Raw genomic sequence first — 144,179 nt, forward strand, 5'->3', positions numbered from 1 at the left:
AGGAAGGGATAAACCTCGACCAAAAAGCTCTTTCATCTAAACAAAATTTCTACGACATGCGAAACTAGTCCTTTAAAACAAATATCCCTGCCATATAATACTCTTTAGTAGCACTTTCTCTTATCTCTGACTCTAACGACTGTTGAGATGAGCCCAGAGATAAAAATACTTTTCTAAAACAAGAGCTTTCACTATTAGTGACAAATGCCTCTGAAGCAAACCTTGGGATAAGATGAACATTTGTGTTAGGGTTGTGGTTTAGGGCTAGGGTTTGTGCCGTTGACCTTGACCTAAGAGACCCGTGTCATAAGCGCGACACAAGTTAACATTTCTGTCAAACTTTTTTAAAATCTCTGTAATATCATCATCAATTTGGAGAAAGTCATGAACATTATTTCAGATAACTTGGTCTCAACAGACATTGTAAGTCAATGTTTCAGCCTGACCTTTCCTATAATATTTGGTTTGAATCCAACTAGCGCTTCTAACAGGTTGTCTATACAAACAAACTTACAAGATAAACTCTCTTTGTGTCATCCCATACTGGGAGACATAATTTCCTTTATAGTTAATCCTCTGTGACGTGCTTATACCACCACAAAGTTTTATGGATTTTGTTGAAACTTATTTAATGATACAAGTTTGACTGTGATTGTCACTGCTGCAAGATCTCGGTCCAGTCGCTGGCACCGGAAATGATTCATTTAACCTTTAGCCTGATGGCAGCAAATGATTCTGCCTTTGCGACCAGTGCAGAGCAGGATCAGCATGGTCTGCACTGCTCGCTGTTCAGTCAGTAAAATTTTCAGTGAACACCCTTTTGAATAATAATTGATACTGCCCAAATTGAATGATGGACAAGTTCATTTTAGAGCTATAGCAGAGTAAAGGTTAAATTTGATCTCTTTCTGCCTTAGACAAACGAATTTTGAAATTTACTTGATATATGCCGCTCTACTTCTCAAATATTTGCGTGGAAATATAGTCAACCTTTAAAACATTGTGTACGTTTTGTATTGTGTAATATAAAATATACATTGTGTAAACATTGCCTGAAATATACTATGTTTAAACAAATCGGACATATTTGTGTGTTGGTTGTAATAAATTACAAAGACAATTGAAAATAATATTTTTTATTTCATTTTTTGTTTATACTATTTTTTTCTTACCCAGTAAAATGAACATCATAAGCGGCTGACAAACTACCGGTATGTCAATAACATAGATAAACATTTTTGTAGAAAACATTTTGCAGTTTATACATATGGGGCGACCATTTTGGGCTTCTGTGGGTAGAAGTACTGTATGTTTACACTAACTACGGCAATATGAAAGCTTTATTGGGACCCGACTCGAAATGGGGTCATACTTGCAACTTTCTGAAATTTCGTGGACAAAATTACTAGCGATTTTTTAAATGGTCTTACATCCTCTAAGTTCATTAGTGTGTCATCAATTCCATTATCTAGTACTAGTAATTAATAGCAATTAAGAGCAATTTATGAGAAAGCCCCATGTTTTCATTACATAACATACATTTTGAATAACTAGTAAGAGTTACAACCGCCACGAAGTATTCACATCTCTCATTCAGTCAAAATTGTTCAGAATTTGCATTAACATACAAGATAAAATCGATCTACTCCAAAAACCCTTCTGGTCGCCTCCTTTGACATAAAAACGAATCACATGAAATATTTTTCCAAAAAAAAAACATCATAATAAATCTATCAATATAAAATCATAAGCGTTTATATAGGTCATGACATAAATGTGGAGCACTGTTATTATTGGACAGCAAAATATTTCTAGTAGAGTGACTGCCCAGACATTCCTAGTTTCAAAACTGACTGATTTTATAGTGCAGTTTTCTTTTCATTCTGACAAACTGTCAGTGTAATTGCTGAAAAAATATTTTAGGTAAAGTATGTCATGCCAAAACAACCAACATTGAAGTCAGTTAGAATTTTCAAAAAAAAGTCATGACGGTTTGCACGACCTATACAGATTGTTTGATAAAGGATATATATCATCGATGTCAAAGTTGTGATACATTTCTTGCGATTTATTTAAGTGAAGAATGCCAAATGTACTGAAAACAAATATGAACTTCGACTTGCAAGTCCCCAAAGACTGATAAATGTATTTGTTATGGACAACTGGTACATTGTTTTATAATGTTTTATATCAAAAACAATTTGTAAAGAAATTCCAATCAAATAAAACGTATTTCCCTTAACCCGATGCACACTTTGCATGAATGTTAATCTTCAGAGCAGCGTTGTGTTGAAAATTTATGACATGCGCAATGAAACAAAGTCATGACATGCGCAATGGTATAGATATATGAAAATACGAGTATACAAAGATAACGCTTTTCAAAAACATGTATACGCTTATCAACCGTCAATAAACATGATACCATTTCGCTTAAATGAAATGTATGGTTTTGTGATATTTAAAATGTTGTCAAAAATATAAATCAAGTAATAAAATTTACAAAACATTTTCTTTTTACAAAGTCGGTTTCAACATTGATCTAGCTGATAAAGGTCATAACTAATATACCTCTCCTCGAACAGGCTCTGACCTTGAACTGAATATGACACTTGACCTTATCGTCATTTTGAAATCGTCTGTAATGACATGGTTGTATTTTGTTTATAATGTGTTTTGCTACAAAAGACGTGGTATACAGGCTGTGGAGAAACAAGACATGGAAAACATTTTCCTAATATAAGCAATAACTGATTAAAAAGCAAGTGTAAACATACATTTGCAAAACTTTAAACCAGCACACATGTACATTTATAACAAAAAGATGCATACTTAAAACGCATTTATAAACATAAGTTCTTTTAGTATACCAGTATACATGGAATTAATTTTCATCAGTGAAAACACGTGAATAACATTCATATACTTGGTTAAACTAAACATCTACTACTGTAATTCGTCAAAAACATTTAATTCATATATTTCTAACTATTTTTATAAATTTGATTTTTTTTCCGAATGAGATTTTTCTTGTCCAGTAATTCCTGTCAGTAAATACTAATATACCAAAGACAACTGAAGTAATAACATTTCTTCAAAATTCTTCAGAAGTGCGCAAATATGTGATATCGTAAATATAAATTTCTATTACTTTACATTTCTTGAGAGTCATTTTTTATTTCAAAACAAGATATGAAATGTAAGAATATACGAGCCGTGCCATGAGAAAACCAACATAGTGGCTTTGCGACCAGCATGGATCCAGACCAGACTGCGCATCCGCTGGTCGCAAAGCCACTAAGTTGGTTTTCTTATGGCACTGCTCATACATGCGTTATGTTTTTCAAGCACTTACATGATGAACTAACATTTTGTAAGCTATAAATCTCCTATTGAAATACCTAAGCAAATAACAACAAAGGTTTTTTTAACAACGAATCAGAGCTTTTACAAGAACATCGAGATTTTGGGTTTTTTTTCGGAATGCACCGCACGATATGGCAAAAAATTAATATGTAGGTCATACACGAGGTTAAACTGCTTTCGTCTTGCAAACACATTGCAAAAAACATATGTCACCGAACCATTCAGCGTGAATATAACTTTGTATATCTTAAAATGCATACATGTAAACATTTTTTCATGTATAGTAACGGTTGTCGAAATAATACATGTACATTAACACTTTTTGTCTTCTCTTGAATTTATAGTCGTACATACAACAACAAAATGAAACAAAAAAGTATAATATATATAACAGTAACAGCAGATTATGCTGCGACATTAAAAGCAGAATATTAAACTTAACAAGTCCAGTTTTTTTTTAACAAATACTATACAAAAAGCACAACAAATTGTGGAAATATTAACTTCTGAACACTTACATAAATTCCATCTTCTGAAGTGAATATGGCGAGAAAGAAAAAGTGAGGTCACTTATATGAACCAAAAGGCTGATTAAATAGTTGTAAAACCGTTAGCAAAAGCAAAATGAACAAAGATTTATTTAAAAAAAAGTTGTAGTAATTAAGTTGTCTTTGGATTAGAATTGCACAGCATAAAAAAGACTATTTATAGTATACTTTGGTAAATTCATCTTCTAAAGAATACTAAAATAGATTGTGAAATGTGGCATAAATTATCTAATGCAAAAAAAAAATGGAATGCCAAGTATTTTCATACAAGCAGCATAGAAGTATGACGTGAGATATTTAATAGAGTCTACATGTATAGAGTGTTTATACAGATCACGAAATCATATGACAATATAGTTGAGAAATTGATGAACAATAGAATGTGATCAATGTACATAAAATATATAAAGTCAAAGTGGAAACTGCACTTTTTTTGCTCGGAATTATTGAATATGTGTGCGTATTTGCACGTATCCTTCAGGCATACCAGTGTCTCATTTACCAACTATGTGGAGATGACATTTTACCAATGACTATATGAGCTTTGCCATGAGAAAACCGGATCCATGCTGTTCGCTTTTAAAGCCTATTGCAATTACAGAAACTGCTAGCGAACACCATTGATCCTGACCAGACCGCGCGGATGCGCAGGCTGGTCTGGATCCATGCTGGTCGCAAAGCCACTATATTGGTTTTCTCATGGCGCGGCTCATATTGTAAATTCTCACTTTAAACATTCACAGTATATAATCAAAATTTGATCGAAACTCAATGCAAAAAAGAAACTAAGGTGTAAATGAAAAAAAGAAAGAACAGATTCTTTGAAACCAACTGAAAAATTCAGACATAACTAAGGAATGTAAAAGAACGGTTAGATCTACATTTTTCTCCAAAAAAACGAACCGTTGCTTCTCAGTTGGACATGGAACAACACAGGTTTACAATACACTACTATGAAATAAAGTTTAACAAAATTTAAATATTGTCATTCAACCAAATGTTTACTACAGTTCTCTGTTTAAAAGTCTGAAAATTGAATCCTAATGTTTCAACTTTTGCTCGAACATAAAGTATTACCTCACATAACTGGTAATATTTTACCAAAAAACAAATATATACACTTGTCTCTTCCTTTTTTTAAACATTCAGCACTAGGTAAACACTGTTGTAAAGGCCTGTTAAGATACAAATTTTACACCAATGAGGATGTCACGTGATGATGATTGTTTCCTACATTGCGCATGCGTTGTCTTTGAGACTAAAACGCATTTTCATCAATATTTCACATTATACTTGATCTGTGACAATGGCTTTTCAAATATACTGGGTACTACCAGTATGACACGGATCAATGCTCAAAACAGCATTCTTTCAATTTTTTTCACTACATTCCTCTGGTCTTTGCTAAATTCTCTTCGTCAGTAAACGGCGTTAACGTAATGATAATAATTTTGCAAATATAGTAGGCAAGCTTAATACCAAATATCCTTTCAACACAGAAGTCTTGATAAAGTTAAGCTTCTTAAGCTCAAATATTCAGCAAATATACACATCAACAAGCTCGAAATGAGCTTTACAAACTGTTATATTTCACAGTCAAAAGTAAAATCATTTGAAAACTTAATTTATGAACTTCTCCTACAGTGTCTTATAGTATGGGCTAAATATGGTGACCACAGACCCCGGAACACATGAGTTGCGTAAATCACAAAAAATAGGCAGTACACGAAATGGTTTGAGCACCTAACTGCTTGCCTGTACAGGTAATGAGTCCGATCTATCGTAGAAGTGTTGACCTTTCACCTCAACATCAGGATAGAGGTCATTTCCGTCCAAAACCGGTGCACTTGGCGTTGGCGCGTTTCTATAAATAGCACCTGCTTCTTGCGGATCGGTGGCACCACCATCGTTTGGAGGATTTTGTGGCTCACCGGGTGGTGGAAGGTGGCCATTGTCTTTTTCATTCACTGAGTTATCAGAAAGAAGTCTGCTGGATGTTTCTTTACATTCATAACTATCTTTTTCATTGTAGCGGCAAGCACATGGGAATAAAATAGCACAGTAGCTGTTCGATCCAGGTTTTCGCTTGCTCGAACCGTCATAGCCATCGACTACCTCTGGGAAATCTGAAAGAAATGTACCCAAGGGTAACTAAATACGTTTAAAACGTTGTAGGTTTATATATAAAATATTATCTCCCTTGAAGTTTCAGCACTGTGCATTGCGTCGACCTCAAACGATGGACGACATACAACATGGCACAAACAGGATTCCGTAGTAGTGCCATTTATCTACCTTATACCTATTGTATCTGCTATTTGTAACAAGGCATGTCACTGAAACTTGAACGTTTCAATACCTTGAAAATACGTTAAAATTATTTATTTATTGTATTCTTAATAAATCCCGCCCGCTTAGCTCAGTAAGTAGAGCGTCGGTCTACGGATCGCGAGGTCGTATGTTCTCCGTGACTATTTGTGTCTGAAATCATTAGTCCTCTGATTCATGTGGGGAAGTTGGCAGTTACTTGCGGAGAACAGGTAAGTACTGGTACAGAATCCAGGAACACTGGTAAGGTTGACTGCCCGCCGTTACATGACTGAAATACTGTTGAAAAACGGCGTTAAACACAAAACAAACAAACAAATTCTTAATAAAATAATATTAAAGACCTGCTCCAGTCCTACCTTTTAACCTTAAATTGTCACTGAAAAAGCATGAAACAGTGACGCCTGTCAAAATGGAGTCTATTTTATATAAAATTTTATATTAAATATCTGTGGTTTTGCGTGCTAAAGTGTGGCGCGTGGCCGTTAACTGTTACCTATTGTAATCATGGGTTGCATACACACAATAGAATTTGAATAGCCGCGGAGCAGGGCCTTAAGGCAAAGACTAATAAAACACTGTAATTACCTTCTCTCATTTTGTTGACCACCTCTAGAACTATATCCATACGTTTGACATTCTCGTGTCGGAGACATGCGACGAGCTCCTCGACGGCGTCGCCAGTATTACCCCGCCATCCGCGCCAATCCTGCATGTAGCCATTAATGGCAAATTTATGTTGCTTATCTGTAATAAATATACAGTTTGAGTTGATAAGCATTCTTACAGAAGGCCCAAATATTACTATTTTATGCAAAATAAGTGTTTTGAAATCTTAAATTTTCTTTAATAAAGGTAAAATGTATGCTTCTACGTATGCTCCCACATATGTTCACATGTACTGGCCTTCAATATCGATCATTGTGTCTTAATCTAACCCAGGTATTTAAAATAAGTTTAAATTTTTCAGATTATTCTCTTATATACATCATTTTTGCATTGTCTTAAGTTTCTGAATCATAATGTATGTGCCTCTATTCCGCCTATTTAACATGTTTATGGGTACCGCTAACGTTCGTGTGAAATATGTTACCAAGTCATTATACATGTGGTTTTTAAACACCTCTTCATTGCCTATTAATCTCGATTACATTTTAAATTGCCGTTAAAATTATTCTGAAATACCCGCTTATGTTCTTACCTCTATATTTCTCAACAAGCACCTCGTATCTGGCTGGTTCTATATGGTTCCTAAAGAGTTCTCTTGGTAGATCCCAAATCTGGTTGTTTATTCTATCTTCTATCTCCTTTTGAAGGGCATCCAACACTGAAAACAAGTCAATAATGCTAGTGTACAAAAAAAGATATTTTATTTACTGTAACACTTAAAAAAATGAAAACCATCATTTCAAGGGTATATTTTTTACCCTCGGTCAAAAGATTTAGGTTTATCACGGATATCTAAGAGATGTGGGGCTTCTGCTGCTGTATTCCCTAAAGTCTATACTATAAATAAATGTATATTTTTACAGAAACTTTTACAAGGTATCTGAATGATTAAAATTCAAACATCCAAAGTGTAGATACTTCCATGCAAATATATTTTACTACATATTCATAGTAACGCTTAATTTTCATATCAGGCGCGTAAAGACATTTTTGACGTCATTATCACACGTGCAGTCGCGTCAAATTGCTTATTAATTTCCAATTTTACTCTGGCTTTAAGTGTACATGCATATTATTATGTAATACTTTAGCGGAATAATATTGCGCTTCTAAAGCTGCACCATATTTCAAAAGCAGAACTCGTGCACAATTTTTCCGACACAAAGTCTAATACCCAACAAGTTTTGGAAATTATAAAGGGCAGGCATACCAGTATTACAATATTTCTCGTCTTTTCTGGAGCGTTTAATGATTTCGGGTAATAGTTCCTCTAGCTGCTCGGTTCTTATCTGTCGTTTTCTGGCCCTCTGTCGGCGTCGGAGACAACAGATAAATATCACACTTAAGAGGAGAAGAGCCCCTAAAATCCCGAACACAACACCGAGTATAAGCCCGGTGGAAGAGGCAGTGGCGGGAGCGGGTGTTGTATACTGGATGACGTCACATTTTGACACATCTGTAACATAAGGTACAACAGTATTAGATATAACTAGAATGTGTCTGTAGGACACAGGGTGTGCCCCCACAGGTACATTTGTCACAAATAAGGGGCAATAATTCAAATGTTTGCAGTCTTAAGACGGTATAGCCTCAACAAACATTTTATATATATAAAGGATCCATTATTCTAGGCCATAATATACTTTAAGAGTTATGAGCATCACAAACAAAAAATCCAACCACATTGGCTATTTCAAGGGCCATAACTCTATAATTTGCACTAAAATCTCAAGACAAATGCCAAATGTGCAAGATCACGTCATGATAAAGACTCATGCAAGGTTTCATGAATAAACATCAAATACTTTTTGAGCTATGCGCGTCACAAGGTGAAAATGTGCATTTTTGACTATTTCAGGGGCCATAACTCAGGAAATAGGGGGCGAAGCCAGATCGGAAAGTGAAGGTGCGCAAGATCATATCATGATAAAGACTCATGCAAGATTTCATCAATTTATATGAAATACTTTTGAGCTAGGTGCGTCACAAGGTGAAAATGTGCATTTTTGACTATTTCAGAGGCCATAGCTCTAGAAATAGGCGACGGAGCCAGACGAAAAATAGCAGGTGCGCAAGTTCATATTATGATGAAGACTCATGCAAGGTTTCATCAATTTATATCAAATACTTTTTGAGCTAGGCGCGTCACAAACTTTTTTTCAGACAGACGCACGGACAAGACCAAATCTATATGCCCCCACCACTCATAGTGGGGGCACAATTATCCAAAACATACATTGCATTATAAAACAAGCTTATACATCAAGAGCAAGTGTTTCCAGCACATCATTTTAAAGGTGTGTGTATAGACGTAAAACATAAGACTGCAGTGTCCCGAGGGCTCTGCGCGAAACTATTGCAGCTGTAAGCGACGAGAAATTTGCACTGACATCGAAGATCAGTATATAAATTGTTAACAACAAACAATTGTGTCGTGCTAGGCCGACGACCTGTTGTAGAGAGATCATAATTATCTGATACAAGTTTATATTCATTACTTCATTCTTTCGATTTGTCGGCGTCGGCGTCCTGATTTGGTTAAGCTGGTATCTCAGTAACCATGGAAACTTCACACGCTTATTCTCTGTGGTCAACTGAATTATACTGCACGGGTTCCATAACTCTTTTTGTATGTTCACAAAAAGTATGCCATTTTTTTGACTTAAGTATTCATTCAAAGAACTTTCTTTAGACTAAAGTGACAATGCTGTAGAATTGCCGAGCGCTGCTGTCCTCCGACAGCTCTTGTTTATAAAGTTCTGATTTGGCGAGTTACAAAGAATGTTTAATTATCATCTAAATCTAAGACAGGTGCATTTCACGTGCATCATTGACAATTTACATTTACAAGCAGCAAAAAATGTCCAGAATTTATTCCATCTAGTATTGTTCTTTGCATGATAAAATTAGAGATATATTACCAAGTTTATACTTTTTGTAACACCCACATAAATGTTACCAGTGGCAATTCGTAACAAACAACTGATTCCTCAATTTTATCTCATTTGTCAGGTAATTATTCTTCCCCGTAGAAAAATATATGTAACAAAGTTGTCGTTTTATGTAAGAACACTTGTTTAAATTTGTTGTGTTCCTGACAAGTGCGGCGACAGATACTTAAGCCAACAAAAACAGTCCAGTTTTTATGGAGGAGGGGCAAGCGAATAGTAGTACCGTTTTTTATACCGGTAGACGAGTGTGGAGGTATTTCTGTTTTTCACGGAGAAGTGGGCAATCGAATTAGAGGTGGTTCCATTTTTCATGCGAAGTAGAGGTGGTTCAGTTTTAGTGGAGGAGAGACAGTCAATAAAATTTATGAAGAAGGGAGGGGCGAAGCAGCGGTGGCTCCTTTTTATGTAAGAGGGACGGGTGAACTAGAGGTTGTTCCGTTTATGTACAGGGATGGGCGAGCGAAGAAGATGTAGTACCGTGTTTATAGAGGAGTAGGCGGGCGAAACAGAGGTAGTTAGGTGTTTATAGAGGAGTAGGCGGACGAAGTAGAGGTAGTACCGTGTTTGAAGAGTAGGCGGGTGAAGCAGGTGAAGTACCGTGTTTACAGAGGATTAGGCAGGCGAAGCAGAGGTAGTTCCGTGTTTATAGAGGAGTAGGCGGGCGAAGCAGAGGTAATACTGTATTTATAGAGGAGTAGGCGGGCGGAGCAGAGGTAGCACCGTGTTTATTGAGGAATAGGCGGGCGAAGCGGAGGTAGTTCCGTGTTAACAGAGGAGTAGGCGGGCGAAGTAGATGTAGTTCCGTGTTTACAGAAGAGTAGGCGGGCGAAATAGATGTAGTTCTGTGTTAACAGAGTGGTAGGCGGGCTAAGCAAAGGTAGTTACGTGTTTATAGAGGAGTAGGCGGGCGAAGCAGAGGTAGCAACGTGTTTATAGAGGAGTAGGCTGGCGAAGCAGAGGTAGCTATGTGTTTACAAAGGAGAAGGCGGGCGAAGTAGAGGTAGTATCGTGTTTTTAGAGAAGGCGGGCTAAGTAGAGGCAGTACTGTGTTTATAAGGCAGTAGGCAGGCGAAGTAGAGGTAGTACTGAGTTTACAGAGGAGTAGGCGGGCGAAGCAAAGGTAGGTCCAACTTCAGTGTTCGGAATTACCATCAATTTTGTAAAAATGTTATTTAGAAAATTATCTGAAAGCTTTTTAACAGATTCAAACGTCAAATGTTCAGCCAATGCTACAACGCCTCATGCAGCAGCCTGAATAGACTTATGCCAGTCTACAGCATGAGTTTCACCAAAGTAAACTTCAGCAAGAAACAAGCTTAACAGAATGACATTTTTTATCTTTAAGAACAAATTTTTCATGTCATACAGACAATAAATCTTGGATCCTATGGCGCTAAATAAATTTGTCTTGAAGATTTTGCTAAATCGGAAATCGGAACATTGCATAATAACAATAAATCAAAAGAAACGAATAAAGTTCTGAAAGCAATAATAAGTGTTCGCTTAAAATCCGAGAACAATGTTCCAATTACGGACAGCAGGTGCCCAATTTACTCGAATTTCCATTCCGGAACAACATGGCAGCTGGATGATTAATCAAGCATGCCGTAAGGGATACAATCGATTCTCAGTACAATGACATAAAAGCCATTATTTAAATACGTTTTGCATTAGAATCCGATTACTTTGGAATAAAGAATCGTAAAAAGATTGATGACTTGCTCTTGTCCCAATGTGAAGTACTTTATGTAAGAATTAGGTACAATTTGATATGTATGAACCACAGTTCATGTATGAATTACACTCGTAAAAGTCATCTAATCCGGCCTTGTAAAGTTTACTAGTGTCTTTTCAATCAAAATGCTGAAGTTTTTCAGCAAAACATGTTTACATCTAACATCATACTGTGAAACTTTTAACAACACGACACTAATTACTTATCAAAGTAAGAAAATTAAATTCCAAGGGATCATTACTCATAAATGATTTTGATTACCTCCCTTTAATGTTCTGACAGAATATCATAGTAGTGACAGATTTCAATACATCATCATGCGTACATACCCCACCCTGAACCAGTGTTCACAGCACCACAATCTAAACAGCGTACGATACGTACATGTATACTGACAACTTCAAAGGTCCTGCTAACAAACTGCAGAAAGAGCCAATTGTCCTACGTAAACTCAAAATACTGACCGTTGACTACTGGTCCACATTTATTATCAAAAGTCCCATTGCTCTTCACCATTGTACATCTACTTTCTTTTTCACAACTGTAAAAGTAAAATAGTTCAAATAAAATAATACGTTTTTGAATTAGCCAGAAGGTGTCTATCGGGACGTTCAGTATAACGCGGCAACGTCTGTACTGTATAGCGGGCGACGTCGTCAGTAAAACGCGATAAAATGAATACTCTATTGTGATTTTACAGTAGAAAACAATTTAACTGAAAAAAAAATGATCGTGACACGGCGCATGTAAACATGCTAAATACCTTTAACAGTGCTACCAATTTCAAAGAACACATTCAAATGGTAATCGCATATTTTGTCTGAAGGCCATATTTAGGTAACCAATGCCAGTGGTATTTTTTCGTCTTCAGAAAACTAACAGTGTTCTGGTGGCGACGTATGATTTTTTCCCAACAAAATGGCATTTAGAGTGAATGAACAAAGAATGGCATACAGAAACTGATTACGATGAAAAAATTGTGGTCGGCATTTAGTCTCCCACATTGAACGAACACACACATTGAATGGTACACTATAAACTTAGGTTAAACCTAACCCCAACCTTTAGTCAGTATATTATACACTCAATGCGTGTGTACATCCAACAGGTGGGAACTAATGTTCGCAAAATGATACCACTACTGCTATGACTTTATATTATGAACTCTCGGTATGGAACTTATAAAAAAGTTTACTCACTTTCTAAGTGGTTTACACCTGGAATGCGTGTCCTGTGTGTCTGACCACATGTTCTTTTCTATACAATTTTCACATATACCTAAAATATTAGAAATAATACTGATTAATGTATTAATGATATACACAATATATCGCCAAAAACCAGGGGAATGGAAACTAAAAACTACTCTAGCAAGTGAATTTGTCAAGCCATGAAACTTAACATGTGGTTCTGATGAATAAACTAACTTTAAAACAGAACAAAATGACTTGTGGAGACCTTTTTTTTATCAAAATCCCATGCATTAATACTTTTTTCGGCTTAATTTAACGTCATCTCACATGAAAAAATATGTTGTTGTTTTTTTATGTCAGTGCAGTTAATCTTTTTATTTTTGCTCGGAGGGAGCGTTAGGTGAAACAAGCTCATTTCAATTATTTTTTTTTTACCTTTTATGTGTTATAATAATCTTTATTTGTTATGTGGGTTCGGTCTCGAAGAACTAAAACCTGTTTAACCAGAATTAAAACTATTTAAAACGAACTCATTAAAAAAAACCAACATGATGTCTAATTACAAAATGAATATTTTTTTCACCGTCGCAGCCGTTCACCACCATATTGAAAAAAAATCATGCATTAACATTTAAACCTAATATTTGGAAAAAATAACAAATTAAACATGCAATAAAACTGTGCGTTTGATAAATATTTGATAAAAATATAGAAATGAAAATCACCAACCGAAAAATATATCAGAAAAAAGAACCACAAAACACCCCTTTCATTATATTTTTAATATCAGATCAGTCTCCTTCAAACTACCCAGAATTCATTCATATTACATTCTCTACAATTTCTAACATAACGTTACATATTTATACTTATGTTTATTTTGTTTTCTTGGTTATCAAACTTCATTTAACCGGAAGAGGGTAATACAAGCCTTTAACCCTTACCTTGCTAAATTTCTATAATGAACTTTTCTATCTTTCAGTTAGGACAGTTTCATTAACTGTTAAACGGGGTCCTTACCAAGGAGATACTGACTGAATGGCGAATAGTGCAGATTTTGATCAGACTGCATGGATGTGCAGTCTAATCATGATCTGCACTCGTCGCAAAGGCAGATTCAACAGTGCTCATCATGATAAGGGTTAAACATAACAACCTGTAATTGAATTTCATTTTTTCCATCTAATTGCGTCATATCTACTGTACAATATCAATGATAAAATCTACATCGTCAAAAGCTGAATATATTTCAAATTGTTTTCTTCATTTTTTTTCTTCTTTATGCAAATGATTTGGTGCCGTCGCATATCACCCTCTTCCGGTTAGACAAGTGCTGCCCCCTGTGGGCTGGAAATGTTTATGCTGATATAGAAGATTCAAAGTTTAGCTAAAATGTTAGTAATAAGTTTAATGGTTTAAAAACTTGTTAACTCTCGTGTATAACATGAGAAATAAGGGTTTCACAAAACTAACTTGTGAAGTATAAAGAAAATTGCATAAAGCCTATAATTATGTAATTTACTAAATTTAAATATGCACAATAATATAAACAGGTCGAGTTGAATATGATTTTGCCAGGTCAACTTGACTTGTTCAAGAAATACGTAAAAATATATGAGCCGCGCCATGAAAAAACCAACATAGTGGCTTTGCGACCAGCATGGATCCAGACCAGCCTGCGCATCCGCGAAGTCTGGTCAGGATCCATGCTGTTCGCTTTCAAAGTCGAATACAAATAAAGAAACTGTTAGCGAACAGCATGGTCCTGGATCCTTGTCGCAAAGCCGCTATGTTGGTTTTCTCGTGATGCGGCCCATACAGAAAAGCACCATCATGTTTATCAACAGAAACCGTAAAATCGGAAAGAAATGCTACAATGCAGCGGTAGGCCTATACAAGAATTAAGGGGACGGTAAATCTATTTCTCTGTGGGAAATAACTTTGTTCTATAAACCAGCACACTGTTAAGAAAGGGAAATATAATGAAAAAAGCGTCTTTTTTGTAAACAGGGGCCATGCAAAACTTTACAATAAAGTGCAACTGAAAACTAAGTATATCTAAAAAGTACTTTTAAGCATTGTTGGCACTGGAAGTATAAACTACAAAGATAATCAGTACTTCTCAATACTCTGTTTCACAGAAAATACATTAACTCAAATACATATATACGAAACTACCAAAAGCTGTCGTCTGCATGCAAATTTTGACATGAATTAACAATTTTTATTTTCATATTTCATTTCAGAAATGTTTCTCGTGGAATAAACCACTGCTAGCAAATATGGGAAAGTTGGTTTTGTGCCTGGTTTGACTGGGTCTCACACTAATAAAACTTACCTGTTAATCGCCCATCCTCTGGAAATAATAATAAGGGGAGTAACTCTTCTGGTTTTATTTCAATCTTTCGAAAACTTAACTGAGAGTTGTCGCTGTTGTATCAATAAAATTCTACTGTATTTTTTTCTTTAAATACTGTTTTCTATTGTAAGTTGCATCCAAAACAAGGATATTAAGTTTTACAAAACAAAAAATTAAAAGCCAAAAACAAAATAATTAGAACTTACACATGCTATACACTAACAAAACTGGTGTTAAATTTAAACAAACGAAAAAAAAAACACAAATAAATAGCATGCATTAAATTGTGTATTTAATCTTAAGTCGTACTTAAATTTGACATCATATCATGTATTTTGCAGGGATTCGGTGATACGATAATAAACGCAAAATAAAAAAACAAAGGAAAATAATGCAATCGTGGGAGCGGTATAGCTTGCAGGTGTGGCTAATTTAAGCCGTATATGGACCACTCACCGAATATTCCTTGTCCGTAGCCTTTACCACATTCTTTATTTGGCACGCATGCGCGTTGGTCCTCATTTTCAAAATGGTAGCCGAGGTCGCAGACACACTGAGCGTCCCGCGTTTTGTCGCCATATTCTTTGAATTTCATCCGATACTTGTCGCATGTCCGCCTGCAATGATAAACATTAGAAAATGACTATTTGCAGTTAACCTTTATCCGGCTAAGTTTCTAAAATGGACTGATCCATCATTCAATTTGCGCAGTACCATTTATGTATCAAACGGGTCTCCACTGAAAATTTACTGACTGAATAGGTCAGCCTGCATGGATGTGCAGGCTAATTTTGGTCTGCACTGGTTGCAAAGGCAGAATCAGTTGCCGCCAGCAGGCTAAAGGTTAAGTTTCGATAACCTGGCAACTGTTAAGTCGAATAATGTTTAACTCGCCTTTCTCTTTTAACTCAATCCGAAACATGTCTAGCACTGAACAAAATTGCTAAGCACACAGTGCCAAATTAAAACATTCCAAAGTCAGAAAATAAGATCAAACTTTCATAGATTATATCTCAGGCAACAAAACATTATGTTAAGAAAAACTTCCAAATGCCAAAATAATACTTGCACATGCGCACGTGTACTTTGGTTGAAAAATCATAAAGTATGGGCTATCCTAGTGATCTTGACCTGTGAGTCATTGCCCATATAGTCAACAGAGTTCTTCAGAAATTGGCCGCTGAAGATTCGTATTATTTAGTGGATAACATGGCAATTTTGTTCAGTGTACTATGTTGGCCTGTTATCAAACTCTGAAGTTATTGAAACTGAAGTAATTTAATTTCAACTGTAAGACAAAGACCTGTATTTCGAACTAGTTTAAGCCAAACAGCTGTAGCAGCAACAACAACAACAAATCATTTTAAATGATATGTTTATCTACAAAATGAGAACTGCTTATGTTTCTGATGCTTGGCTGGGATGTGTCTGATTCAAACTTGTTCACCATGGAATAACGTGTATAAACTGTTCTTTGTTGCTTTTGAAAATAAAACAAAAAAAAAAGATGAGTAAGACAGAATATCTTTCTAATATTTCATAAAAAAATACCATTTTCCAGGTATCTTAATAACATTTCTAATATTTCAAACAATTTATCATTTTCAGATACGCCGTATCTTTGTCCATGACTGATGCATAATAAACTGCATTTTCGCGTGCAGCTTATATTAACATGGTGTTTAGCTTAGCTGGTTGCGTGTCAAAACAGTTGTGTTTCAGTCTATTAAGAAAACTGGTCGATGACTCTGAAGATGAAAATCGTACTGAAAGAGAGAGAGAGAAAATACCTGATTCTTGTAAAGTCTGGGCAGAATATTACCAGTGTTTTAGTGGCTTTTAATATGCAAGGGAATATAGAAGCGCACTATTGCTGAACAAAATTACTCTTTAGAGATACTCGTCAGCGAAGAAATTCCCGGCAACTCGTCCCCATATATACTAATCTCGGGGAAAGCCGTCCTGGCATTTTTTTGCAGCACAAGTACCATTTACTTACACGGAATAAACAACTGTTTGCATTAAGCGACGTTGACTACGTTTTTTGTGTAACGGACTTAAACAAATGTTCACTTTGTTAAATGGGGAAATATATATGTATATAAACTGAGGGAGAACTGTATAAATTCTAATGTAAATTTCACTCTTGCAGTTACGTTTTGTTCGCGTCAGCAAACTGCCACGGAAAAAAGCCACACAACTTTGACATCAGAGTGTCAGCACGCAATGATTATATTATATCATTAAAAACAAAAACAGATTGCCTATTAATTATTCAAAAAATAAATTGTTTCAAATATCTTTCTCATTAAGCGAAATGACTTATCTGTAACATGAATGATGGATCTACGCTTAGTAATAAACAAGGAAATGCGATAGTCGTTTAAGTCTAATGTCACTCCGGCGAGTTTGTTTTTTTTTCCACGTTTAGAGATGTTAGGTTAGACCACTATAAACCTTATTCTTATATTTACTGTTTTTCTTAGTCTTTTGTTATAAACGCTCTGTCACGATTTTTTCTTTTAGAAAACTGTATAAACTTTGCATAGGAGTTAGATCGTACAACAGTTCTGTTAATCTCATTTATTTACTATATAATTAATGTGTGCTACTGACGGTTCTGTACAACTTATAATTGTGTAAAGTTGTTAAACATCTGCGCTAAAACACAGAATAAAGCCTGGACCCAGCATTCAGAAACGAACATCATGTATGACTTAAAAAAATCAAGCACGACCCTATATATTTTATTTGCCAAGAAATCAAATTCTAAAATGCAGAAATACATTTTGTACATTATTCGAACGTGCAGGATAGTACCTTAATATTTGCGCTTCTCTTAGCAAAAGTATTCGCGATTCAGTTAGCGCTAAATATTAAACACGTTAATATAAGCAATATAACAGTAGACAATATTGTTAATAACACCCATATCAATCATTTTCAACCTCTCTTTTATGAATATTACGTTGCATTTAATAACTACTTCACTTATTAATCCTAGAAATGCAGATGTATATTTTTCTTTTCGTATTTTCAGCTCTCTTGTGTTGATAACTCATCAGGGATATGGTTTAATCAGAAGTAATGGAACCATTCCTTTTGTTAACAGTAACCTGAATAATTTCTATTCAAACATAAAAATGAACAGTAAAACTTCAATCGCAAGAATTTGCATTTCATCAGGGCAAATTTCCATTACTTCTGTACATGATTTCAAGAAAATGCATCTTGTAAAAAACTCAGCATGCGTTTATCTGAGTGAAATTTCAGACAAAACTTTTTACATTTATCTTTTCTTCTGCCTACGATCAGATAATCTAATAGTAACACTGAAGTATGACAAAACATGAAAACAATTGGAAAACAGCAGGAGCACATTTACCAGAATCTTCCTGGCAGGCCAAACTGTTTTATGCTGATTATTTCCCGAATTTCACGTAACTTTTCAAGATATGATGTGTTCGTGTATCTGTATATGTATACAGACTGTCAAAAAAAATTAGCCGACCCTACTTTTTAAGCATATGTTTAATTTTTAAAAAGAATTTCAAAATATAGTAAATCAAACAGACCACGGGCGTCTTGTGGCAGAACGCGGAGGTGATCAAAACCGCGGAGGATAACGAGGAACACGGACTATAGTTGACTACCTCTACCTCCTTCATGCCATTAAATTATGCTTGAAATTATTTTACAAAGGATTATAATACTGTACAATATCATGTTTGTAAGAACAGTTACTGTGTCCCTTTTCAATCGCCTTAACAAATATGTATGTAGAATTTCACCAAAACGAATATAAGCTCATATGATTGAGTATCTCTGTCAACCTATTCTTCCTATCAGATCAATTGTTCGGTCTTTTTGATGATCAAATAACTTAATTAAGATTATTTTCCCAATTAATTCCGCTACTCTGGGGGATTATATCGGCGGTTCTTCAGAAATAAGTTCCCCGTGTGATATAATGATGTCTACATTGATTTTCAATACGCGACAAACTATAAAGTTCCGACAGCGTGGAATTTGTCATGATTCCGATAATAAAACGAACTATTTCTGCCGCGGATGTATATGTAATGCAAAAAGCAATAAAATAGTAGACTTTTTTTCTCTTTGAAATCAATACTTTGCAATAGGTAATGCCACATAAGTTTCTCAAACCATATGATTATTTTAGAAAGAAAATCATTTTAATGGGCGAAACGCTGTTGTATACAGCTGTGCTCAAGATCGGGTGTTTTGTCGGCATTTCAGACCGTTTTATTACCTTATACAGTGAAACCTGTAAATAAAGACCTATTTTGGAAGGCAAAACTTGAAGGAAAGAACAACCAAAAGCTAGTAATGCTTTCTGTTACTGTTTCGTAAACTGAAATAAGATATGCTTAAACTATAGCACGTCTTTTTGTTTAATTTCACCAGAAACTTTGTGTTCTTCAGACAAGTGGTGTCTGTACACACGTGGTCTTTCACATAACTTTGACTGTATTTGTATAATTACCTCCCTTGAGATTCAAACTTCGGTACAAGAAATGGATCCCTAGATATAAAGACGCATGTTTCTTAAAAACGTCCGATAACCTACCTTTTAGAATTAGCACGAATAGTAAAATACTAAGAAGTAAAGTCGACACCTTTGCAACCAACAAAGAAGATTTCAAAGAAGAAGCATTTTGAATTTTACTATAAAAAGGATCATACCTTATTCTACATTGGTCGCCATATCTGTTTTGATTTGGTTGGAAAGTCAGCTCCCCACATTGCTTGCAATACCGGCCGGCCTCACCATTCAAATCACATTTGTCCATCTGATGCCCTGCAAATAGACGAAAGGTTAGATTTGAAGACCCACCACAGAATATCTATTCTTTTGGGTGTCCATGACTGTATTTTTTCATGAGTTGTGAGAAATACAAGTTTTTGGTAAAAAACTGACAATGGCATATATTAGGCCAAGAAAATGCTTTTAATGTCTAAACATTTCATTGACTTAATTAAGTATGCACAGTGCCTGATGACTTTTGACCACGTATTACTTCTTTAGTGTAAACCAGTTACTAACTTATCTATGTTTTTAAAAAATATATTGGAATGAGATTGACCGAATAAGTGCACAGATCAGGAAGGGCCTAAACCATCAAATTGTCATCTTGTAGTACTATACGTACAGGCTATAATGTTGTGTTCGGTTTCTAAGATTCTATAAGCCTCGGACTGAACTAGAGAACATGAGGTTCATGCAATACCGTATTCATTTGACATTTAAGCCGATTATATATTATAGCCGTATATTTTTTGTATTTTTTTTAATTAATCATCTTGCAAATCCACGGCGAAATATCTGCTGAAATTATCAATTAATTTGAGCAAGAAATCGCGTGCAGATGCAATCAGATAATTAGACTGGTCCTGAGATTATACGGCACGGAAATCACGCGGGAAATCACGCCGGAAACCGGAAGTAGGATAATCTGGAAAAGAACGTCTTAATGCGGTATAATTACACTTTTATTGGGAAAAAACTGAGATCTTGGTGAGTTTTTCTTTCATGAATGACTTACTGTCCGTCAGAATGCAAGGAACGTCATGTATACAATATGAAAGACGTTGAGTAACTAGGTTTGAAACAGCAATTACCCACAGACAGAAACATGTTTTTCTCGTGGTTAGCCCGAGTACCACTTGTTTCAGAAGGTTAAAATACTACTTGCATTCCAGTAAAAGTCTTCTCTCTTGTTTGTATTTTGAAATTCGTCATTTTAAGATACTTGGGCGATTTATAACATCTTTTGTAAAATGTTTTCAGCAGGCCTGTTAATACATCATCCTGTACATTCCCCATTGTCTGCATACGTCTAATATTTTACTGATTACTTCTTTGGATAACAAAATTATATTCCTACTTAGCTATCATCTTTTCTTTAACAATCCTATCTAGTCAAGAATATCGACCAGTTTAGAAACAACAGAAGCAATCATATTTGTCAATGTCGTAAAACGATACCATAAAGTGACTCGTTGTCGTTATATCGAGCCGAAAAGTGGCAGTTCGTATATCTAAGTAATCATGACAAATGTCTAAGATTTGTTGTAGATTTTCCGTACTTGTCGAAAGTTATACGGAACTATTTTGACTCGCTACTCACTCAAACAAGAAAAAGAACCGCAGAATCGAACAAATCCGCTTAGATACATAATTACTGAACTGCCAATCTCGATATAATTGGAAACGTTTGTCAATATTTCCAATCTATTCGGAGAACAAGCGATTGTTTATGATCTGTTGATTCTAATAAACGTTTTCCTGTCGATATATGAAACAAGACACCATTATTTGAAATGTTTACGGACAGACTAAGAACTTCTACGCGTTATTTTTCATGATAGATTTTTTTGTGGAATTTTCTCTAGCAAACATTTGTCATATTAATGGACAATTTTTATTTTCAACGATTTTCGGCACATCACAGGTTTGACGCCAAGAATTTTTCACAAAAAAAGAACACCAAATTAACTATAAATGGTAATAACAACATCCATGCATCTATAAAATTTCTAAATATAACTTTTTGTTACAAAAAAAATGAACTTCATTAACAATCTAAATGGAATTGCAAAAAAAGGATCGTGAAAAATGTATCCTTTATATATATTGTTCCAGTTGGGATTGACGTTACACCATCACAGTTATAGGTCAGATGCGAGACTTTACAGTTTCTGGTGATGGCGGAGTCCCTAGGTGCCTTCAGGTTTGGCATTGTTTAATCATAGGCGGGCACTTGAGTATAACCACCGCCCTTCTGTAATCCAGCTGGATGGCTTCTTCCACGAAATAACTCTCCATAGTGGTCAGGGGCAAGTGATTCGGAGTCAGCTGCCTTAACCACTCAGCCAATGAAGCTTCTCCTAAATATAAATGTGACTTGACGAATATAAACTGTGCACTGTTTCGTTCAAACTCATTCTTAATTTAATTCAATTTCTTATACAGACAGTCAGCATAAATTTACAGCTCCTGTCTGGTTTAGGAGAGACCGAAAATTGAAGCGAGGATGCTTTTTATCAGCTAATAAAGATGGTTAACTTCTCAGGGCTTTCTGTAATTCTATTATTGTTCAGAAATGTTTACAATAAACTTTGTTCTGAAAAGCACCTGAAAACTGTAACTGACATTTGTACATCCAAAACATTCCCAAAACATGTTGGCTCGAATTCAAACGCAGATCCGCAAAACTCATGCCAGTTTTCCTTCAAACACATTGCATCGTTTACCATATTTCAAATCATCAAAAAGAGAAAAAAGTATATCTTGGACGCAAATATAACGGGAAGCAAACCAGATTTTTTTCAGCTTTCATTCTAGCAATTTTCACTGTCATAAACATGTTTTAGCACGTTTAGAAGGTTGAAATACCTGGTTTTAATGGAGCGAAGAATTAGCAGAATATACGCTGAAAAACTAAGCACAACGTGTCACTAATGGAACGGGATAAACTCTGTTCAACAGTTGTGGCATAAAAAATAACTTTCGTTATTCACAAAACATCAAATAAAAACCTTTGAATATACTGCATATCATGTCGAAACTATGCATTAAGGTTTAATTAATAAGGAAAAACTGAAGACGCAATTGAAATGTCGGCTGCTGACTCTGAAATTTATGGAAATTACCGTGGCCGGTGACACTCAAATAAATTAGTGCACGTAATTCTCGTGTTCAGTCAGCATCAACGGCGGATGTTCATTGACAGGGCTTTAGAAAGACTAGCCACTGGACTGATAATAACTTGTTTTTAAAATTCTATTATGATGTCCTTTCTCAGCAGTCAAAAGTTAGTCTATTCTGGAGATTATAAGAATATCGTATGATACTGGAAACAAGAGATAGATTTGCTCCATTTACCAGAATTAAAATATAAATTGAACTAAAACTGAAAAACTTGTAATAGTCTTGGAGCTAGTCTAGGCTGTAGCGTTCACTGGTTTAAATGATCATCTTTCTTCAAAGAATTAAATCTTTGATCACTGTTTCTTTAAGTTTAACGTAACGTGTAGACCTTTTGCTATCAAGAGCCGGGAGACCAATCAATCTAGATGAACGTGACTATATGGTACCAATGGTCATTGACACTGTATTCGTGGTTGCTTTCAGAAACTACAACCACTGCAGAGGTAGTAATTCTAGAAAAAGCTTCTGACAACTGTGACCTGTTCAGAGAATCAATCTTTCTGAAGATTGCACAGTAAATCTTTGAAATGATACACAGCCCCCGGCGGGTAATATTGTGTAATTTAACCCAGACAGTATTTATATTAAAACCTCATTACTTGTGATAACAGCCATGTTACAGTCTAAAAATAGTTCTGTATCGTTTCTGCAGATATTCCTGATATGTATTGAATAATTAATACTAAAACAGTTTTCACTCATTTTACATGTATCATCGCGGGTGGTTAGAGAACGTTGTGTGTATTTGTCAATTTATACGGAAACGTGTTTCCTTAACAGAGGATCGAACTCGCGGCCACTGTAGTAGTAAATAAAAGCCCTTTTTGCATAAATATCTACACGAATATCATGTGCAGCGTCACGTGAAGGGTCGTTGGTGAGAACGACGTTTTGCTGAGAAAAATAAAATGTTGTCAGCGCTAAATACAGTTTTGAAGAATGGCAGCCTAGCAAATGGTATATTTTGACGTAACGTGGTACCTACCTACCATTCTGCAATAAATCAATGCATATTTGATTAATTGCCCGTCTCACGCACCTGCTTATCTTGATTTATGATAGGTATCTCTTTAATTGCAGGATTACATATGTGAGATATTAATGAGAAATAGTCCGTCCAATGTGTGGCGTCGAAATGTTCTATTTTTGTTTATTCTTATATAGTTATCACCCATTTATGACAGGAAATGTACCGGTTATGTTTTGTGGGTGTCAAAAATGCCCAAAGGATATGTAACATACGTAATGTCTGCTGTTTGGTCTGCATCATATTGGAAGCAGACGATGCCCCGAGGACAATATGGTATCACTGGAACATCTATCTTATCCACCCTCTGGAACTTGTGGGACTACAAATTTATTTCCAGTTTACCCACTTTGATAACAGGCTGTTTACCATTTTTACTAATACGTTTCATATGTCATCGATAAAGGCGTTGCAACTGAAAACATCCGTCAGAGATCGGACTGAACAGTTTGTCGTCAAGCAAGCATTGAACAACAAAAAATTGCAGAGCAAGGAAAGAAGTATTAAGATTGCTGTCAGAGGACCGCATCAAAAATGAACGTCAACGCTGCGTGTCTTTAAGGGAACTGCTTCTGATAATTTGCCATTTAAAGCGCTACAATCAGATTTACTGTGTAAGACAACTCGCCTTTTTTGCAAGTACTTTTTTCAGTAGTTTTTTCCATTTTGCTTCTAATTACAGGAATCTGATAAAGACAGTTTACAACTTATTCTGTGATATAACCATAAATGAAAATTCAAGCCATTATCTGTAAAATGGAAAGGAATCAGGGCAAATTCCACGCTCTAACATGACGAGTAAAAGCAACCCTTCAGTTTTTTTTTAAAGTTAATCCACATTTTGATTTCATTCCTATTTAAAATTTATCTCATAAATTGTAATTTTTTAATTAATGTAAACTTTTTTTTAGTTTTAGATTTTTTACTCAACAAAATTAAACGGGGGATTCGCCGTTTCGGCCAACTTGTGCATGGTGGATTCTGTCCGGGGTATTTTGTCCTACACCCAAGTGAGGCAAGTCATATAACTTCATATGATGGTAATATGCACACATGCTACAACCCTTTAATTCTAAAAACTATCGTAGCTACATGTCTTTTGAACCGTTTTTCTCGTGTGTAATGTAAATGAATACATTATTTCAGTCTTAATACACAAGCTTTCTTTTATACGAGCATGATCCGTTGCACGCTACAAGTTTTCTTTAAGCCTGCTTATGCAATGGAAGTAACAACAGAGGTAATTACGGCTTGTAATTAATGGGGAGAAAGCCAAGTGCTAATGATCCACTTTGGAACTTCTACTTGTCGTGCACTATTACCTACTTGTATAACTCTGCTATAATACAGAATATACAGTATACAGGATGGGATTAATCGTGTTAATTATTTCATATTATTTATTTTTTACCAGACGATCATTTCCTACCTGTATATGCCTAAACTGGATACAAGTTTATAAAACTCTTGTTTGTATTTTTTAATGCTAACGACTTCGCTTATATAGTTAACTGCCTTATAAAAGGTTGTTTTATTATGCTAATATACAGCACGTTTAGGTACGACACGATAAGGAGCCATAAGGGCTGGTACGGGACGGTAAAGTACGGCACAGTAGGGTACGGCACGGTGAGATGTATGTAAGACCATACAAAATACACATATCAAAGGAATTAGACAAGGTATCTGAGTCAAAGAAGAAACGTTGTGCTTAATAAGTCAGTCTTATGGCTAATCATTTTATACTAATTAAATGTCTTATAGCCTTTGTGTTAATGTATTTTAATGCTCAGGCTGTTTGCAAAATGATACAAGAACCAAAGGTTTGTGCTTTAAACATACGAAGAAACGAGGGATGTCATAACACCAATCGACTTCAATCAATTTCAACTAGGTTTTTGATAAACTTTAAGTTTAAGCCAAAAGCAAAATCTCTGCAACAGGTAAGGTTGCTGGAATGCAATTTTAATGAAGAATACAGCTTTAACTGATTCGTTGTTCAGAAACTAATTCTCTCTGTTACTCAATACAAGACAGAATTGTCTGGTCTCAGAGGCCCAGACGTGTTGGTAGGATTGTATTTCAATTCTCTTCTAACACCTTTCTGTATCACCAGAGTACTCAAGTTTTAGAGTGAGTGCTGTGCCAAAGTTTTAATATCGACCCCGAATGCTCTACTCTGTCGAAATACTTCCATGTTTTATTCAAAAGATACGATTCAAGAGGGAAATCCCATTAACAAAAACACTTCAAAAAGTCTTCTCGTTATTTTAATGCAGAAATCAGAGATACTTCAACATTTGAAAAACATCTGTTGTCTTACGTTCCATGCCGACAATCCCTTAAGATGTATAACAGTGATTGAACTTGCATAAAAAATCACACAACTCTCTATATCTTATCATTTCTATACATAATAATTTACTTTAATTTCATCTACTTAAACTCGTCTTCAGTTTTAAAAGCTATGCATATGTTTGAAGTTCGTTCTTAATTGCAAAATTATTCTGCAGTCTCTAGTATATTTACAATAAAAGAAAGGTGGTTGAAGGTTTGATTGAATTCGGCAACTGTTTAGTTGGAAACGAAAAAGGTACATGTATATGCATTCTTAATCTACCACATTTTGAAAACATGTACATATTGTTATTACTTTGCGTTGGGTAATTTTCAAACTGGTCGCAACGTATATTTCCGTCTTCTGTACATGCTGTAAGTTCCTATATTTTCTGTACTGGTTTGTAATATCTAGATAAAATCCGTCTCTCGTACACGGTTTTACAGTTAAACCTGTCTATAAGGAAATGCCTGCAGATCGAGAACTTGTTGCCCTACTCATTTGCATATTTATTTGTGTTTATAAAATTGTTATATATTCTTGTAAATATTGAATGAGCAATATAATAACGTGGTATTTAACACCGAGGATAGCGGATAAGTCACGCCTCACTAATTGTCGTTGAATTTATAAATAAACATGTTTAATTAAAAACAAATAAAATAAACAGCCAGTTCATGAGTTCAGACAGGTAGTCGTTATATACAGGATGTCATCAGCTTAGGTTTGACTATATAGTAGACGCAACTTGACCCCGATGGTTGACCTTTGCATTACAATACATAATGAGGCACAACCTATTATCGAAAAGGAGTGTACGTAAAACACGAACTGCACGAGAAAAAGGAAATATAAATTTGGGTAAATATAAATCAGTGTATTGGAAATATTTAAGTGATCAAATATAAGTATATATACTTTGATACTGCACGGTGTACAAACTAATTCCATATAAATATACACGGCTACCCTAAGCACCCTTGATTTCTACAATGAAATGATCGATATGAATAATCAGCCTAAGGTCAACCATCGCGGTCAAGTTGCGACTACTATACTAGAAAGAGGACATACTTTGTAAACGCTTGTTGATCGCATAACAGTTCTGAGAGGGCATTGTTTACACAATTTTTTGAAAGGTAAGAGGAAATGGTTGGTTTAATTTTTTGAAGTTTTTTGTCAAAGGGAGAAAAACGGTGTACGGAAACGATTTCTTAATAAATTCAAATACTCTCTCGGAATTTAAATGTATAATTGATAACAATATAACTGCGCAAAAACACTACTTCAATTATAGGATTTAATTTGCAAAGAAATTGATGAGTTTTTGTCTAAAGCTTTGCTCCAATAACTGCAAATTACAAATTAACGTCAAAAACGATAACGAAATCGTTTCAGGTCGGATATTGTTAAAAGGCTCATAATGCCTTTGTCGCATTTTTTTATTATGAACATAAAATATATTAATTTCTTGCTAAATCCTACTTTCAATAACTGTTTTCTGTAATATTTGCCAAAGGTTTGAATACTGATTAACATTGTGGAAAGTTTTATTGAAATCATTGATTACCTCCCTTTACAAAACTTGCTGTGTAAGTTCAAGTGCAGTATTTTAAGTAGTGCTCTTTTAACCATGTAAATATGCATTTTTGAGCCGCGCCATGAGAAAACCAACATAGTATCCGCGCAGACTGGTCAGGATCCATGCTGTTCGCTAACAGTTTCTCCAATTCCAAAAGGCTTTAAAAGCGAACAGCATGGATCCTGACCAGACTGCGCGGATGCGCAGGCTGGTCTGGATCCATGCTGGTCGCAAACCCACTATGTTGGTTTTCTCATGGCATGATTCATTTACAAAACATCTATTTGGACAGCTGTAACATCTGTTAATATAATTATGTGCTATTAAAATAACAGGTTCTGCGATCATAGGGTTATAAAGGCTACTAAATCACGTTCTTCAGCTACAGGATATGTGATTGTGACAAGTTTCAGGTTCTGTGACAAAAGGCTATGTGTAAAGTGACCGTTTCTGTGACCATAGGGTATGTGCTAAACTAAAGGTACTGCGACCATATGATATGTGCTAAAGTTACAGGCTCTGCGACCATAGCTTCCACGCTCTTAAAATATTTAAGCTACAGGTTCCGCGTCCATTGGATATGTTCTAAAGTTATAAGTACTAGGCCCATAGGATTGGTAGTAAAACCATAGGTTCTGAAACATAGGATATACAGTACATTATAATGTTCTGCGACCTTGGGCTATATACATAAGTCAAGTACACGGACTAGAATGATGTGGTTCTTTGTTCCAAAAATGCGCACAGACTTGACTTAAGGTAGTGTATAGGAAGTGCAACTTACCCTTTGGACAATAATCCAACTTCTTATAGCACTTGATGCCCGTTGCCGACGACATCTGAAACGAGATTGAAAAAATCATTGTAAATACCATATATTATTTTCATGAAAGTTTGACTTGTCAGAGATATTCACACTGACGTCCAAACATGAAATGACGTCCAAAATGAACATGAAAATTGCGTTGAAGCAGCATCGTAACAATCTGCTTGACGTCAAAATGTAGGACTGAGCATGGCAATCTCCATGCTGCCTAAACGGAAAAAGAACATGGCAACATGAAACGAACCCGGTAATCATGTTGACGTCAAAATGGTGAAATATTATGACAGTCATGTTGACGTCTGAATCAGAAATGAGCAAGTCAACCACGATGACGTCTAAAAAGTGGACGTACATATATACAGCAATCTTGTTGACGTATAGATATGAATACGTTTTACTTTTTCCCTTCTGATAATGAAGTCTTCATTGAAATATAGGTATATGATACATGTTTAGTGTGCAACCAGATCAATAATCGCTAAATGCGATGTATAAGTACTAACAAAAGATAGGTACCGGGTACATTTGACTCTATCCGTGCTGACAGAAGTACATATTTCAAAAGAAACACTCAAGATATTCTTTCATCGAAGAAAGAATGAAATTATACGCTATTTTTAAAAAAGAGCAAAAACTCGTTCAATTTTTATGAACATGTAAGATCTAGGAGAATTGATCGAGCGCTCATCCAAGAAATTGACAATTCTAAAGTCTATGGGGAATTCTCTTTTAGAGAGACTCGTCAAATATGATCAATAATTCAAATACTTTGAAAAGCATCGTCTTCCATGCGTTGATGTATATACCATACATTTCGATCCAGTTTCCCAAGGTGTTTAACCTTTAGCCTGCTGGCGGCAAGTGATTCTACCTTTGCGACCAGCACAGACCAAGATCAGCCTGCACGTCTGTCTGCACTGCTCGCTATTTAGTCAGTTAATTTTCAGTGAACACCCCTTCGAATAATAGATGGTACTGCCCAAATTGAATGATAGACCTGTCCATTTTAAATATTTAACAGGGTAAAGGTTAAAGTCTAATTTGTACATTTTGGTCCTGGTATAGACATACACATATAATCTATATAGATGAGAAATGATATCCCAACTTCAAGTTACATGTAATTTTCCCTCAGTTCTCTGATTCACTATACATTTAAGTCCCTGAGGATACAATTATATTCTAACTAGTCGGCCATTAAATTTCAATCGTAAGTCTGAAATCTTACCAATTTCACATAAAGATCCACCTACCCTTGTTGTAATTACATTACATTTTTTCTGCTTGGCCAACCTCAGGTATTTGAAAGGATAGAATGACTAAAAGTATTTTGTAGACTGAATGGTGAAACATTTTGTTTACAAAACCAACAGTTAACAATGTGTAGCCCAGCTTTAGAGGTTAGACTATACAAAAAGAAAAACATTTTTTACAACAGATCGTGACGCCATTAGTCAGTCAGATGTTGAGATATCTACATGAACGGTACAATGTCATCTAAAATTACAACAGGAGTATTTGACATATTTGGGGTATATTTTCTCCCAAATTTGGTTTGCATCTTTGAAATTATTATCAAATAACGTTAAAAAACAGCAAAGTCCTAGTGATTTTTTTTTTGTTTTAACAAAAACATAATCTTTCTGACTCCAAGTTTGTGTTGGTTTCAGTAACATTGCAAAAAGAGCGTAGAACACTTTTTGTACGGAAATTTTCTTTAATAATTATAAGGTTCTTTATAATGGAAAATTCCAACGGACTGAAAGGGTTTTCATGCAGACCCTAGGCTGATACTCTTATCTGAGCAAACAGTAGCTTCTAAACTTTTCCACTTCCGGTTGATGCAATGTCTACCCATAATTCCCTATACTGTAATTCAATAATTACCGGAAAGGACATTTACTCACAGAAAGGACCTAAATCATTAAAGGAATTATGATTGGCGGAAAGAACTCATCATGATTGGTTTTCCCCTGGAGTAGATAACAAATAGTTAATTTATAATGTAGATCTATATCTGAAAATTTCAGGTGAGAAACTTGGATGCTTATGACCAAGCAGCTCGTGCAAGTTGCCTTTGCAAATAAATCGTCATACTTCTAATCACATTAAACTTGCACACAGACAAAAAAAAAAACATTGCAATTTTCGTAGCAGATTCAATATACTATTAATACTTATAAACAATATTTTGCAAATCTGTTTTACGACACTTGCATTGGCAGTCGGTGCAAATATCTGGCATATTATATTATGACATAAAATAATTGCGAGTTGTCACCGCCAAAATCTAAACCAGACCGTCTCGATGCAAGATATGGAACCATTTTACCTTGAAACTATTCCAAAACAGTGCGGAAAAAAATACGTGACAATATCCTATAATGAGGCTAAAGGTGTAGAAACGTGTAACTTTCAGGCTTCAATTTTCTAAAAACTTAACAACTAAAATATTTATCTTCACATATACTCAATTATTTACATACACTAACAGCTGAACATGTCATGTATCAGAAAAACATAAATGCAATTAATTTATATTCAGATACGTAATTTCGTGCTTTTCCTCTTTTTTGCTTATTAGTGGCCATATTTTTTCTTTAACTCATACGGAGTGGTTTCCCCTTACCGTAAAGAAGGGGAGGTAATCCCTGCGGTTAGTTTATCCTTAATTTTATAGTATTTCGTGTAGGAAAGTGGTCCTTCACACAAAGAAACACAAAATTTGCTGGTATGAAATCAAGCTATCCACATAAATAAAGTTATCTGATAGTCATTTTAGAATGAAAATATTGTTTAACAATTAAAATCGGACATTAAGTCAAAGTTTATATTTCTTTTATTTAATCAGACCAAATCATAACATGATAAAACAATAGCAAACAGTATACCATTCCATTTTCTGGAGAGTAAAATGTATCCATCGAGGTTTTGTTATAAGTATCTTTCATCAAAATACCGCAACATTTCCTAGAATAAAATCTTCACACTACCAACTTCCTACAGCTACACCGTTTCTGTATTTACAATTCCACTGTGTACTTAGCATATTTATCCAATTCGAAGCAATACCAGACGCCAAGAACTACGAATTATGGCCACCTTTAGCTTTAATTATTATGCATATTTCATAAATATAACGTCAAATGACAATAGAATCCAGTAGCCGGTATTGATTCAAACAATAAACACGACACAGTTAGCATACGCGAGAAGCTAGAATAGAAAACACTGCGATATTTTCAATTCCTCTCCCCTCTCCCAATGTATATTATATTCATGACGGCGTTATTGATCGCTGGGTGGAAAAGGAACATTGTAGTACGGAAATTAATTCTGTAATAACTGCCAGATGATACCATTTCAATGACAGTATAAAGAGTCGGCAAATGAAAACAAACAAATGCTAAATGGCAGCTACTTTAATGTCAAACTGTCCGACCTTATTATTAAACAAAACTGTGAGATATAAAAAAATAATAAAATGGTTTATATTTGTTTTTATGTAAATCAAGAGAAACAAATCTAGATTCGCTTTCTAGAACTAAACAGGCATTAAAAAGAATACAATTTAGTTCCTTCTAAATAAATACCTTTAAAATTTCGACAAAAAAAATGTTAATTGCTTACATCATTGTTTATTCTTAATAAAAACAAAGCCTAAATCACGGACTTTTATCCTAGAATAAAGTAAGGCAAGCGAAAAGAAAAACATTATATATATATAGAAAAATTATGTTATGGTTTGATGCTATAAAAGGTGTTCCAGTAAACTTTAATAGGTAAAAATGCTAAGGGTTTTCCGTCTAGAATGAAGGGAAGACAAACTGATTTTGTGTATGTACGAATTAAGCTTCGTTCAATCTTTCATTTTTATTTTTTTTTAAGAAATTAGTGTATATTTTCCATCAAATCCAAGTCAGACATTTTAGACAAATATTGTCAAATCAGACATGTAGATTACAAACCAAGCAAGCAAACTACACTTACCGTTACAAGAGGCCACAATGTCCTGTTCCGACTGTTGTCTAACTTTGGCATGTCTGTTAAATCCAAATTCATTTGTAAAACAATTAAAAATGTATATCCCAAACTTGTATTTTTTCCACACTAAATTGTATCCATTTCACCGGAAATGATCAAAATCAAAACAGAATGCATGATAAATCAAGCACAGTTCTAAAAAAAAATAAATCCGATCAATTGAAACAAACAAGTTTTTCTTTTTAAATTTTTTCTCATTATAGTCTCAACAAAAATAGGTCTGAAAAAAATATAACTCATTTGTTATACAACGGATACATTTGATATCAGCACTTTTGTTTATATTTTATATTTTACATTACCAAATACAAGAGTGTTTTTTTTTGCCTGGGTACTTCTAAGTAAAAAAAAAATGTCCGTATTTCCCAAAAATGGGCTGAAATAGCTCACTGATTAAACCATCAGAATCTGTTATCCAGGTACATTACGACATTTCAGTGCGAATCTGATCGGGCGATTTATTTGTTATGTCCGGGAAAGCACGAATTTTACGGCAAAGAATAATGAAAACCCCTAACAGCTGTAGCGTAAATGTTACATATCACGCGAAGTTAGACGGTAAGAATCCATTGTAAAACAATACATCCATTATGTTGAAAATTTCTGATTAATATGTGACACACTGTAAGCTAATACACAGCGAATGGCAATCTATATAATGTTTTACAGAAAAAAAAAACATCCAACCGTCATGCAACATTCGCGATGCGATAAACCAAAACAATCTTTTATCTCAATCTCAAAAAAAAGGCAGGTGTGTATATCGACGAGATATGCACCTAATGCGCCCCCTCCCTGATTGCAATATAATGATAACGGTGCAATGTTATACAACATTACTTCTCTACAAAATATCGATAATATTCCTTCCAAAAACGAAAGAATGCACTGAGCTGGATTACTCCACGAGTTAATTTTACCACAAATGATGAAAATAAAATTCTGGCTACACCACTGAACTATAGCCACTTCATTGTAATTATGTTCAATTATGTTTTCCTAGTTGAACTATCTTGAAAATCTTGTAAGTTACTGACTCACAAAAAGGTGTTTGAACATCGCACAGTTTGTAGTTTCGCAGTAAACAAAAATCTATATCTTCTGAGTGCGCAAAAATAAATAAATAATCAGCCCAAAAATATCACTGTTAAAACATGAAATGAGATTTTTATCTTTGAGCTTTTAAGAAATATTTTTATACATCACAAATTGGTTACATTAAAATTCGCTTATCTCACTTTCCCCTAGCGGCTTTAATTATTTACTATCCATTATTGAGCGGTGAAAGTCCTTTAGATGACTTTTCAACATTTATTCCATACTTTCATTGTACAAAAACCCTATCACACAGACACCAATTTGCATGTGTATTGAATAGGTAAGTAGCTAGTTTCCAATTTCGTGACAACATTCACTTTCACTACAAAAACATCGGTAATTTAGATTTCGCAAGTATATGACATTTTTGACGTCCTTTTTTGTCCTCCCAGCATCAATTTGAAATGCTTCTCCACATCTATGAAAGAACGTGTGAAATATGTGTGAAGGTCTCAATTAAAATATATATGATCACGGCAAAAAAAATGCAATATCAGTAATGAGAAAAAATTTGCCATAATTTCTGCGTCTCCCCTTATTTTATATATCTATATCCAAAATTTTAATGCGCTTTTAGCATCGCCTCATCGAATTAGATAAAATAAAACTTCTGAAAAAATGATCATTCGCACTCAGGTAGAAAAACTTGATATGAGCCGTGCATTGAGAAAACCGACATAGCTCATATTCATGTAAGCTACTTAAAATGAAAATTTTATGTACAATTTACATTATCCATCATGTTTTTATGTAAGATTCATGCTGCTAATATTAGAATAATAAATCAATGTTTATATTCGTTTGAAAAAGTGCAGTTTGATATAAAATAAAGTATTACATGCAAAAATAGCTCATATTTGATAATAAAATCTTTAAAAAAAAAACGAAATTGTAAAAGCAAAAATTTAGATTAAGATTTTTATGTCTATAATAAATTCCCAAATTGTAGCTGCTGATAGTGATGAAAAAGGTCTTTTCGCAATTTTAATGCTCAATTATCGGTAACACTGCTCTCTATTTATCCGAACTGACCATCCGGTAACTATACAAATCATGCGGACAAAGAGATGTCCCGAGATCCCACGCGGCAGGTGATCAATATATTTGCGATTTCATTTCATGCGCAGTAAGACATTATTATATCCAAATAGTTTTCTTTGCAAAAGCACATTTTCCTTAATCTCCCAGTTTCTTACAGCACACGACACTTTTCTTAAATAACCTCATGTAGCCTATATCTTTTTCAAGAGAAATCATAAACACAAATATTTCAAATTTTCGGTTTAACAATATCCCGCTAACAAATCTCTAAAAATGGGTTTATCGTAACAATTATATTTAAACAGTTGCTATGCCCACTTAAGTTCATTCGTTGCGCTGATTCATGTGTTCAAGATTAGTTTTTATGGAAACTATCCAGTCTATTGTGAGCGGATTTTGTGTCGCAAATCTACAAGTACAGCTTTAGATAACGAATGAAGTATATGGTACAATCCACGTATATATTGTGTATGGATTTCTCAATTAATGCGAAAATAAACAAAGCTGATACAGTTTCAGGCTTATTTTATTACTGGTTTTTTAAACGGCAGCTGACGAAAACAAATATGTATCAGATGACGTGAGGAGAAAGAAAGCCATGAAACAACAAGTAAACGATATCACCAATATTTCCTTCAATTTCAAAAATATAACTAACGAACCCTAACATTAGGGAGCGACAGTCTAGTGCATAAAGTTATCAGCCACTAAACCGGACTCGGGTCCAAAAAGATATACAAAACCTGCATTGGGGTGTTGCGGGTATACCAAACATAAAATAAGGAAGTGCATTGTATAAACTAAAATGACATACTGAGTACTGATTATTTTTCCGGACAAACACAAGTCAGGTCATTAGCCTCACAGAACAGAACAGAACAGATATTTAATCAAATCGTATGCATATACAATATATTGACATTGACAATTACAAATTAATGCATGCCATAGTAATGACAAACTGGTTCAATAACACAAACATGTGTCAATTAGTCAAGGATTCAGTCATGTATTATTCGAGAGTCTTACTCATGCACAATTTAATAAATCCTGTCTTTTCTTGAAAGCTTTGGGTAGATATAATACAATTTAGTATCTATATTGATCCGCGAAAAAAAAAAACAACAACGAGTGTATATTTCTCGGAGTAAAGGTGATTATCTTATGTTGCATATTCATTTTACTTATAAAATAAGTTATTATTTTTTCGTCTGTCTGAGTAAATTTGACAATTATCGACGTTAATTTACTTTCTGACGTCATAACGTCTATCAATGTGATTTCATTTGTGACGTCACACACATGATAATTTAAACTATTGACGGATGTTCCATTTCAACTACAGTTGAACTTGTCATTTATGATTCTACTGATTTTATATGATTTTCAAGGGTTACATCAATTGGACTGTTAAGGCTAAATGAATTTACTTCCGGTTGTTATTTTTCTTTTGTATTTTTACGGAATGATAGAATAATCATTAAACATTTTGTCCCATTTCCATTCAAATCTGTCAAAATTTTGCAGTGAAAAGAAAACAAAAATCCAAGTGCGGAGTTAGAAAAAATTATTGAGAGAAGTTTTTAAAAACCGGAAATGGTTAAAAGGGGAAATCCGCATACGTAAAGAATTTTCTGTCACCGCTTTGAAATTAACTATACTCGTATAAAGAGAAAACTAAATGAAATTTGATATTGTCAAGGCTTTTTTTTAGCCATTTCCATTACACAAAGTATTATGTGAAGTCTCATTTGTTTGAGAAAACATAAAATTGATGCATTGACCTTAAACTGTGGTTAAGATTTACAGCAAATGCCTGTAATTATAGTATTAAATTTTAAGTCAACTTTTCAGCAAATAAACCCTTGTGTAAATATTTCGTTTGAATAGAAAACGCGGATAAAAGAAGAGCGTTCAAAATCTGTGAGCAAAATTGTTGTCTTCTACGACAAAATTTTGCTTAAAGGCCTACAAAGCAGTGCAACTTTACGGCCAAAAACAACGCAATAACATCAAAGACTTTAGAAAATTAGAAGGCGCAATGAGTATTTATAAACACAATTTAGAAAACATCAAAATGAAGATCCTTAATTCACTGTAAATCAAAACATAATCTTCTAGTATCCCTGAAATTTGTTCTGAATGCAGTGCTGCAATTCCGCATCAAATAATGCGCTCATCTGTCGGGATTTAAAGATCATAACATAAATTCTACAGACTAAAGCCTGTCAAAATAAATTAGGATGCGAAACAATTATTGTAAGAAAACTATTTCAGAAAGTACATGGATAAAATTTTGGTCTCCAATGTCTGCGGTACACGCCCTTGTTGTATAAATATTTTAGTGCGTTTGGCATTAAAAATCCCAGGGGACAAGCGAAGTAATTTGTACTATGAGTCATGTATTGTAAATTATTCATAGGACTAGTACTACTGTGTCTATAAACTAATTAAGAATATATCAAAGCTGTATAATGTAAATAAACGTTTGAATCAAAGTAAGAAGCAACACAGGGGCCATCAAGAACGAGACTGTAAAACTATCCAAAGCGAGACTGCCACTCTGTTATCAATTCGACATAACCGGTGTCCGAGTTAAATGAACTAAATGGCATTCGACTAAAGAGCTCAGTTGGTGCAGCGACACCGTGGCAATAAGGTATCGCTACACAATAAACATTGGTGTATCGGGCCTATTCTGCGAAACATTGACGAGATATCAAATGTCAACGGTCAGAAACAATACTGGGCCGATAATGCATCACTTGACAAAACCGGACCGAGATGGTTTTCGTTATCGGTCCGATATTTAAAGCTGACTGGGTACGTTGCCACCATCGTATTAAGAGGCTACAAACAAACAATTTACGGTGTGGGTTTTGGATGAACGATCTCGAAAAGATGTTTTCAATCGCTGTCTTTATCTACCTTTGCATCTACGGTTGTGAAATTTGTTAATGTATGTAATGTTTATCATCAATGGGTTAGAAGCTGCCACAGGCATCAAATATCACTGTAAAAGCTTTATTATTATTTGTTCAGATATACATTCATTATGACAAGCTTAAATACCTCTACAATATAATATTCAGATGCATTCTGATTCATCTACTTTGGTTTTAATATAACAACGTTTCCGCTATGAGTTTTACGTGGTATTACACATTACTCCTTACTACAATTAGACCGTTTCATAAAGTTAGTCTTATAACAATCCCTTTTTAACAGTATATTTGTTTGTATCGGTGTTTAACCTCGGTTTTGAACAGAACCCCAGTTTGCTACCCTATTTTATATATTTTACTATGTTCAATCATCGCACGTTTCCCTTGCACGTTCTTCTCGCACGCTCTCGGTAATAATTTGCTCACGTGAAACAAGGGTGATGAACCGTATTTGCATTGGTACTTAAAATTATCTCACTAATGAGCAACTATAACGACTTCTGACGTATTAATTGTCCGTTATCAAATCGTCTGTAGAGAATATGCCATATCCGTTGTTCGGACATGCGACCGCTGGAACTATAGAAGCCCACCTCACTGAACTTAACTGGCAGACTTGTAAGGCATTTTGCTTACTATTAAATGCCTTGGCTGTCTGTAACGAAAGCGTAGATATCGCAAGCATGGAGGCATACGGTATTTCATTAATTATTTGAAGAGACAAAAAAAAAATAGTAAAAAATATACATACAATTATAAATATAATAAATATATCCTTCAGGTCTATAAAACAGAAGGTTGGATGACTGCATTCCTTACAAGACCATGTTGACAAATTGAAAGCCACGTGTGTCAGGTCCTAAAGCCCCAGGTTGTTTATACGTGACTGTGTCGTCGAACACAAAAGAACAACTGTTTGACAACCATAAAAGGTGCGAGATACAAAACGCCTGCACACAACACACAATTATTATTAATAAAACTTGCAATAAGGTCGATTTTTATTTTATTTGGGGTAACATTTTCCAAATTGTCTGGCAGGTCAGGTAATTTTTTTTTTCATTTTAGATATTCTAACTACGCTTCTTGTGACGGAATCATTTTTCCACATAAACCTGTCTTAGTGTTGTTTTAGAAAAGATCTCCAGAGCTTTAAGGTTTCGGTGGAAACTTGCATTTTATTTTATCAAATACTGTTTATAATCTACCAGCTTCCCTGATGATCCATATTAGTATCAGGTCGGTTTATGTCCAAATGAATTCTTTAATAAATGCTATTAAAACATAATGGTAATTCTTTTTATTGAGTGACATTTAAGCGTAACCAGAAACACTGCAGTTTTCTTTAGGGCCTAAGAAAACGTGCACGTCGTGGGATAACGACAAAAGAGAGTTAGACGGTTACTTATGCAGTACAATATAACTGTACAATAAGTATCTACCATTGTTAGGGTGATTATGGTCTATTGTGTAACTGTCTAATTTGTAAAGAAAATAAACGTTTTATTAGGTCAACGGCGAATAAAATGGACATCTTTGTCTGGGATATAATGAAAGGATGACCGTAATTCATATCTTTAAATTCTTGACCGATTAGTAACTCTTGTTACGAAAACGTTCGAATAATGAAGCCTTGAAATATAACCCTTTTGCCTGCTGATGGCAAGTGATTCTGCTTTTGCGACCAGTACAGATCAAGATCAGACTGCACATCCGTCAGAAAATTTTCAGTGAACATCCCTTCAAAGATTAAATGGTATTGCAAAAACTGAAAGATGGACCAGTCCATTTTTAAAATTTAGCAGGGTAAAGGTTAAATCTTGCCCGGAATAAAACATACTTTTAGCACTTGATTCTTATCATCTGGGATAATCTCTCAACTAGGTGGAATAAAATAAACGCATCATTTGATATGAGGAACGCCTTGTTTTCATGATTCTTTAAAAGTAAACATAATGTAGATACGGTTAATCCTAGCTATTTTTTCCCCACCAAAATATCAAATTTACGCGTTTATATTGACCAGCTCAACAGACAGTATATCTTAATGATAGTATAGTACAGGTACTCTTCATGTTTTTAGGTACAAGCCCTTATCAAATCGATATCAAGTCTGCCATGAATCAGTGACTGGAGTCTTACACGATCTGCACCACACGAACCTTAATATCGGAGCCCTCGTCGGAGAACGTGCACAGGCTTGGTGGGGGGGGGACGGGAAAACATAATTTAGGCTAATCAGCTTATTAGCACCAGTAAAAAATACATTATCTAAATTATGAAAAATGACATACCTGTGTCCCGAGAAATAACAGTACGAATCCGACGCTGGTTATAAAATCCATCACAATTTTTTCTCTCTATAGATTAAGCCCCATCCAACCTTTCAATATCATACAGGTAAAATGAAAGCTTCTGTCCGCAGCGTATGTCTAAAACATTTTCAATAGCTTGTGTTATTGTGTTATTGGACCCATTGTAGCGAAGTTTTTATGTCAATAATTTTACCTATACTTCGGTCATTAACTCTTTTCGGACAACCCACACTGTATAAATTTGATTTAAAGCCATTATGGAGTATGGACATATATAGTAGTCGAAAATGTTATATTCAATGTTTACATTATGTAAACGACCTATTTTTTGAAGCAGAACATGTCAACATAGCCCTGACGATCAATTTTTTATTCATTATTTATTTAAATCCTTGGGAACAAAATTTTTAATATGAATAAAAACCCGATTTTAAGGTGTATGAATTTCAATGACATATTCGACACAATTTAATCATTCTTCCTTGTATGAAATCGATGTAAAATGAATCATAATAGCGTGTAAATGATTTTTTTTTAAATGATTTTTTTCATATAATTGCCCGAGGTTATTTCTACGCCTCTGTAATTATAATTTTTTACTTTAACAAAGAGAGGATTTACTGTCATGCTTTGAAAAGATGACACAAGTGTGCCACCGAACGTCGCCGATACACTAGTTACCACATACATTAGCCGTAGGCAGTAAAAATTACTTATTTAATATTATGCAATATAACACCTGACTGACTACTTATGTGATCATGACCTACATTATTCGACACAAAGAATCAAACACATTTGAATAAAGACGCGCATACAAAGAAAAATAACTGCTTAAATTCAGTGGTACAGCAGCGAAACATGTGATTAAAAACCTGGAATCGTGAGTAACTCCCCCAGTTAATATAAATTCAGGTATTATTACCAATAAATAAATAATAGGCGCATGCTAAAACTGGACCGTTTTCGTATCTCTGTCATCTAAACATATATGAACCGTGCCATAAGAAAACCAACATAGTGGGTTTGCGATCAGCACGGATCCTATTGAGAAACTGTTAGCGAACAGCATGGATCCAGACCAGACTGCGCGGATGCGCAGGCTGGTCTGGATCCATGCTGGTCGCAAACCCACTATGTTGGTTTTCTCATGGCGCGGCTCATATATTATTACGGGCACCGGTATGTGTAACTTTTTTGAGGGAAGTGGGAGAAGATGGTGGTGGGGTAGAGAGCATCCGCGCAGTCTGTTCGTTAACGGTTTCTCTAATTGCAACAGACTTTGAACGCGAACAGCATGGATCCTGGCCAGACTGCGCGGCTGCGCAGGCTGGTCTGGAACTATGCTGGTCGCAGATGCACTATGTTGGTTTTCTCATGGCGCGGCTCAATATTGTGAAGATTTCTACAACCTAAGGGAGGTTTCGAAAGGAAATCGGTGAGGGGAAAGTGATTCGAAGTCAGTGACCTTGATCAATCGGCCACTTTGTGTCTCGGGTAAATGGTTGCCATACGAGGGTAAGTTGTGACGTCTTCTAAGATTATAGACTTTGCAAAAAAAAAAAGAGGACTGGCCCCCGCCTCTTCCCCACCCACATCCACCTATCCTCTCCCACCTAAACGTACGCTGACAAAGAAACAAGGTCTCTATAACCTTCTTTGTTTTCACAAATATAGCTCAATTATACAAGTACGTCGTTTATATGGTTACCTTAAAAGTAGTGTCACGTCCTTAATGTATATCCTTTATAAGTACTCCTTCAAGATAACGTGAAAATCAAAACAAACCTATTTATCAGTCCGAGCACACTACACAACAACTTATCAGTTAATATGTATATATATATATATATCAAACTATACCCTGTACAAACATAATTTGAGCGAAGATTTTTATCTTTATTTTTCAAATATGATACGTAGAATGTTCTACCACAGAAAGAATAATTACTCAATAGTAGATTTACCCACGCACCGTTGCCATAGCAATAGATTAAGATTAAATGGACACCAACTGTTTGAAACCTAATACCCCTGGATGAGAGGTCAGTTTATCTCAAGATGCTAATGATAATGTTACAAGATATGCGAATGGACTGAAAGCAAGATAAACTCTCTCTCTCTCTCTCTCCACATTATGGCATATTTTTATATAAAAAAGTTAAACACAATTCCATTGTTGTATGACATAGTTCAAACTCGTGAATCACTCTTTTTTTACAAAATTGTCACTTTTCAAAAATTCAGTAAAATTTTAATAAAAACACATCCGCATTATCTTTTGTAGAAGCGCCACAAAACCTATCAAGGTATAAACACACTAAATATTTGGTCTTCTTTATTATGTATTATATTGAGAAACGCCTAATTGCTGCAGAACACGCCAGGAACCATTTTAGATGTATACAACTTACATTTTCTCGAAGAATATTCAGTGGGGAATAAAAATCAAACAAAGATTTTGAGTTATGTTTGATGCTAGAAAAATATTTTCGCTCAGACAAACAACTGTAAAATCGGATAAAACGTGAGACCCCAAATTGTTGTGGTGGTGTATGACCTAAGCTTCCATATGCAACCTTTTCATTGCGAAAACACAACATCAATGTAAAGCATAGATCTGTCATGTAAATTCAGAAAAACCGTGTGAATAGCTGTACAGAGCAAAGAATTTCTGGTCATTGGAATAAAATTCATCCGAATATATGTTCTGTGGGCGATAGGTACATGAATTATAACACGAGAACACGAGCTTTACGTGCACATGTGACCAAAAAAGATATGTTTCGAGTATCACAGATACACAAAATGTATTCATGTTGCGTTGTGTATTAACTATACCATCGCTAAAAATATTGTTGTTGTTGTTGTGTTTAAAGTTACCGTAAATTACCAGCTTTAATGATGGTGGAAAACCCAGGGATGTATGATGCACACAGGGATGTATCTGCGGGTACTATTTCAAACAAAATAAGGTATCTGAACTTTAAAAAAAACCTGATAGATAGCTTCCATACCAGATAATATTCCGCCCTCGTCTCCAACGGACTAAATGAAAAGAAATACCAGCGATTACTATAAAATCAGAAATGAAAAAAAAAAAATGAAATCCTCCACCAATTATTAAAAGTCCGACAATGAAATATGAAACATATAACGGAGCCCAAAAAAACGCTAATTACGTTATTTTGCAGGAAATTAAAATGGCAATTATTTCATAAATTGTATTAACTGTCTGGGGCCCTTCCCATTGAAAATGCCGCCGTTATAAAACACAAAATGGGCATATGTGACCATCCTCTTGGATCAAGTCTTATAAACTGAAGTATAACTGTCAATTTAGCAAACTGAGGCCGCAATTTAATTTTTATTTATGATAAAGTGAGTTTTGTTTTCGAGAACGGTCCGGATAATAAATACCAATTAGCGTTTAAATAACATAAAAACTCCTCCTTTCTTTCAGCTAATGAATATTTATTGCTTTTCGCTGACATGTTCTTAAAACAAAGTAAGAGAAACATAATGCTATAGCTAGAATTCTATCTTATATATCCAATTTCAAAATTTTATTTCAAAGATATTATTTCTTAGAAACTAAAAACGCTAAATCATGTTTAATTGAATTGTCGTAGTTTGTTGCGCACAGAAACATTCAGATCTGTAAAATTAGTCGGGTCTCTTTTAGTAATCAAAGCCTTGAGATGTCTGGTGGTTGCGGGTTTTGCTAGAATTATTTTCATTTAACAAAATGCAAATCTATAAATATACATGTATAAGAAACAAATACTAATGTGCCTCATATCTAAGATAAACTCTGCCTGACCTTACCTGAACAGCTGGAAGTCAGTGATGTAACCATGGGCTGGAATACTTATCATTGACTGATTTTATATAATCTAAATGGCCAGTGTGAATGGATAGAGGATGAATAAGAACTACTTGATCATTGATAATTCATCCGCATTGTTCTTGAATGGGACTACTTTGTGTAGCATATGAACATCCTTTGGATGTGATTTGGAATCAAATAAAGATACTACAGGATTGTCAGAAATATACTTAACTTTGGTAGCGGGATAAACCCGCAACCAAAAACGGGTCCAGCTAGTACACTCATTAGGACTGGTATGATCAGAATTTTAATTTTTTGTTTTTTTTATATCCAATTTTAGTGGCAGAAAGTAGAGCACGTCATCACTCAAATAACGACCACAAACAAATAACGCCCCATGAGGGGGAGAGGGGGAGGGGGAGGGGGAGGGGGTTGGGGGAGGCGTTTTATACTGCAAAGGAACCCATTATTTAGGGACCCATTAAATTATTTTTTTATTGCTGGTACATGAATATAACATCGAAAGTTTAACGCACAATCTTTAGTTATGACATCATTTAGTTACAAATGTTTTAAACATAAATGTGGGGAGGGGCGTTTAAATACGGGGTTAACAGTATTTTGGTCCCATTTTAAGATTGTTTATATTTTTAATGTTTTCCTGCAGTAAAGAAGCAAGATCTTCTCAGCAATATCCTCTCAGAGCTCGTTAGACCATCAATATAATTATTCAGCATGCATGATTAATGCGCTGCTGGTATATAAGCCATGGACTTAATGCTAATTAGTGATGGGGAACATATTTGTATATTTCTTATGTTTTGCCTCTGCCTTTGTAGACTGGCTTCCGTCCCTATGTTTGTTCTTATTTACATATATCAGTTTTCTTCATTAAGAGGGAAGTAACTCCAGAAGGGTGTTTCTACATTGAGATTTTTATTGCCCCTGGCTCCGAACATAGGGACTGGTGAAAGTTGGCTACCAGTGTCTCACAAATTTGTGAGACAAATTCCCATTAATTTCTTTCAGTGACAATCCGCTGCTATTACTGTGATGTGTTACCTAAGGGTTTCATGTGCTAACCATCATTTAATAAGCCTCAACTAATTTACTGATTTATGGCCTGCCCTCAGCTTGTATTGGCTTATCAGACAACAGGAATGTGCTTTTATATATTTATCAGAGGATTTTATGATCTTTAGATCAAGAATTAAATAATTTTAAACTTCACTTTTAATGATGAAATGGATGAAGCTGTAATTAAAAGTTTTAAAATATGAACAAATAAGACCAAACCAAGAGCATGTTGTAAAAGAATATTTAAAAGGAAATTATGTTTTATTCTGTTGACCAACTGGCAGTGGCAAAAGCTTAACTTTTGAAACTGCCCCATTTGCCTTTGATTGTTTCCATTATGACAGCACACAATGTACCATTATTGTTGAGTCACTTCATGTACCTGAAGCGACGTCCCATCCCTTACCAAAAATGTGTACATTGTCAGTGTAAATCCAGTTTTTTGTCAGTGTTTTACCATTGTATTCCCAGTGTATTTTCAGTTGTTTTCCAGCTAATTTCCAGCTTGTTATTCTGTTATCACCAGTTATCACAGTGTGTATTGAGTTTATTATCAGTGTAGTACCAAACCTGGTAACAGCATACAATAATCTGGCATTAAACTGAAAACTACATTGTAACTAAAAACACACTACATGCAAAACACTTTTAAATCATGCATGAATGAAATATTTTTAATTTCAGTACACTTTATTAACGCAATTTAAGACACATATGACAATAGACAGACTGCAAAACTGGCATTTAACTGAAGAAAGTATGGTAATACACTGACCACACAGAACAGCTGATAATAAACGACCAATACACTAGCAATAGGAGGGATTTTGGAAAAGTTATTTCTTGTATAATCATGGTTGAACATGTTGAACATTTTGCCATTTTTCTGATTGCTTGCTATATCTTAACACTGCATCAGTTTTAATTTAGTTCTGGCTGCTTTAAGTCGTAAAAAGCATTTCTGGCAGAAAAAGAAGATTATAACATAATCATGTTTGATGGTTGAACATGTTCATAAAACATGATTAGCTAACATGATTGTGGATACAAAAACATGTTCCAACATTAATCATGATCCATATTTCGCTATGGAAAGTGTCCACAGTCTGCCACAATGCCTAACCTATAACATACAATATCCGTTGTAATGCCACTAAGGCCAAACGTCAATTTAAATATGTATCGATAAAACCAGTGTATTGTCAGAAACATGGTAGTTTTAAAATATTAATGAACATGTAAGTTAATAGTTGTAACAGTTTTCTGCCATTGTGTATCCAGTGCATGTTCATTCTATAAACAGTTACTGGTAATACACTGACCATAGTGCACATGCATAACCAGTATTTCCTTCTTATTTCCAGTGTATGTCCATTCTGTAGCCAGTTTCTGGCAACACACTGACATTAGTGTATTACCAGTTCTTTAAATTCTTGCCATTTTGTTTCCAGAGGCTTTCCATTCTATAAGCAGTTGCTGACATCACACTGGAAATAGCACCAGTGTATTACAAGAATCCAATTTTTTGTAGTCAGTGTTATTCCATATTGTTGCCGGCCTATTGTCAGTATTGTCATGCAAAATTAGTGTGTTATCAGTTTGTTGTCAGTGGGTTGCCAGCATAATGTCAGAAAGCTATTTCGTAAGAGATAGCTTGACATGTATTGGCCAAATTATGCCCCCTTTAGGACTTAAAGTTTTGCGTGCAAGTTCCAATCTCCAAAACTAATGATTGTAGGTACTGAATTGAAACTTCACATTTTTCTTCAGGGTTATAAAACTAGGTGATAGCATCAAGTTCAATAACTCTGACATGCATTTTGGCTGAATTATGCCCCCTTTCAGACTTAGAAAATCATGGTTAAAGTAAATTTTGCATGCAAGTTCCCATCTCCATACTTGAAACTCTGTAGATATTTCAACATTTTAAAATAGGGTAATATTCCTGCTTCTGGCAAAACAATCTGAATAGTCGAGCATTGGCTGTCTTACAGACAGCTTTTGTTAAGAATAACACTCAAACACATAGACAAAAAAAAATATGAATAAATACAAACAGTTCATCACAGATTGTGATGAACTGATTTAAAACTGTGTGTAAAGTTTCATTAACTTTAGAACTTTAAACTATGAACTCCATCATCTGTCATGTTGTCATTGGAAATAAAATTGAAAACAACCTACTGACTTGGTGTCATCAGCTGAAGACATCTCACTGTCGACCAAAACAGAATTCAAGGCGCGTAGCACTTTTAACATCACCAGCACCCTTCATTCTTTTTTTTTTTGTTTTTTCTTTGTTTAATAACAAAAATTTCATTTAAACCAGTGAAACAATATCAATAACCAAAAATTCTCTCAATTATGTACCAGTACAAGTCTGTTTTTTTCTTGACCATGAAACAAGCGCTGTCTTTCTGTTTTCTTTCATTTTTCCACATACAAAACACTAAGTCTTGAACTTTTTTGATGTAAAGGTTAATTTTACCACAACAGTAAACACTTTCTGTAGTTAGAGTTTTTTATATTTAACATTTAACAAAACCTAAAAAATCATAATAAAAAAGATCCTGAGTTGATGTTACCTCCAAATAATTATCCACATATTTTAATATTTCACACTTACATTTACTAGTAAACTGTTGAATCATGAATGGGTTCAGTATCATACTCTTCTAGAAAATAACAACATCTGATGTTTTCTCAAATGACCCTTATCAAATTGGTAAGGAGAACTTGTCATTACATTTCATAGTTAATTACTTTACAATCGATAGGGTTCTCAGTAGTTAACAGTTTACAGGGTTAACCTAGGGTTACATTGGCCAACTTTCACCAGGCTGTATGGTTCAGCCATCAGATAAAATTGTGCTATTTTAGAGGCCTAAAATTTTCTTATAAAATGTTTCCAGTATTTATATAAAAATAACCATGCAGCCAGGGAGCCAGGCTACTGCCTTTGTTTTACATATTTTTTTCATGAAACTTGGCACAGATATAACTCATACGAATACAAAGTGCTCTGTTAAGAAGAAAACACAGTAATTTGTCATGCGGAATGAATTTTGAACAAAGTAAACAAAGCAAAAGCTGCCATGTAAGAACACTGGCCCTCTCAAAGCTCCTACATCTGACATGGAGTACAACAGAACTCAAGTTTACCGCCCTTGGGCCTGGGCCACAGGAACTACATGATTTATCTATGAAAACACAAATGTTACTCATTAATAAAGCCTATCTTCTTTTATTTATTCATCTCTATGCTAGATACCTCTGTTTATTTTGCCATACCAGATTTCATAGTTGATATGCCAAGTGAACAAACAAAGTAATGTGTTTTGATACGGAATACTTGCTCTCAGTTGGCTGTCTTCTGCTACCGGTAATTGAACATGCACTTTGCTTCAAAATTCCTTACATTTCACATTAAACCTTTGTTTTTCTTTATACTGTTTGTTTTGGATGTAATTTCACAACATGATATATCCTCTAAGGCAAAGAACTAGACCAATGCTGATTTTCGAAATTAAGTGGATTTTCTATTTTACCTAGAGCGCTGTCTGTAGATAGTTCCAAATATTTGGTATTAGTACAAATGTATGTGTGCATTAACCCTTATCATGCTGGACATGATGGATTCTACCCTTGCGACCAGCGCATATCATGACCAGCCAGCACATCCTTGCAGTCTGATCATGATCTGCACTGTCCGCCATTCAGTCAGTATCTTTTTGGTATGCACCCCTTTTAACAGTTAATGGTAATCTAAAATGAAAGATGGACAAGTTCATTACAGGAATTTAGCAGGGTAAGGGTTAAAGCTCTTTAATACAGTAAGAAAGGGTATGATTTGAAAGAAGCATTTTCAGAATTACCCCAACAGGAAAGCTTTAATTCATTTCCTGATTCCGATTTCCGAATGACTAAATAAATCATACTTATATAAAGGGAGGTAATTAAAAGTACTATTTTTAAAAGTACTGTCTTAACTTTTGGTCAAATGTTCAAACTAAGTCAAGAATTATACGCAATCTAATACCGAAGATAAAAGACATATGAGGAAGTAAATAAAATTTGATTTATCTGCAAGTAGAATTTATCAGTCTTGATGTCACAGATGGCTAATTAACTATTATTGATAAAAAGCAAAATTTCATAAGCAAAAAATCCAAACTACAGAAGATGCAGTTATTTCCGTACATTTCCTAACTAAGTAGTGATAGTAGATCAATAATGATGATAAACAATGAGAATGAATATGAATGCGACAACCAGGGCGATGCTGTTGCTTCTGATGATGATTACAACGATGATGATGGTGGTGGTGATGATGGTAATAATGATTATATTATGATGACGACGACGGCGCTGATGATGATGATGATCATTATGGTAATGATGATTATGCTGATGAAAACACTGATGATGATTATTACGGTGATGAGGGCAACGATGATAACGATGATGAAAATGATGGCTGGCATTTCTGCATTTTAATGATCGCTGTAATAATCGTGTTTAATGACACTAAGCCAAGTTGCATGCAAGTTGGACAAGTTTCAGTGGAATTCTTTCAATTCTTTAAGTAAAAAACATATGTCTGGGCACAAAATATGTAGTTATCATAATTGTATTTCCTGCTAACGATATGATGAAAACACAAACGTACGCAATCCCTCTTCTATACCGCAAAGATGTATCATCACATGTTGGATTTTTCTCTCTGGAAAAGTAATTACATTGAAATTCCTATCTGCTCTTCGACGCCTCATTTATTTAATGACCAGTAAAACACACACATTTTCTCGGAAAACGGCATATATTCTCGCCCAGTAACTATACTTTTTAACACTGACTTCCTCGTTGTGATGAGGCGTATATTATGGTCATAATTATGCATAAAATATAAGCGAGGTAGTCTCGAGCTAACAATAAACGTCCATTTTTTTTTTTTAACAATTCATCTTTAAAATTTTCATATAACTATTCATTTGAATTTTAGCTATTAACAAAGTAGATTTTGTGATTTTTGACATCGTCTTCCATCATACGGTACATAAAAGTCAACCTTTTTTTTAAAGCGAAGGTCGGTCGCACTGGCCTGTCGCAGTTACTATTGTTTCATGTCGCACTGATACAGGTGTCATTGACATTCAGTAGAAATCATTGTTGACATGATAATCATTGTTTGTTGAGAATGGTGATCATGTTGCAGTTACCTGTTTCATGTAAAATGTGAGTCACATTTACATGATGTTGGAACCATTGTTTAATGAGAAGGGCGATCACACTGACCTGTCGCAATAGCCATAGTCTAATGAACAACTCAGTGAGCGTTACTTGAAATTGCAAATAAATGCAATTAAAAAGCTACCTTTTGCAGATATGCGAAAAAAACCCAAAGTTTTACATATAAAATACACGACACGTGCATTTTTCACCTTATCGCACGTAACACCTGCCTTATGTAATGAATATGATTTCTGACTATTAATGTTAATTACATACTGGATTTAATAGTGTCAAATAAAATATTCATTATATATGCACACGAGATAGAATCACAACATATTGTACGGTTCAATGTGTTACCAAGGGGATCAATAAACACAGAATACTACTAGGGATTTTTGTTTGCCAACGTTTACATTCGAAGCAAATTTCGTGCATATTTATTCCAAGTGATGTCTATCACCGCTAAAAGAAATGCAAGCTAAGCACGCCGGCATGGGAAGAATTTCACAACGTGTGCAGAAAGCGTCATAGTTATCGTAAACAATGTTTTCCCTCCTATTCATGTCTACATATTTATTTGCCAGTACCTTGTCTCATTATGTCATATTCAATTAATGTCTTTAACACTGTCTTAGTATATAAGTACCTTCTTAATATATATCTTATAACAACTAAATAGGCCTATTTTGGTAAAGAAAAGTGTTTGTAACAGTCTCATTAAGGATGCTTTCTATGCAAGTTGTGTATGGTGAGGATGTAGAACTGCAACATGTTCAACAGGCGCAACATGAGTCCCTATATAAGCTTTCTTCAAGCTTCTTCGATATATATTGGGTCAAAGTGAAATATATACAAAACTAAACCAGGCTAGTATATAAAAACGATTTCACATTTCTTCATTCGACCTTCAAGGTTAAAAGTAACCATAACAAAAAGAAGCCATATTTGTATGATGTTGATATAATCGGTTGATCAAAGAACAGTAGCTTCAGGGTCAATACAGACAGAAGTTATCAGTGAAAATCTTCACTAAGTAAACATGTACATTATATCAGACTCAAAGTGAAAAAATCAGGTCAACGCACAAAAGCGGCACTTTTCATTCAAAATATTACTATTATCAGGTTAAAAAAACACCTTTTGACCACATTTTGCTAAATCCTAGTTTTAAATGTCAATTACGATTTTATTTGTTGTAAGAATTCATGTATTATGCAGATCTACACACACATGTATTTATATACATGTACTATATCTATACTGCAGTGGCATTGACTAACTCACTACTGGTCAATGTATTGGAATGTTGGCCACGGTTACAACGCCATAATTTACAAATGAGCCTTCCACTAAAACGTTATTAACAAAGAATGTAGGTCGCCATACATGTACGTCCTGAAACAAAAACAATAGGAAAACATGTAGATAAGCAGAAAGAAACTTTCATACCGGTGGTAGATGAGCCTTGTGCATATTGTCCGTAAAATTCCGTGTCTTATCCACATTCGAAAATCCTTCGTTTACACAAGTTTTTATGCTGAATATTTTATCCGCCTAAAACAAAAACCACTGGCGAGATTATTCAGAAGTCTACACGCTGACACCGGTATTAAGTAGATAAATAACGTATAATAAACAGATATATCACCGTTATATACATTTAGTCATGTAGTTCATTAGGTAAGTCACGTGACACTCCTCCATTGTCACTAATCAGTAAATTAATCAGATAGAATTGGTTTCACAAGAATTCCGTTGAATGATCATTGAGTAACTGAGACAAAAAGTTTCTTTCTTCACGCAGTCTCTAAAAACGTGCATGTGATAAAAATCTGCAAATGAACACAAAAATGTTACATAAATTGCCCCTAAAAATGTTACAGAGCGAATGTTTGCGTTCTTTATAATGCCATGTGATGAAAATTTAATGAACAAAGAACATCTTGATCGATTGGACTAGAAGCACATGTCTTGCGTAAAATTGCAATTTTCAGATTTACAGCCAAGAGTGTTTTATTCATTTAGGGGATACAATTACTGAGAGAAAAAGAACTCCCTATTTTCACAAAGCTTTATCTTGATTGCACTGAAAAGGGGCCTGTTAGGTTATATAATGCCGCTGCAGGAGACGCGATTACCGTAACCCTTAATCTATGCGGAAATGTAATCCTTTGTTAGCAATTTGGGGAAAAAACGAAACGAATGCAGTAAACAAGTATTTTAAGCCTAAGTAGTGCAAAACGTCAAGGTTAAAGTGAAACTATTTAAAACAACCACCAAAAACACTATAGAACTGTTGATCCACTAAAAGACCGTAGGACGGTGACAATACCGTACAACAAGAGTGGAGAGCGAGAAATGAATATCCGTGCTGAAATAATGACACACATATATGGTCAATCTACGACAGTAAAACTGACCAAAAATCATGATGAATACTGCGAAGGTCTAGTGGTAAAGTTGTGGGTCGTTCAACCCGGGGCGTCGTGGGTTTGTGCCCCGCTAGGGTCACAACCACGCCTTCTCATATGACACCAGTATTTGGTTTTCCAAGAAGCGGAGTCGAGAGTACTTCAAATAAGCTTGAGGCAGTTACTGCAGCTAAAATTTTTTAATTTGCATAGAGTTAAAACACTGACTCCAATACAACGCAGTTAAGTGATCACTGAAGCATTAATGCTCATATAAGTCCACAAATCGCCAAATGTTGAAATGACTTGAGGTAGATAACCACATGGCAATGACAATGGAGAGGAAACCAGGAGTGAGGCCTAGAAAACACTGCATCAGTGAAATGAAAAAGCTGCAAAACTATATAAACTGGACAAAATATATAGCGGGATTGGAGGTGACTGTCGGTCAGCAGTTGTACGACCATATAGGTCATGAACCGACTATATGACCAACTTACAACAAACATAGAGAACTCGCTATAAGCACAGGACCGGAAGTGTCTAAATATTCACCGGAAACGAGGTGACCACAATACACTGAGGGTGTTAAGAAACTTCATGACCCTTGGAATGAAAATGAGAAATATTAAAAATAACAGGAAGCCTTCAGGGATAATCCAAGGGGGATTTACCGAACAAGATTTGTTTAGTTTGCACTTTTGCGAGTTACAAGTGAAAGTGAGTTTGGCGCTGTCGCTTAATATAACACCGGATTTGAATTATGGACTGGTACACATGCATTCTCCGGTAGTAAGTGACAATTTCCGGCGGCAATAACCGAAGTCAAGTTGCTAATGTTAAACAGCGGATAGCAAAACTTGGCACTTTGTATCTTGACTTAAATGTATATATATACTGCATTGAACCACAATTTATTCAGGTGACACATTCGTGTTGTCTCATCTTTGTTTTCAGCAAATACATCTTTCCCATCTGTTTTCACATGAAGTATGAGTTTGTCATTAAGGGCTAGCTTCAATGTTTCAAGGTACCAAGGCACTCTATACATTTCTCCTAACGTAGTCCTTACGCATTTACAGGGAAATAATCCATCGATAGACAGCCATTAATATAGAAAATTTCTTGGATATATCAAATTTTACTGAAAAAATACTGTGGAACACGGGACACGGGATAACCATAGATCTTACCAATTGACGAAGCCCTGTTTCAGTGCATAAGATGAATTACTAGTAAACATGACATGTATTCTGGAGAAGAAACAACATGAATGATAAGATGAAAGGGTCACAATCTTTATGACGCAGCACGAAATAAAACGAGAAAATTAGATCATTAATTGTTTATCAGTGAATGAATTTGAACAGAGCTGGCTCTTTGGCATCTTCAAATGCGTTATTTCTAAGAAAGACAATGATATAATGCTTCCGTGTTACTCGTATGAAAAGCACCAATCAGGACAATCGTCTGGCTAGACCACTGTAGGCATATATCAAAAATTCTTTTCAGCTAGGAAAAAAAGTTCATTAAATGTGAAATGTCAAAATCATTTCGATTATAAGACACTGAATTGTTTATACGAGTTTTTAATGATCGCTCTAAAGCAAAATATTAAATCCATGTCACTCAGCAAGCACCCAAGCCTTCTAGCGATTTGATGCATTTTAGGTACTTTCTTCTGAACATAAATGGTACTACTTTTTATCCTAAGAGAACAATATTAACACACATCCATTCATTGTTTTGTCAAGAATTCTCTATAAAGCTATACAGTTCTGACAACGATCCATCGAATACTAGTACTTGCAGAATTCAATTCACGCGGCCTAATTCATTAATAAATCCATTTACACTGCAAAAGACATAAGACACAAAAGAATGATTCCATTCCTCAAAAAAAAAAACAACAACAAAGTATATGTCGGCTGAAGATGACAATTTTCTTCCAGAGAAGCTACATACAGAGATATAGCTATAACTTGATTACTATTGATCGGTTAAGCACAGCCTAGTACTTTGTTTCCATATCATTGCATCAATAAACGGCTTCATGTGGTCTTACCGGAAAAAGAACTTTGTATGGATGCGCCGCAGAACGCTAAAACTGGGTCGAATAATGATTATACAGCACGAAAACCGGAAGTAAACATTATGAACCGTCAGACTGTTGATAAAATTCTACACGTTGATAAAATTCTACACCATACTGTGCAAATTCTCAACAAAATAATCCTTGATTATATAGCAATACAAGGCTTTATTTGAAGTTCTGTAGACTAGCAGACTCGTAAATAATACTAATCAATGCGATTTAGCTTTTACTGCCTTATTGTCAATGTCTGCAATGGGTACTGCACTGAGCCGTTACACAAAGTTTTCAAAAAAAAAAAAAAAAAATCCGGCGTGAGGAAATCCCATCATGGTTAACCACGGAAAAGGTCGTCCATTTTTGTATTTTCTGAAAGACGCCGAAGTGGGGCTTCTTTTTTTTATGCAAAAAGTGCAAAACTTGAAGCGGAAATCATACGACGTGGCTTTTTATATTGAATACTTTCCGGGAGGTAAGTTCATATATTTTGTATAAAACTGGTATCGTAATCAATCAAGAAGTTAAAAAAGTTCACAGACAAACTGAATATTGGATGAGCTATTTTCCAGAAAAGAAATGAGCCGTGCCATGAGAAAATCAACATAGTGGCTTTGCGACCAGCATGCATCCAGACTAGCCTGTGCATCTGCGCAGTCTGGTCAGGATCCATGCTGTTCGCTGTCAAAGCCTATTGTAATTAGAGAAACCGTTAACGAGCAGCATGGATCCTGACCAGACTGCGCGGACATAGCTTTTCATAAAATCTGCGGGCTATTCTGTTTTAAATGAAGTGGATATATACCTCTTTACGTGTCGCTATTGACAAGTGAGTGTTCAGCTATATATACTCGATGCCCAGTATCGTCGTTGCCATGTAAAAATATCCTAACAAATATGAGCCGCATCATATGAAAACCAACACAGTGCATTTGCGACTAGCATGGATCCAGACCAGCCTGCACATCCGCGCACTCTGGTCAGGATCCATGCTGTTCGTTTACGGTTTCTCTAATTTCTATAGGCTTTGAAAGCGAACAGCATGCTGGTCGCAAAACCACTTTGTTAGTTTTCTCATGACACGGCTCAGTCATAAGATTGCCGACAGTTACACTGTTTTCAGGTTTCTCAGAACACAATGATTAAGGAAGACAGACCTATATTTACTGATTTACTGTCATCATTTGCTAAGTTAACATCCATCAAGATTTCGTCACCACATGATATATTTTAGTTCTTCTTTACAAAAAAAAATGCTCACTTTTTGAACTGGATAATTCCCTCTCGAATGAAAGCATACTGTCACACTTGTGTTGAAGACCACCCCAGAATAAAGACCACAACTTCAGAACATTTTTCAATATTTAAAAGGAAAAGGCAATGTTGAACATGTGTAATTCGATCTGCTAGGATTTCTTAACTCTTTTAAACAAGTGAAAGAATTTAAAAAATCGACTTTATTATGAGATACTAAAAATGGCGGCCATTTTGTTTCTATGGCAACATTTAACCAAACTTTTCAAATTTTATCTGTATATAGTATAATATGATCTGTGTTGAAAACCCACCTGTCACCAAAAACCACCTTCTCCATTTCCGTAAGGCAGTCTTTTCAGACAGGTTTGACTGTAATCTAAAGGCTAGATACAGTAACATTTTCTTTCACGAAAAGCAAACTCTAACATAATTTTGGTATACTCTCAGTCATGGTTAGTGTCAACAACATCTAATTCGTTTTTTATTCGTGAAGGTAAGACCAAAAAGCTGTAAGACCGTATAAATATAAGAGAAACTTAGAGTGTTTTCCCTTATTATTGTTTAGGTTTCTCATACTCAATTTGCTTGTCCATTCAATTTTCTTTCTCTCGTATCAGCGACATTCTGTATTTTCTCAGTAAATAATTTTCCATTGAATTAGACCCAATTGATCACGATTACAATCGTTTTCAGGATGTATTCTAGTGAAATTTGTGTCCAATCGAAACCGAGATTCTCTGAGAATTTCAATTTATTAGCTCAAGTCACGCTAAAGGAAAATCAATTGCAAGTGAACCAGTCCAGCGTCTCAAAGAAAATAAAAACGATCGTTGTCAGACTGGTGTAGATCGGGATGAAAAAAATCATTCTCTTTGACTATCGAGGTGCAAAAACACATGTCGACAGGCAGACAACTAAATTTGAAATAAGTTTGAACTCGGCAGAGAAAAGCTTCTTTTGAACCGTAAGGTGTAAAACCCTGAGTCGTTCAGTCAACAGGGATATATTGATGAAGACAGAAAACAAGAAGTAAATTCAAACTAATTTTGAAGTCCATTTGGAAGCAGAAATGTTTTGGATTTTTTTTTCGAATCGTAAGTTGGTAAGTTGAGCAAAGTAAATTGTTCTCCTAAAATGCACGAATATAAAGTATTTGAAAGTGACCTCATTACCAATGTGCTGAGATGAAAGCTTTAGTCTTTTACCTGCTAAATTTCTATGATGGACTGGTCTGTCATTCAATTTGAGCAGAACCAATTTAATATTCAAAGGGGTTTTCACTGAAGATATACAGATTGAATAGCGAACAGTGCAAACCATTATCAGCCTGCACGGATGTCTCTTTATCTTTGTGTTCTTCATTTAGTAAATACATGTACTAATTTCTATTTTTTATGTAACAAAACGTTTACTATTTTCCTTTGAAAGTAGTCCTAAAAGGTAGCAAAAACTTTTGCAATAATTGCATATATAAACACCTGTTCACAGCTGAACAGTTGATGTAACATACGCTAGATCAAGTTCTATAAGCAACCGAAATCTGGATTCTAATTTTTCACATCATATATATATCACAAACTACTTTACTACGTTAACGTAACTGAAAACATCGATGGGCGTACAGAAGGATGAACTGGGATTACAAGTATAAATATTATGTAAAACGCTCAAACCTCATGACTAAATTCCTTATCAAAGAATTGATTTGCATGAAAATCGTGGAACTGACTTTGTTACACCAGATACATATATTATCACTGACAAGGTAATAGAAACCTTTCAAGATAACCTTCTCTGCCAGATCTACCTAAATACAGACTGACAGACGATGAGAAAACTGATGTAATAGATGATATTTTGGCGCGCTTTGTAAATCACATTGTTCTTACTGACAAGAACAATTTTTATTTTCTTGGAATAGGTAATCATTCTATTCGGCTCAGTTTGGAGAAAGAAAGCGTGACAAAAATTATCTATTCTAACATGGCTCGATTTGATTTCCAGTTGAACAAAGAAAGAGATCAAGCTCTGCCTGCTGTATATTTTGCGATAAACAACGGTTGGTGCGCGGACCGGTAAGAGAGCATTATGACGTCAAATTGCCGCATGACGTCCGGTTCATTACTCCCCGGATAAATAAAGTCCAGCATAATATTGATTAGAATATTTCAATAAGCATGTTAGAATGAAAACAATCACTCGAATGCCTTGTTTATTTGTAAAGTATATTATGTACCAGTAAGGTATGGATCAGGAATGACAATCGTCTATCTCCGTCCGATTATGTATTCTTCGTATGCGATTTCGGCATTCTCCGGTGGTTATGTAAAGAGTTATTTTAAATTGTGGCCGAAGAATGCCGGAAAATCACGAAAGATTACGTAATCGTAAGTAAATTGCCGATTATCATGATTGCAAGTGTGTGTGTGTGTGCGACGAAGGGTTTTTGGGGAGTGCGTGTGCGAAGGCGCGTGCGGTAGGGTTGTGTGGGCGTGGAGGGGATCAACCGGGAAATGCTTTCCATATGCAGTGAGCTGTTTTAATCTATCACTTATACCGCAAATAAATACTATTACTTCCACTTGCTCTTAAAATACCATTATACCGTACATTTATTTCTTGTTGTTGTTTCTTTTTTATTCGGCAGAAAAAATGTGTGTACGGAGTTAGAAGTTTTGTCGAAAATGCAAATTGTATTGCTGTCACTTCACTTACAATAACAGCATAGAATGGTAACGATAGAAAAATGAGTGTGATTTTGTGACAATGCTTTAGAACAACGATAATATAGTTACAGTAATGATTACGATGATGATATCGATGATGACGATGATTAAGATGATGGTGATTATTATTACGATGATGAAGATTACGATGATGAGGAGGAGGAGAAGGAGGATGCCGACGCAGACGATGATCTTGTAAATGCTACTAATGGTGATGACGTTTAAGGTGAGAAGAATTGATGATGATGCTGATGATGTAACTGGTGACATCATGTTTGCTTCAAAGCAGTTTTTGATAATGTTTAACATTTTTAATATACATCACGTAAAATTTAATGTTTGCTTATATATATCATGTATATCATTAAATGTATATGTATATTTATACAAGCAGTTGGTATGCACAGCTAACAAATACCGAACTGTTAAATATTAGAAACATGAGAAGTTTAAGAAGGAAACCAAACACAATTTTGAGAGGGATTAACTATGGTCTTACTGAAAATACAACACAAGTCCCTACTTAGAAAATCAAGTGGCTCCCTGTTTAAGTCTACACGTACACTTGGAATTAGGCGGTCACAGGGGTCAACATTTCCAAAAATTGTTATCATAATTGAGCCGCAAGATGAGAAAACTAACATAGTGCATTTGCAACAAACATAGATCCAGACCAGCCTGCGCATCCGCGCAGTCTAGTCAGGATCCATGCTGTTCGCTTGCAAAGCCTATTGCAATTAGAGAAACCGTAAGCGAACAGCATGGATCTTGACTAGACTGCGCGGATGTGCAGGCTGGTCTGGATCCATGCTGGTCGCAAATGCACTATGTTGGTTTTCACATGATGCGGCTCATATTTATTAGGATTTTTTTACATGGCAATGGCGATACTGGGCATCGAGCATAACTGAACACTCAATTGTCAATAGCGTAAAGAGGTATATAACCGCTTCATTTAAAGCGGACTAGCCCGCAGATTTTATGAATAGCTAAGCCAAACTTGAATGAGCAAACTTACAGTGCCTTATAATTTCATTCCAGGTTAAGAGGAAAAACTTTTCAGCCTTTCTTGGACTATTGTAAACGACAACTTTATCTTCAGACGTCCTAAGTTTTGTGGTTTTTTTTGCAATTAGCAAAACGGAAAATTGTAAAAAATAAAACTCGATACACTCGAAACCCGTTATAACGCTTCTCGATATACCGCGGTATTCGTTATAACGCTGTATTGTCTTGGCTCCCAAATTTTAGAGGGTAAAAAAAATCAAAAATCAAAAAAAAAAAAAAAAAAAAAAAAAAAAATCCGCGGATGTTATTTAATTTGATCATAACCAGCGTTAAAACTACATGTACGTGTACATCAACAACTTTCCATGACAACTGTGACGATTATTGATTTTAATCAATAATCGTCTGCTAGCTTACTTGTTTGCGTATCGCCTTTGTTAAAGTTTCAATACATGTAGACCTGTGACAATTAGGCAATCAGTACCGTGTCAAAATTAGATTGTTTGCATTAACAAGCGTGGAAGATCGGTCAGTCAACTATCAAACCGTTTAAGTTTGCACCAATTAAGTGGATGACATTAACACTCGAGTGAATAAAAACCGAACAACAGGCTCAGTTTTGTAATAAAATGCAGCCGTTTTTCATAATGATCATTCTCGGTTCGTCGGAATTTGCGAAGATTCGACGCACTGAAAGCCATATTGAGAATGTTCTCCCTTTTTAATATCGTATATTAACGACGGCGATTTAACAATTTTCTATCTTATTTATCGATTTTCTTCATGTATTCAAAATTATTTTTTTAAGACTGTCCGCGTTTTTTCTCTTTTAGTTACATAAACCCCCACTGCAATTGCAGTGCGTATGTAATTCTCATGACAGCGCATTCCTCACACAGCGTTATACATGTTTACTTCCGGGATAAACAATTTCAACTTTCTTTTAGAATCACGACAAAATGAGAAGATGACACAGCGTTATAATTCTCTAAATGTATTTTTCAGTAGCATTTAAGGTAAATAAATGTCCCGTTTATACGATTCTTATTTCTTATTAACATAAAACAGCGTCCAAAATACGTCTAATACATTACCGATGGGTGGGGTATTGCATTTACCCTGATACGATCAACCCGCGTTATAAATTTAACCCCGCTAGATCCGCGGGTCTCGAACCTTGGACCCCGATGACAGCGTTATAACGGGGTCCCAGTGTATAAATGTATGAAGAGTTTTGCACAATCACAATAGGGTGCGCGAGCTGTTATATACATAGATAACTAAAAAAAATGCCAGAGCAATATACTCTTACTTTCAGGAAACGAAAATGGAGACAGCAGACGTCAATACATTATCAATGAGAAGTTGCTCCCTACACGTTCTTCACGAGTATTTAGTCTGGTTGAAGTGCATTTGAAGTGACTATAGGCACCGCACACTGTCTACGGCAGCAGTATAATTGTGACAAACACTTCAGGCAAGCTCAAGTAGAATGTGCAATGGCACCGTTAGGTTTCTATTTCTTCAGACTAATTATGACCTTATGTTACATAACTTGAAATTCATCTGCAGAGAAAGTTTTCACATCTTTGTAGTTAGTATCGATCACCACGAGCAATTACTCCCGTCTGGTAAAGGGCCTAACGGAGGCCACGGTCGAATTTGATTTCTTGTAGGATTCGAGCAATAGCTTTAAACTTAAAACCAAAGAGGAGTAATTTCGTTAGAAAAAAAAAGAATCGCATATGCACGGCTCAACGAAGAAAATTCTAAAAACTGGGGTTTTAATAACGCCGACAGTACAGTCAAATATAATTGCTTTCCAGGTCTTTCAGTGGATAAAAACCGCCTGATACCTCCCATTTCAGGGTTGTCACAGGCACACTGGTACAATGCAACGTCTCGAGGATAAACACTACCTGGTAGACTAGCCAGTAGACTGATAATAAATATATTTCTACATTTTGTCCTTTTTTGTTCAATTCAATTTCATAGAGTCAAAAGTCGGTCTATTCTAGACTTCACCACATTGAATCATAAAAATTAAAAATGACTTAACGCAATCTAGGAGCAAGTGTTACTGCCGGGAAATCTCTAAAATATGTTTGTTTTACAGAGACTCTTACAGAGATTAATATACGAGAATTTGAAAATTCTTCTGCCTTTTAAGAGAAGTCTTTGCTTCCTGGTGGTTGCATTCACAGAAGTCTGTAAATGACCTTTTGTACATGCTGTAGCAGTACTTTCGTGAAGTACTGTAATATATTGATCAGCTGGTAGAGTGGAAAGATTTTCATCACGGTGCGTTAACTTCACAAGCGGCGATCAATTTGAGACTTTTCTCTCCACTAACCTAACTATGATGATACCTATCAGTTCTGAGAGAAAACAGCAGACATCTTCAGGCGAATTAAGTTTATATCTACTTTATTTTGTTTACTTCATGCTTATTTATTTTCAGTTCCAATGTGAAGAAAGTCAGCCGCTTATATCAATCTCAATATGCTACGGGAAGAAATCTGTTTGTCTTTGAGCGAGAGAGGGAGAGGGGGATAGAGAGAAAGAGAAAGAGGGAGAGAGAGACAAAAGTGTGATTCGAACTACAAACCTCAGATCTGAAGGACAGCGCCAAACACATTTATCATTTAGGAACGAATTGTTAGGTTCAGAAACTTAATTTTAAGAACGTTAGTTACCAAAACAAGAGGGTAATGAAGGCCCTGTATCGCTCACCTGACCTATTGACCTAAAGATCACCAAGTCATTTAGATTGGGCAGAAATTGTGACCTCTAGAGTGTTAACAAGTTTTTCCTTTAATTTGACCTGGTGACCTAGTGTTTGACCCCAGATGACCTAATATCGAACTCATCAAAGATTTTATTAAGGGTACCATTCTGACCAAGTTTCATCAAGATTGTGCCAAAATTGTGACCTCTAGAGTGTTAACAGTCAAATTGTTGACGACAGACGACGGACAGATGGACGGCGACGGACGACGGACATAGGGCGATCACAAAAGCTCACCTTTGAGCACTTTGTGCTCAGGTGAGCTAAAAATATACGGATGCACAAAATGGCGTACTCGAGTGATCACCAAAGGAGAACCTTAAAAATGGTAGTTGATCTGGGGAGTTAATGTTCATAGATTTTTGTTTTCTAATCGGCCGCTATGTGAATATATTTGCTCATCGAAGGTGTTGTAAAGAACATTATACTGTATATTATATAAGTACTGAATATTTCACCATCACAACTCAGAAAATTGTATATTAGATGGCCTATATTACTGAGAGTGCGGAGAACTAAGGTCAGATTGACTACATTTGTATCTTTTGTTTTTAGATCGAGCGTCTATTTTGTAGTATTTTATTCTCACTGTAAGTCGATTGTAACACGAATTTTACTAAGTGTCGGTGTATTTATAGTTAATATTCTCATGTTTACAATCATAAATTGTATATTATGACCTATATTACTGCAGTGCATATTGATGTTTTCGCTTTTGTCATGAATATTTTGTCCATTTTAATTATTAATCAATTAACTTCTCAGTCGGTGTATTACTAGTTTTTCTGTTTACTTTTTAATTATACTAACTGCGGTATATGTTGCGCTATTATGTCATTTTAATAATTAATGGAGTACGAGACGGGCCATTAACGTAGAAACAAATAACAACTTAGGTTAAATGTATTTGTCGGTCTATGCTTCAAAATCGATCCAAGAAAAGTAAAAAGACAATCTTCAGATGAACAGATGTAAAACAAATTGGTTCAGTTAAGCTATCAACTGCCATACTTTGCGTGGCTGCGTTGGATTTTTTTTTTATATGAACACAATACGCAGCTAAATTTCTATGATGAACGTGTCCATCTTTCAATTTGGACAGTATCATTAACTGTTAAAAGGTGTGCTTACCAAAAAAGATACTGACTGAATGGCGAACAGTGCACATCTTGATCAGACTGCACGGATGTGCAGGCTGATCATGATCTACACTGATCGCAAGGCAGAATCAATCGTGTCTAGCATGATAAGGGTTAACAATTCATTCTCATTGAACAAAGTGCTTCACAAACGAGTCAAATAAAATTTGGTTTTCATGCACAAATTATTTAATATATATAAAGTTCGCAAACAGGGGATGCAACTCCACCTGCTTTCAGTCAAGTCTGGCTAACAACTAGATATTTTTGATATTTTCCAAATTTTTACTTTTTGGCATTTACATTGTGTGTTTGAGAAGGTAAGGGGCATAACCTAAAGGTTATATTGTAGTAATTCGGTCAAAAATGTGCTTCTGTGGTGTAAAAAAGAAGTCCCTAATAAATAGATCCTAATTTTTCCATGTTCGCGCATTTGCGTGTAAATCGGGGGCCAAATGGGCATTATTTCACTCTTGGAATGAATTTTGCATAAAATAGGACACTTTTCATTCTAATATTCGCATGTTTTCGAGTTGTTTACTTGAAAACGAAAGTAGGGTGTTTATTCTGCGGACCGCTTTCTGAAATGCGGCAATATGTGGGAACCTGACTTCAGTTGACTTGCATTTCACTGCATACTATTCAACACCCCTTTTTCTTTTCGTTTTCTTAAAGCAAATGCATGGATATCTTGTGGAAAATAGGTCTACGACGGAGTGAAAATCTGAGAACTGTAAACAATTTATGAAACAAAGTGCATCTGAAGTAGCTAAATTTCTATATGACACCAAATGAGCATTTTTTTTCAGGTATATAGCCTAATAGATGTTTCTCAAATATAGATGCTTAGTCGGAAGTTGTTTAGATATATTTATTCCAAATCTGGTCTATAGGAACTGTAATATCTGCAAATAATGTTTAGAAAGGAGTTTGTTATGAGTTTGAATGCAAATTGGTACAGATGCTTTGCAATGATTAATTGTCTGTGAAATAACACCTAATCAACCGAGTTACAGGAAAAAAAGATTTGTGCATAAAGTTTCGGAACTGTCAGATATTTTTTGTTGTTGCTGTTGTTAACGTTGACGTCGATTAAGATGCTAATGCTGGTTTGTATAATCATGTAGATGGCGATTACGTGGAAAATGACGATGATGATGATGGTGTAAGTGACGACGACGATGATGATAATGATGACAATGATACCGATGTTAATGACTAATAAAATAGTTGACAAAGATGCTGCTGATGTTGGTGGTGCTGCTACTAGTAATGCAGCGGATAGTGATGATTCTTCTGCTGCCGCTGCTGATGCAGATGTTGATGATATAAACTATTATTAACTCAAAATTATAACCCTACACGCATCTTATTTCAAGATCTCCTACATCTCTGTGATAATAGTTGGTAAATAGGAACAGAAAAAAATCAGAATAGCATCAATCTATGAGAATCAGGTACACATATATTCTCAGAATGTACGAGATATATAAATACCTAGACAAACAAATTAGATTTTATCAAGCATCTAGGTAAAGGTAAAACTCATTTCACGGATAAAATTGAATCTCCTACATACACCCTGTCTTATCGTCTTTAGCCAGTATAAGTCATTACTCCGCTATAGATTAGAAAATTGTTTCCATAGATTAAAGATAAAGTTTAAGATTTGACGTATTTTATAAATAATGCAGACATTTAATGATGGTATGGTACAAGATAAGGGAACTTTTGCATGTTTGACAAACGCATATCGATCTGATGGTGGTTGCTGCAATTGGAAATGGAAACAAACATAGAAAAGATTGTTATCGCTGATTAATGTTGTTTCTTCAAAGCACGTGAAGTTCGTGCGACCCGATTATTAAAGTGAAATTTTCTGGCACAAGAAAAGAGCTACTGGATACATTCTGTGTTCATAAAATAACTCTGAGTTTGGAAACCAGTTTCAGAGTGAAACCTGTTCATAATTAGTTATCGGGTTGAAACTAGTGCACATAAACACGCTGAAAGTTAGCCTAGCTATCAGATAGGAAGTCTTTTTTGTATGTTTTTTTCAACCATTTCTCATATTTTCTAAACCGATCTCTCTTGGCTCTGATTATCTAATAGTTTGAGAAGTGAAGGGACATAATTACGCAAAATTTGAATAGCCTCAAGAGTTATCTCCTGTGAAAAAAAACACGGGGTCTAACCACAGACTAGCTGAAAGTTTGAATCTCGCAGTTTAGCGTATCTGTACCATATCTTACAGGACATAATAGGTATAGTTTATGAAAACAAAGGAGAAGGCCTAGCACAGGTGGTTTTCCACTAAAAGAATTTTCTTTAGAATATGTTAAAAAACTTGAAAAGAAATACCAGATATCAGACACACACTGGTGCACTAAGCTACATTGTCCCGGTGTTGTATAACACACGTTCTTAGTACCCTATAATTCAAATGACATTGTACTTTTATTTTAGAAATTGCGTAGAATGTATATACAATTGTGACTTAAATAAAGAAACACTTTTTTGTAAATCAATTGACTACGAAATAAAACTGAAAGTCGAAATGGATTTTTTTTACTATGCCCACACCTGCTCCCTTATAACTTCTAACTTTTCAAAATGGCAAGCTGGATTCACGTCACACAAGTTCATCTGTATAAAAGTATCTCATACGAAAGCGAAACTAGTTACCTTGTGATATTGTCTGTGTAAATTCCTCCGTCTACACAATTAAATGGGATAAGAGTCTTTTGTTCAATGGGTAGATGAAAATTGTAATACTGGGCGATTTGCTTTGTTAAACCCTGTGTAAATCCGTGTTTTGAATATTTTAAAACACAAACAGTTTAAAATCGGATATCTGATAAAGCTCATCAGTTCATTCCTTTGTTATACACTTGTATTCACAATCCATTTTACTTCAATCCTCGCGTGAGTCACTTGAAAACACAAAAAAGTTCACGACTGTATTATCTAAAGCGGATGTTCTCATTTTATTTCATAATTTCAAGGCATTTGGCTAAACTATCACAGTTTTAATGCTTCAATTGCTGCGACATATCAGATATACATAAAATACGTTTAAAATTGCAAACATGATCGTGTTTTCTATCTCATTTCGTGATAACGGCATACAAGTCCCTTGTTATTAAACTATACTACCCGCAAAATGTCACGCGTTACGCAGAAAACAATACGAAAAAAAGAAGAAGAATTGGACAGGCTCAGTAGTTTTTTATATCAGCTGCGTAAACATGTTTAAAATATGGTTTGAAAGTTTGAAGGTCTAGCGTTATTACAAGCCTAAATCACTTTTCTAAATTTAAATATAATGAAGTCGCGTAAATTTATCGGCATAATTCTAGCATGTGCAGGAAATTGGCAAATACACACACAGAAAAAAATAAGACTTTCGGCAAAAAGTAGTTTATATAGTGACAACGAATATCCGCAAATATGTACAATAATGAAAAAGGTCATACCAGTCAAAGTGAATTTACCTTTACATTTATTTACAACACTTGAAGAAATGGTCATAAACGTACAATAACTGTTATTGGAATACGGGATTCAAAGTATTGAGCTCCCCGCAATGTCTCTATATCAATCAAAGCTAAAAAGAACAGTCAGACTTACTTGCTCCTTACAGAACACCAGTGACTGGTATCATCTACCTAAAAGACATTAAAGACCCTTACCTGCAAAAATGCATCCAGAAAATACATCAAACCCCTAACTGCACATTTCATATTGACATATTGGCCAAAAAATTAAAACAAGAGAATAAATTAATCGTATCTAGAAGTCAAAACGTTTTTCTAGTTTATGCATACAAAATCTATATTTTTATTCATAAAAAAAAAAACAACAACACATAACAAATGTTGAAGCAAATTTTATATACCTTTTAAAAATTCCTTAACGAATCCGCAAAACACAATACACAACAATCAGAATGGTAACTATCTATGAAATAAATTAAATGATCTTTTCTTCAAATAATTCTAGACTTTGGTATTCACTAACGAACTGGCACGCTTCTTTAAACAGTTCATAATTGTGACATCACAATTAGCTCAATTGTAATTTCAAGTATAAATGGGCAGGTAAATATACTTAAAATTGGTTAAAATTTGTTAAAAAGACTTTTTCCTTACACATACAATTCCCTGTGTCAATATACTTATTGACATTTCGACAAGAAACGGCATTTTACTGAAATTTGATAACTTTACAAAATAAAAGAACATTTTTTCTGAAGGCAAATATTGTATGAAAATATAAATACTACTTAAGATATGTGAATTGATCAATGTTTGAATGCCTATCGATTTGCAAGGCAAACATTTTCATTTTTAATAACTGAGCTGTATATAAACATTTATAAGTTTTCCAAGGTCGGCGAATGTGGCTTTATTTTGTTTCAATTATTTTTTTCATTTTAAAGTTTGACATAGAAAACTTAACAATACTATCATACATTCTCTTTAATACGCACAAGGTAACTGTTTTGTTGTATTACAATGTTGTTGTTATTATTACAAAAGGCTGACAAGGTGATAACAGATTTATCTTTTAGCAAAATAACGTATTAAGTAAAGAAAAAACAAGACACACTGGCACGGAAGTTTTGGACAATTTAAAATGTAGCTACCAAACTAAATCATCGCCATTTTAAAGAATAATATATCGCTGGAACACATCATAAAAAATAATGCGTTTACGAAAGCCCTTGATTTTTTTTTTTTTATCTTTTTTCTGCCAAATTAAACCATAGAACTGCAGGTGTTATAGATAATGTAAGCGTTTCATTGAACAAGATCAGGTTGATGTGATGTACACCTATTCCTAATTCATCAATTTCCCGGTACTTACTTATAACATTTTCTATTTTCAGGCTTTCAAGACATTAGATAGATACAAATTAGTGTTGTAACCACTTAAGTTCCACAATTATAAGACAATATCGATTAGCAATAACAACCATTGTCTCTCGTACGATGAAGTGTTGTTATTGACAAACAATGCAACATGGGAAACATTTCTTCCTCTATCAAGCGTTTCTATTACCATGATACATCCATCTCTGGTCACAAGACATCATAATTATCGATATTTCCCCGCATTTTCTTAAAAAGCCGGATGATAAACGACTCCTTGGTAACGCGTCGTTTCCCTGGAGACGTGATCTGGCGTCTCATTTTGTTACCGTTCTCGTTAACGTGGAAATAGATACAGAAAACAGCTGACGCCACGGAAATAACATTTTCTTAATTGGTTATTAAAGCCCCATAGTGTTTATATTTATGTTCTAAGGAGGAAAGCAAAATTTACAAAAAAAAAAAAAAAAAAAAGAAAAATAGTATCAAAATGCAGAACTTTCGTTACGTTGGCGCACCAAATTTTCTTACTTTTTTTAAAATAGAGACATGATCTAAGAAAAGAGTTTATATCAATTACTCAATTTAAGATCTTTGCAAATATTTAGTTAACGCACACCTATTCCAGCATTAATAAAATAGGAATGTTTTGTGGGTCTTAAATATGTAGACAAGTAATGCTAACCTGTGATTACCATAACTTTTACATATCATAATAAATAATATGGCGAATGTAGCAAATAAATAAACGATACACGCCTTTAATTGCATTAGAGACTATCTAGATGCTACTTCGTTCTGTTATTAATCAATAAAGGGAGGTAATTACAAATTTTGACCGATTACAAAACAGCTAATACAACATAATCTGTCAGTTTTTTACAGTCATATGTATATTTATTTTCCTTCTGTTTCTTTTCAAAATGGAAGTACATATCTAAATTTTGTAATATTTACATAATATTAAAATGAATGTAACATTATATTGGCATACTGTCCGAAAATACAGACACTTTACATCTCCTATAAAATCAAAACAAGACACTATCTTATTATCCGGAAGTAGGTAAATATTACCATTCATTCCAATAATCATATAAACAATCAACACGATGATTTATATCAATCGTAATAAAATCATTCATTATGAGTTTCTTAGCACGTGCTTGACCGCTACTAACCCCCCTTGACCCGTGCATATCTATATCAACTGCTTGTTTTGTCTATTTTAAGAGTTAATTTATCAATCGTTATAGGGGGAAATGTTTATATGAATTTGCTTATCGTATACTTGAAGAGGTTAAAGCCATGTTGAAAACGTGCATCCATCAGAAAGATAGGGTTATAAATTTCTGAACTGACGATGGTTTACGAGAGGTGGTAGAAGATAATCAGGACTAATGAAAAATCTAGGCACCATAAGATTTGGATGATTTGGAGAACACTGGAAGAGAGCGTTTTTAACAAACTGTTTTATTGATAAAACGGTGAGAAGTTCGACTTTTTGCCGTGGTGATACTATTAGACCGATTCCTAATTTTGATTTTTTTTTCAAAGTTTTGCGGCGTATTTAAATGTACATTACGTGTACCAAGTCAAAGGACTTTTTATGATAAAGACAAATTGCACTGTGTCTTAAAATTGCTTGAGAATTTTCTCATGAATAACCATAAAGATAAGATAGAAAATGATGAGAGTAGCACGTACATTAAAACAAGATGTCCTTGGGCAACATGTCCAGCCCGTCAGCTGTCAAAAGGTCTGGGAGTGCAAAAGAAATCTAAGTCCATACAAAAATCCTTACCAGTAGAGATATGTCATAATACACCTCAAAACTGGATGTAACATGCATGCTGTACTACATAAAAATGGTCTTGGTTTTTCCATATGACCAGTAATAAAAAAGTTACAATATAAACTATTTAAAGTAACAACAAAGGAAAGTTATTCTACGTTCTTGTGCATGACACTCCGTCTCATGATGGTGAACAAAATCAAAATCACTCTATGCATGAAAAGGAAATGCTCCGGACAAAGTCATTCTTGTACCTGAGCTTCGACCTCTAAGTGTGACCTTGACCTTAGACCTAGGGACCTGCTTCTTGCGCATGACACTCCGTCTCATAATGGTGAACATTCATGCCAAGTTACATCAAAATCCCACCATGCATTAAGAAGAAATGCTCCGGACAAACTCATTCTTCAATTTTACATATGACCTCCAACTGTGACCATGACCTTTTAAATAGAAAAATGGGGTTTACACATGACACTCCTTCTCATTTAGCTTAACATTCATGCCAAATATAAACAAGACTGCTTCATGCACGTCAAAGTTATGGTCCGACTAAGTAAAGCTTTAAACAAGAGGGCCAAGATGGCCCTAGGTCGCTCACCTAAGAAACACTCCATAACAGTGTAAAACATGTTTGACCTAGTGATTTCATGGAAACAAATATTCTGACCAATATTCATTAAGATTGGACTAAAAAATTGGTCTCTTGCGATAAAACAAGCATTTTCTTAGATATGACCTAGTTTTTGACCCTAGATGACCCAAACTCGACCTAGATTTTATCAAGGCAATCATTCTGACCAAAATTCATGAAGATCAACTGAAAAATACAGCCTCTATCACATACAGAAGTTTTTTCTTTGATTTGACCAAGTGACCTAGTTTTTGACCTCAGATGACCCATATTCAAATTCGACCTAGATTTCATTAAGGCAATCAACCTGACCAAATTTCATAAATATCAACTGAAAAAAAAACAGTCTCTATCGCATACACAAGATTTTTCTTTAATTTGACCTAGTGACCTAGTTTTTGACCTCAGATAACCCATATTCAAAACCGACCTAGTTTTCATCAAGGCAATCACTCTGACCAAATTTCATGAAGATCAATTGAAAAATACATCCTCTATTGCATACACAATGTTTTTCTTCGATTTGACCTAGTGACCTAGTTTTTGACCCCAGATGACCCTTTTCGAAATCAGCCTAAATTTTATCAAGGTAATCATTCTGGCTAAATTTCATGAAGATCAGTTGAAAAATACAGCCTCTATTGCATACACAAGGTTTTTCTTTGATTTGACCTAGTGACCTAGTTTTTGACCCCAGATGACCCATTTTCGAACTTGGTCTAAATTTCATCAAGGTAATCATTCTGACCAAAATTCATGAAGATCACTTGAAAAATACAGCCTCTATCGCATACACAAGGTTTTTACGTGATATGACCTAGTGACCTAGTTTTTGACCCCAGATGACCCATTTTCGAACTCGGCCTAGATTTCATCAAGGCAATCATTCTGACCAAAATTCATGAAGATCAATTGAAAAATACCGCCTCTATCGCATACACAAGGTTTTTCTTTGATTTGACCTAGTGACCTAGTTTTTAACCCGAGATGACCCATTTTCGAACTCGGCCTAGATTTCATCAAGGCAATCATTCTGACCAAAATTCATGAAGATCAATTAAAAAAATACAGCCTCTATCGCATACACAAGGTTTTTTTTATTTGACCTAGTGACCTAGTTTTTGACCCGAGATGACCCATTTTCGAACTCGGCCTAGATTTCATCAAGGTTATCATTCTGACCAATATTCATGAAGAAGAATTGAAAAATACAGCCTCTATCGCATACACAAGGTTTTTCTTTGATTTGACCTAGTGACCTAGTTTTTGACCCGAGATAACCCATTTTTGAACTCGGCTTAGATTTTATCAAGGTTATCATTCTGACCAATATTCATGAAGATTAATTGAAAAATACCACCTCTATCGCATACACAAGGTTTTTCTTTGATTTGACCTAGTGACCTAGTTTTTGACCCTAGATGACCCATTTTCGAACTCGGCCTAGATTTCATCAAAGTTATCATTCTGACCAATATTCATGAAGATTAAATGAAAAATACAGTCTCTATCGCATACACAAGGTTTTTCTTTGATTTGACCTAGTGACCTAGTTTTTGACCTGAGATGACCCATTTTCGAACTCGGCCTAGATTTCATCAAGGTTATCATTCTGACCAATATTCATGAAGATTAATTGAAAAATACAGCCTCTATCGCATACACAAGCTAAATGTTGACAGACGACAGACGACAGACGACGGACGACGGACACCGGACATCGAGCGATCAGAAAAACTCACCTGAGCATTGCTCAGGTGAGCTAAAAAGGAAACAAAAAATGTCTTCTTTCAACAATTGTAAACGTGAATTGATAAACGGGATAGACTGATGTATTAGTTATTATTATCACTGTCTGGACGGGACACATTTTCATGGGTTTCCTGTCCCAAGTTCAAACGAGCTTAGTATATCTCTTACCCTGCTAAATTTCTATAATAGCTTGTCAGTCTTTCAATTTAGACAACACCATTAACTGTTAAAAGGGATGATTACCAAAATGATACTGACTGAATGGCGAACAGTGCAGATCATGATCAGACTGCACGGACTACACTGGTCGCAAAAGCAGAATCAATCGTGTCCAGCATGATAAGGGAGCTAACACGAGTTTTCACAATTTCTGCAGAATTTTTCTTGATGTATTACATTATACATGTACGTAAATTAAAAACGAGCTTTTGAAACTTCAGAAAAATCTGTCTAGATATAATACACAAGTTTCCTTGAATTCCCTACGGCAGGCTAAAATATGTTACCATCTGTTATCAACGCATTTTCAAAAACTGTACGAGTGCAGAACACAATTTTATACAATACACAACGTTTAAATATGAAGGAATGATAGAAAATATATCGGATCGTTTTGTCTAATGATGTTACCTTTTGTTTTCTTTGTTTCGACGAAACAGTTAACAATGGCAACATATGGTTATCGAACCATTGCTTCTAGCCACTTTACGAAGGAATATATAGTTAGCAAGTACAAAGAAACGAAAACTGTTCTTTTACTAGCTTATTTCCCAGATATGTGTTTTACCATATGAAACATTTTCTCTTATCAAGAAGTGAAGAAGAGAACAAGACGTTAAAAGATTTCAAAACTATGATGAAATCTGAATTTTTCGTTTTTGCTCAATACCATGCATTTAGACGTATGTTGAGGTATTATGCAAGCTTTACCAGCATTGGTGAATGAATATAATTATAATGAGTTAACGGTTACGTCTCCCTTGTACCTTGCAAAATGAATCGAAAACATTTTTATCGAATTCCTTATTTTATTTGAATATGACTTCAGTCAAGAAGAAATAATGATATCCCCCAACACCTGCTCAGCGAACACTCACTTATAAATGTATTTCCAAAACCAAGCTGCAAAAAAATCTTTAAATACTATTAATGCTATCTGGAATTTATTAAAGGACCGCAGAAAATATGATTTATCGAAGACTCACTTCAATGCTTAGATATTCATTAAAACTCACTTATTGCTTTCTTTGAGATATCGAAATTATGGATAATACAATAATTACGTAAACCTGTAAAAGATAAAAAAAAAAAAGTAATATTCCGATCTTCGCCTGCCAAAACTTATCTCTTCAGTTTTACAGACATGAGAAATAGTTTGTCGATGATTTAAAGCCTTCAAACATGCCATGTGTCAGTTCTATGTTAAGAAATATTTTGTCTTTCTTCGAATTCCACCTTAAACGTCAGTATAGAATCAATTTATTTGTCAACAGCAACTTTCATAAGAAGTCCTCAAAGGGGCAAAGAAAGTCGCGCATGAAAACGAAATTTTAATGATCATTTTATTTTGTATATAAATCTGAACATGTGTGGAGTAAATTAATAAAATGAGTGAATATGTAGTATTTGCCTCTGCTTTTTCTAGACGAAGAATATCATTTTTTTTCTATAGACTGAAAATAGAGAGATTTCGTATTTTATTTATTCTGTAAGCTCAAAATTTAGTTTAAACTTATCTATCCCATACATCATACTCCGATTAAGACTTACAGCCTTACAGAATTCTTCACCTATATACTTGAAATTTCTACACGAAACAAAGATACAGAGGAGGAACTTGAGTGTAAAATTCTTCATTAATTACGCAATCACTCCGAGCTAACATTTCAAACATATCATTTTATTGAAATATCCAGGAATTATTAAGAGCGAGATGTTTTATTACACTTGTATTACATATCGCATTATTACATCTTGTTTGATATTTGGGAGCGAAAATAACAAAAACTGTCTGTGAAAGACATTATCACTTGATGGTTTTTGAAATTAATAACCTTTCATCAAAGGCTAACAGAAAATCAAAGTTTCAATCTTAGAATGGAAATGAGCTTTGAAATATAAAAGTAAATGATACGAGTATATAGTGCAGTTCTGTTTGATGAACATCTCGAACTATCAGCAATAAATAAGGGTTGGTTAATTTGTTATAGTCTATGTCTGTGACTCTAGTTACCTCCCCTATGACGTCACGAGTTGGACAACTGTTCATGCTATTAAAAATATTCTAAGATCTACACCTCTGCCTTCTCCTTAAAGGTAAATAATCGTAAAATAAAGTTAAAAAAAAAACAACATAATCATAAAATGAAATTAAAAAACATAATTTTATAGTGCGATAGATATACATGAACTGTTCATAACCATTTTAATATCATTGGATATTTAATACTAGTTTATGATGTAACCATGAAACTGCTTTTACTCTAAAGAAGTATCAAAGCATTGAGACGACTGGTGGGGCGAGTTGTCAGGGAACAAATTCTGTCTCACTAGAACAAAATAGCTTAACAGTGAAATATCAACACATACTGCACCACAAATTAATAATAAACTGCGGTATTAAAATATGTATCCGATATATACATGTATATATATATTTTGTTCAGCCTGTTTGTAACAAATCCAATGTTAAAGTAATCAAACACTTCAAGTGTCTGCTTCTAATACATGGGAAGGATACACGCATATACTTAAAATCTAAGCCGAACTTATTACTTGAAACTATGTGACCTTACATAATTCAGGAACATACAAAGGGCTGGAGTTGGGACGTACACATATCTAAATTGGTCAGCTTAAATGGAGATAGTCTAAATTAAGACTGCTTTATGATCGAACTATTTTCTTTAGCGCATATACATCTTTTTTGGTGTGATTACGGAATAAAATAAGGATTCTATGATTTTCAGAAATATGCTTATAACTATAGTAGCAGGTAAGCCCGCCTCTTAAAACTTAAAACAGGTTTATATAAAGCCCTAGCCTTGGTTTGGCTTTAAAATATAACTTCATCCGCTTCTTTCATGGCATTTTGTAACTTGATTAGGACAGACCTGTCACAAAAGTGTCTTGGTTTCGAATTTTCCCATCTTAACTTTTCTTATTTTTTTCTTCAACATTTCAGCATAAGTCATCCAGACTTATAAAGACATAACACATTTTGTGTAAAATTGGTTTGTACCATCGCTCAAGAATTTTCCACATCATCAGACAGCGGGAAAGCATCAGTTCTCAATGAATTTTGACAGAAGTCAGAAATTATGTCCCTCACCGCAAAAACTAGAGACTGGTTAACTACATTAGTTCAGGCGTCTGGATTATATCCTGGAACCTTATTAAGGCATTTTGGAAGTCAATTGGGTGATACATCTGGGGCGATGTTTTGATGCATGACTTTTATTGTTTCGTTTCATCTTTTTCTGACGCGCAAGTGTTGAGTGTGAGGAATTGTAAAATAGTATCATTTTCTAATGATAGTTTTTCGTGAAAGGTCCTTTTGGTCATTTCAGGGCATTATCTCAGGCACAGGCGAGCAGCTGGGAAGAACGAAACATCGACCGGACGGCTTTCTCAAGGCAAACCCAAGGAGAAAGTAAACTTTAAATGTTCAGTCCTCCTCTAGAAAATCACCATACCGGGTTTTGTGTTTCTTTTGTTGTCTTTTTCATTATTTCGAAACTAAGTCATAATATCACCCGCTTAAAGGGTGCCTATCAGAGTAAGGTTAATTTTTAATAAAAAGGTCTTTGAGAATACAGGGGAATGTCAGTTTTAAGTGTGATTTTTTTCAATGATTATACACCTGTAATCGTATAGCGTTTTCATTTTCTGTTATAAAACCAAATGCTGTACAATGCACTTATTTCATTTATATTTAGATTAAAGGTACATGTATACTAGACCTAAATTCCATGTTTGAAAATGTGAACAGTTTCTACATAGTTCAAGATAGTGCACACTAAATACATACACATCTAAACACAGTATAAGTGTGTAGTGTGCTACTCAGTAAGAAACTGGAAGTTTTTTAAAAGAAAAAACCGACTGTTCCAGCATAACATATAATCACGAATGTAGTTCTAGATACACATTAAGTTTACATATTTTGAAAATGATTATACACCTGTAATCGTATAGCGTTTTCATTTTCTGTTATAAAACCAAATGCTGTACAATGCACTTATTTCATTTATATTAGATTAAAGGTACATGTATACTAGACCTAAATTCCTTTTGAAAAATGGAACATTTCTACATAGTTCAGATAGTGCACACTAAATACATACACATCTAAACACAGTATAAGTGTGTAGTGTGCTACTCAGTAAGAAACTGGAAGTTTTTTAAAAGAAAAAACCGACTGTTCCAGCATAACATACAATCATGAATGTAGTTCTAGATACACATTAGGTTTATATATTTTGAAAAGTGAAATGCATATCCGATCATTTTAAGTAAGCATATAAAAGTAAAACATTTTAGTAGAAGATGGGCACTAGGTAATCTTTAAAAATCGGGCATTATGAATAACATAGGTCTACCGATTGTAAACAGAAGCCATTTTAAATTAGTCACTACCGGTCACTGAACAAACAAAACTTGTATAAGTAGGGTATTCTATAATCCTGTAAATATACATGTAACAATATTTACCCTGGTTGAAGGCTCTTGCATGAATATTTATCTTAGTGATTAGCCCAGTAGTGTACTTAACATCGTGTGCCAATTACTGTGTTGAACAATGACCATTGAATAATGGCCGTTTTTTACCCGATAGATACGACCAACTACACCAATAGATTTTTTTTTTTGCGACGAATGTAACAGTAACTGACACCGATCAAACTCAGTCTGCATAGTAAGGTGTTGGACACTCAATCCAAGGGTGGTGTAGTGGTGAGTTCGCTATTGTATAACTCTTTGGTAGGAGTTGCGGCAGAGTCGTGGCATTAACTTCACCGTGAAATGGCACCAGTATTGGTTAATCCGTTAAACTAGACAAGATTCTTTTTTTTTGTTACAATTTATCTGCAAATTTAACGTTTTGGTAATGGTGTTCACAAATACGCATCAGTAACGCAGAGAATTTGATTAGTATTTACGAGCGAATGGAGGAGTTCATTGTTTCTTTTTCTGTCGTGCCGCCTTTTTTTTGCACGCCCACGTGCTATGATTAAATATAAGAAGATTTAGATTTGTTTTTGCTTTGCTGAACCGCAGTTGAGAAGATGGTAGAAATCTGGCGAGTACGAAAACGTCCGCTGAGAAATAATATTTCTGCAGTTATGAAAAGCTATGGACAAAGATGCAGTAAAAAGAATAATATATCATGTACAATGTATTTATGTATGAGCAGATGACTGATGTTTTAAGTGTTCAGCAAGAGACTGTATAAGCGGAAATAACCCTGGAGAATTTGAGCAGGTTACTGCAAATCCAACTAAAACGGATGTAAAAGTTTTCTGAAACAGAAACTTGTACAAAAGAATTCAAAAATTCTCGCATTTAACAAAGAGATAAAGCCCAACGCAATTAAAATGTTATTTAAATCTTACATTAGGGTCATAACTTAAGGAGACCTTTACAATATCGTCTCAATGTTTGAAAGTGGTATTAAGCCTTCTTAATAAACACTGCCATAAATTGCCGAAATGAACCCAAAATGTACAATACAAAGAGTTAGATATATATACACATAGAAATAAATTACCTTACATGGTTTAGCAAGACCATTAAGGGACTTCAGTCACAGGATCAAAATTAAAAGTTTGTGAATAAAGAGGCCAATGAAATGCTAATCCTGAAGGTCCTCAAGGACACAGGAATGGTTAAATAGTCGGCACACCTAAATATCTGCTGACCCATTGTACTTCTTTTCCTAATACTTTAAAGGTTTAAACGTGACAGTGAATATTAAGATTTGATATTAAAAATATAAGCTTTGTTATAGTAGGAGATCGTGTAACAGTAGGAGAAATTGTTAGCATGTAACAATAGAATCCTGTTACAGTCGTAGCATATATCTTTGAGTATTAACATGTGATATAACTAACATGTAACAATACTAACATATAACAGAAGAAGCATGTAACAGATGTAACAGTGCTAGCATGTACCAGTAGGAACATTAAGTAGCATTTAACAGTAGTTTTGTTTTGCTTGCACTATGGATATTGGGCATTATACTAGTTCCTGTGGTATGTCCTCAGTAAGGACATCTTACTCGGTGTCAAGTTTAATCCCCATTACATCATCGTAGATTAGCATAACTTAACCAAGGTCTACAATATTGTTAATATTCCTTATTCAACCTAGTGAATATTAAGATGACGGCGGTGTAAATTCTTGCGTTGGCAAACAGATACATTCTTCTGTTTGATATATAAGGTCACGGGGGTAGATAGCAGGGCATTTATAGATATAAAAGCATCTTTCATTGAGACAGTTTTGTAATGTGCATTGATAGAGATATCTTTGAGACGATTATTTTTATTTAGGGCCAGTGCAGGAAACTGATTTATACGAGCAGTTTAAAGATAAATCGCTGTTTATGGATTCCAGTCTTGGCTTGTCGATCTAAATCAAAACGTGCATGATTAGATGCCAAAAAAATACTTGAAAACCAGTGGCATTAAATCTTGATTTCTGGCACAGCAGTTTCCTGTCTTTACTTGTAGTTTCAGTTTTAAATTTTGATAAATGTTGGGTTTTTTTTGTGAACTGAATACACGTTAAATGCAAAATTAAAAACCTATGGTTTAGACACATGATGCAAAAACCTCTCCTCTATTTGTCAGATAAAAATAAAATTGGTCAAATTACTTCATTATTTAGCTAGAAAAATACAGTTTATCCACCATTTTTATTGATTTGCCATGGAAACAAAATAGCTACTTGTTGTAAAATGTTTTAAAAAAACATATTTTATTACTTTTAGTCAATTTTATTATATATTTGACATTTTTGAATTTTGAACTATAAAAGTTAGAGAAGGTTGGTTGCAGGGGTGGGGGGATAGGCAAGTGATACGATGTCGCAAAGTTTGACATGGGCCTGTGTGGCTGAGTGAGAAAGGCCGCTGACTTCGAATCACTTGCAACTCACCGATATTGGCTCGAAACCTCAGCTGGGGTGTAAGGAAGTCATCAAGCTGGCTCATAAAAATCGATGGATCTACGAGGTGCCAGTCCGTGCCTAAACAATACTCACAGGTGTACCTGGGGTCTTTTTCCACCAGCGAAAGGTGGAAAAGTCGCGTCAGTTGTTGCGACGCTAAACCAAGATAAACAAGTTATATTATGTCCAAAAATCATGTTTAAAGAAAAATGAACAATTACCACACATTACTTACGTAAATACAAAATAAACCAGCAGGTGTGTATGTTCATGTGTATATAAACACTCTTGCGTGCAAGTTGATATTAGTACGGATTGGTACTATGGCTTTATAAACTGGTAGTTTTTCTTAACTAATGGCTGTTACGTACTAGCCTTTTACTTGAGAATGCAGCTTTTCATAAACAACTAGTACATATACTTTGCAAACTATGCAGCTTTAAGTAAACAAGTACTTTGCATACTTTGCAAAGATGAGGAGCACAGTACATCTTTAAATGAGCCGTGCCATGAGAAATCCAACATAGTAGGTTTTGCAACCAGTATGGATCGAGACCAGCCTGCGCATCCGCGCAGTCTGGTCAGGATCCATGCTGTTCGCTAACAGTTTCTCCAATTCCAATAGGCTTTAAAAGCGAACAGCATGGATCCTGGCCAGACTGCGCGGATGCGCAGGCTGGTCTGGATCCATGCTGGTCGCAAAGCCACTATGTTGGTTTTCTCATGGCGCGGCTTAAATAAGAACAGATAAAAGCTTCTTCTGTGGTACAAGTCTGTTTCCTATCCTGCCGGCTATTACTTTAAAGGCTTCACACTGTTAGAATAGCTTCAATATTGTTTCTTATCAATTTAAATTATTTCAAAGGCTTCATACAGATGTATTTATAGGTTTCTTATTTTGACGCTAAATGTCTTGAAGGGTTTTACAAATATGCACGTTTTCTCTTATTCTAAAACTGTTTTCTCTTTGATTATTCGTATATCTTTATGAACACATACTTTGCAAAAGGGGCATTAAATTTTATCTTAATTGAAATGATTTCCAGAAGTGTAAAACTACCCTTTTCTAACTATAGGTACTCCCGGAATTGATTTACGCTATCGTGCGTAGAAGAGTGCATATAATTTTGCAGTAAATAACCATTAATTTGCTGCTTATGTTTTACGACGAGTTTTATCCGTCGGGAATGTTTGATTACAAATTTTCGCTTCAGTTTAATAGCCTACATATCTATCATCCTATGTTTTTCCCTTAATTTCATTAATTCAGCTTTTTGTCGGAATCATCAAAGCGTAATTATTTTCAAGATTATTTTCCGCTTATATTGTTCCTATTAAAATAGATGTATGTTTTCTTTATGAATAACATAAGATAAAAGGTAATAGACAAATGATAAAACAGAAATTTGTTAAATCATGTGTTCACGATATCATTACAACATTCTTTTAAACTGTTACCAAAAAAACCTCCCCTCTTCAGAAGTTTTATTTATGTAATTTGTTTAAACTAAGTACATATCCTCACGTTCTTTAACACAGAATTACGTTTCAGCAATTAATTTCTGCACGTTTGATAGAGAAGTTAATATAAAACAAAATGGGAAAGTTTTTTTTTTTGGTTCCGATTTCACGAACGTCTTTGTACCTACTTTCAACAATAATACAGTCAGACCTCTCAAATTATGGGCCTAATCATAAAGGATAAAAAACAGCATGTCTTTTCATTGATAAAAAAATAAAGTTGAATCTTTCAATACAGACTGTCCCAATTATGCCAAAACAAGAGCACTGCAATGCGGAGCAATAAGCGCCCGAAGGTATGCCCTTTGAACCCTAAGTGTGACCTTGACCTTGAAGCGAGCAATACAGAGCATGTACTCTGCACGTTGTCTTTATGTGGTGAACATTTATGTCAAGTTTCTGGGGTTCAAGTATGACCTTTGACCCTTTAGTGTGACCTCGGTCTTGCAGCGAGCAATCCGAAACACGCGCTCTTACGTCGTCTCTATGTGGTGAACATTTGTGTCAAGTTTCTTCGAAATCCTTCAAGAGGTTCAAGAGTTACAGAGCGGACACGAAATTGCTAACGGACGGACGGACACCGGGGTATAACATGATACGTCCCTTCGGGCGTATAAAAAAACCCAGACCTCACTATAAAGAAATTCCCAGTCCCATCTCGTTGAAATATCGCGAAAAGAACATGAAAAAGTAGGCCATGATGGACATATATCTCACCTCTGACTCAAACGGGTACGGTACATAATTTCCTTGTAGATGACCTCTAGGCAATGCTTTATGTCAAATACTTGAGATAGACAGGAAGACATTTAAAATTTGTCCTATGTAAGTATATGTAGAACTTCCGATCCTCATGGACAGGGGCCAGGTTTAGACCTTAAGGGCTAGATCTGAATGACCTTGGTAGAGTGCCACTAGACAATGCGACATGTCAAATGTGTAAGCTCTGGATGTTGCAGCTTCAGACAAGATTTTTTCAAATTTGTTTTAAAAAATTATATTGTTTTCTTAGTTTTAAGTATCTTACAAATCATTAATTTTATGCTCTTCAGTGAAATACTGAAATTTATCAGTGAAATAATATTGATATTTTTACTGTTTCAAACAGTGAAAATATCTTCTTTTTTTTCCACTGGTACGGAACTAGGGCATTTACATAACACGAGTGCACGTTATTTGGAGGTGGTCCTCTGTATACAGGTTTGACTATATGTTAAAACAGATGCAAAGAACAATGTCTTGTAAATACAATATTGCGGTTCCCATTAAACAAAGACCAGAGATAGAAACATGTTTTAAAGCGTTGCACCCAAATGAAGCATTCCTTTACAAACTGATTCATCAAGTGTGTGATTTAACTACAAAATGTAGAAACAATCAGATTCTATTTCTTTATTTTTAATTAAAACGTCTTAACTTTAAATGTTTTGATTTTGCATACCAATGAAGGGCTGGCTGGTCAGGTCGAAGTATCAATCAAGGCCGTATCCTATTTCAGAGATATTTACAAATTTACATATTTTAAAACAAAGAGTCGATAACAGCACGTCGCATGTGAAAGTTCAGTTTTTTTCGACATTACAGTCAGTACTTCTTACAACAACACTTTACTTTTTCGAACCATCAAAGAATGGTTCTCCCCTTCTTCCCTCCTACTCCCGGCTATTAAATACCGTCTTGTCCGCTATTGTATTGATTAAAATTATCATTTTAAAAATATTTCATTTCTTGCTGAAAGAGAAGTAATTCTAGTTCGTTATACTCCCAGAAAAAGGCCACTTTGCCATTCTTTTAGACTGAATAAGACTTAAAACTTATCATATTCATACTCCAGTACCTGTTTTAAGTTATTTGATATACATAATTTGTGTAAAAAAAATTGTTGTGTGTTGTTACTATATCATGCTTTCTCGTTTTCACAGGAGAGAGAGATTTACAGGAGAGTCCTGGTGATAAATTTTATTGTTGTAATGACTCATGTATATTGAAATAAATAATGTCTGAACTAGTAATACTGTTCAGGACAAGTGACAACATGGCTTAGTACTCAGGATGGTCTGGGTGTTTAAAACACTAGAACATATGTGTTTTTTTTTCTTATATAAAATATGCAATGTCACATGACGACTTCTATCAAAATTCAAAATTATGTACTTTGACCACTTACTCTCTAACAAGCTATAACACCTAACACTGAAATGCACTTAATTAAAGTTTATACGACTGTTATACGAATAAACAACATGATTGTGGCAAAAATCAGAATTTCTAGCGCTTCTAATTAATGTTAAAAATAAATTCTTACCTCAACTGTAGACTCCGTGGTCATTTTTATCCCAATATTCTTATATATATATATATTTATATATATATTTGCACAGTAAAACCTTAAATATACATTACACAATGTAGCGTCATATATTGTAGCCTATTGTTAAAACCTCATTTACAGAATAGTGTCATTTTCAACCGACATCAAAATTATTTGAGCGTTTCAAAATAACTTTAGAAAACTCTTAAAAGCGGTATAAATTTTAAGGTACAACATAAAAGTTCAACCTTTTAACAAAGAAAGATGTCGCATAGCAAAACTTCTGATAAAGCTGTGCGATAGAAAAATTGATTAAATGTTTGCTAAATGTCAAACATTATGACATTCCGCCTTGTAACCAAACTTTGAAGTGTAAAAATAAATCGGAGCAAAATTTTGACAAACAAATATATCACGTGGTCAAATTCTTTTTTGTATATTAAATCCACTGCCAAAATATTTTAATATATAACCGTAATATTATTTGGTTTGTGTTAATTCCTATGTCAAGTTTAAAGTACTGTCAAATATGAATAAAAAGGAAACCAATGAATCGATTAACAAAAGATGCAAACTGTTTCTTGTAATATGAAATTATATATGACCAACTTCCACATGAATTCATGAAGAGGTGTAGTCGAATTTATTCAGCAAATGTTTTATAACTAAATGTACGGAAAGAACTCTGAAACCCAGCTGGTATCGAATATTTAGACCTCTCAAATTAGATCTTTAATTGATGTAAGCGGCGGATCTCGTTTAATTACCTAAATGAACATACCGATAATTTTGATAAATGTTGACTTGATTTTTTGGATTAAATGATGATGAATGACATATTAATACATTACATGGCACTCCGTGTATGAGCATTATCTAGATGAACAACATGATACAATCAAACCTGAATTAAGAAGCCAGCAGAGGGAATGCCATATTTTGACTAATTAAGGGAGGTTGTTGCTTAAGACAAGTCAAAATTTAATTAAATTTGAAAGTTAGCTTACTCGTTCTTCAAAACAAGTGGCTGCTTAATAAAGAGGCCGCTAAAGCAGGTTCAACGCATATAAACAAAATATCCTAGCTCTGGGTTTTGAGCATGGTCGCACTTAAACGCTACTAAAATTGATATCATCCAGTGTTGTGAATTATACATAAATATGTACATAAGCATGCATAATATGCTGAAATATTTCCTTCAAACATGTACGAATGAAACAATTAATTGAATATGTGGTAACATATGTGTTATTGAGCAGTTTCTTTAGAAATATATAATTTTCACCATCCAAGAATTTTATTATTTATCCGGAACAGACCCGAGTATAGAAATGCTTTCACCGCTGTGGAAACAGCTGCTCATACAATAAATACATCTGTTACCGGAAAATAAAATAAATCAAGAAAATTGTACGTTTTTTCAAGATAAATATTTGCGCGTTAAAAGCTTTGTAAGTTATGATTTTATAGTTTGTTAACGGTAATAGCAATTTTCTTTATGCATAACTGCATTTGCTATAATAAACAAAATTATACCCAGATAATTTTTACTTTACGTTAAAATGTTATGTCTGCTGGGAGTTTTAATTGCTAAAATATGCCAAATGGAACTTAACCAAAATATGTCTCCATAACATATTGTAAATTACTGTTTAGACTGCATAACTGGAAAACTAATTCGAATCATATAAAAGCTTTCAGATATCCACAATTTATGATAAAATTTATTTTGAAATTTATTTGCGAGGCAAATTAACGTGATTTCGACTTAAACAAATGATCGACTCAAAGACGATTAAAGTTATTGAATTGAGTCACTTCATAAGAAAACCAACATAGTGCGCTTGCGACCAGCATTGATCCACACCAGCCTATGCTTCCGCGCAGTCTGGTCAGGATCCATGCTGTTCGCTACGGTTTCTCTAATTGTAATAGGCTTTGAAAGCGAATAGCATGGATCCTGACCACACTGTGCGGTTTTCTCATGGCGCGGCTCAATTGTAGCTATAGCTAGTCTTGACATTAACAAATTCATCCCCAACGATGCGTTCCTCATTCATTAATTAAGGTTTAAATAAATTTACGTTTCCTTCGTGCACTAATTCCCAAAATGTTTTGTATAAATATCAGTAAATTTTAGGCAGAAGTTCTTGCGAGTACATTGTTGTTGAGAAACTTTTGTCCACGAGTTGTGCACACCTTGAAATAATTACACTTTATATGGTCAAGCATAGCCACACTGAAGGGTCAGTGAAGTACCGTGCCTTCCTGAAATTGCCTGGCTTGGTTTTGAGATAGAGATCAAACGACATGCCGGACCACTTAATTCATTTCAAGTCTGAACGCGATTCGCCCACACCTTCTATTTGTATTTTTTTTTTTTCACAAGAAATCGTCTTGGTAATGAAATTACTCATCAAGTATCCACACATAAAACGGAAACAAAAGGAATAAAGCGTAAGAGATACTTTTAAAATGAGTCAAACAAATGAACATTCTACAAATATTTATCAATTGATACGACATCCGACTCAACACAAGGGAAGCAACTGCAGGAACATTAGCTTAATATTTGTTTTAGATACTATCAAACGATGAAAATATCAAAATTTTGACATTTGTAATGACAGACAAAATAAAATGAAACAGAAGCTGTTTGTTTGTAAATAAACCCCTGCAGCAGTGTGAGAAAAGATCAGGCAACTGCCGAAAATTGTACAGATAAAAGTTAAAACCCGGTTTTTGCGAATCCTTGTGTACATATATATGTATTTTACTATATTATGTATATAATTCAGACTATAATAAATACAAAGATATAAACTGTGACACCCGTTTCTCATTCCGACGTTGTCCCTCTTGAGATGTGAGTGTTTGTTCAACTTGTGACTTGTCGATGACAATTTTCCTACTTGAGACCATCTTACACCTTAATAAATTGCCAGTGAAAGATATGTAAAATGTAAATAAGATATGTTAAATGTAAATAAATGGATATTTTTGAAGGTCAATGTTAACGTTTTTAACCCGGTTTTCGATCAGTAACCCCAGTTTTTGCACGTACAGACGTTCACCTTTTTCCGAGTCTTCATTCCGCACGCCATTCGGGATTATATTAAAAAATTATTTATATGATACACATATCTTAATACGTATTTTACTTTATTATACTTCAAGTACATTACTATTATATTATGCGTAATGTTAACTATGTTACGTGCATTCTCTTTTATATTATATAGACAATTTATCATATATCATATGTGTATGCATTAAAAATGAAAATACAATTGCCATCATAAAATAGTTTTGGCGTTCCATATCTTTATACATAGGCTCGATGCACTATTTTTTTGCGTCGCCAGACATTTTGCGTAGTTATACTTCAGAACCACGTTTTACAGTGTTTTCTATAAAATATGTTATCATTGTCCTCCCCCGCCCCACGCCCTCTTACCTGCCCCGCCCCATCCCGTTACGCCCGTACACATTGCATACATTTTACGGAAAATAGGTATTCTGCTAAATTTTTTTCCGCTAACAAAAATGGATAAAATGTGCTTGAAAACTTAGTGAAAAAAAAAAGACATCAGTCCGGTTGTTTGTTATAAACCTTGTTGCACTGAACTTTTAACTACATATTGCGGCTTAGAGGTGTCACTCATACATGGTACATCAGAGACGTAGCAAGAATCTAAAAAAAAACACGAAGTTCACCCGAAAAAATATATTGATAAGCTCAGGAAGAAAAAAAATGGTGACCCTTGCAAAACACCGAGGCACCTGCTATTAAATATTATATACATATGACGCTACAGCTTTAACAGTTATTTACTTAATGAACTGATTATTAAGTTAGTTAACAAACCAACTCACCCTCCTTGATTTTTTCCGACGATCAGATCCGCACATCAGTAGATTAAAACTTGAGTAAATAAAATCAAGAATTAAAAAACAACTTTTGTTATCACTGAGTATCCTTCACTATTAATAGATAAGTCAGCAAATTTAACCATTATAGATAAATTCTGAAATCGACGATCCTTATTTTTAAAAGCACTAATCCTTATTCAGACGATATATTCGTTAGAAAATTAAGATCTATACGAAATTAGAGATTTTATTTGAAGTTTGTACTTAAAAGTAGTCCCACACCTTTCCAGCGTATCAGTTTTCAAAAAGTTTCACAAAATAAACTTGTTTATTTTTGTTTCAAAAGTTCAGTATCCCGCCAACTTTGCACCAGACGACAAATATCAGCATCACGTGAAATCTATGGTAACTGTACACAACGCTCGCGACTAAATGAACTGTAGAACGTAGAAAATATGGTTGATCCCAATATCAGTTTATTATATTGATTCTAAATGGATATGAGCTTGGAAGAATGAAAAAAAGATAAAATTCAAGACATTGGAGATTTCCATCCGTATTAATTATACTAATGGAGTGTTAAACTTATTGTTTGCGAAAACATCAATTTGCGCAGCGAGCGGATTTCAACAAAGAAGAAAATTGTTATAATTAGTAACATAAAATATTAGCGAGAACAAATTCTCCAACGTGCTGGACTCTAAAAATCTAAATGGTATTATTTAGTGCATAGTGTAAAAACTAGCGTTGAGTACCTCAATTTTTGTCCATTTTATGAATGTCTGCAACAGCGCAGCGCAAAGAGAAAATTAACACTGCACAACAAATTTGCGGGAAAAAAGACAGCGTTTCAGCAATTTTAGATTCTTTTTTATATAATCACGGATACGTTAAGAAGCACCTGAACACTAGGAGAACAACCTATGATGAATATGGACCAGTGGAACAAGAATTAACTTAAACCCCTTTAAACGGATATCCAAAATAAAAAAAAAACATTCTTCAGAACTTAATACACACTGCTAATCGTCATGTATTTATTTCTTAACATTTGTACAAAATGCCTTGATATACACAATAATAACTTGAAAGACGTTCAAATCGAACTTTCCGTGAATTAAATAAGATTCTGCTTAACATGACGCTGTAACGCTCTTTTAACGCTTTTTAAAAGTGATTAATTAACGCATCACTTACGACCTGAAGTACGACAATGCTCAATTCATCGCATCGAAGCAAATGGCAAGCCTTTGTGGCTAAACAGTCTCATGTTTTTTCTGGCCATTTGGCCATAAAAAATTGTTAAAATGAATAATATTTTATAAATTTAAAACAAAGAATAGGTGTTTGCTTATTTGCCCTCTATTGGTTCGAAGGCCGATTTCGTGTGTTGCACTTTTCTGTCCGTCAGTTGCCAGTCCGTCATTCAACAAGTCTGTCCATATTTTCGTGACCGCTCCCCAAATTATGCCATTAATCAAGTGATTTTAATATCACTTGGTACAAAGTGTTCCCCATATCAAGCCAATGTGTTATGTTCAAGATCCAGACAGGTCAAGGTCAAACAAAGAGGTCAAATATTTTAGGTATTTTGCAGGGTCAATTTCGTGTATGCCCTTTAACTTTGACATCTATCAAGGATTTTGATATTATTTTGCACAAATGTTTCCCACAACAAATTGACGTGTCATGAGCATGACCAAGACCTCTATGGTAAAGGTCAAGGTTCACAATTAAAGACTGGTTTTCAAATAAATGACAAAAACATTCGCAATACAAACATTCACCACAATAAGACAGTATGTCCTAGCTCAAAGGTCAAGGTCTTGCCTAGAAGTCAGATGTTAGCAAGGCGTGTTTTGTGTGCACTGTGGAACATGACCATCCTTCAAGGGATTGCAATATCACGTTGCACATATGTAACTAAACCACTTCTCATGCACAGAAGCCAGACTAGTAGGTCAAAGGTAAAGATCCCACTTAGTGGTGAAAGAATATATGGTATTTTTTCGTGCTCGGGAAAACGCTTTATCAATGATGGAACGATAGTCAAGAAATCTGGTACAGACATTCACCTTAACAAGATGATATGTCGCCTGTTTCACTCAGACCCCTAACTCAAAGTAAGATCACTATCAGCGGTTAAAGATCTTGCCAGTCAATATTTTTCCAGTCTATTTTATGCATAGATGAATTTCAAATAAATTGTAAAAGTAAATTTGCATTTTAACATATTGTATTTACAAGTTAGTATAATAATATTTTTATAGATCTAATACAGCTTTCCCCGAGTTATGCTGCTGTGTGTATAATATAGTACAACTGAGTTTCTTTTTTTATCTGAGCCTTTAGTTTCCTTAGTTTAAAATGTGTGCTTACATCTAACGGGAACATTATCTATATGGATTTGACATAACCTCATGAAAGAGGATATTGCGAAGAAAATAAATACCCCAAGTAAATATTTAGCTGAGAAATTTAGAGGTGTCTAACAGATTAAACAAATACATTAAATTTCTAAATTGATTTTCCATATCATTGCTTAGCACTTGATTTCGTTACTGTTTCTGAGGTCTTATTTTTATGTCAGTTCCGTAGATGATAAATTAATATACGAATCATGCAATTGTTAGTTCTGTTCACATGACGAGATGTCTGCACTCGGAGTTTGTCAGCTAGCCTAAGACATAGTCACCTTAGCGGCTGGTCATATAACAATGGGCCATATAACTCGTATCTTGACAATGTCGCCAAGGAGGTATAAGGACTAGTGGTTTTAGCGTTTTCTGGTGTAGAAAAGGGCGGAGTAGAAGAACGTATCCTGAGCTACATATAGTCTAGTTCCAGACATAGTTTCATTAAAGACCAAGACTTAGATCAAGATAAGCTACTACAAATAGTTTTAAACGGGCGGACGCATGGGTGAGTAAGGTACAGAGCTCGTAGCAGTTGTGGATAGGGAATAAAAGGAGCATACCGGACGTGAAGAGCGTATGCTGAGGCGGGATGAGGAAATACGGGGTTTTTGATGAAGTAAAACGGCGGTGTGGTGCTCAAGAAGCTGAGAAAAAACATAATTTTTATGCTCGAGCTTGAACTGTCTGAGAAGTTACGGAACAGCAGAAAGAAACGGCTGCTCGAGATGGAACGTTCAGAGAAAGAACGGATTCTGAAAAAGTAGGAGTTGGAAATACTATGGAAAAAAGCTAATGTCGGAGCTTTGGGAGCTGATAAAAGCACTGAGCATCTGGGTAGTAGTAAATCACTCCCAAGACTCCCCATAGTTTGAGGAAAGTAAGAATGACGTGGATGCATACCTGGAGCGATTTGGGCAGTTTGCAAAAAAGCCAAGGATGGAAGTAAGAGACATGGGCTGTAAGCCTCAGTTAATTCCTGACAGGAAAAGACATAGATGTATGTACAAGCATGCCTCCAGACCAAGCCAGTGACTATCCTGCATCAAAGAAAGCCGTTCTGAAGCGGTTTCATGGCAAATCTGGAGGTATTACAGTCAATGGACAGAGATGGCAGAGGCTGACAACACATTTGAATGCTAAAGAATCTTTTCATCAGAGAACAGTTCATTCAAACATGTTCCTATGGTAGTGAGCTGCAAAGTCGAACAATACATTGAAGCGCATGGTAGTACTATAACCACAAGCAGGGTTTTGGAAAATAACTCCTCATCCAACAGGGCGCCACAACGTCCAAGTCTAACACCTTCATCTTCAGCAAAAAGAAAGGACATCTTTTACAAAGTCTGTATGTTTCATATGTAAAAGGGAACGTCATATTGCAAGAGAATGCAGATACCAATCCAAAAGGAAATCAGGAGTGCTGCCTTAGCCCAGAAAGGATCCTTTGAGGACAGACAGAGCGGCCAGCGGCAGTCAGAAGATTCGACACCATCGGACTGGGGAACGAAAGATGATGAGCAAAGAGATAGACAATATCATAACAGGAAAGTTTCAGGCATGAGTATGTCAGTAGCAATTGATGATATACTTTATATAAACAGCATTAAAGATGTTATCATAATCATCTGTACTATAAACTCGAAATCAGGTGAAAGAAACTTGGATTTGATAAAAGGATATATAGGTGAAAGAGAGGTACAGGTTTTAAAAGATACAGGATGTGAGCTGGCGGCAGTCAGGATAGATCTTGTATGCTGAAAAGAATTATATCATGGTAGCTACAAATGGACGAACAAGGATAGTTCCTGCAGAAGGATACAGGTTGATACACACTATTATATAGGAGAAACCGAGGCCATGGTTTTGACGACCTTGGTCTGTGACTTGATTATTGGAAATATCATAGGGTCTTCAAACAAACCAGACATTAACCGGCGAGGCAATAGTGGAAGATAGTGTTCATCGAAAGGAGATATTTTTGCAGTTGTGGTTACGAGGACATAAGCCGAAAGAGGGAAATAGTCTATAAAACCATTCAAAGTTTCAGAAGCCAAGCAGGATTAAACTGTTGTCGGGCGATTTAAAAAAGCTTAGTAGGAGGACAATAAGGAAACTATAAGGAACATAGGGAACACTATGTTGAGAAAAATTATTAGCCTCAGTCAGTTACGGTTTACTTAAGGAGAGTAACTAAATTATTTTTAAAGTTTTTCACCTTACTCGTGGGAAAGAAACGTAATATTTCAGATAAAATAAAAAATTCGAGCTAAATATTTATAGAGACTTACTTAGTACATTTGACTGAGGTTTTCCTAATTAGAATTAAGCACGGAATCTGTACATGTTCCTAAGATACCCACTTGATCTCTTTTTTTTTTTTTTGTCAATGATCTTTTCACAAAAACTCTTACGATTTTAAAGAAATTTAACATTAATGCATGATATTTTATACTTTAAGATCTTTTGCATACATGATTAAACGAGAAATTGTAGCAGGTGTGCTTTTTCAAAAACGACTTGAAATTCAAGAGTAAAGCCTTCTGACAAGTGTGCAAAAAGTTTGCTTTGTAAAAAGGTCAAACGTTTTTGTATTTTTTTAAAGTATGTGAAAAAGGAAAGAAAAATAATACGAGTTTAAAGTCAGAAAACTGTGGAAGTCAGAAAAATGATTTTTGTATTTTATGTTATAAATTTTAAATTATATATTGACATATTCAAAGTAAAGTTCAACAGGTATATGTATTTAAATATGGCTTATGTCTGATACCATCATCTACTGATACGTCTTTCGAAACAACCATCAATTGTAACAAAAACAGACAGCTTGGAAAATTTAAATGTATTGTTTGTTTTGTTTTTTCATTGACGTTCTGAACGTCCTTGACGCCTATTCCTTAGTGTTCAGTTGTTGTAACATGTATCCTTTACATTCTGCTAAGTTTTTTCGTATATACCCTCACTATAACTGCTTGATTTTCGTATGAATCGCATACGCCCGTCTAATAATATGCACATCTGTACAGTCAATACCTTGACGGAACCATGGTAGCGAAATAAAACTTTTGATGTCATATATTGTTACATTCATTTTGCGTGCAATCTTTAGTTTGAAAGGAAATATCAATATAAGGCTCATGCTGCTTTCTTGTTTGTAGTTAAATACAATGTTTGATGACTTTTTAAGTAAAGCCGACATAATTCTGGTATATTATGGTGATTTTCCGTTCTTTTATAATTGACGTGGACCCAGATGCTCCATCAAGCCGTTGTTTACAGGCTTGGTCAAGTACTTGGATAGATTTGAACTACCAGCCTTCCGTAAGTGAGCCGGATGACTTCCCCTCTTGACGTTAACGAGTGTTCGTTACAAACACATCTTATCTCATTTTAAAAAAATAAAGTGACTTATGTGAATATAACACTAACAGCCACTTCAAATAACTGTCGCATGGATTTATTTTTGAGCATGTTTTATACCATTTGGCAACTAATACCCTGCCCTTTGGACTTCTGGTTTTCCTCTGTCCTTTGGTCAAATCTTAAAAAATGGATAAAGTCCTTTACTTCTGTGTAGATATTCCAGAATCAAAACAACATAGAGAATTATTTTCTATTTGATGCTTAGCATGATTTCTTCGTTTCAAAAACAGTGCCACATCTAAATATCTATTTAAAATGATATGTATAAAACATAGTGAATATTATATGGAGAGATTTGACCTAGCAATATTAGCTTCATCTGGGGAAGGTCCTCTAAACGCATTAACCATAATAATTTATAGATTATTGAAAAGTCTTTCACCTCACTTAATACATTAACAAAGGGAGAAAGAAAGAGAATACTGTGGAGAAAATAAATAACAAGAGTAAATATTTAGATAGATAGTTATGCTGAGAATGTTACAGGTGTTTTTAACAGAAGAACAAATATATTAAATTTCTAAATTGATTTTCCTTATCAGGACTAAGAATACAACTGTTACTGAAATGATAATTACACATCGTGTGAGTTTAGTGCAAAATAGCATCACGCGCAATTGTTACAATCTAGTAAACGATAATAGAGATGACTTTTATTTTGATATTGTCAATTTCCGTAAAATCTTATGGGGCTTATATTATGATTTGCCAGAGCATATAGTCTTGTTCAAGACTTTAACCATCAACAAAATACGCTTACGCAGTCGGGCTAATGTTATCATAAACTAAGAAAGTATTTTGATAAATGTATTGACCGTACCTCGGTTTGAAAACAGTTCTACAATCCGGATCCTCATGGGGATGTAATTTACAAATTTCGTAAAATCGTTTCATTGGAGTGGGTTATGACCATATTATAGTGAGAGCGTTCAGCCCAGTTACAGTTGGTCACTACTCCTTCAAGGGACAGTTGAACACTACATGGAACGGACTGGTTTGACAGATTGTCCTCTCTCTCTCTCTCTCTCCCTCTCTCTCTCTCTCTCTCTCTCTCTCTCTCTCTCTCTCTCTGTATGTATGTCTCCGTTATGACCTTCCCAGACGCCTGTTCTTCCAAGGAAATATGAAAATAAATGCAGTTACGATTGTTTACAGTTGGATCTGCATTAATCGGAAATTACACTGTTCAAATTACCCGTGTCATAAGTACGTTAATGAAACTATGGTAGCGAAATAAAAGTTTTGAAACAATGTATTGTTTTCTTTTTTTATTGTTCCCCAGCTTCTGTTTCAAAGGAGATCTTAAGATATAACTTGAGTTGTTATCGTATTTCGTGACTGAAAATGTTTATTCTTATTGTAAGGCGTACAGGCACAATTTATGTAAAATGGTTTCTTTCAAACTTTTCTATGGAGGCGAAATACGAGGATTGTTCAAATATGAATGCAGCTAGAATGTTATCTCGCTCAATAATGCAAAAATCACGAGGAAATTAAGGTTATGGAGTAGATAAACATGTTAGCTTTACATTGATACCACACCCATTAAAATCTGTTCACTTTAGCTGTGTCTATCGCTCGCTAAACATTGCCTACTAGTGTATACTAATACAAAAATGGTTGGAAGAAGGTCAGCGTACGCCGTTGAAATACGGTCCTATATTAAGAATCGTTGTATTCTTGGCATAGGGTGTAAAGACATTTTTTATGAAATATGTTCTGTTTATGGGCATAATGAAATTTCTTTTTCGGCAGTTATTCGTTGGTTTAAGAAATTCAAATGTGGGTTAGTTTCAACAGAAGATGCACCACATGGCCGTCGGCCGAAAACAGCAACGTCTGCCAAGATGATTGCTAGAGTGAAAGAAATAGTTGCTACTGATGCAAGATACACCGCTAGGCAAATAGCTAGTATGGTTGGTATCTCATTAGGAGCAGCTCATACAATTCTGCTACGTAATTTGAAAATGAGAAAGATCTGTGCTAGATGGATTCCCCATCTGTTGACAGATGAGCAGAAAAAGGCACGCGTGCAATGCGCAAATTGTTGCTTAAACAGATTCCAAATTACAATGCACGGTCTTTCGCAAATGTCTTCACTGGTGACGAGACATTGGTTCACTTTTTTGAGCCCAAACGAAAGATTCAGAACAAAATACGGGCAACAAAGTCTGGCAAAAGACCATGCATTGCAAAGCGGACCATGAGTGTCAAGAAGGTAATGTATGCCATATTCTTCACAACTCGGGGTCCTGCCATTCAGGTTGCTGTACCTAAAGGCAAATCCGTAAATGCGAAGTTTTACAAGACTAAAGTTCTTCGAAAACTGAAAAAATAATTCAAAAATCAAAGACCCGCAATTGGTTTGGCCAATGTCAGATTGCTGCATGACAATACGTCATTGCAAAAGGCGTCTATTGTGCAAGACTTTCTGAAGCAGGAAAAGGTTGTTGTGCTCCCTCAGCCTCCTTATTCGCCTGGCCTTGCCCCTTGTGACTTCTTTTTGTTCCCCAGGCTCAAAAAAATACCTTTCTGGTCGAAAATTTGTGCAGCGCAAACACTTCGGTTCTGCAATATTCAAGTGTCTTCATAGTATACCTAGAAAAGACTATGAAAATGCCTTCAAGGATTGGATTAGAAGACTGAAACTTTGCATAACTGTTGGAGGTAAATACTTCGAGGGGACCAAATAAAATTTTCATTGAAATCTATCAAAGATACATTTTTTATGTGCTTAGATGCATTCATATTTGAACGATCCTCGTACCTATATGTACCTCCAAAAATATTTTTTTTTCAGACTCATCTACCGATTTTCCGTAAGTAATCTTAATGGCATATACATTTTTGTGCCGTTAATTGATTCACACTGCAACTAAATGTGTACTGGCGATGACTTTTTGTATACTAGTAATTATTTGTTTTTCACAGAAATATGCGGGGTCAGTATAGTTGGGGGTGAGGCGTAACCCTAACAAACCTGATAATTAATTTGTTTTATTGACCTCTTAATTTTGCCTAACCGAGCAGGAAAATCTATTGACCCTCCAAATAAATTAAGGGGTTCACCAAGTAATCACCTTTTAACCAGTAAAATGCTAGAACGTTGTCAGAGGTAAATCAAAACCGATTTAAATTGATTGATGCTTGTTCCTAGACAGTGTCCATTCGTGTTTCATTATTGCCATTTTTCACGTTATGTAGTTTTGTGTATATATCCATTATTCATATTCTAGGGTCATTAACATGCAAACATACAGTGACATAGCTACCAGTGTTCTTGGGCCGCGACTTTTTCATTTACTTCTGTTTCCTGCTTTCCCTGACTGTTCTTAACTCTAAATTGCCTTCTTTAATCAATCTTCTCTAAAGTCCAATTGCAAATTAATCAGCAGGCAAACACTATTTTCACCAATGTGATTTTTTTTTCAAAATATGAAGACGACTTAACGACAGTCACTGTCTTGTTCAATGAAAAAGTTAAAAATGTAGTCGATTGCGCAAAAAAAATGTGTGTAGCAACAAATTCAGACTGTTTTTAACATGTTTAAATGTTGAATTATCATTTCGGGAATATTTGTTGGAAAATATCAGCAATCTTACAAAGAACCTTGCGTGACATGTTGCCCTTTGTCTTGAAATACCGCATAAATATAGTCATAATCGGATAGTTTGTTTCGGATTTCACACTAATTATATCGCATTACCCTACAAATTATTAGATATCCTATTATATGGGTGTATAGATCGAGACATTAGGGATGATATATTTGAAGACTGATTGATTGAGCAAAAAGATGAATCACGTGAATGAATGTTGATAATTTTATGTAGAAAAGACAGGTTGTTGAAAGTAGTGTACGCTAGATGTGTTGTTTAAAGGTGGATGAAAGAAGCACTGTAGTATGGGATGAGTGGATGTATACTGATCAGTAGACTGGCTATAGAATTGATATTTTTTTTATTACTTTCTCTTTTAATATAAAAGAGACAAGTTGTTGTTGTTTTTTAGCAGAATTCCGTTTCAGCTCAATACATATGTATGTATTAAAAATAAATATATTTACTTTGACATACATTTTGCGTGACAAGCAATATTAAAATCCCAAGATGGATGACAAAGTTATGGACCAGACAGAAAAAAATCTCTATTGACATTTGACCTCAAAGTGTGACCTTGACCTTCGAGCTTGGAATCTGAGTGTTGCGCGTGGCACGTCTGTTTATGGGGAATATTTAAGCCATGTAATATTCCTTAATAGATGGTAGTTCTGGACCGGACACGAAACAAACCAAAAGTGTGACCTTTATCTTTAAGCTAGGGGTCTAAAAGTTATGCAGGAACATTTGCGCCAAGCTATATTAAAATTGTTGAGTAACAAACCGGACAGGAAGAATCCTGTTGACTTTTGACCTCCATGTGTGACCTTGGCCTGTAAGCCAGGGGTCTTGGTATTGCGCATGACACGTCGTATCGTTATTGGGAACATTTCTGCCGAGCGATATTAAATCCCTTGATGAATGACAAGGTTATGGGCCGGACAGGAAAATGCGGACGGACGGATGATAGGTATATTATATTCGCATATACAAAACACATATTCCTGCATATGTGCAAATGTAACTGAAAACATGGTATGTAAAACACGACAATGCTCCCGAAAAATGATGTAAAAAGCAAGCCTAAAGAACAATAAACACATGTTCTGAGTGCCTTAACAGCACCGGCAGAAATAGACAAGAAGACACGGATTAAAACAAATGGATATGAGAAATGGAAACTTGTCATGTCCCAAAACCTTACGTAATTTGCTCCCATAATCTCTCTATACATAACATTTTAAATTAAAATGCCTCGTTGAAGAAATGTCTTTAAGATTAAGACCATATCTACAATACGACAGTAAAACAAATATTAAAAGAAGGTCGAATCACGAAAAACTTGAAACAATACTGAAAATAACATTATTACATACTCGTTTCTATTCGTATAAGTACTTATATGTATTCCTGCAGAAGATATCGTTACGTAAAATGTCAGACTGGTATGCCTTTCTGTTACTTAAAACAATAAACTCCAAACATTTCCAAAGTTGTACTGAACATTTGAAAGTACTATACTGAATAAAATATTACGTCACAGAGTTTTGCTTTGGTACCTTATGGATTATTTGAATGAAATAATGATAGAGTAACGATTCTTTAACTTTTCTGACTCAATTTTAAATACATATATTAAGCAGACAAATTTTAAACAAAGAGTATAGTCTCTGTGGTGTTTAAAATTTAGGATTTGCATAAACAATGTTGTGCTTCTTGTATAAACTCTCACAACAGAAACAAGAAATGTCTTTAAAAAGACAAATGGCGTAGAGGTAGTAAAATTTGACGCATGGAAAATGCAGATTTGAACAGGATGTATAGACAGAAAAAATTTGGATGTGCATTTATAGACACACAATTCATTTGCAAATATTTCACCTAAGCAGGATACATGTAGAAGGTCAAAACGATTTGACGTCCTGTGCTGATTCTGAAATTTATTACCATGTTGGATCAGAATCCCACATTATCAAACCACTAGCAAAATATATCCCACCGCATACAATTAGTTGGACAAGAAATAAATATTAAACCCTAGAAGCGTTTGAATCACTAGTGACCCAAACAATTCTAATTACTCAATTAATTTCTTAGTTTTTAAATCAAGTCGAAGTCAGTTGAACATTTGCAGGTTGGGAGAACTTCAGTAACAGTTGAAATATTTTTTATTCAGGTAAAGAAATAGATAAATACTTACATGTATGATGGGGTAGTGATTTTTCAATTTAATTTGCACATTGTTGTTGTTTCCATAGTCATTATTTTAATGAAATTTAAGATTTTTCAGCTTACCTAAGCGAGGTGCGCAACGGGGGAAGAAGTTCACTTTCGATTTAATGTTATGATAAATTTTTTAAGACTTTAAAATTAGAATAAGTCATTTTGACTTTGGGTATCAAAATTACCAAATATCCTCTGTTTAATATGTGCCTTCTGATATTCAATGTCATTTAAGATATAGTAATAAATGGATTATCTCTTCAGCACTCACCTGTTCCGAAGGTCAGAATCCATGTTATACAGCTCACGCCGAAAAACTCTACTAATATAATTATATTGAACATCTACATTGTAAGTTTGATCTTATTGGTGATTTTCTAATAAATTCATAAAGGCATTTGGTTCTGCCCATTGTTTTCTTCTTTAGGACACGCCCATTTTGTAAAATACCAGATGCGACTATTCTATGAAATTGCAGTAAGTGTGGCATTGGAAGTTGCATGTACAGTACCGTACTTCTTCGGATGTATCTGAAATGTTTTGTGGTACTTGTAGCATGTGTAAATGTTGATTTCTGGATAGCAGAGGCGGACAATTATTCAAAGTTGAGCTTGTATTAAATTTCAATTTTCCGAAAACAAAATAACCAAGTGATCTTTGAACCTCATCAGAACCTCATGAACCCCATCAGATATGAATAAGGAAGGAGGCTGTTTCGTCTCTTAATTGAAGTTAAATCTTTTTTGTTCATTAGCAATGACCTGATAATTTATTGAAATTATTCATTTCTTGGGTATGTTGTATGATATTTCATTGATAATATAATACCCTAAGACGGTTTAAACTGAACTGAAATGGCAAAACGAGGATTGATCCCTCGGGTAGGCCTTTAATTCATACACTAGATGAGCTCTTTTGCGGACATCTGATTGATATGCGGCTAAAGTATGCGGTAATCAGCACACCAAACATTCAGACATTCAACATGTAGCAAGTGAGAAATAACACATTAGATTTAAATAACGTCTAGACAGAAAACTTTCCTACATAATGTTGTTTTCTTTTAAAAGCGGAATGTTCAGCACTACAGTAAATCATATCATTTGACACACATTTCAAATGTAAATGTTTTGAACCAGTTTAGAAATTTTAGATAGTATGTACAACAGTGCATGTACGCTGGAAACTTTTTTTATCTGGGTCTCTTGTAATCCAACAGGTTTTTGTAACCTGTTGTACACTTATTGATAATTCCTAAACGATCGCAATTTGACTTTGAAAGACGAAAACTCCAACCTCTGTTTCTAAAGATATTTCTGCAGTGAGATATATCACAGCTTGATCTTAAATAATTTGTGCGAGGAGTGGCATATAGCAATGCAACTTGGTGTTTAGGTAGATTGCATAGAGCTGGATCATATGCCTGCATTTTAGTCACAAAATAGGATGAACACTCAGTAACTTGAGTTTTTGAGACAAAGTTTGAATTTGAATATAGTGCCACTAGGTTAAAGGTCAAGGTCAGGGTCACTATAACTAAAACTAGAAAAAAAGACTGTTTCTTCTCAATAATTTTAGTCAGAAATGATGTTTGGCAATGAAACTTCACCAGTCATTAAATAACTCATTAGTTTTCTATTTTATTTACTTGTAAATGCTTTTACGATGAACCTGTCTTAGCGGCCACCCCTATTGTCACTCAGCCGGCTGTTTGTTTGATACAGCTTTGACTGCATACAAAGTAACGTCTATCCCTTTTGAGCAGACAAGAAATATGTTAATTGCACTGTTCGTGCTACCTATCTTGTTCGCATATTAATGAAACTATGGAAACGTAATAAAAGTTTTGAAATCGTGTGTCGTTCTCTTCTTTTATTGTTCTCAAGCTTCAGTTTCAAAGGAGATCTTAAGATAAATCTTATAAATGTTAATTTTACCGTATTTCTCAATTCAAATTGTTTCTTGTTTTTGTCAAGCATACGGACACATTAAATGCGATATAGCGACATTCAAGCTTTCTTTGGAAGAGAAAGACAGTAGATGTACATCCGGACATTTTTTTCAGGCTCTGATGAACACCTAGGAAGAGCAAGTCAGCATGATGGCCTCAACATTCACCATAACGTGTGATTTCACCGTGGGGATTATAGATTTTATTTATATATTCCTTTAACTTTGGAAAAAGGTGCGGATTAAAGGTGACTACTTTTTTGTGTTATAAAATAAAGAATTTATGAATGACCCTTTACAGAAATATTTGGGATCAATGTAGTTGTTTAGCAAAAAGTCTATTTATCATACTGACTACTCTAAATATTTCTGGGGTAGTTAACTAACTAACCTAATAATCAATTTGTAACAGTGACCACTTATTTTCAGCCTAACAAGTCATGAAAATATACTGATCCTACACACATTTAGATGGGCATAAAGAACAAACTCGACTAGGTATATTTAGAGTGTCGTTAAACTTTATACACAAAACACATGTTTGTGGTGTAATCCTGGGGTTCTAGCCAATTTACGTACAGAAAGTTTAGATGGTGATAAAATAAAAGTACACGTATGAATGTTGAATTCAAAAAGAGTGCGATTTTGATTTTAAACTCTAAAAATTTCCCTTCCTGCATTAATAACTCTGCTCTACAAGCCGATTGCTAATTAATCTGAATAAGCATAGACAATTTTCACCAATGGCTTTCATAAAAGACGAGGATGACAGTCAATACTTTGTACAATGCCAATCAAGACCTAATGTTTAGCAACAAACTCAGATGGTGTCTTAACATGTTGAAAATGTTGAATTTTCATCTGGGGAATATTTCCTGGAAAATATTTGTAATCTTACAAGACACCATGCGTGACATGTTGCCCTTTGTCTTGAAATATCGCATAAATATAGTCATAATCGGATAGTTTGTTTCAGATTACACACTTATTATATCGCATTACCCTACAAATAATTAGGTATCCTATAGCCGTGAGGGATGTTATAACTTAAGACTGATTAATTAAGTATAAAGATGAATCACGTGACTGTATGTTGCTGATTTTATATAAAGGACCAGTTGTTTAAAGTTGGATGGAAGACGCAATGTAGTATGAGCGAATGTATAAAGATGAATAGACTGTGTACGAACTTGATAATCTCTATAAAAAACTTAATTTCTTTCTCTCTAAAATGAAAACATCACACATACTGTAGTTATATTGAGTAGGCAGATTAAAAACATAGATATGTCTCACTTTAGGATTTGCACAAACAGTGCTGTAGTTCTTGTTTAAAACTCTCACAACAGAGAGAAATCCACTAATATACATTGAACATCTATATTGTAAGTGTAATATTGTTGGTAATTTTCTGCAAAATTCACAAAGCCTTTGGTTCTGCCCATTATTTTCTCGTTTAGTACAAGCCAATTATTTTAACTAGGGGTCAGACGCCGCTTTTCCATGGAGTTGCAGTCTGTGTGACATTGAAGATTCCATGTACACTGTCGTATGCACACATCTGCGGATGTCTCTAAATGGCTTGTGGTACTTGTAACATGGGTAAATGTTGATTTCTGCGTAGGCAATATTTTGAAGCTGGACATGTATTTTATTTTCCGAAAACAAAATAACCAAGTAATCATAGGACCTCATTCTTATGCCATATACAAACTGCTGATCCTGCAACTCTTCTTACTCTATACCTAAATGCCTGGCAACCAAACTTCAAACCTTACAAGGCGTCAAACGCTTAATCTACAAGCTTGCCAACCCTTCCTTTAATACTGCACGCTGTCCAACCAAAATATTCCTCTGGTTAGTTGAAGCTGGATGCCAAGCGCACTAAAGGGGAAGCGACTTTCTGTCTATATAAGCATACATTGTATTAAAAAAAACGTTTTTGAGGAAATTAACACCTATCGGCAAATATCTATTTAATTGAGGTTTTTGATTGTTTATGAAAGAGTAGCGTAAACGCTTGTTTCGGTCCTATGATAGCTTCTGCAGAATCAATCGGGTATACGTTTGTGCCCTAAAAGGCGACTGCTTCAACAACTCATCGCTCGGGATTCTGTGGATGTTATAAAATATACTTATATAATCTAATAGGCAAGAAACAGAAGCATTGTCTCTGTGATGTAAAGGGTAACGTCTAAACTTCAAATCTAGGGTTTATATCTAAATATTTACGTCCTGTCAAAAACTTGCAACTTAATGAAACACTACATACATTAAGCTTACATTGAAGCTATCAATAGCGAAGTCTTCCTGGAACCTGATAAAAAGAAGCTGGTATGTTTCTTTATCGAAGTGAGTCTTACATTTCAAAATTCCTATGTAGAAAATCAACCTGAATAAACTTGGTTCATTAACTTTAACGTGACAGGCTATCCGTTAATTCGGCATTCTCTCATAAAGGCTGGTCTCTCTCGGGTATGCTATAATATGAATGCTGCCATTTGAAAATATAATACACTGAGACGGTATATATTAAAATGAAGGAGCGTAGAAAAGATTAATCCCTGGAGTAGGTGTTTAATTCATACACTAGACGAGCTCTTTTTCACGACAAGTAGGAATACATTTTTGCATTTCCATGAAATATGCGTCTAAACGACGCGGTATATAGCACACCAATATATGAGACATTCATACTAAACGAAACCAATCTAATCGTGGAAGTCGTCAAATCCAGCATGTAATGCTGCAAACGTTCAAGCCAAAGTGTCTTTGAACTTAAAATCAATTCTGAATAATGACATTTCTGTGTCATGAAGAACCTGAAACTATACTGAATGAAAGCTCCAAGTTTATGTTGAATGTCTCATATCAATGTGTCATATCAAAACTTGAGTTCCAAGGGTATGTTATTAATCTATTACTGGACACGTATAGAATTCATTGTACACTCACTCTTAATCAAGAGTCACATTATTATTTTCTGAATTTACTTCTTTCTCGGATATCATTTGTTAGATCCTGTCTGGGTAATAACTGCCAAATATAGTAAGAATTGATAAATATTTCCGCTGAAAATGCAATCTCTTGCAGTAAAAAAACGAAATTTGTTAATACAACACGAAATGCTAAATGTACAGTGACCTCTTATCATGTGACACACATCTCATATGCAAATATTTGGAACCAAATCAGCAATTCTAGATTCTAGTAGTTAGTTAGTACAAAAGTGCATGTACGCTGAATACCTTCCCTTCCCGATATTCTAAAAATAGGAAATCCTCCAAAGTTAACGGTTGCTTTCATTTTCTTACCTTTTGCATAGTAATTTACAGTCCCTAAAACCAAACCAATTTGATCAAATCCAACCTCAAATTATTCACGTCTTCCAACACTACCAACCCATCGTCAATGTTGCATGTCTTCCAATTCTAAATCGACAAGCCTTCCTATCAAAATTCTAAATCTGCAAGTCTTGCCACTCTTAATCTCCTCAAACCTACCAACAAAATTTCTAACTCTAAATCTACAAGCCTGCTAACATATCCCCTAATTCTGCAAGCTTCCTTCTGGTCAGTTTGGGCTACACTAAATAGGCAATAATGACCCAGAATGCACACCTTGCGCCACCTGTACTGCATTATCTAAAAATGTCTGACCTAAAACACATGTATATGTTTTAAAGCATATGGCCAGACGACAATAATGGTGGAAAGAAAAGTGTTCCATAACCGTTTAATTTTTCGGCAAATTTGAGCTGCATCTGGATGGATGGATGACCGTTTCTATTTCGTCTGACTTCCGTCTGCCACTTTATGCATCTGTACCTTAAAGTTTAAATGCTGCTTGTTTTCCTTTAAAACGTATCTAAACGCTTTATATTTCATAGTTTCAAACAGAGTGTAAATCGCTTGTAGTATTAAATGATTTGGAATGAACATTATACATGGGGTTTGGACTAAGAATCATCAGCTTTATCGGGAGAAGGTCCTCTAGAAGACATTAACTAAAGCCGTTCCATAGATAATTGATAAGCCACATTTTTTCTATAATTTTGCGGAGGAAAAAAACAGAGAAATTTGGAGAGAAAATAAATAACCCGAATAAGAACTGCGATAATATCTAAGCTGAGAACTTTACAGGTATTTTAACAGATAAAAATAACAACAATATATTACATTTTACATCAAGGTTTATTTATTTATTTTATTTTGTTGGGTTTAACGTCGCATCAACATAATTATAGGTCATATGGCGACTTTCCAGCTTTGATAGTGGAGGAAGACCCCAGGCGCCCCTCCGTGCATTATTTTATCACGAGCGGGCACCTGGATAGAACCACCGACCTTCCGTAAGCCAGCTGAATGAGTGTGGCTCGAACCCACATCGATGAGGGGCAAGTGATTTGAAGTCAGCGACCTTAACCACTCAGCCACGGAGGCACCAGTACATCAAGGTCTATCATGGAACTTCATAACTGGGACTGGAATATATACTTAACGTCGATAATTACACATCAATAAAATATATAAAAGGATCCTTTAAAAGCATAGAATGCAACCAAGCAATATAATAGATAAATAATAATAATAAAAAATAATATAATAATAGCAGATCGATTTTGATCATGGAAAGTCTATTACATAGATATTGAGCGAACTCCATGATCCCAAATGACCAGAAAATATAACAACACTGAATCCAAGTACGGGGAGACTTTTTACGACCGCCCGCTCGGTACTTACAGTTTGTTGTTGTGATATTAAATAAAATTTATAAAACAATACTTCGGAAGCATAGAATGCAATCAAGCATAGAATGCAACCAAGCATAGAATGTAACTAAGCATAGAATGTAATAATAGCAGACCAAGGGCCGTATTCATAGAGCATCTTAAGTAAAAGTATAAGAAATTGATTATTTACTTAAGTATTACTTAAGTAAGAAATTTATTTTACTTAAGTATATTTGTTATTCATAAAACAACTTAATAGGTAATTCTTGGCTTTTATTGTGGACGAAAACATTAAAAAAAAACAACATTTATTACAGACAGATACAACATGGACAATTATGTTTAAAGTGCTTTAAACAACACTTTAATCGTACTCACGACGCCATTTTGTTTTTTGACAAGTCATTTCTTACGTATCTTAAGTTTAAGCTGTTTTATGAATAGGACTTAAGATTTTCACTTAGACTTAAGCTGAAATCACCACAAACTTAAGTAAAATCTTCAACTTAAGTCCACAGCTATGAGTTGTTTTTAAAAAGTCTTAAATCCTTTTAATTTGGACACAATTGTACAGAGCAAACTTTTAAAACTTGTGTGGAGTCTTATTTAAATAAATGTAATTTAATCACATATTGGTTCATTTAATGTGGTTCACAATATATTGAGTTCGTTTGTTTGGGCTCTTACTTCACTAATAAAAGTTACTGGTATGTCTTTAACAACAGTTCATTTCTGACTTTTTTTTTATAAAATATACCGAGGCCTTAAAGTAAATACAATTGTATTATAATTCATCTTTCTTAAATAGAAAATATTAGAGTAAGTTTTGTTTTGGATTATTTTAGAAATTCATCTTTCTTGAAATTTTGATGTGTTATTTATAATATTTATGCTAAGAATTTTACTAAATACAGAAATGAATTGACAACAGTTTTAATGCAGACCAAAAAGGTTAGTATTTACTAGTATTGAAGCACGTCGCTTGAGCAAAATAAATGTAGTACCGAGTTTTATTAAGATGTTGAAAATGTTAAATTATCACCTCGGGAATTTTTCTTTGAGAATATTGGAAATCTTACAAGACACCGTGCGTGATCTGTCACCCTTTGTCTTTGAAATATTGTATAAATGTAATCATAATCGGATAGTTAAGGACTACGCGCTGATTATATCGCATTACCCTATAAAATATTAATTATCCTATTATATGGGTGTAATTATAGATTGAGACATTAGGGCAGATATATCTAAAGGCTGATTGATTAGGCAAACTGATGAATCACGTGACTTAAAGCTGCTGCTTCTGTTTAAAATATGTCACTGTCGAAAATAATAAACGTCAAAAACATGATTGTAAAGGTAAAAAAAATATATCGGATGGTAGAAGCACTTCACTGTGTTTCTGGGTAAGGGAGTGTCAGTCTTCAATGTTTGAATGCGTTTATATTTGACATACATACTTGTATATATTTTTTTTTGCAATTCATGTTATCGACTGCTACATTTTAGATGGCTAGTCGGACAGCGCTTACTCCAAGTAAACAAGTTTTGAAGAAAATCTCCCTCTCATCGGGAATCAACCACAACTGCGCCCATCTGAAATAAAGCTTTGCAAATAAGATACGCATCTTTATGTTGAAATGAACTGATAGAACCTTTTGGAGCTAGCATATTAGGATAACTAAAACATGCGCTATGTCAATAATAAAAGATGGAACTTCCGTCGGTGTAATGAAGTATTTCGACCCCCATAGAATAACGACCCCCCGGTCATTACTCTATAGAAAATGTGACTCCTTTCCTGTAAAATATTGACTCCCCTTATAAAAAACTGACTCCCTTTGAAAACTCTATAGAATAACGACCCCGGTCATTATTCTATAGAAAAACTGACCCGTCCAACTAAAATACTGACTCCCTAAAGATGACTCCCTTCGAATCTCAAAGAATAACGACCCCGGTTATTATTCTATAGAAAAAGTGTCTCCTTCCATGTAAAATACTCACTGCCGAAATTACTACATTCGAACTCTCATACAAGATCGATTCCCGGACATTATTCTGTTTAAAAAAGTTACTCTTTCCGTGTAAAACACCGGCTCCTAAAAAGACTTTCGACGATGATATCTATTAAAAAGTGATCCCCACCAAACCTAACGGACAATTTTACTAGATCTACAACTCTAATACCCTCCATTGCCAATAGTTAACATTTTGATTGTACTACTACTACTGGTGCCGCTACTTCTATTGCTATTACTACATGTACTTCTTCTCCTTCTACTACTACTACTACTACTTCTGCTACTACTACTACTACTGCTACTACTGATACTACTATACCTGCTTCCACTAATACGTCTTGTACATCTACCTCTTCTTCTCCTGCTGCTGTTGTTGCTGTCACTTATTCCTCTGCTGCTGCTGCTGCTGCTGCTGCTACTGCAACTGTCACTACCACTGCCACTACTGCTGCTACTACTGCTACTACTACTACTACTACTACTTTCTATTGTTGCCGCTACCGTACTTTACTGCCACTGCTAAGTATTGCAACTTCTATTAATACTAAGTTCTATGCTAGCAGTTTCTTGTGCAGTTTTCTTCTGAAGAATTACTTCATACCGAAGTTTGCAGGGATTATTCACACTGGTGTGGTTTGTGAACGTATTGTGAATTGTTATTTTCCTGAAAAAAATGTATACACCAAGATACAGCGTCTAGAAATAGAATCCCTTTTCCCGTTGCGGAATGCTCTGATTTCTGTGTCAAGTGATGGTATCTGGGGCTAATGGTCAAACGGAAGGACGGAGGACGGACGGACAAGGACAAATTTATATGCCCCCCCCCCCTCCCCCGAGTGGGGGCATAAAATGCAGCAATTAGGCCTTAGATACATGAGTTATCACTAAATTTGACCAAATGACCGGGGGTCGTTTTTTTATGGGAGTCAATATTCTTCGTGAGGTTCAGTTTACTTCACGTGGGGGAGTCAAAGTACTATGATCTGGAGGTCATAATACTATGACCGGGGGTCACTTTTTCTATAGAATAATGACCGGGGGTTCATTATTCTATGGGGGTCGAAATACTTCATTACACCTGGCCTCCTTTCTTCCAATTCGTATGTGTTTTGCTAATGATCAAGTGTAAAATGTCGCAACTTTTCCGAGCACGATTAGCCAGTGCGGAACTACAAAGATGGTAAGGTATCAGGTAAATGATACATGGGATATTGGTTAACCATGTTGTCAAATATTTATTTTAATCAGACATAATTGTTCAAAGTGAACGTCTACCTAAACTGGGTTAGATATGAATTAGTCAGTACTCGTGTTCATTCTGTATTGAAGCATTTATCGATAGAAGTTCTATAAAATACAGAATAGAAAGGTTAGGTCGTATTGATTTAAAGCAAGTTCATCCCAGTAAAGAGGTTATCAAACCTTGTGTATTATAAACAGTTAGAAACATAAGATGCTAATACATTGTAGTTCATTATTCAGTTATATTCAATGAAGGGAGACATTATTATTTTCTGCACTTCTTTGGCTGGTAGCTGCCAAGTAAGAATATATACAAATTTTCTCTGAACATCGCTTAACAGAATATCGTATATTATCTTTTGCAAAAAAAAAGCAGCATTCCTGGCTTCATGTTGATTCAAGAGCCAGTTAAAATAATTAGAACACTTCTGATACATCTGTCGCACTTTAAAGCTAAAACGTTACCTTGAAATCGAAGAAGTGGTTGCATCATTTGATGTGTACATTAATAAATATGGTGTGACTTTAAAAAAACATTAAAATATTAAGGAAATGTGTTTCTCCAAAATTCTACTGACAACTTCAAGTCATTAGAAATTTCTTCCAAATAATCCTCCTTGAATATATTTTTTAAAAAGTTGCAACATGGAGGAGTTTTAATGTGACTATTGATTGAATTCAAGGTTAAATCGCTTGCATGAAGTACTTACATTTCTTCAACATTCTTTATGTACAATCAAAACAAGTGATAAACACATCGTGCTGTAAACATATATTTTCTTTAAAGCATGTTCCATGGCAAAACATAAACGTATTGCGGCCCTAATACACATGATCATAACAAGCTTGAAAATCGAAAAAAAAATATTTATTCAACTTTTTTCAAATTTATGATATAATAGTTTTAATACACTTTTGTGTCCTATCATAGCATCGTGAAACGTTTGTGGCTTCGCCGTCATGGGGTGGGTAACCAACCGATCCCTCTCGATTCTACAGATATTATAATACGAAAAATATTCGTTCTCCCTACATGCATATATACTGTTGAACTTAACTGTATTGTCCCTGTATTGTAGAATATACAGTATAAATTTAAGATTTGTATAAACGGTGCTTTACGTCGAGCAAAATACGTGAATTTTGCATTGTCTACACTGTAACTAATTACTTTATACTGAAAATAACTATGCTATCTTGGAACCTCATTTTTTAAAAATTAGAAAACAAGCTGGTATGTCTCTTTATCGAAGTAAGTTTTATTTTTCAAAATTCCTATATACAAGATCAGCCTGAATAATTGGTTCATTAGCAGTTACCCGACAGACGATTCGTTATTTCGGGTTTCCATCATAATGAATAGTCTCCCTTGGGTATGCTATAATATGATTACTGGCGTTTGATAATGAGACGGTTTAAATTATACTGGAAAGGCGAAACAAGGACTGATCCCTTGGGTAGGCATCAAATTCATACACCAGACAAGCTTTTTTTTCACTTCGAACGGGATGCGACTAAACGACACAGAATATAGCACACCAATTATTCAGACATTCAACATGCAGCAAGTGAGAAATGAATAATACGTATAAACAGAAGTGGATTTGAATCAAGTTTGTATAGACATTCTCTTTTCCATAAATCGTTCTTGTCCTTTTACCGCAAACTTTGCATATACAGGTACATTTTATCATGTAAACTAAAGCAAGAATACAAAAAATATATGCCAGAATTAGAAACAAGCTTAGGTGAAACAAAATCAGCAATATTAGATTTATAAAAGTATACCTACATACCTTTCCATCACGATCTCCTGAAAGTAGGAAATTCAAAATGAATGATTGATTTTATTTTCTTTCCCTTTGTTGTATAATCAACATTCCCTGAACCAAACCAGTCTAATCTTGCACGGCTTCAAGTTCAACCTCTACTTATGCAAGCATTCTAACCAAGCCTCTTAACATTTAAGCCGCACGACCAAATATGTAATTCTCAAACCAATCCTTTAATGCTTGCAGGCTCGTTATATCTGCCGATGCCAAACTCATAAAAGGCGATGCAACATTGGACCAGTCGTGTTCTACCAACATTGCAAAACCATATGCATACACTTTTGCCCTTAAGACTGTTACAAGTGGCACTAGCATATCTGATATTCATTTGGTTTCAAGAATCCCCTTGAAATAGAAGTTATTGTTTGTTTCTCGGTTACCGTCATAAAGATTTGTCCTTCCACCTAGATCTACACATTTTACGACAGTTTAAAGTAGACACATACATTTTGCATATAGGCCTCGCCCATATTCGACCTGTTTCCTGATTTTTTTCATAATTGTTTACAATCTAGATCATACTTACGTGATATTCCATTAATCTCCTTCGCTCGCGGTCTCGGTGACTGAAACGCAGCTGAAAGGTACAAGCTCCATATAGTTAGTACAAAGGAAAGTAAGGTGAAGATAGGATCTTAAAATGCGCCACAAACTTGGATCATTCAGGGGGATTAAAAGCCAGTCCCGGTGCTTCCCATGGCAGCCAATTTTCAACCCTCACGACCAATATGTCTCAAGTTACAAGGGGGAGAGGGATCATAAATAAGTTGTCTCATGATATTCAAATGAAGACTCTTTATTTTGGGAAGTCGCAGAGTGATAAAGATTTGTATGTAAGTTATCAATTCTCAGCATTGCACGTACATTTATTTGAAAAACAGTAAAAGGTGAATATGTGAACCAAATAGACAGTTAAATAAACAGACATTGCCTAGTGTCCAGATCAATCTAATCTTGTAGGCGTCCAAGTCATCCTCTCACCCTGCAAGTTCTAATCCTATAAGCCACGCGGTAACATCTCTAAAAAAAGAAAGGTTTATATTTATAGATCAGAGTCAGGATTTCACATATAAATGCTTACAATCACACCTTTCTACCCCCCTCTAACCCTAAATTTTGAAATCGCACCTGGGTGAAAGAGGCCAGCCACTATGAAATAAAATCTGAAAGCTTTATTACCATATTGAAAAATATCAGGACAATTTTCTGGAAAATATAGGCGACCATACGAGACACAATGCGTGATCTGTCGCACTTTGTCTTTGAAATATCATATAACTGAAGTTATAATCGGATAGTTACAGATTACACACACATTATATCGCATTTGCTTGTAAATTTTTTACTACCCTACTATATGGTTGAGACATTACGGCAAATATAATGGGAGGTTGACTGATTAGACAAATAGATGAATCCCGTTCTTGAATGTTGTAGTTTCAGATTATAAAGACAAGACCTTGAAAATAATAAGCGCAAACTCAATATTATAAGGTTTCTTTCAAGGTTGGGGTACACACTACATATTGTCTGGACATACTAATCAATCGTGTACGTTAAATGGTAGGCGAGTGCCAGTTACTAAAACTGCCCCTTTTTAAACAAATAAGTTATTAAAAACTCATACAACTCTCTTCTCAAGCATATTAGTATTACTTGCACCCAGTCAGACAAAATTCAAACGTTTCTCTCACAATGAATAAAACGAGAGATTTACAAGTTTGAAACCAAATGATCTACTCATACGCTACTCCGCCTCTCCAAAATGAAATTTCGGGGGTAGGATGTACTTGTTCGTAGTGGCAAGAACCGAAAGAAGCTTCTTTCCTTTGATTGTTATGACTGAGTAATCGATTATTAAGCTAAACTCAGTTAACGAAAGGAAAAAAAGTTTGACGTATTCCGGTAAAGAGAAATCTAGAGGATCTGAAAACTTATAAGGAGCACAAAAAGCAACCATCTCGCATTATGAGATACTGGTCAGTAGAATTGGGTGAAACCAATTTTATATCCGCTATATTTATTCATTGTTAAGTCCAGCGTTTTAAACAAGGCAGAATTTTTAAGCATGATGGGATTTCAAAATAATATTGCACAAGTATTCCCACCAGTTATTAGAAGCACAGAGTAAAAGATTAAGAGCCAGTGTCCTTGTAGTGAAGAAAATATGTTAAAAGAAGCCCTAATCTTCTATGTCATAAGTTGAAACAATTCTAAATGCAATACTCCAGATTCTTATAGAATGTGTCTATCCATACTTAGGTTCCCTGGGTAGGTTAAAATTTCTTACTGAACACATGTAGAATCATTCAAATGAGCAATATAAGTTTTTATTTTCTCTTTTTACTAGATACAACGTGTTTGTTTCTCTGTGAGCGAGCAATACCAAAGATAATAAAAATTGATATCTATTAATATCCAATTAATTAAATGATATATGACGTTTTGCAGAAAAAAGCTGCGACTCATTAATGTGTTTAGATACAACAAAGTTATTAATCAAAGAACATTACGTTTTGGTGCAAAGATAGAATTTTCGAAAAAAGAATTTCAACTGGCCATGAAGTTACTTTGAAACATGTTTAATACCTGGAGAAAAAAATATCATCGAGCAGTTTTGTTGTGATAAATGATGGAATTCAAAGCTGACTTATTTGAATAAAATAATCTTAGACTTAAAGTCTTGAATTTCTTGAATAATCGTATTCAGTTAATTCTACACACATATATATGATAGACAAGCACCTTGGGTACGTACTGTCTCTGTAATGTAAAGCATAAAATCCAATCTTTAAAAAATAAGGTTTGCGTATACAGTACTTTACATAGTGTCAAAAACTTGCAGCTTCTTAAGTCTTAACGTATCCGCTTAACATACACAAATTATAGTAACTGAAAGTGTGAATTCTCGTAAGGAACCTTCTGCAAAATTCACAAAAGCCTCTAAGTATTATAGGCAGACAATGTGTTAGGCTTACTTTTTGACTGATAATATTTTGCTTAACTTAGTCATCATGAAATGAGAAAGGAAAACTGGTTCGCCCCTTTATCGGAGAAACTTTAAAGACTCCTATATAGAACATCGAGAATAATTGGTTAGCAGTGGTATGGCAGACGATTCGTTATTTCGGGTTTCTCTCATAATGAATAGTCTCTCTTGGGTATGTGTATAATAAGAATATTGTCATTTGATGAATTGAAGTGAGACCGTTTCAACTTGAAAGACCAAAGGTAGAATTATCCCCTAGGAAAGTTGTATATTTCATAAGCTAAAATGACTTTTTGAGACAAAAAAAGTAACAAGTTTGTGGAACATAAATTTCCGACTAAACGACGCAATCATTGATACATTTGACATACAAAAAGAGATATGACGAGAAAGTTGGCTACTTATTCCTTATTCCTTATTCCTTTTTCGAATAAGGAATAAGTAACTAGGTACTTTTTGTTACTTATTCCTTATTCAAATGCGAATAAGTAACAGACACATTAACACCAGATAAAGTCTCATCTCCTACAAAAACGTGTTCTGAACACATCTCATATCTATTTCGCCAAGCAATGATAAAAGTCGAATAAGGAATAAGTAACTGGATTCATTTTGTTACTTATTCCTTATTCAAACGCGAATAAGTAACACACACATTTACAACAAAATAAAGTGTCATCGCTTTCACTATTTCTCCAGCATGATTTAATATTTCACTTTAAGACCTACTAAACGTGTTTTGAATACATGTCATATTGTTTTCTCCGAGAAATGAAAAAACTCGAATAAGGAATAAGTAACTGGATTCATTTTGTTACTTATTCCTTATTCAAACGCGAATAAGTAACAGACAAATTAACAACAAAAAAAGTCTCATCGCGTTCACTATTTTTTCAACATGACTTAATTACTCACTATAAGACCTACAAAATGTGTTCTGAACACATGCCATGTCTTTTTCGCCCAGAAATATTATTAAGTCGAATAAGGAATAAGTAACTAGTTTCATTTTGTTACTTATTCCTTATTCCTTATTCAAATGCGAATAAGTAACAGAGAAACAAACACCAGATTAAGTCTCATCACGTTCACCATTTTTTCAGTATGATTTAGTAACACACTTTTCAACCTACAAAACGTGGTCCGAACACATGACATTTTTCTTTCATCAGAAAATTGCAGAATTCGAATAATTAGAACTGGAAAAAGTAAAAGATGAATGAACTTAAGATAACACCTCTTCTCGTTCATCATTTCTTCAACTTGATTTTATTACTCACTATAACACCTACAAAACGTGTTCTGAACACATGTCATATCGTTTTCGCCGAGAACTGATATACTTCGAATAAGGAATAAGTAACTGGATTCATTTTGTTACTTATTCCTTATTCAAACGCGAATAAGTAACAGACAAATTAACAGCAAAAAAAAGTCTCATCGCGTTCATTATTTCTTCAACATTATTTAATTACTCACTATAAGACCTACAAAACGTGTTCTGAACACATGCCATGTCTTTTTTCGCCCAGAAATATTATAAGTCGAATAAGGAATAAGTAACTAGTTTCATTTTGTTACTTATTCCTTATTCCTTATTCAAACGCGAATAAGTAACAGAGAAATAAACACCAGATTAAGTCTCATCACGTTCACCATTTTTTCAATATGATTTAGTAACACATTTTTCAACCTACAAAACGTGTTCCGAACACTTGACATTTTTCTTTCATCAGAAAATTGCAGAAGTCTAATAATTAGAACTGGAAAAAGTAAAAGATGAATGAACTTAAGATAACACCTCATCTCGTTCATCATTCCTTCAACTTGATTTTATTACTCACTATAACACCTACAAAACGTGTTCTGAACACATGTCATATCGTTTTCGCCGAGAACTGATATATGTCGAATAAGGAATAAGTAACTGGATTCATTTTGTTACTTATTCCTTATTCAAACGCGAATAAGTAACAGACTAATGAATACCATATAAAGTCTCACCTCGTTCACCATTTCTTCAACATGATTTAAATACTCACTGTTAATCCTACAAAACGTGTTCTGAACACATGTCATATCTTTTTCGCCGAGAAATGATAAAAGTCGAATAAGGAATAAGTAACTGAATTCATTTTGTTACTTATTCCTTATTCAAACGCGAATAAGTAACAGAGAAATAAACACTAGATTAAGTCTCATCACGTTCACCATTTTTTCAATATGATTTAGTAACACATTTTTCAACCTACAAAACGTGTTCCGAACACTTGACATTTTTCTTTCATCAGAAAATTGCAGAAGTCGAATAATTAGAACTGGAAAAAGTAAAAGATGAATGGACTTAAGATAACACCTCATCTCGTTCATCATTTCTTCAACTTGATTTTATTACTCACTATAACACCTACAAAATGTGTTCTGAACACATGTCATATCGTTTTCGCCGAGAACTGATATATGTCGAATAAGGAATAAGTAACAAAATAACGCCAGTTACTTATTCCTTATTCGAGTTTTTTCATTTCTCGGAGAAAACAATATGACATGTGTTCACAACACGTTTTGTAGGTCTAATAGTGAGTAATTAAATCATGTTGAAGAAATGGTGAACGAGGTGAGACTTTATATGGTATTCATTTGCCTGTTACTTATTCGCGTTTGAATAAGGAATAAGTAACAAAATAACGCCAGTTACTTATTCCTGATTCGAGTTTTTTTCATTTCTCGGAGAAAACAATATGACATGTATTCAGAACACGTTTAGTAGGTCTTAAACTGAATAATTAAATCATGCTGAAGAAAACGTTAACGCGATGACACTTTATTTTGTTGTAAATTTGTGTGTTACTTATTCGCGTTTGAATAAGGAATAAGTAACAAAATGAATCCAGTTACTTATTCCTTATTCGACTTTTATCATTGCTTGGCGAAATAGATATGAGATGTGTTCAGAACACGTTTTTGTAGGAGATGAGACTTTATCTGGTGTTAATGTGTCTGTTACTTATTCGCATTTGAATAAGGAATAAGTAACAAAAAGTACCTAGTTACTTATTCCTTATTCGAAAAAGGAATAAGGAATAAGGAATAAGTAACCAACTTTCTCGTCATAAAAGAGATGCTGATTTGCATCGAATTAATTTTGTTTTACGCAGTGGTAGAGGTGTAGAACGTATGAACCATGTGAGGAATACATTTCTCTTCTCCGTCATCTAAAATCCTTGTAATCGTCTTTATTCGGGATACTATACTTCCACATTCATTTACTAGGAAGAGAAACCTACCAAAAGAAAGAAACATGAAAACTTCCCTTCCAGTCCGATCTCTAAAAAAATAGGAAATTCCATTCTAAACCAAAATTATTAAATAGTAATAGACATTAGCTATCCAGATTAGTCTAATCTTGTAGGCGTCCAAGTCTGCAAGTTCTAATCCTACAAGCCACGCGGTAAAATCTCTAAAAAAGATGCAAGTTCTAATCCTACAATTCACACGGCCAAACCTCTAATGTTCTAAATCATTATCTAAAACAGCACGTCGCCTATCCCAAATGTTCCATGTGGACCGGCCCTCTACTGAATTTATCATAAACAATGCGATTTATTTCACTTTTTGTCCCAGTCATGTACAAGCTTTAATTACCTAGCCATTGCTTGGAACTGAAATTTATTAGATGGTACTTACTGCCATGTCTGCTTTTAACTCGGTTGCAAGAATGTCCCTAAAGTGTACAGAAATTAAAGGATATATTAAATTAATAGTTTTCTTGATTTTCATTGCGCCCTACCGCAATACATTTCTTAATTACAACTTGCCGTCGTTTGTATGAATGAGTTTCTTAAACATGCATTACTTTGGTGGATACCTACCATTCCCGATGTGTCACATGGTAGTCAATGATCCGCCTTTGGAATTAATTTGACCAAACTATTCAAAATAAATGAAATTACAGCCTCTCATGTCTCGAACACTATTATATAGAAATAAAATAGAAGCTGAAGAGTTCAGAATGATATTTGAATACTTCTCATTCGGATTTTGACGTTTAACTTTTCACAGTTTCATGATGTGTGTACGTTGCTCAATATAAATATTAATTTTCAGGAGCATGGGGTTTTGGTTTAAAATTATCGGCTTCATCTGGAGAAGGTCCTTTGAAAGGCATTAACTTAAACCGATTTATAGATAATTAATAAGTGTTTCACCTTAATATGCGATAATTTTGTAGAGAGAATATTGGAGTGAAAATGGATAACCTAAATAAATACTTCGATAAATATCTGTTATGAGAAATGTACAGGTGTTTTCACAGAAAAACAAACATATCAAGTTTCTAAATTGATTTATCGTATAAAGGATGTAACTGCTTGTCAGCAAATTAATCTTAATCATCTAAACAAAACTATGTTACTAAATACTTTATTATGTAATCTGGTGAAAAAAAAATTGCTTTTTTTTTAAATATAAAAATGCAAATACATTGCTGGTTTTGCTGAACCTTCCCGCACCCTACCCCCACCCGCGAAATCTGCCGTTGTATTTGTAAGGTTTAACGTCACACCGACACAATTATTGGACATAAGACGACTTTCAGATTTTGATGATGAAGGAATTTCAAGAGCGTCTATGTCACAGAGACTGCTAGTTCATACTCTAAATATGTATTTTAATTCCTTTGAATAATAACCACTTCTTTGTACAGCATTTCGCAAACTGACCGATACTTTTTAAACAGTTAATTCTATATACATATATAGGGTAGTTCTTAGAAACGACATAGGTATTGTCTCTGCAGAGTAAAGCATGCAATCCAGTCCTTAAACCACAGTGATTTACATCGAGTCAGGTTTTGGTAGTATTCACTAAACATAGACGGAATATATCGACTAAAAGTGTTATGTAACCATAAACAAATTATTGTCAAAAACACATTTGCAAAATTCACAAAGGCCTTTGTATTACAGGACCATAAGCAGACAATTATATGAAACTTGACATGCATAAGGCTTACATTTTAACTGATTTTATTTTGCAGAAAAAAACTAAGTCAAGTAAACTGGTTCGTCTTTTTACCGAAGACACTTTAAAGACTCCTACATGGAAAAAGTCGGTAATAATTGGTTAGCAGTGGCATGACAGACGATTCATTATTTCGGGTTTCTCTCATAATGAATAGTCTCTCTTGGGTATCTGCATAATAAGAATATTGCCATTTGATGAATTGTAGTGAGACCCGTTTAATCTTGAAAGACCAAAGGTGGACTTGTCCCTAGGGTAGGCGTATATTTCATAAGCCAGATGCCTTTTTTAAGAGTTTGTGGAACTTAGATATGCGACTAAACAGCACGGCATGTAGCATACAAACAATTAATAAAAGGAAGTCGATATGCATTGAATTAATTTAGTTTTGCGCGGTAGTGTAGGGGTAAATCACAATAGGCTTACGGTTTTAATCATTGTTGTTGTCGTTATATCGGAATACTTTCCACATAAATTTATATATTATAAAGTTATACTAAAGCAGGAAGATATACCTTCCATATCCAAAAAGAAACTCAGTAAGTTGTTTGTATCGCCTGTATGTGCATCAAATCGTTTCCAGTCTGATCTTTTTCGAATGAGAAGTCCTTCCGAAGTGAGGCAAACCAGTTGTATAGGAACAGAAATTCAATGGTCAGAAGTAATCTAATTTTCTGCAAGATCTAATTCTACTAGTTTCCCAACTTAACCTCTAATGTCAAAAGTCATACTCTAATACTGCAAACTTCTTGTACCTTTTGGCCGGTTCGACTCCACAGAAATAACTGATGTCCATCTTGCAATTTTGGTTCATTTTCTGTCCTGGTTATGTTTCAAAATGTCATTGCCCAGCCATTACTTTGTCCTGGAGATTATCAGGTTGCACTTTTTCGCCATTTCTGCTTTCTACTCAGTTGCAAGAACCCGCACAAAATGTTTACGGCACTTGTTGACGCCTTCCAAATCCATTGCGTTATACTGCAAATCATTTCCTACCTGCTTCAAGCAGAATTCTACATCTTGTCGTTTGTTGTATGTATGGTCTTCTCAAACTTGCAACACTTTGGCGGATCATTACCATGCTCGATACATCACATGCCAGTCAATGTTCAATCCTTGAAATTCATCTCACCAAACCCGCCCTCGCAATTTCTTAAAATGCAAAATAAAAAATAGGGCCTGTCAGCCTGTCATGCCTCCTACATCTATCGTTCCATATTTTATATAGGAACAGGAAAGAATTTATGATATTTGAATGATGCTTATTCATTTTTGTATGAATTGTATTTTGGCGTTTAACATTCCTTAGTTTCAAACGGTGTGTACGTTGATCAATGTAAATAAAATGATTTTCAAGAACATTTTACAAGGGGGTTTCGACCCAGAATTATCAGATTCATCTGGAGAAGGTCCTCTAAAAGATATTAACTTTAACCACTTTGTTGATTATTAATAGGCGTTTTATCTTAATGTGCAATAATTTTGTGAAGAGAATACTAGAGAGAAAATAGATAACCTAAAAATACATATGATGAGAAATTGACAGGTGTTTTAATAGAAAAACAAACATGTCAAGAGTCTAACTTTAATTATCGTACTAAGTACTAAGGTCATAAGCGTTTGAGGGCTATTTAATCTTCATAATTCATAGCCAAGAATAATGATTATAGATACTTTGTAATCTAATTTGATAAAATGCCATCAAAGTCGCTTTTTTTTCATGTACTGTTCATACACACATTTATGTTATTGTTTTTAAACGACCGCCCCCATCCACTCCTAAATCTCTCGTCAGAAATACTATCACAAACGCAATTTTAAAAAATATCTTATAAAACTTAAATTAGAAAACATGTATAGGTTATGAACGACCCTCCGTTTAGGTAAAGAAATCAAAGGTTCATCGTGTTTTTTCCGGAAAAACAAATTTCAAATAGGCAATTACTAGATTTTTCCTGCTCTTTATTTTTCGTGTTTATTATCCTTAATTGATTGTTAGGAATGAAATATTTATAATTTGGTGCAACATTGGGATCTTAATATGCTTATATAATTTTGATGGTTTAAATGGACGTTTTCAAATATGGACGGAGCACCTTCATCTCAGTTTTTAATATAATAATACTACATCAAATTATTGTCATTGTAAGAAAATAAAACATAATAAGAATATATGATATTTTGTACCTAGATAAAACAAAATTTGTATTTCGTCAACAGCCTTAAACAAAACTGACATGAGACATTCTAAATTCGTACAGAATGTATCATATCTAAACTGTTATTACCCTTGGAAGATTATGAATTAGTTGCAGAACACGTGGATAGTTTATTTCTCATCTATCTTTTATCAAGGGAGACATTATCATTTTCTGTAGTCACTTCTTTCTCAGATATTATTTGTTTGTTTCTCGCTAGGGATCACTGCCAAAGGTAGTAAGAAATGATGCATATTTCCACTAACCTGGAAAAAATATATTATCTTTTGCAGAAAAAATAAATCATAGCATTTGGGCTAAAGCCCTCGGGCTATTATCACCCAAAGGCACCGCTCTCCCATTTATTAACCTAACCTATACTTAATGCCTAGTACTGGAATCTCTCCTTGGCGAAAGAGGAGACGATACTTCTGCGCAAAAAATGAAGAAATAAAGTCTGAGTTTTTAAATAATAAATTGAAAATATTGATCAAATTATGATATCAAGAGTATTTCTTAGAAAATATTGATAGTCTTACAAGGCACTATGTTTGTTTTATGAAATATTGTATAAATGTAGTCATAATCGGATAGATACGGATTACTCACAGATTATATCGCACTACCACATAAAAGTTTCAATTATCCTATTGTTGTAATAATAGATCTTAAAATATGGGCAGATGTATTGGAGGATGACTGATGGAATCGATAGATTAATCATGTAAATAGATATGGGATGTTGGTAACAAACTTTCCCTACACCTTGGAAAAACTGAGTCCATACTTTTTGGGTCTAAGCAAAGGTTAAAGTTTAACTCCCAACTCTATATTTCCTGCAATGGTCAAACGATTGCTAGCAAGTCATCTGTCAAATATCTTGGAGCTATCATAGATCAAAGTTTAACTTTTGAATTCATGGCTAGGGCGGTTATACAAAAGGCTAATGCTAGGTTGAAATTTTTATACAGAAAGAGTAAATTTCTCACTCAGCACACAAAACGACTTCTGGTTATGTCCCTTATACAGTGCCATTTTGACTATGCTTCCTCTGCCTGGTTCAATAGCTTAACTGAAGAACTAAAACACACGTTACAGGTTACTCAAAACAAACTAGTCAGATTTATTTTAAATCTTCATCCTAGGTCACACATTGATAAAGTACATTTTAAAAAACTTAACTGGCTTCCAGTGTCTAGCAGAGTCAATCAGAATATCCTATGTCAAGTTTTTAAAATTAATGATAACCAAGCTCCATCCTATATGGGTGAACATTTTATTCCAGTTAACCATATGCACAATTATCCTACCAGATTCAAAGTTAATGCCAGCTCTAGAAATACAATTACTAATGGAGATATACCATTTTCTGATAATTAGCGTTTTGCAATTTAAAAAGTTAAATGTTTTGGAAAAAAAACTCCTTTGCATACATTGGCTGTACTTTGTGGAATAGTTTGCCTCAGTATTTGAGGGACTGCACATCTTTGTCGAGTTTCAAATTAAAGCTAAGGGAGCACATGTCTAATGTAATGTAAAGTTGTTTTATTTTTTAAGATTTTAATGTAGAAGTATCATTTCTAAGTTTCAGTATTACTATTGTATACTATTTGATAGGTTTATTTCCTGCTTTGGTTAGCGGAGCACTGCGAATTCTGCTAGTCTTAAATTTCATTCTAGTAAATTTTGGTTTAGTCATGGCATTTTTATGTATTTTTATGAGATTAGATGATTATTTTGCAACCTCATTTGTAGTTACATTTTTATTACCAATTTATTGTTATATTAACCTTGAAGGTTCTTAATATAAATTCTCTAGTTGTCATTTTTTTGCAATGATTGCTTGATATTACCCAGTTTTTCAATATATTTGTGATAAGTTTGAGTCTTTCTTATTTGCCTGTGATATGTCTTCCTATGACATACCCTATTATATGCCAAGGACCACAATGGAAATAAGGGATTCTTCTATCTCTTTTTTGTGTCATCCTTTGCTACATAATGTTGATGGCATGGTTTTATTTAACATACATTTTGTTCATTGTTGTTTGTATGTTTTATATGATGCCATGAAATTGTACATTGTATGCAGAAATAAAGCTATCTATCTGATATTTACAGTATGATTAAAATCGAATAATGAAACTAATATATATAACATGATTAAATATTTTTAGCGTTTTTAGAATTGAGAACCAAGAAGGTGCTTAACAAACAAAACAAAGCAAAAATCACTGTGTTTCATTAAGAAATCGGTCGATCACTTTATTTCAATAAACCCCATCAATTATCGTAAAAGGATACCAAAGAATATATGCAACCACCAATAGAAAACAAAGTCATAGGGCGACCCTTATATGGCATGTCAAACGTTGCTAAATTATATATGTATGTTATTATTATTATTGTATGTTTGTTATTGTTATTCGATGCAGTGTCATTCATATTCTAAGTGTTAACATTGTTATTCTATATGTCGTTATTCTTATTGTATGTTCGATATTCTTATTGTAAAAGACGTTATTGTTGTTGTATATTCATTATTGTTTTTGTAAGCTTGATATTCTTATTGTATGTTGGATTTCCCGCGATATAAATAGCACACGCGATATAAATAGCACAGCGACTCTTTACAAATTATATAATCACATAACATAGAATAAGAATGACACGTTTTGTAAATAGAATCGTCAGATATTGAACAACAATGATGACTTTTACCATAAGAATATTGAACATACAATAAAAATAATAACATATACAGTAACAATGGTAAGACTTAGAATATGAATGACACGACATTGAATAACAATATCAAAGATACAATAAGAATAACGAAATATAGAATAACAATAATGACTTTTAGAATATGAATGACAAGACATTCAATAACAATAACAAACATACAATAATAATAACAAACATATATAATTTAGCAACGTTTGACATGCCATACCCTTATCTTAACAAGTCATCAGACTCAGCAAATTAACAAATTTAAATGTGGTGGTGTAATGCAGATTTGCTTGGAGAAGAAGAAAATACACTATCGGATAAAGCAATACAATTATTAAAAAGATGCTTTGGAAGCATAAAATGTAACCAAGAAAAATAATAACAAACTAGTTTTGGCTGAGTCTGTTTGTGAGAAGCGGTGAAATGTGTTAACCCCTAACTCCCTCCCCACCCCCACCCCCTCGCATCAGCTTATTAATAAGAGGAATTCTGAAATAATAAGTTTAAATGGACTCATGAGGACCTGAAAATATAATAGCATTGAGAGCAATTACGAGGAGGCTTGTTGACGCAAGCATTGTAGTACATTACTTCTTTGCACCTGCCAAATGTAAAGCAATTTTGTTCTAGTAAATGCTTTCATATATGCGATTAAATATAACCAAAAGTTGGCAGAGTTACGTGTAATCTCTACAACATTTGAACAATCATGAGTGGGATTTTGAACTAGCCTTGCACAGATTTCCCTGAATATAACATAACATAACATAACATATACTTTATTTGGCATAAAATGACAAAAACACATTTATAGCCAATAAAATTACAACAATCATGTAATGTAAGAACATATGACTCACAGCTTACTAAGTGATAGTGTTTTACAGAGAAAGTATTTACGTATTCACAGTTTACAAAGTAATAATGTTCTACTGATAAAATAATTACGTAAAATAATGTAGATGATGAGCGTAAAAATGCTTTTAATCATTGTTTCGTTCTTTAAATGCAAAATACAAAAATTTAGACAAATTGTTCAATATCTGAGTATTTGATGCAGACATTAAATATTGAAACTTTTGTACTGCTGGCCAACGACAGTTATATGGTTTCAAATATTTGCGACGTAGATTGTAATACTTCGGGCAAACTAACAAAAAGTGGAATTCATTTTCTACTACATTTAAATTGCATTTTGTACAAAGTCTGTTTTCACGCTTAACATTATTAATATAATGGTTAGCCGTTGCGGCGTTGTAATAAAGGAACAATAAAATATAATGCCGTCTATGTCCTGAACAGCCTGGAATAATACTGAAATGAAACATTCCAAATTCGTAAAGAATGTATCATATCCAAACTACTGATCCCCTGGGTATGTCATAAATTTGTTACTGAACACGTGTATAGTTTAGTGTTCATTTATATTTCATCAAGGGAGACATTATTATTTTCTATACTCACTTCTTTCTCGGATATAATTTGTTTATTTTTCCCTTGGCGATCGCTGCAAGAAATGGTAGGAGTTGCTTGATATATTATTTCTACATAACAGGGCTAAACAGAAAATTATGTATTTCCTCTTGAAGAAACAAACAGCATTCTTAGCTGCAAGGTAATTACAGTGTCAGTTAAAAAGGACTGGAACCGGTCTGTTTTTAACAATAGAATTTGGCATCAGGCGGATTATAATGCTGTCTCGTTCCCTAAAAGAGAAGTACATGGTTACAAAGTACATCATTTCATTGATATATTGATAAATACGGTGTTACTTATAAAATGAGGATCAAACTATTAACTAGTTCAACTGACCACTGCACATTTCAGGTTATTATGAAACAAATCAGAAATCTATTTTTTATCTGCAGCGATAATTGCTGGAATTCAAAGCTTTATTTCAAATTGAAATCTGGTCATTTCATGAATATAAGAACACGAGTTTTCATTTCTGAACTATTTTTGAAAATGCTAAATCATGAAAAAATATCCGAGTCGGGACTTGAACCACGTTTTCTCGGCGATGAAAACGTTCCTATATACCACCGGGGAACGACTGTTTATATTAAACCTTATTATTTAGGTAGGTTACCTTCCGCCTCTCAATGTTAAATCAATCAATTCTCAAGATTTTACATAATATAACTAAGTTTCAAAGACTTTTTAAAGAAATACAGCAATAGTTTCCTGATAAAATTATCTTAAAATTTTCTTTCTCCTGGAATTCAGTCCACAACAAATCTATGTGTATTAACAGTACATTATATTAAATAACACCTAAGCACAGTAGAAATGTGTTCTACCACTAAGACCTGTAAGATTTTAACAATCAGCTGTTACTCCCTGACATCACATTAAGATTGGATCTCTGTATTCATTTGGTAAAGTTAAATACACTAGATAAGAATATTTCTAGATTCAAAGTTAATATTTCAAAATATTTTAACCTTTAGCCTGCTGGAAGCAAGTGGTTCTGCCTTTGTGACCAGTGCAAGCCAAGATCAACCTGCACGTCCGTGCAGGCTAATCATGTTCTGCACTGTCTCTATTCAGTCAGTAAATTTTTAGTGAAGATGCCTTTGAATAATAAGTGGCACTGTCCAAATTGAATGACGGACCAGTCATTTTAGAAATTTAGCAGGGTAAATGTTAATAAAAGATTGACATTGGCTATCTTATTTATATATCATTATTCTTAAATTCAGTTATAAAGACACTGAAATATATAAGCATGTCGATCTGGAAGAAAAAGAAGAACCCGTAATGCAACATGCTTAATCTCAAAACATACGGTGTTAAATGTGTTGTGCTTTAAACATGTAAATCTATATTTCAAATCTCTAAATACTCTTAAAATGATAATTAAAAAAAAAAAGAGAAACAACGGCTCATTTTGGGTTTCTTTGGAAGTGTCATTTTGTACACTAATATTCAACGTGAAGATGGTATTAGTGCCTCCAATACTTTTTGGAGACGTATGACAGTATCCAAAAGACTTGGTTATAATCTCTGTGCACTTCTTAAGTTAGTTCTTGAAAACAATCATTTTCAATTAAATGGTTTCAATTTCTTACAGAAGTGGGTACCGCTATGGGAAACCATATGACCGCCGCTTACGTACTATTTTTCATGGGTAAATAGAGGATGTCTTCATAGAGTCTCTAGAAATATAAAATCTTATATATATATTTCATATGTTAAGAGTCGCTTGATATCTATCGTATCTAAACGTTGTTTTTTTTCTTTTCTTGATCTATGTGTAACGAAGGAAAAAAATTTAAATATTGCAACTGATGTTTATGTAAAGAGTGACATTTACCAATATTTAGAAAACCTATCCTGCCATTCAATCAGGCAAAACTTTTACAGACATATAATTTCAGATTATGAAACATTTGATGACTTATTTCTTTCATCACGTTCATATTTTATTGATATAAATTATCCTGCATATACTTTAGAGAACATTTTTATCTAGTTCACCAATGGCTCAGAAAGAAACAGTGAGACCTACTGAAAAAACATTAATTACTCCTGTAAAGATGTAGACTAGCCATCAGACTGATGATAAAGAATAAAATTTCAACTTTTGTGATTTTTATTTTATTCTATTTTATATTAGAAGTGACAAATGTCAGTCTATTGTAGAGATTGATTGTAATATTATCATTTGATATTGGACATCAGATATAGACTAGCTATATTTACAATTTTACATACAAAAATATATGATAGTCTAGGAGGTAGTCTAATAAAGATGTTATAGCACCACTATTGTTTGCCACTCACACAAAATGTTGTAAAGATCATAGATGTTTTAAGACTGTCTACCAAAACGGTGTTTCAAACTAAGGAACTTTCTCGTTCATCGTTCATGAGATACTAGAAACTTTATGGATCCACGTTTTTTCTTCAAATGTTACTTCGCAGTGTTTTTAACTACTTCATTATATTCCGGTAGATAATATAATTGATGACATTTATCGATTATGTCAAGAGACATATTGGGTTATACATAAGATACAGCGGTTTCATTGATGACCAGTTCCCAGTAATATCGTAATTTTGCACATCTGTTTTTATATATTCCTTCTGGGAAAACGTGTTTACTGTGTCCGATAATATGGCTTTGTTTATATCAGTTTCAATAACATTTTTTTACTATACAATACCGGTATTATGTATTCATCACATGTATGAATCCTCAATAATTTACCGTTTCGTCTATTTTACGTAATGTAACTTCTGTTATACTTGTTTATCTTGGAAGAGGCATAGCGCCGAGACGTCGATGATATAAATTGTAAAATCGTCGATCATGATTCAAAGAAGGTAACTTATTTCAAATGTTTCCTCGTTAATAATCTGTTCAATAGAAGTAATTAGATAACCAATTCATTACTTTTGGTTTATCTGATAACGGATGGTTCCCCTTTAGTATGCTTATAGTATAAATATATTTGGAAGGACTCATCTCTACATGTTTTCATTATGTTACGTGAGGCAGGAAAAACGTGACTGTAACAGTGAAAAGGTAGGAGCAGGAGATAAAGATTTGCCTGTTGTCATTGGAGAGTGGGAAGGGCAAACCAAGAACTGATCCATTGCTACCAAATTAACTTTATGTAGAGCCAAAAGTGTGTGAAATTAAGTATTACATGACAGGTATTGAAGCATTCAGTAGCAGATATATGTTTATCAATTGTATAAAGATTGAGAGAAACACATCAAGTCTTAGAGCTGATGATTTAATTGTGTAGCTAAATACTTGTACGAAGACTGCATTTCGTGTTCAAACTGCTGCATTTTCGAGTTTGTTTAAAAAAAGTGCGCATCACACCATTCGTGTGGATGGAACATCTTTTTGACATGAGCAACCTTCAAATGGTTGTTGACATTCCCCTAATCCCAATCAAACGAAACCTCTGATACTGTGGGCTCTGCTAAAAGCTGGCGAGCTCATAGAAATGCTATGCGATTTTGCATGACATTGGTTCGCTATCGTTACCATATTGATGTTTGCAATACGCGTATATGCACATGCGTTATGAGTTTAGATGACGAGTTGTACAGTTTTCACTCACATATATTTGTGGTATTGACAAACAGAAATATCAAGAAAAACCGCCATAGATCTATAACTTATATAGGTAAGCCCTATGAAAAGATAACGAGTAATAGGTTATTTTAACACCACCCAGTTAATTTCCCTATTAAGCAAAGAATACTGAAACTGTACGTTATTAAACAACACGTGCAATATTAGTACGTTACAATTGTTACGTCATCGTGTCAAACGAAAGGGCGGCTCGCTAGAAAAGAAAACTTCACAAAACAGGCAAATCTTCAAAGATGTAGATGATAATTCTTAGGTATTTCATGTTAAAAAGTTATACAACTACTGTAGAGAAAATACATAACCCAAGATAATATTGAGATAGATATCTTTACTGAGAACTAGTTTTATCTCAGAAAACAGATATATCAAATTTTAGATTGAGCTTTCTTATCAAGGCTTAGCATGGGATTTAGTAACTATGTCTGAGATATCCACTAAACGTTCACTTAAACTCTGTATGAAAGGGGTAATAGGGTATGTGAAAATAACATCGCAACATGACAGTATGTACCTGATAACATTTCAAAGATAAAGAATACTACGCGAGAAAATAAACGAACATCAAAAATGGTTCGCTCCTAGATATTTGCTAAAACAATATACATTTTTGTGTATGCTCATATTGCCCAACGATATGTTCGAAGAAAAGTCGGTTCTTCAGTTGCTATACACGAAAGAAGGGTATGTCTAAATTGTGTAGGTATTGTGCGTTTCTTAAATTTCAAGCTCAGAAGAACGTATATATCTTATAACACAGAGGAACAGAGGAAAATAGATTTCCGTATTTTTTGTCAACCTGCTGAATATAAACATTTCACTTTAATATATGCTTTGCCAACCCTAAACTCATAATCGCTTCGTCTGGTAAATTTTGTTTCAAATCGTTTCATTATATCTCGTTCGTTGTATATCGTTCAATTATATCTTTTGCTACAAAAACGCACTGGTTTTCAGCCAATGATATGTACATATATCGCAATCATGTTTTTCTAGGTAGCTAAGTAACGACAGACATGAAATAATGTTTAATCACTGTATTCGTATTACTCGAGATACATTGTTAGCAGTCTTTTGTTTCAAAGGAGGTTTTACCATAAAGGTTGTATGAAAGCAATGCATGTTCTTTATCATCTAACAAATAGCAAAATAACTTGTTTGTTTCTGTATCAATATCACTCATGTTGTTTAACCTTATTTCCTATATTAAATGACTCATTAGAAGTAGCTTGACAGACGGTTTTTTATTTCGGGTTTCTCTCGTAATGAAAGGTTTCTCTTGGGTATGCTTGTAATTAGGATACTGTCACTTGATAATATGATATAGTGAGACGGTTTAAATTAAAATAGAAAGGCGAAACAAGGACTTGTCCCTTGGGTAGACGAACAGTTTTTACACCAGATGAGCTCTTTTATTCACGTATGTTGGAATATAATATTCGACTATTCGACGCGCTATATAGCAAGCCAATCTTTGAGCCTTGCATGTGACCAATTAATTAAATGTGCTCAGCTGCGTAAATGAAGATGAAAACAGGATTGGCAGTTTGGCTCCAGAACTTGATATTTGTCATTTTCCATACTCTGTCACATTTTATATCGAACTATAAGCTATGCAAATAAAATAACACATGCTAAATACAAAATTTAGAAATAATCATTTCGATTCAGTTTTGAATCATTTGCAAACATCATGTTTGATGTTTAATATCAGCCAGTTTTTGTTTTTATTTCATTACGGACCTACAGTATACTTAAATTTTTTCTAGCATTTTGAGAGAGTTTTATGCATGTACAGAAACTGTTAACAAACTTCATTACACAAGTGTCCATACCCACATAATAGCTATCAGTTTGGACGATGTTCCTAAATGGTGACCTACCAAACAAAATGGTTTCTCTAAAGATACATGTCCCCTATTTTTGTGGATGTGTGGTTTAAAGGTCATTTATGAACATACAGTTGGCAATCCGTTTTTTGAAATGGACCTAGCTATATTTGACAGCTCTCAGAAGTTTGTTTTCAGAAGTTTGATAATTTAACATAAAGCAAGGAGCAAATTTATTCATTACTTCATTACACGTCAAAATAACAACGTCAACATAAACAAAGTGTAACACATATGCAGAAAGAAATGTGCAGTTTGCTTCCTATCGAATGACAGCAGTTACTTTGTTTGTTGTGTTGTTGTTGTTGTTGTTTTTCATCTAAATACTGTTCAATTAAGACAAAGAAACAAAATTCGTATGGTCTTGCTCCATCAAATAATTGTTTCATTAATAATCTCCAAATTTTGTCCAAAATAAAAAGCAACATTGTGCAATTCAGTTCCTTCAGTAGTGAAGTAATACAAAACAGTGGTAATAATCTCATTTAATTATGCTTGCTCCAAAGCAGAAAAAAATCTGACAGTTTTTTTTTTCCATGTTGAAAATGTTTAATTATCATCTAGGGAAATATCGGAAATCTGACAATACCCTACGTGAGATATGTCGTCTTTTGTCTTTGAGAAATGATAATATCGAATAGTTACAGTTACAAAGTTACATGCACATAAGTAATATCACAGTCCATTATAATTATTGACTATCCTATTAAAAATGAGACATTAATGCTGTTATATTGTAACACTGATTGGGCAAATACGAGTGTGCATATCACTTAACTGGGTATCGACGATCTTTTACAATGACTAAATAATTTGAAAAACGCAAAATATATTTAAGGCATTAGAAAGATAAAGATAGATCTGTTACTTTAAATCAGAACTGGCTACTTATCATGGGCACAATAGTGGTTTTAAACAAACAAATATTTCTTAGTCCAAAGTGTAAGGCAAGTGTGAGAGGAGTGACACCAGCGAATATGCTATCCTGAATCTAAGATTGTACTTGGAACGGGATCTTTTCTGGGTTTTTTAAGGTGTAACTTCCCTTCATTTGCTCAGCTCCAAATGTATATAAGACAGCTTTCATAGCAAGTAAGAGGAATAGGTAGCTACACACATCATGAATGTTGTGTTGCCCTTTAGAAAGAGCAGCACAAGAGAGTTAAAGTCTATAGACATATTGTCACACAGCATTTCATAAATGTTCTCTAAATTATACCGTATATTTGGATTTATTAGTGCATCATTATTCGTTCTATATATCATTACGGGTATCTGTCCTGTTTTATTAGTCTGTTTGGAGGCCATTAATTTAAACAAAATAGATATTCAAAAACTCATATGTGACGGGACCAGCTTGAAACAAACTTCAAATGACACATTCCAAATCCATAAAGAATGTTTCATACCCAAACCACAGTTCCCAAGTACGAGTTATCAGTTTGTTATAGAACACGTTTGTTGTTTAGTGTTTGCTTATCTTAATCCAGGGAGACATTTTTATATAATGTATTCATTTTATCCTTGGGAATAGTTTGTTTGTTTCTCCCCGGGTGATGACTGTCAAAATGTATGTATATCAACTGAAAAGCACTTACTAAAAATTACATATTCTCTTTTACAGGAAACACTGCATCTGTGCTCTAAAGCTAATTAAACCTTTGGGACAACAGAAAGCACGTTAGATTCACCTGTTCAGTTGCTCTGTGAACCACGATACACCTTCACAGCTAAACATCAAATCATCAGACAAAACCGTCTTTCTAATTCAATTCATAATTTCGCAAAGTGTTGTTAAACACTAACGTTAGTGAGCGACATACAAATACAAAGAATGTTTAACAGTGGGCTCAAGTCTCTGTGGTATAAAGCGCAAAATTACGCAAGTCACCGAACGTGTACATTCAAAACAAATAAACTTGAAAACTTATCAAATGGAGATTTGAAGACCATTGCATTCTCTTAGTAGGTTTTTTTTTTTTTTTTTTTTTTTTTTTACAAAATTTTCATGATCCCTTATACCATACACATGATAAGAAATATATTAGGTATAGTTTAAATGAGAAAATTTGGCTTGAAAACAAATCATGCTCTTTAGGAAAGTAACTTGCTTGTTTCCTTATCAAAATCAACTTTATTTCCTATATTGAATGACATTGGGTAATTGGTTCATTAGAAGTAGTTTGACAGACGACTCGTTTTTTTTTTTTTCGTTTTTTCGGGTTTCTCTCATAATGAAAAGTTTCTCTTGGGTATGCTAATAATAAGGATACTGTCACTGGATAATATAGTACAGTGAGACGGTTTAAATTAAACTGGAAAGGTGAGTTAAGGATTGATCCCTTAGGGAGACGCACAGTCCATACACCAGATGAGCTCTTTTATTCACAACGAAGAGGAGTATGAATGTGGGAATGTAATATTCGACTATATGAAGTGTTTTATAGCAAACCATTCATTGATACATTATTCAAACAGAAAATGAGACTGGCATGTGACCATTTAATTAAATATGCGCAGCTGCGTAGATGAAGATAAAAAGACTCCTCGCCAAAGGATTGGAGCTTGATACTTATTGTTTTTACAGCGGCGCTTTCCATATTCGCGCTTTATATTGAACAGTAAACTATGAGTTAATACAACATTTAGAAAAAATAGAAATAAACATTACAATTTAATTTATATTATTTGCCTACAAATATAGGTAGAGTGACACAACCTACTTACACGATATTCACGATATCCGCACGCATGCACATACACACGAGCTGTGTGCCACATAACTTCCAATGTAAGGTCCTTGCGTTTATCTACCGGACAAACCCGGACAAACCCGTCCATTATATGACTGTTGAAACTAAACAAAACTTAACAGCTTGCCATGTCCTCCTACATATACATGTATTATTATATACATATTTTCGGAAAAAACATAATAAACAGCATTAGACTTCCGAATATCTTCTATAATTTTAATTTATCACTGCAAGCTCCTTCAATTGTACATATCTTCAGGCACTTACATATTATTTAACATTTCTTGGTTTAAGTAGGCAGGATATTGTTTAATGTTTAAAACGATATTTTGGAATTATTAGGTTGAGGGACTGACAAGAATTATTCGGTCATCTAAAGACATTTTTTTCTAATTTGAAACCACTTTGTGGGCCGTTAAGAAATAATACTTTTTCAGAGCGCAAAAAGAAATCACTGCAGAGCTTTATAAATAATCGCCAAGTAATTATTTTACATGTGTTCAGAACAGAAAAAATCAATTTATCAAAATTCTAAATTGGTTTCCTTATCAATGCTTAGCATGAGATTTTGTAACTATTTCTGATATATCTCTTACATGTTAGTTTCTTATATGATAATTCCTTGAACAAGTAGCACTATAGGTACAGATTATTTTCTGCAAAGAGAAAAAATATATGACTTTTTAAAGTCGATCGATACACACTTAAATCTTGCCAAAAATTTCTTATCGATTCTTACGTTTGCATGTATGAGTTTATAGATAGTAGCAATGTGTGTTTTGCGTGCATTGTTATTGCATGTGTTCACAAAATACATGGACAAAGAATAGCATCACAACGACAATTAAGTGGGAAACACGCCCCCACCCCCACACCTAGAACGGCTAGTGAAACAAAATATAATTTGGGAGTTTCTCTTTCCTGGAACTCAGTCCATTTAACAACATTAGATTAAAGTATAGCTAAGCACAGTAGAAATGTGTTCTACCACTAAAATGCATTGAGGATTTTTAACAATCAGTTACTGCCTGACATAATATTATGATTGGAGCTCTTCGTACGCTATCATTTATTCCTTTAGTAAAGTTTAATACATTTGATAAGGATTTTCTAGAATCGAAGTAAATATCTCAAAGTATTTTAACCTTTAGGAGGCAAGTGATTCTGCCTTTGCGACCAGTGCAGACTAAGATCAGCGGTTATATCATAGTCTGCACTATTCGCTGTTCAGTCAGTAAATTTTCAGTGAACATCCCTTTGAATAATAAGTGGTACTGTCCAAATTAAATGATGGACCAGTCCATTTTAGAAATTTAGCAGGGTAAAGTTTAATAAAAGATTGGCCTTGGATATCTAAAAATACTTTGGTTCATCACTTGAACTTTAATTAATACATTAATGTACCATAATACTTAAATTCAGTTATAAAAACACTGAAAAATATATGAATGACGAGCTCGAATAAAGAGAAGAACATGTAATGCCACACGTTTAATGTTAAAGGGAAAGGCAATGTTGTTCTGATGTTAACCAGCTGGAATTTCTAAAATCATTTAAAGATTTAAAGAAGTGAAAGAATTTTCAAAATCGGAGTGAAAATGAGAAAGTTACGAGCATGTAAATATTTGGTCAAATTGGCGGCCATTTTATTTCCATGGCAACAAAAAAAAGAAAATGGCGTATTTGTTAATTTTTAGATACACATTTGAACTGTATTTACTTATTTCTGTAAAATAATTTCTCTACTTTTTCCAGCTATAATAAAGAAATTATCATGTTTTACTTCTTAAACTCGAGAAACATAAGAAAATTAATCTATTTTAAAGGTTATTTGCTAAATAAAGAATTTAGCAGTGTTTAAATGACGTCATAAACACGCCAAAATGGCTGCCTCAATGATCAATCATTTTCTTAACATTTAAACTGCCATATCTTTTTCAATAATGGTCCGATTTTAAAAATTCTTTCAGCGTTATGACAAGATTGATAATAGCTTTCATATAGAATTAACATATTGTCAGGCTTTACTTACCATTTAAAATATACGATATTAAATGCGTCGTGCTTTACACATGTAGAATCTATATTTCAAAAATCTTAATACTCTTAAAACGTTAAATTTGAAAAAAAAAAGAAACAAAGACTCATTTTTGTTTCTTTGGATGTGTCACTTTTGTACACTAATATTCAACAAGAAGACGGTATTAGTGCCTTCAATACTTTCTGGAGACGTATGACAGTATGCAGAAGACTCCTAGTAATAATCTCTGTGCACTTCTTAAGTTCTTGAAAACAATCATTTCCAATTAAATGGTGTCAGTTTCTTACAAAAGTGGGTATAGGAAGCCCCATGACCCCATGACCCCAAATTACGCGCTTTTGTTCATGGGTAAATTAGAGGAAGCCTTCTTAGCCTCCAGAAATATAAAATCTTGTCACATATTTAAATTCATATATGATATTTGTTTTCATGTGTTAAGAGTCGCTTGACATCTATCATATCTAAACGTTTTTGTTTTTTTGTTTCTTTTCTTTATCTATGTGTACCGAAGGAAGAATTTTTAAATATTGCAACTGATGTTTATGTAAAGAGTAACATTTATCAATAGTAAGAAAATTGTTCTTGGAATCCTAAATCTTGTAAACCTATCCTGCCATTCAGTCAGTCAAAACTTTTACAGACATATAATTTCAGATTATGAAATATTTGATGACTTATTTATTTCATCACGTTCATATTTTATTGATATAAATTATCCTGCATATACTTTAGGGAACATTTTATCTAGTTCACCAATTGCTCAGAAAGAAACAGTGAGACCTACAGAAAGAAAAACATCAATAACTTTTGTAAAGATGTAGACTAGCCATTAGACTGATGATAAAGAAATTGTCACAAAATGTCAGTTTTGAGATTTTTATTTTATTTTATGTTAAAGTGACAAATGTCAGTTTATTTTAGAGACTGATTGTGATATATTATTATTTGATATTGGACATCAGATATAGACTGGCTATATTCAGATTTACAAAAAAATATATCAGAGTCTAGGAGCTAGTCTAGTAAAGATGTTATAGCACCACTGTTGTTTGCCACTCACACAAAATTTTGCAAAAGTCATAGATGTTTTAAGAATTCCTACCAACAACGGTGTTTGAATCTAGGGAACTTTCTCATTCGTGCGATACTATAAACTTTATGGATCCGCCATTTTCTTCAAATGTTACTTCGCAGTGTTATAAACAACTTCATTATATTCCGGAAGATAATGTAACTGGTGACATTAATCGATTATGTCAAGAGACATTTTGGGTATTACATAAGATACAGCGGTGTCATTGAAGACCAGTTCCCAGTTATATAGAAATCTAGTAATTTTGCATATCTGTATTTATATATTTCTTTTGGGAAAACGTGTTTACCGTGTCCGATAATATGGCTTTGTTTATGTCTGTTTCAATATCATTTTGTTTACTATACAATATTATGTATTCATCACATGTATGAATCCTCAATAATTTACCGTTTCGTCTTTTATGCTATGTAATTTCCGTTTTACTAGTTTATCTTGGAAGAGGCATAGCACCGAGACGTCAATGATATAAATTGTAAAAGTAATTTTTAATAGTGCTGGTGTCGATCATGATTCTAAGAAGGTAACTTATTTCAAATGTTTCCTCGTTAATAAGTTGTTCAATAGGAGTAATTGGATAACCAATTCATTACTTTTGGTTTATCTGATAAGGAATGGTTCCCCTTTAGTATGCTTACAGTATAATATTCAGTTTAACCGAATTAAGGTTAAACTCTTTACTCGGCAAAAATGACTCTCCTTGTACACCATACCTTCACGTGACCAGGGAATTCTGGGTCAGGTACATAAACGCCCGTCTCGCCAGATTCAAATCTTTTCGATTCTGAGTCCACTGAACAAGGAAGAGTCATTGATACTTTAAACAAAAAATTTAGTTTAAAAACTTGTATTTAGTCTCTTTTTGCTGGGTAAATATATTTGGAAGGACTCATCTCTACATACTTTCATTATGTTACGTGAGACAGGGAAAAACGCGACTGTAACGGTGAAAAGATAGGAGCAGGAGATGAAGATTTGCCTATTGTCATTGGAGAGAGGGAAATGCAAACCAAGAACTGATCCATTGCTACCAAATTAACTCTATGTAAAGCGAAAAGTGTGTGAAATTAAGTATTACATAACAGGTATTGAAGCATTCAGTAGCAGGTATATGTTTATCAATTGTATAAAGATTGAGAGAAACACATCAAGTCTTAGAGCTGTTAATTTAATTGTGTAGCTAAATACTTGTACGGAGACTGCATTTCGTGTTCAAACTGCTGCATTTTCGAGTTTGTTTAAAAAAAGTGCGCATCATACCATTCGTGTGGATAGAACATCTTTTTGACATGTGCAACTTTCAAATGGTTGTTGACATTCCCCAAATCCTATAAAATGAAACCTCTGATACTGTGGGCTCTACTAAAATATGGCGACCTCATAGAAATGCTATGCGATTTTGCATGACATTGGGTCGCTATCGTTAACATATTGATGTTTGCAATACGCGTATATGTTCATGCGTTATGAGTTTAGACGATCAGATGTACAGTTTTCACTCACAAATATTTGTGGTACTGACGAACAGAAATATCACGAAAAACCGCCATAGATCTATAACTTATATGTAAGACCTATAAAAAGATAAAGAGTAATAGGTTATTTCAACTGAACCCAATTAATTTCCCTATTAAGCAAAATACTGAAACTGTACGTTATTAAGCAACACGTGCAATATTAGTACGTAACAATTGTTACGTCATAGTGTCAAACGAAAGGGCGGCTCGCTAGAAAAGAAAACTTCACAAAACAGGCAAATCTTCAAAGATGTAGATGATAATTCTTAGGTATTTCATGTTAAAGAGTTATACAAATACTGTGGAGAAAATACATAACCCAAGATAATATTGAGATAGATATCTTTACTGAGAACTTTACTAGTTTTTGTATCAGAAAACAGATATATCAAATTTTAAATTGAGTTTTCTTATCAAGTCAAGACTTAGCATGGGATTTAGTAACTATTTCTGAGATATCCATTTAACGTCCACTTAACGATAATTCTGTATCTAAGGGGTTATAGGGTCTGTGAAAATAACATCGCAACATGACAGTATGTTACTGAGAACATTTCAAAGATAAAGAGTACTACGCGAAAAAAACAACAACGAACTTCAAATTCAATCTACATTATATGCATGTATTGCAATCATGATTAAAGGTAGCTAGTTCCATATAAGAAAGTAATGATAGACATGAAATAATGTTTAATCACTGTATTCGTATAACTCGAGATACATTAATTGCAGTCTTTTGTTTCAAAGGAGGTATGGTCATAAAGCTCAAATTCTTTTAAGGTTTTATTACCTCAATCATGATTTAAAATAAACTAGAAGTTGAACCCGTCCATTTTAAATACCACGTGTACAGTCTAATCACACAGATTCTGGTATTTTTCTGTTTGGTCGCGTTCTATGTTCCCAAACGATCTTTAGATTTTTAGGTTCTTTAATAGTCATGTAGTGGCGTAAAATGTCTCTGTACGTAGTTCTGTTACATTTTTTTTTTGTATTTTTCATTCCTGAAGTCTGGTAATAAGTATCTGTGTAATAAAATTCCGCTTAAACCAACAAAAAACGATATTAACAATGTATATATTGGGTTTCAAATAATGAATTTACTATAAAAGGAGATATAATATATAAGAAATAATATGCATCGCGAAAAACATTTTGCAGCCGTATTTGTTCAAGGTCAAGTTCTATCTACAGATGTCTTGTGGAAAAGTATATGGTCTATTTTCTGAGACTTTTACAGTATGAGGATTAAGCACTGTATCAGTACTCGATATATTTATGGCTAGTATGGTATTTTAGCAAAATGATATTTTCGCAATCTTAAATATTTCGGAAACAACTGGAAACAATTTTTTTTTAAATGAAACATTCCAAATTCGCATTGAATGTATTATATCTAACTACCGTTCCCCTCGGGTAAGTTATAAATTACTGAACACATGTATATATGACATTTCACCTATCTTTAATTAAGGGAGAAATTATCATTCTCTCTCTTGCTCCCTGGTCGATCACTTTCCGAGATTATAATTGGTATGTATTTCCGCTGAACAAAGCTTAATGGAAAATTACATGTTCACCCATTCAGGAAAGAAACTGCACCTTCGCTTTTAAGCTTTTAAGATATAGGCACGTTATCTAGAAATAATTGCGCGGATACATCATTTCAGTTTCTAAATGAAATACGTCATAACATATTTACTTGATGAGGGTAGTTAGATATTTACTTGATGCGGGTAGTTACAGATTACATGAACACAATTATAGTCTAACCTTGCTAATCCGACCCCTTTTTATCTGGATTCCTCCCTTAAACGACGCGTTTTAATAGTGTCCAGAATCTAACAATTGCTGGGGAAGGAATCCTTTCTGAGCTGTTGGTATACCAATCTTTTTTTTTTTTTTTTTTTTTTTTTTTTTGCTGTTAACGGACATGCTGGCAAGAATTTATGTGTTTCTACTGAAAAGCAATAACTAAAACAAATACATATTCTCTTTTACAGGAAACAAAGCATATGTGCTTTTAGTCAATTAAAACATTAAGCAAAGCTCCTTTGATACACCATTTTAGTTGTTGTATGAACTACAACATACCTTCAAAGCTTAACATCATATATTCAAACAAAAACATGTCGCTAAAGTTCAGTTCATTTTTTTTTCGAAAGTGTTATCTAGCTCTGAAGTTAGAGAGTGACATACTGTGAAAAAAACATCAGTCATTTGCAGTAAAAATGACCGTTCAACATCCAGCTCTCTAAGACAATACATAGCGACAGGATCGGGTCTCTGTGGTATATAGTGCATATTCTGTGGCATATTCTCTGAAGTCTGAATTTGCATGTTCATTTACTGAAAGCCAAGCAAATATGTACATTCAAAACGAAATATCTTGAAAACATAGAATTAGCAAAATGACTTGTTTTTTTCTGTATCAATATCAGTCATGCTGTTTAACCTTATTTCCTATATTAAATGACGTCGAGTAATTAGTTCATTAGTAGTAGTTTGACAGACGATTCGTTATTTCGGGTTTCTCTCGTAATGAAAGGTTTCTCTTGGGTATGCTTGTAATAAGGATATTGTCACTGGATAATATAATATAGTGAGACGGTTTAAATTAAAATAGAAAGGCGATGAGCTCTTTTATTCACGTATGTTGGAATATAATATTCGACTATTCGACGCGCTATATAGCAAGCCAGTCTTTGAGCCTGGCATGTGACCAATTAATTAAATGTGCTCAGCTGCGTAGATGAAGATGAAAACAGCAGAGGATTGGAAGTTTGGCTCCTGAACTTGATATTTGTCACTTTCCATACTCTGTCACATTTTACATCGAACCATATGCTATGCACAAAAATAACACATGCTAAATACAAAATTTAGAAACAATCATTTCGATTCAGTTTTGAATCATTTGCAAACATCATGTTTGATCTTTAATACCAGCCAATGTTTGGTTTTATTTCATTGCGGACCTATAACTGACATTTTTCTAGCATTTTCAGGGAGTTTTATGCCTGTAAAGAAAATGTTAACAAACTTTATTACACAAGTGTTCATACCCACATAATAGCTATCAGTACGGACGATGTTCCTAAATTGTGACCTGCCAAACAAAATGGTTTCTCTCTCCTCCTTTTTGCGGATGTGTGGTCTAAAGATCATTTATAAACATACAGTTGGCAATTCGTTTTTGAAATAGGCCTGTCTATATGTGACAGCTCTCAGAAGTTTGTTTGTAGAAGTTTGTGTATTTAACATAGAGCAAATAGCAAATGTATTCATTACACGTCAAAATATCAACGTTACCATAATCAAAATGTAATACATTTGAAGAAAAAATATGCCATTTGCTTCCTATCGAATGACAGCGGTTGCTGTGTTTGTTGTCGTTGTTGTTTTTCATCTAAATACTATTCAGTTAAGACAAAAATAAACAGAATTTGCACGGTCTTGCTCAGTCAAATAATTGTTTCATCAAAATCTCCAAATTTTGTCCCCAAAAAAGGCAACATTGTGCAATTCATTTCCTTCAGTAGTGAAGTAATACAACACAGTTGTAATAATCTCATATAATTATGCTTGCTCCAAAACAGAAGAAACAAAATCTGACAGTGGAAATGTTAAATTATCATCTAGGGAAATATCGGAAATCCGACAATACCTTACATGTGATATGTCGTCCTTTGTGTTTGAAATATAAGATGATACCATCGAATAGTTACAGATAACATGCACATTAATTATATAACAGTTCATTATAATTATTGAATATCCTATTAAAGATAAGACATTAATGCTGTTATATTGTAACACTGATTTGGCAAATACGAGCATGCATATCACCGGACATCAATGATTTTTTACAACATATCACGTAACTAGGTGTCGATGATTTTTTACAATGACTAAATAATTTGAAAAACGTAAAATGTATTTAAGGCATTAGAAAGATAAAGGTGGATCTGTTACTTTAAATCAGATCTGGCTACCTATCATGGGCATAATAGCGGTTTTAAACAAACAAATATGTCTTAGTGCAACGTGTAAGGCCAATTGCGAGAGGAGAGACACCAGCAATATGCTATCCTGAATCTAAGATTGTAATTGAAACGGGATCTTTTCTGGGTTTTTTAAGGTGTAACTTCCCTTCATTTGCTCAGCTCAAAATGTATATAAATCAGCTTTTCATAGCAAGTAAGAGGAACAGGTAGCTACACACGTCATGAATGTTGTGTTGCCCTTTACAAAGAGCAGCACAAGAGAGTTAAAGTCTATAGACATATTGTCACACAGCATTTGATGAACGTTCTCCAAATTATACCGTATATTTGGATTTAGCTAGTGCATCATTATACGTTCTATATATTATTACGGGTATCTGTCCTGTTTTATAAGTTTGTTTGGAGGCCATGTAATGTTTAAGCAAAATAGATATTCACAAGCTCATATATGACGGGACCAGTTTGAAACAAACTTCAAATGACATATTCAAAATTCATCAAGATTATTTCATATCCAAACCATACTTCCCAAGTAAGAGTTGTCTGTTTGTTATAGAACACGTTTGTTGTTTATTGTTTGCTTATCTTAATCCAGGGAGACATTTTTTTATATAATATATTCATTTTATCCTTGGGAATAGATTGTTTGTTTCTCCCTGGGTGATGACTGTCAAAATTTATGTACGTCAACTGAAAAGCGCTCACTAAAAATTACATATTTTTTACAGGAAACACAGCATCTGTGCTCTAAAGCTAATTAAACCTTTGGGACAACAGAAAGCACGTTAGATTCACCTGTTCAGTTGCTCTGTGAACTACGATATACCTTCAAAGCTAAACATCAAATCATCAGATAAAACCGTGTTTCTAATTCAATTCATAATTTCGCAAAAGTGTTCTTTAACACTAGCGTTAGTGATGGTGAGTGACATTCAAATATAAAGAATGTTTTACAGCAGGATCAAGTCTCTGTGGTATAAAGCATATTCTTTGAAGTGCAAAATTACGCAGGTCATCAAACGTGTAAATTCAAAACAAATTAACTTGAAAATCTATCAAAATGAGATTTAAAGAGCATTGCAATTTCTTAATAAGTTTATTTTACAAATTTCATGATCCATTTTACCGAAATATATTAGGTATAGTCCAAATGAGACAACTTCACTGGAAAATAAATCATTCTCCTTAGAAAAGTAACTTGCTTGTTTCTTTATCAATATCAACTTTATTTCATTTTCTATATTGAATGGCACTGTGTATTTGGTTCATTAGAAGTAACTTGACATACGATTCGTTATGTCGGGGTTCTCTCATATAAATGAAAGGTTTCTCTTGGGTATGCTAATAATAAGGATATTGTCACTGAATAATTTAGTATAGTGAGATGGTTTAAATTAAACTGGAAAGGCGAGTTAAGGATTGGTCCCTTGGGTAGACGTACACTTCGTACACCAGATGAGCTCTTTTACTCACGTCGAAGAGGAGTACGTATGTGGGAATATAATATTCGACTATTCGACGCGCTTTATAGCAAGCCAATCTTTGAGCCTGGCATGTGACCAATTAGTTAAATGTGCTCAGCTGCGTAGATGAAGAAGAAAACAGCAGAGGATTGGAAGTTTGGCTCCAGAACTTGATATTTGTCACTTTCCATACTCTGTCACATTTTATATCGAACCATAAGCTATGCACATAAAATAACACATGCTAACTACAAAATTTAGAAACAATCATTTCGATTCGGTTTTGACATTGACGTTTAATATCAGCCAGTTTT

At 34.3% G+C, this 144,179-nt stretch overlaps 1 protein-coding gene across 10 annotated transcripts; it reads right to left on the reverse strand.

The window, feature by feature from the left end:
- Positions 1 to 1,120: 1,120 nt before the first annotated feature.
- LOC123527594 (uncharacterized) lies at positions 1,121 to 87,885 on the reverse strand. 10 transcript variants are annotated; one of them, XM_045307170.2, is made up of 12 exons: positions 35,159 to 35,241; positions 32,648 to 32,921; positions 28,616 to 28,670; positions 19,857 to 19,971; positions 15,606 to 15,766; positions 15,129 to 15,146; positions 12,797 to 12,875; positions 12,062 to 12,138; positions 8,122 to 8,367; positions 7,444 to 7,569; positions 6,831 to 6,989; positions 1,121 to 6,040 (listed from the first exon to the last, which is right to left on the reverse strand). In XM_045307170.2, the coding sequence occupies exons 2-12, from the start codon at positions 32,717 to 32,719 to the stop codon at positions 5,658 to 5,660; spliced, it is 1,491 nt and encodes a 496-aa protein (XP_045163105.2). In that variant the 5' UTR covers positions 32,720 to 32,921; positions 35,159 to 35,241; the 3' UTR covers positions 1,121 to 5,657. The 10 variants fall into 10 exon arrangements, with proteins under 10 accessions (XP_045163105.2, XP_045163106.2, XP_045163104.2 ...); XM_045307171.2 differs by lacking the exon at positions 35,159 to 35,241 and adding an exon at positions 34,832 to 35,132 and having other exon boundaries at positions 32,648 to 32,836; XM_045307169.2 differs by lacking the exon at positions 35,159 to 35,241 and adding an exon at positions 34,832 to 35,132.
- Positions 87,886 to 144,179: the final 56,294 nt, after the last annotated feature.

Source organism: Mercenaria mercenaria, chromosome 14, assembly GCF_021730395.1.
Source record: "Mercenaria mercenaria strain notata chromosome 14, MADL_Memer_1, whole genome shotgun sequence".
NCBI lineage: Eukaryota > Metazoa > Mollusca > Bivalvia > Venerida > Veneridae > Mercenaria > Mercenaria mercenaria.

Excerpts from the sequence above, each read along its gene's own strand:
- LOC123527594 (XM_045307170.2), bottom strand. The coding sequence starts at position 32,719 with ATGAATTTGGATTTAACAGACATGCCAAAGTTAGACAACAGTCGGAAC. Across the intron at positions 19,972-28,615 it reads GTTGGATTATTGTCCAAAGG|GGCATCAGATGGACAAATGT; the intron begins GTAAGTTGCACT and ends GTCTATTTGCAG. Across the intron at positions 12,139-12,796 it reads AGGTGTAAACCACTTAGAAA|TTGTGAAAAAGAAAGTAGAT; the intron begins GTGAGTAAACTT and ends TTACTTTTACAG.